The sequence below is a fragment of the Abramis brama genome (assembly GCF_963993115.1).
Source record: "Abramis brama genome assembly, chromosome: 22".
NCBI classification, from domain to species: domain Eukaryota; kingdom Metazoa; phylum Chordata; class Actinopteri; order Cypriniformes; family Leuciscidae; genus Abramis; species Abramis brama.
The window spans coordinates 15,511,755-15,632,839 of record NC_139984.1 but is presented as its reverse complement, the minus strand read 5'-3'; the positions used below and the strand labels follow the sequence as shown (position 1 = coordinate 15,632,839).

The 121,085-nt window shown below is 37.2% G+C and overlaps 2 protein-coding genes and 1 long non-coding RNA gene across 3 annotated transcripts; 2 read left to right on the top strand and 1 right to left on the bottom strand.

The window, feature by feature from the left end:
- The first annotated feature begins 26,625 nt into the window (after window positions 1-26,625).
- Window positions 26,626-119,078, top strand: LOC311073342. The gene is made up of 3 exons (XR_014604133.1): window positions 26,626-26,723; window positions 28,991-29,163; window positions 118,960-119,078. It is a non-coding gene; the product is annotated as an uncharacterized lncRNA (long non-coding RNA).
- bhlhe23 (basic helix-loop-helix family, member e23) lies at window positions 65,925-67,579 on the top strand. Its single transcript, XM_084099432.1, has one exon. The coding sequence runs from the start codon at window positions 66,241-66,243 to the stop codon at window positions 66,922-66,924; it is 684 nt and encodes a 227-aa protein (XP_083955558.1). The 5' UTR covers window positions 65,925-66,240; the 3' UTR covers window positions 66,925-67,579.
- Window positions 108,395-120,754, bottom strand: slc17a9b (solute carrier family 17 member 9b). The gene is made up of 13 exons (XM_084099001.1): window positions 120,197-120,754; window positions 118,993-119,190; window positions 117,384-117,523; window positions 116,320-116,419; window positions 116,113-116,243; window positions 115,540-115,636; window positions 113,830-113,926; window positions 113,440-113,527; window positions 113,096-113,130; window positions 112,567-112,682; window positions 112,334-112,389; window positions 110,651-110,680; window positions 108,395-110,515 (listed from the first exon to the last, which is right to left on the bottom strand). Exons 1-13 carry the CDS (start codon window positions 120,325-120,327, stop codon window positions 110,337-110,339), a joined length of 1,398 nt encoding a protein of 465 aa, XP_083955127.1. The 5' UTR covers window positions 120,328-120,754; the 3' UTR covers window positions 108,395-110,336.
- Window positions 120,755-121,085: the final 331 nt, after the last annotated feature.

Here is a 121,085-nt window from a genome sequence, read left to right as displayed (position 1 = left end):
TCCTGGTATTCCCTGATCTATTTGTTTGGCTCTGACAAATGAGAGCGTAATCAGATGAGTGCAAGTCCGCTCACGCAATAAATCTATAAACCGATCGCATTGTATGTGTGTTGTGGATGCGTCTGACTGTAATTTAAGCCTGCCCCCTGCACATAGATGCTAATTACATGATGCGAAGATTGTAACCCGCTATAATGCTATATTTAGTTCACTCAGGGCAGCGTTTCAGAGAATATGTTCAAACAGATTGTTCCATTTATTTTGATACCCTTTGTGCTAAAACCCCTAGGAGTGAAATGGTTATGCAACTATCTGTGGTTCCTTTGTTAGCTAAACTCTCTCGCTCTCTTGGTCTGCCTCTGCTTATAAAACAAATCATATATTTAGACTAACAGACAAGGGTACAGACAGTCATAAAAGCTAATACAGGAAACAAACCTAGGCCTAGGGGAGTTATGTGTTGACGTGGGCCCTTTTAGAAGTAGCATAGTGTTCTAGTTTAAAAGTACAGACTTACACTTTATCTTCCCATCATGATTTTTCTATTAATGTGATTTCTGAATGTGTTCCACTCTGCAAAAGCACAGTATGGCAGCGTGTGTATGTTTACAGGAGAGTGTGGTGGCCCGGGCCAGACAGAGACAGATGGTCTGGTCTTCCCCAAACTGAGACAGGAAACACAGCAATGACATCTCAGCTGGGGAGAAGCATCGAGCATTTCCTGTAAGCTGGAGGAAAATGACTGTTATTACACACTCAAATTTACAGACGAGTCTGTAGGTCATTAAAAGGCCGTGGTCAGTAATTTCAAGTTCCGGTTTCACTTATTGTCATTCTTCTCACGTAATACCTGTGCGATTTTTCTTTTTCTTTTTCTTTTTCTCTCCCCATCTCTTACTCTCTTTGGCAATCAGGTTGAATTGTAATGTGTTGCATAATATTCCCAGGTCCTTGAATGTGGGCAAATTCTTTCGCCCCGGGAGAGGTACATTGTCACGGAAGAAAATGCTGTCATTTCATACTGAAAATTGTATTTGTAGCTCACCGAACCACCAGGGCTATGAAGAAAAAAAGAGAGGAGAGAAAGTAGAACAAGTTTTTTGACAAGCGTGTGATACAAGAGTTTTGTGCTCAGATTAATTATTGAAATTTTGTAGCAGCATCAGTCTAGTAAAATGATACTCATTTATAATGTAATATATGCAGTGTTGTCTGTGTTTGTGCTGCTGCATTCTGGTTAGATAACAGGTCAAAGGCCATGATATCATCATCGCCTGCTTCACTGACCCACTGCACTGCTTCTGATGCACTGCATTTGTAATTAGTATGTGTGGAGTACCGTGTAGGAGTAAAGTATACTGTATGTACTCATATGATGTGTATACATCTCTGAAAGAGCTGTGAAGGGACAAACAAGATGCCGTACAGTCAGTGAATACATTTTTAATGTTGAATATTTCAAGAATAATTTCAATTATTAATATTGTCGTATTAAAGTGATATTAAAAATAGAGTTCTGTAACTATGCAATATTCTGAATCCAGAAATTATTACTTTTACTCTTACAGTGGGGGAAATAATTATTTGATCCTCTGCTGATTTTGTAAGTTCGCCCTTTTACAAGGAAATGAGGGATATATAATTTTTATGCTAGGTTTATTGTAACGAGACAGAATATCAACCAAAAAATCCAGAAAAAACACACATTATATATAGGTTATAAATTGATTTGCACTTCATTGAGTGAAAGAAGTGTTTGATCTCCAAGCAAAACATAATTTAGTATTTGCTGAAGAAACCCTTGCTGGCAAGCACAGAGGTAAGACGTTTCTTGTAGTTGGTCACCAGGTTTGCACACATCTCAGGAGGGATTTTGGTGGTCCACTCCTCTTTACAGATACTCTCAAAATCCTTAAGGTTTCTTGACTGTCGCTTTGCAACTCGAAGTTTCAGCTCCCTCCACAGATTTTCTATAGGATTAAGGACTGGAGACTGTCTAGGCCACTCCATGACCTTAATGTGCTTCTTCTTGAGCCACTCCTTTGTTGACTGGGCGGTATGTTTTGGGTCATTGTCATGCTGGAAGACCCATCCAAGACCCATCTTCAGGGTTCTGGCTGAGGGAAGGAGGTTCTCGTCCAAGATTTTACGCTACATGGCCCCGTCCATCAGCCCCTCAATATGGTGAAGGCGTCCTGTACCCTTAGCAGAGAAACAGCCCGAGAGCATAATGTTTCCACCTCCGTGCTTGACTGCAGGGATGGTGTTCTTGGGGTCATAGTCAGCATTTCTCTTCCTCCAAACACGGCGAGTTGAGTTGATGCCAAAGAGCTCAATTTTGGTCTCATCTGACCACAGCACTTTCTCCCAAGCCTTCTCTGGATCATTAGATGTTCATGGGCAAACTTCAAATGGGCTTGAACATGTGCCTTCTTGAGCAGAAGGACCTTGTGGGCGCTGCAGGATTTCAATCCATTGCGGTGTTGTGTGTTACCAATGGTTTGCTCGGTGACTGTGGTCTCAACTGCCTTGAGATCATTAACAAGCTCCTCCTGTGTAGTTCTGGGGTGATCCCTCACCTTTCTCATGATCATCCTTACCTCATGAGGCCAGATCTTGCATGGAGCTCCAGACCGAGGGCGATTGATGGTTATTTTGTATTTCTTCCATTTCCGAATAATGGCACCAACAGTTGTCTCCTCCTCACCAAGCTTCTTGCTGATGGTCTTGTAGCCCATTCCAGACTTGTGCAGGTTTACAATCTGGTCCCTGATGTCCTTTAAAAGCTCTTTGGTCTTGCCTATGGTGGTGGAGAGGAGGGAATGGAAGATACAGATTCTGTGGACAGGTTTCTTTTGTACACATTACGAGCTGACATTAGGAGTACTTTCTTAAAGTGACAGGACTAATCTGTGTTCCATATGGGCACATAACCAATCTGTGGGAGGCAGAATTCTTGCTGGTTGGTTGGGGATCAAATACTTCTTTCACTCGATCAAATGCTAATCAATTTACAACCTTTATATAATGTGTTTTTCTGGATTTTTTGGTTGATATTCTGTCTCTATCTGTTAAATTAAACCTAGCATAAAAATTATAGACCCTTCATTTCGCACCATTCAGTGCGAACTTACAAAATCAGCAGAGGATCAAATAATTATTTCCCCCACTGTATAATTTTTTTTTTTTTTTACTTGTGCATTTCAGGTCTCAACAATTAGTTTGTTTTTCTTCTGCTGGCAAAGGTGAGCCAGTTTAGTTCATTTTTTTTTTTCAACCATATTTTTATAATAGCTATATTTTCATTAAAGTTCTAATTGCCATTGTCACAGTATCTGCTTTAAAAAGTTGAAAGCACCTTTTATTATTCATAAAGCAAATGTAAATAAGACCACAGATATAAAAATAGACATTTATGAATTATTTCAACCCCAACTGTGCTGGTGAAAACGGTAGCCTAATATTTGGAGTGAACCCTCCTATTCATTCGGGTCCATTTTGACCCAGAAAAGGTAAATCTTTTTTTTTTTTTTTTATCCATAGTTTTTAGTACAAAGATGAAACTTTGTAAATACTGTCAAAATACACATCGTTTATTTTTTTTTATTTTTTCCGGATTTTTTTTAAACAAATTTTTTTTAAGAGATTTAACCATTTAAACTAAATTGTTATATGTGGTCTGATCCGTTTTGAACCGAAAGTGAACTGTGGCTTTACATTTTACATATTACTTTACATATTATGCTTCATTATTTACACATGAAATTGTGCTGTTTTTTTATTATTCTTTTTTTTATCTGTTAGTTAGATTTGTTTCAAATTACTTCTCTAAAATACATTTAGCCTCTTTCCTACATTCATGCGCATATTTTTTCCTTCCCAAAATAAAATGACAAAAACAAACGGATATATTTTTAAAGCAAAAGTTCACAGACCAAAAAGTCTCAATTTGAAAAAGGAAAGAGGGTTTGCAAAAGAAAAAGTCCACATTTCACTTTGCTGCCACCTATTGACGAAACATTGCAGCATGAAAAGGAGATTCAAGGTTATCATCATTTTTTTCATATGAAAGTAAAAGTTTATGAATATATATATATATATATATATATATATATATATATATATAGTTTGAAAACATTTCAGCGTAATATTGAAGTTGCTTTGGTGTTTTGTTTGAAAGTTTCATACATTTCATACATTCATACATTTTGTTTTGAGCAGTCATGAGTTATGTTTATATGGGTAATTCTCATATTATATGTTCTTATAAATTTAATCTAAGGATATATTAAAATAAAATTTCTCATAAATAGTGATAACATATAGCTTGCCTCACACTGGTTTTTGCTGTAGTTCTTGAAAAATGTGAAATTTCAAAGAAATTGTCAATTGTTTTAATTAGAAAAGGGGTAAATGAAGTAGTCATTGTAAATGTCATGGTAAAAACTTTGGGGACATTCAAAACTTTAAAACTTTTGTGCATTCACTCATTAATGAGAAATTACTGATATGGTTTTAGTTATGACTTATAATATTAAGTTATGACTGTTTTATAAGCTTGTGTTCCCCAGGTCCAAACAGACCGTGGAATGCAAAAGCTGTAGGCCTATACAGTTTTACTGAATTAGGAGGGTTAAATATTTGTTATCATGTCGCACTGGAGATTTATCCAGTCAGGAGTAATAGAGCATGCGTTTTCAGGGTAATGCTGACCTCAGGTGGCTGATGCTGGTAACAATTAAAAAAAAAAAAAAAAACTGCACGGGACATCACACAAACACACGTTGGGTTTCCATGTTGTATTGGGACTTTCCATAGGCATAATTATTTTTATACAGTATAAACATATATCCCCTAACCATAGCCCTAAACCTACCCATCACAGAAAACTTTCTGCATTTTTATATTTTCAAAAAGAATCATTCTGTATGATTCATGCGCTGTTTTCCTCATGGGGACAAAAAAAAAAGTCCCCAACGAGGTCAAATATTTATTTACCATCCTTGTAAGGACATTTTGTCCCCACAACTTGGGTTTACCAGGAACGCAAACAAACAAACAATAAAGAAATAAATACCAAATGTGAGGGACACTGTAAATTGCACACATCTCAATTAATTTTCATCAATAACATTAGGCATGTTTAACTAATATAGTTAAAACACTAATTTATATTTTTTCTTTTTTTATCTTTTTTTGAGCTTGCGCACCAAAGCGTTTTCCCTTTACAAACCTTTTCAGGTTTTGGTGTGGACTTTTACAGCTTTTTTTTGCCGGTCTGTTACTATTTTTATTCAGGAAGAAAAAACATCCCTAAAAAATATGAAATAATTTTCCACAATTATTTTAATGGACAGAACCTTATGATTTTAAAAATGAAGCCTGCCCAAAAAGAAAATGCACGTTTTTATATACAGTATATTAGGCTACATGTAAATAATATAGTTTCACAAATAGGTTTGTGGATAGACAAATTGAAAATCTCATTTAACAGGAAACGAGACATGAAAATGCAAGTGTTTGTGTGCAGCGAGATGCACAGTGCAGTTTCAGAAAGAGAACATCCTCAAATTGCGTCAAACACTTGTCAACGTGTTCTTAAGCAGTCGCGTTTTTATCCAAAGGCGATTAGTTGAACTGATATGTAAGCTATAGAAAGTGCTTAGTTTATACTTGTCAGCTGTAAAGCTCACGGGCTGTTAACTTGTTACTGGTGTTTGAGAGGATTTCACACCTCTGTGGTCAATCGGTGGAGTGTCTCCTTTGAGCAGCAGGATCGTATTTCGCCCCAATAACAGCCTATAGCTCTATACCCCGCTAGGCGGCAATGTTACATGTAGCCTAAGCTTATTTTGCACTAAAATGTGCCTTTGTTTCTTTCTCCATGGCATGAATTTGTGACAATATGTTACTATAATAAAACGTCAACATGAATGCATGCATGGATGTCGTCATTGGCTGTAATTTGAAGGGGTTGTTCGAGCGCGAGCGAGCGTGCACACCCGGAGCTCTCCGTGGTCCTGATTTTATGCCCCAAATATCGCCGCATATATTTGGCAGCTTGTCACATTTTCTTAAAGGTGATGCGTGTATTTTTGTATTAAAATAGTTTCTCCTATAAAAGCTTAACTGGTTTCCCCAAGTCTTTTTTTTTTTTTAACCATGTGCCGATAACGATTTTGTTGAGCGTTCTCTCTGTAACTTCTTTAGCATTATCTCTTTGCTCTGTAACTTATCTTTAACATTATCTCTTTGCCTAACGATGTAAATACTTTTTTTTATTATTACAATACTTTGGGGATTGTTTTATATATTTTCTTAATTATTCAGCCTGATTTCGTACTCAAATTTTAACTCATTACTTAAGACCTAAGGCCACCGAGGCCTTTTAACTTATTTTGCCAATAAAAAGAAAATTGAGTAACATAGAGAAAGAACATTGAGTAATGTTTCGTTTATTTATTTCTTGGATCAAGTGTATAATTTATTTTATGGTTTTTACATTTTTATATTATTGAATGAAATGCAATACAATTTAAATAACAGCACTGTAAAAGTGATATGATCAATAAGTTATTTTGACAACATATGTTTTTACATTGCTTTAACTCCTCAAAATAAGTTAAGCAATTTTAAACTTAAGCCAGTTTAATGCAATTTAAGTTGAAATGACTTAAACATCCAAGTTGATTGTACTTAAAAATGTAAGGCAGCAAGTTTTTTTTTACAGTGAGTATACCATTACACTTTATAGGCCTATACACACTTTAGTCAAATACTCGGCCCATAAGATGCTTCGATATAGTTTGTACATTGAAACACGGCCCATGTCAGACAAATCTCAACTAATGGTATGAGTTTTGGGCGGGGCTACTGATGTCATATGGCAGTGTTGAAGACACCTGTTTGAAACGGTCAATATTTTTGCAATTCCGTTTTTTGAAGTTAGTGGCGCACTTCACCTTTTACACACTTCAGATTGTAAGAATCACATCAGTAAGATTAGACCAAGGAAAAAAAGGACATAACAAATGACCATAAAATACCTTTACTTAATGCTGCATGGTCATAACTTCTTTGACAGGTCGTTAAGGTCTTCCTGTGTCGGAGTTTGTGTTTTATAGCCTTTTTTGTTGCCGTGTTTTCCCTCAGTTTTTAAGCATCAGATTTAATGAGATATTTATGTTCAAAACTAATAATAATAATAATGATCAAATCACTTTGTATTAATGGATCTGTTTATAAGGCATTTATGCCCTAGACCTGCCGTAACCACAGCACAAGAATGCAGTAATTTATCTGACAGTTTGAGAAGATAAGAAACAGACAAACGAACAAAACTTGATTATGCATATTTATTTATAGAAGTTGCAACACAATTAATGAGCCAAGAACATCAACAGAGGATCTTGTTTATCTGAAAGCTGTTACTTACGTGTGTAGAAATGCAGGTATCTTCCGTACATGTGCAATAGTCATATTTCTGACGATGTAGAGATCTGTGCAACATGTCTAGTTAGGTAGCTGCATATCTACAAGACAAAATTATGTCATTTTAATTGTCCTCAAATACTTGGTAGGCCTAACCCTGCGGCTGTGTGAAATCATTGGAAATTGTGTTAATTAATCATTCGAACACATTTTACCCAGATCTCATGAGAAAAAGTGACTATTTTACGAGATGGTGGTTTCGTATGAATTCCTACGATTTTTAGAAGAAGAAAAAAACGTAAACATGGTCTACTCCTAAACCGAACTCTCAATTGTGAAAACCATAATAAGATCGTATGAATTTATTCTAATTCGCCCAAATGTACAATTGTTAGGAATTGCCATTTAGAGTGTTTTGCATTTTACCCATTATTAGTCGAGTCGTGAATGTAAATGAATGTAATTTCGAAAATTATTTTGTGAAGTATTGATGTGAAATTCGGTGGTGATGCATAGATAATAAGAATAATAAATGGTTCTGCATTTCATCGTTTATATCTACTAACCCCTAAATATAGGAAAATTAGACGTTTGATCGTTACATATTGTAAGATACTGTAAAACAACAGATAGCCTAATCTATTTTTGACATTTTACTTTGATAGACTTATACAGGCAGTCTTCAGATTTGAATTTAACTGTTTTGTAGCTGATCATTCCAGATGTTGCGTTGACAGGTGTACGTTTCCACGCACAGGTTTTGTTGAAGGTGAATGCAGCGCCATTTTTGTTCATATATTTTTACCACATTATAGGCTACGTTAGACAATAGTTTTTGAGCTGTGGAGTATCAATTGAAAATGTAGGTAAACTTGTGTTGAAACAAAGAAACCATCTCCAAAGCATCCAAAAGATATATTTTATACAATACCGTATAGCCTAACATAGGCTATATAGCATATATTATACAGCCTAGTTCTACAGTTTAGTTTCACCGGTTTATTCTTCTTATGAATAAGAACGATAAAATCTATTCTTTTAAGTAAAGAAACAAAATACAGTGTGGAAACTGTGATTTGATGTAATTTATCAGTACAGCATATTATTCCTCACTTGTGCGATTGGCAAGACATCGATAAAGTGCCCAATAGATGGCGCCCTCGTCCAGTAACATCTAGCTAAATTCGCGTCACTCTGCATCTGAAGCAGGTCCGTTTGGATTAGAGCATAAATGGTTCAGATTATCTACGGCTGTGAAACCATGTGCGTTTTCTTTCAGCCTCCAACATTATCGTCTGCAGGGTTAAACTGTCCACACAAAGTGACAGTGATTACGCAGAAAGAGTTAGTCAAATAAACTCCTCTGAAAGTAAAGTCAGAACGATCGAACATTTCTTTTCATTAGAGCTTTTTCCGCCCCTTTTAAAACCTCAGCAGTAGGATCAATTTTCCAATTAATCTACGCAGTCGCAACGAGGCCTTGAATGTCTATTACTTTATTTAGTCGGAAATTCCATTGACATTTAAGAAAAACAAAAATGCTGGCTAACCAAACAGCCACTTTTCTAAACGTTGTATGTGCTTACTCTGAATCCACTATTAATAAAACGTAATTGCTTGAACGTGAACGCTTGCGGTAGACTGTATGCACATTTCCCTCTTCAATGGCTTGATTTATGCGCTGAAAACAGTTGGCTAACTGTACTTACGAAAGCTCGTTGCTGGAGAGATTCTTCTCTTGGCATTCACCGCGTGCCTTAATTGTATGGACATTAAATCAAGGTCCGCTGTGAACACGCAGAGCGAGAACTCTGAGAAGAACGCACAGCAGCCCCTCCAGCCTCATTTCACACTCAAATTTCGCGCCTTGACTTGCACATGTAACACTAACCACGAGCTTCTGAGAGAGTGGTAGGCTATAACATTGAACACTTTTACTACAACACTGTTTTAGCAAATGAATCAGTTTTAGTAGACTTGTGCACGCGAGCTAAACAAATCTGCGCTACGAGGCGACCTACTTAACACATTTCCATCCAGCACTTTAGTCTTCAGTGGTACACATATCTAACTACATATCTGACACGGTTGTTATTGAAGTTTAAAAACATGCACCATGTCTAAGCTTACACAATGGAAAAATAAGTCAATCGATATACAGCGCGTTTACTCTTGCGCTCAATACCGTTTTCCTTCGGGGTAAAAATTAAATAAAAGCAGCAAAATATCTTGCTTTGCGTCCACTGGTTTCTTCATTCAATCTTTAAACCGGCGCTCTGATTCCTTTGTCCTTGATGTATTTGAAGAAATGAGCAATGGAAGCACCACCTGAGAAATGCTACTGGTCACATATCGAAAAAAGGACAAAACCCTCGCAGTACGGCTGTACTTAAAAAATGGACTATCCTGGTGTGAGAACAGGAATGTTTCCACAGCTCAGATGCTGCGACTCCTCTTGTCTATGCAAATACGCCCTCCTTCGCGGCTTAACACCGATGCACAATAGCGTTCCTCTTCTGGATCGCGAAGACACGTTAACTCAGCGAGGGAAGGCATCGGAACGAAACGTATAATTCAACGATATCCCTATTCTCGAGCGCTCTTTTCGTTTTCGTTTCTGTTTCTGTCCAATGACTTTGCGGAAGCTATGGCGCTCGAAGTCCGTTCTTGAGGATGACTTGCTTTTTCCCTCCATTTGAAACAATCTCCGCAGCATCCTTCTGTAAATTCATCCTAAGACGAGCAGGCACTGGGGCCAGTCCTTCCCGATCTATCCCTTTAAATCTCGATTGTCCTCGGGCAGCGGTTTTTTGGACCTGCCCTGAGTGTTTTTTCAGCCTCTCTGATCCAGTCTCGCGGATTAGAGGTCCTCTCTTCCCGTCCCAGACACGCGCAGCCTTCTGCTGATTGGGCTCAACGCAAGCGGATTACATTGGGACATAATGACGTCATGGCCCGGGCCCAAGTTCTCCCCCATTAGCCAAAGCCTCATCAGCGAGATGCCCTTGAAATAGCGCGCGCCTGACATTCTGCAAAGAGAAGCGGCCATCCCGACTTGCATTATGGACAGAAATAGTTTTATTGCTTTGGCGAGTGCAAACGTTTTTTTGCATCCATGTTTATACTCGACTTAATTTTTTTTATGCATACAGTCCCCTTGATGGAATGTCCTAAACTGTATAAAGTAGTCAAGTGAAGCACACATGCACAAAGGTTTCTTAGCATGAAAAAGGCGAAATCATATTTATATGTCAATCATTTGTTTTCTTTGTTTTAAAAGCGGTAGAAATCGTAATTATCATCAGAGAATCAAATCCTCCAAATTTTAGCATGCAAAGTCTAACTGTTATGCAATGGGAAACAGAACAAATCATAATCTCTCAGGGGAGCATTTTTTTTTCATTTTCTTTTTTTTTTTTTCATTTGGATATACACTATTCTGAGAATACCAGGTTGGATGCGAATGTATTCGTTTGTTTCAATTTGTCAAGAAGGTGTTCAATGCTTGCACTGCTTTCGAAAAGGTTTGTTTTTGACCAACAGAATTGGGGATTTTAGAGTTTATTTGAACCAATGTCCCCTGAGAAATCCTGTTTTAGATTGCACCATGGACATCACTGCTCCGCCATTGTAGCAAACGTAATTCACTGATGCAGATATTTTTTGTTTATACATTTAAAAAAATAAGTAATAATTAACATTACTATTTTACATTTGTCATGAGTTTATAAGTAGGCTACAACTATTCGTTCTTTCTTTCTTTCTTTCTTTCTTTCTTTCTTTCTTTCTTTCTTTCATTCCTTTTGTACTACTATATTCATGATTCATTTTCATTTTATTTTAATTAGAATTTTTTGATGGTTGTATATTTTCGTCTTTAAGGTCATTATAGTAGAAAGGTTACAGTTCCAAAATGAAGGTGGTCAAATTTAATTACACGGTGTTAGAAACTTATTCTATCTATTGCATTACTGCATAAACACACCGCTCGTGTTTATTATTGTCACGTGTGTGTGGCTTTTTATTACAATTCTATTCATTTTCTATTATTTTCTCATCAATGCATTGAACACTGCATTAACCGATGACGCGTAACTTTGTTTCGTCCATGTTATGTGGTGCATGGGTTAAATATTATTATAGCACAATTTTGTAGCTCAATGAATGATTTTCGTATCGAGATGTATGTGATTAATTACTAAAATGTGCATTTCCCCCGTAATTCTAATGTTTCCTATAAACAACACACGATTAATGACTCCTTTAATTATGCTCTCTTTGACCTCGGTGACATTGACGCTAAATTATTATTAATGTCATTTTTCAGATTGCATAAATTATATTTCTCTTAAATATTTGTTGATAGCCTATATCGCGGTTGTGATGTATCATGAGCATTGTTGGCATGACTGGATTTTCCCCACACCTCCCCTGGATGGAACAAAGGGTATCGGTAACAGTCCCAAATTTTCCAGGTATATCCAAGTTTTTTTTTTTTTTTTTTTTTCCCCTTTTTTTTTTCAAAGATACGTTTTACTTTAAGACAATATGCTTTTTTTTATATAGCCTATTACCCTACCTCGTTTTCTGTTGTTGTCGCCCACGTTTAAGTAATGCTATCTTATAGCTAAATTTCTTTTTAAGCTAACGCGCCTATGCATAGGCCTATAGGCTAATCGAAACGAAAACTGAGATTCCAGAACAGAAATGTGGTCCGGTCAGAATGATCTCCGCTTCAAAAAGCAAGACCCGTTTTCTTCAGTCGAAGTATTTGGGATCATTTTTGAACGCATCTTCGTCTCGTTTTTTGTTCAGTGGGTTTAGATCTCTTGCCACGCAAATCCCGGCTCTGACTGAAGGGAGGCCCTTAGAGGATTTTATCAGTGGGGGAAACACCTTCCTGAATCCGAAGGATAACGACGGCCACTTGTCCATAGCTGGAGAAGATGAGAACCGGACGGCAGAGAAAAGGACAGAAATAGTGCACTGAACGCCGTCAGTTGGCAATTCCTCCCGACTCAGTTGAGCGGCCTCCTCGTCTTAAACTGCGTGAAGGAGGAGCTGTTCAGTTGCATTACAATGACATTCAGTCCCAATTCATTCAGGCGCTGTCTAACGGTCTTTGGATAGCAAATCCACCCCATCGGGGGGTCGCAGCCCTCTCATTACGCCCCCAATCCCAACACAGACTCACTACAATAGACCCAACAAAGAGCCAGGGGAGTGGGCCTCAGCGCTGCGCGGCCCGGGCGCTGAACTCTGCGCTCCAATGAGAAAAATGCTCTTCAGTGTCGGTGTTGCAAGCAACGTGTTAAAGTGTTTTGTTATTTAGAAGGGTCCGTTCTCAAACGGTTTGGAGTAAAAAAGAGACGTCTCACGCGTTAATTTTATAAAGGGCATTAAAGGTGAATACAGCTATTGCACGGGCAGCCTTTGGTTATAGTTGCACGTTGTGTTTCTACACATGTTTGAATGTGACATACTGACTGTATGGACGGGATTAAAGCATCCACCAGTTTACAGTGGAGACATAGGGGATATGGCTAAGTCTGACTCGTTGTTCGTGATGGTATTGTGGTGATGGCGCTTGTGCCTTGGAGCATAATAACGCGCGCGAATAGACGTGTCACCACAAATTCATAAGACTCTTGAGGGGTCAAGGCCAGGTTCGAGCTGAATGCACTTCCCTTTCCCTGAAACCGAATGCAGCTCAGCGTCCATCTAATTTAATAATAACTCATAAAGACGCCTTTAAATAAATGATGATAGAAATATGATTTGGTTTCCGCCAAAGTACCACACTTATAAAAAGTACTATACTGATTGGTAGGTTTTACTTATTAGTAGCTATACATGCTTATTAAAATCACAATCACTGAATATGAATATCTTCTCTTTATGACTTAACCACGTTGGCATGGTTGACAACTATAAATCGAATTAATTTTCTATTTTTGTAAGCGTAAGAAAAATTACCACCCTTGTTATAGTGCATTGTTCATTGTTGCAGTTTATATATTTTTTTGTTTGTGTTTGCTATCTTTTAAGGCAACACTAAGTCATAAAAGACAGCAAAAATTTGAGAAACCAAAATTGTTGACGCTGAACTGATGGGTGATGCAATGTTTTATCTAAAAAAAATGACTGTATTTTCTCTCCTAGTAAAATAATAAAATGTTAGGACTCGCTTACTTCTTATTTATATAATGCAATAATAAAATTAAGGTATATATATTTTTTATCAATACTATTGTCAAAATAATAATAAATGTAGTTATTATAATTATTATAATTATTGCATACTCCGTTGCATTATTAGTGTCCTTCTTTTGTAGACCTATAGCACAAAAACTCTCGTGAACATTTCAAGATTTTTTTTGATTTTTCCCAGGGAAATCATACCGATTTTCGAAATGACGTTGAAGGCTTAGACAGGCCCAGCTGGGCGCTTTACTTATGCGGCCATTCAAGCAGAGGACGGAAAGGTCATCTCTACGGCCCGGTGCGCCTGGGAACCCGTTAAACATGGCGCCTGTATGGCCGCTCAATTCTAACCTAAACACACACACACACACACACACACACATTTGCGCTGTCCTGATGCACACGCTTATAGATTTAAAGAGAAATACCCATATGCACATCTGGTGTCATTTTGAGCGCGTTTTCTCAGTGATGGGTATAGACATATGCCATATAGCTATGAAGACACTGTCTACGACTAAATATCTAGTGCGCTTCTACCATTACGGTAACGTCATTTAAAAATGCTCCCATTTAGTGGCCACTTGCGAGTGGAAAGAAGTTTAATACTGCCTACTTGTTTAGAGAGGTATAGTAAGGTGTAACTTTGCAAACAGTTCCTGAGAGCAGAACCAGAAGGACCCTCAAGCATTGTCTGAAGAAATAAAGAGAAACACCCTCACAAAAGAATCCATTGTCAAGCCCGAACAATCTGCGGGGCCTCATAAGCTGTCCTCCACAATCAAGATGGTGGGCAATGATTTGAATGCGAGAGGGGCCTGCACTTTCGTATCTACCGAATGGTATTCGCCGAGAGGATAACCATCCAGTCAAACGCTCACGCGCGAAGTGTCCACTGCGTTGTTGGCAATTTCAGATAATGTCAGTATATGGAACTCGAAAAGTCGAGTTTAAAAAGTCAAATGTATTGCTTCTGGAGCATAGGCTATATTTACTCACCTTAAAACTGTCCTAAATTAAATTCATAGGTAAAGGAGGAGAAAGAGCAGCGATTTATTGCCGCAAACACACAACCATCAAAAACAAAACGGATTTTGTGAGATAAATGTAAAATAAATAAATAAATAAATAAATAAAGGCGTTTGCACAAATTTATCCCTGATAAAGAGTTTTGACGAATTTGTCTCAAATGAGTTTAGTTGTCGTTTGCTGCCAAGAATTAGGTCAGGTAACGTCACAATAGCGAATAAATAAAACAGCAAAAACATTGCAATAGCCTAATATTCCAAATGAATATTGATAGAGTCTCAACAGTTGTACATTTTTTTAATTATTTTAAATGCTATAAACAATTTAAAGTCCATTTAGATTAACTTTTTAAAACAGGGAATTTATTTTTGACGCTGTAGTTGCCCCTTTTCAAACGCTAGGAAACCGTTGCATTGGGACGCTAATGCATTGTTTATTATATTTTATGTAAAATGTGATGTTGTCCTGTTTTCTTTAATGCATAACCAGACATTGTTGCTTATTGTCTTAAACAGCCTTTACAGAGGAGTGTTATGTGCACAAACATCTGTATTAATTAACCACTACTGAGCATAAAATCCTACACAGAACTGAGACAATCCAAATGAACTTCCTCAGTTTGAGCATAAGCATTTTCAACACTATCTCACGACCAATTTGTACAAATTCGTACGAATGATAAAAAGATGGCTAATTCGTACGAATTCGTACCTTTCAGCCTAAACATTGTTCCACAGCTGTTTTATCATCTCCATAAAAACACAAAACATATTCCATGCACTTCTCTTCCCTGCTTCCCCTCTGGCTCTTTTGTTATAACATGCCTCTGACCAGAGCCGACTCCATGACATAGAATATGACACGAGAAAGGGGCCATAACCATGTCTCAAAGGAAAGTGTTAAAGACCTTTTATAACAAACAATACCGTCTGGTATCAAAAGCTGGATGATTTGAACTCTGCATGCGTTTCGTGATGAAACAGAATCCCAGTGAGTTAGTAAGTGTGCAAAGAAAAAAAAAACAGACATGGGACATGTGATCCAGTGTGCTGCATTCAGTCATGATGCTCTTCAGAATTATTGACACCTTGCCTCTTGAGGTACTTGGGTGATGCATCTGAGTGTCGATATCAATGCAGGAACTTCAGTACAGTCTAATAAATGTCAACATCAGCAGCATTGATCCGTTTGCACCACAGTTGGGATGGTATGGAAGTCTTTGCGGTCTAATCTGGTATTCATGGCACCTATACTGTCTTGCAGGATATTTTAATAGCATGTGTCGGTGTTGAGGCTGAGGATGCTGTGCTATAATCAAATAGTCTGATCATTCTAATGTTCACATGGACAATTCTATTCTAATAATGTTGCCACTGCCCACTGTTTATTTATCATAATTTCTGCACATGTAACCCTGCCAGGCCACAATGAATTGATACCAACTACACACATTTTAAAAGCCCTCCCATCAGGAAGCTGTATGCGATTTATTGGGCAAATCAGTCAATAATGTCAGGTCCCGACTCCCGTATTCAAGTATTTGTGCATGTTCAACAAGATGAAGATGCACAATAATTCTAGATTTACTGATCCATTCCCAACTACAGCCATTCGGTCTAGTGTCCAGAGATGACTGGAATAATTCACCAGCGCTCTTGACTCTTCTTTAATGTTCTCATTGAGTCCATCCACAGAAGCCAGCAGTAGAGGGAAAGTCAGCACTACCGCAGGCCTGGATTTGGAAACCTTATAAGAAACCATGTTGTGGTACAGACTGAAATAACTGACATTTTTTTCCGTAAAAGTTAAAAGCAAGCTATATGTATTTGTGTGTGTGTGTTACTTTGTGTTATGTATGTGAATGCATTTGTATTTTGCTTGCTTTTCATTTATCACTTATAATATTATATTATATTAATAATATTTAGTATAAGAAATATACGTTTGTGTGTGTGTAATAAATATATATATAATATGTGTGTATATAGGCTATACTGTATAAAGAGATACAGCCTTTAAAGAGAAGAGTCTAAGGAAATAATAAAAAACAGCGAAATAACAAGCATTTTAAAATATTGTGTAGTCTATATTTTGAAACATTTACTACTATTTTTTTTTTTTTACATTTTATTTGCTTTATACCCATTATTAATTTGTTCAAAAACAGCCTCTTTAAAAACTGTAATGGATTTATTAAGGTTAAGGGGAAAATATTTTTGCTAAATTATAACATTTTAAGAAATCTGTATTTGTTGCAATGGTTATTATTAAATGTGACAATTATGTGCTGTTTTATTAGCCATTTTCTTAATTCATAACTCATATGAAGAGAAATGAGCCAGCAGATGCTCACAAAACAGATACATTTTCCGCGACCCCCATCGCTGCTTGTCTTTGCCGTGTGTGAGAGAGGGTTTAGCATACAGCTGTTTGAGCTTCGCCTCTCCTCTCCTCTCTGCTTTAAGGTCTGTCGTCTTGAATCACGCTGCCCGGCATCCATCCCACATCCACCCTACGGGCTCATTAAGGACGCGCTGTTTGCCGGCCGGTCACCTGCATTTCAGACGTGTAGTGCTTGTTATAGTTTTATCATGTGCAGTTCCAAACATTGAAGAGTGTTACACTTCTGTGAATCGGTTAAGAAAGGTCGCCTTTCTGTTTGAGGAGCGATGAATTATGAATATGATAAAGTAAGGCAGGGAGAGGAGGAGTGTTCATGGACCATGTCTATTACAAACACATACATTTTGCCATCTCACTCACCCAATTATTTCATATCATGCTCACTGTCTTAATCTTTCCCGGTTGTCCCACATAAGGAAATCAAAGATCCAAAGGATTATTTCACTTTTTAAATTCCTAACCTTTCTCCTCACACTCATTATCTGACTGGTAGAAATCCCAGCGTAAGCTCCCCATACATCTAAAGCTAAAATGTTGCAGGCTTTCAAATAGCAGTGTTGTCATCTCTCTCTCTCTGTCTGTTTTATTCCCAAGGTCTCAGGGTGAGGGTGGGGGTTGGGGGGGGGGAGGCGATGAGGTGATGAAAACAGACATCTTCTGAAAGGTCAGGGTTTGCCGTGATCTTTTTTCCAGGTCAGCTCCTTTAGTCCTGCCCTGTGCAGACATATTCAAGCAGATACCCATCACAGAAATGACTGATATGGGAAAAAAATATCTGTCATCTGCCTTTTACATTTACAGTAAAATTGCTGATGTACATCATAATAAATTAGATGCATGGCATTGCATCTCTGTGTCTCTGCTGTCACAGCAATACAATGCAATTCTTAAAAATGTTGATGTGAATTGTCCTTTGATGTATTTGCATTAGCATCTACTACCCAAATTTATATTTCAAATATTTCAAATAAATGCTGTTCTTTTGAACTTTCTATTCATTAAACAATCCTGGAAATATATATTCCATATAAGACATTATATATATATATATATATATATATATATATATATATATATATATAATTACGCACCACAACTGCTCTCATCATTGGTAATCCTAAGAAATGTTTCTTGAGCACCAAATCAGCATATTAAAATCAATGATTTCTGAAGGATCTTGTGACACTGATATAGAAATATATATATTTATTTATTTATTTATTTTGCAGTGGTAAGAGATATCCAAATATTTAATGTAATGTAGAATTTTGCTTTAATTGTGTGATTTAATTAATGCCTTGATTTCCATGCTCAAATAAATGTATAGATTAAATAAGACCGAGAACTGAGAGCCTAAATCATCACTTATATAAAACAAAGGCAAATTAAACCACTAAAAAAAAACCTAAAAAAAAAAAAAAAAAACGAATGAATTGTATTCTCATTTCTGACCACAAAAATTATTTACTCGGATTTAAATCAAAAGTATATAATCATTAGTTTAATGATTCTTAAAGTAAAAGAACAGGATCATATGATTTGGTTTTGGTTTTTAACACGTCAAAGTCTAGCTCAGCAGTGCCTTGGACGTCACCCCACATTACTGGCCTGTTGGCCACTATTATAGCACAGGCCTGGGGAGGGGGTCTGCGGGCCCAGTTGGACACTCTGAGCACATTAAGAGTGGCTGTCTTTATTGGATGTGATTGGTCTTAGTGATTTTATTGGTTTCATTGACTGTCTCTCCAGTATTTATGGGCCCTCTCCATGCACTCTTGTCGGTGTAACGGAGGGCCGATATGAATCTGATGTGACAATAAAAGGGCAATTATGTACAGCGAGTAGAATATCTGCTTCCTTTCACCTGGGAGAGGAAGAAGGAAGGATGAGATAAAGAGAATGATTTTCTTCTTCCCATTCAGAGCACAGTTATTGTTAAACATGGTGCTCCCATCAGACAATGAACATATATATATGTAAATACAGCATCCTCTTTGTGATGTATATGAATGACTTCTGAATGTCTCTTTAACAGGTCACCTGACAACACGATGTATAACCTGCTTCAACATCCCCCTGCTGCTGTTATTTACAGAGGGATTAAGACTTAAGTCTTTTCTAATCTATCGGTTTACATTTGCAAAGGCATGTCATTCAATACAACGTTTATTTTTTCACTTTTAAAGGGATAGTTCACTAAATAATGAAAAAAAATCAGTTGTTGTTCACTCACGCTCATGTCATTCCAAAACCTATATGACTTTAATAACCAAACCGTTTTGATTACCATTGACTTCCATTGTATGGATGGATTTTTTTTTCTTTTCACAGAAGAAGTCGTACACGTTTGGGACAACATAAAGGTGAGTAATTTATGACAATTCAAATTTTTGGTTGAACTATCCCTTTAATTCCAGCATGGTGTTATCAGAAAGAACTTAATCGTTTCAGTAGGTAATCTGAACCTGATTGGCCCCAGACATATGTTAAACTAAAAAGTCACCTCATGCACCCGGCGAGATCCAAATATTACGTCCTGATATAATTCAAGAGAAATCGAATCATTTCAAACAAAATCAGACCAAAACGTTCGGTTCGGGAGTTCTAAACGGCTTGACAAAGCATTTTTTCTAAAAAAGTACACTTCTACCTTTGGTCGATGGCGATTACGTACTAGTTAGGTGTGGCTCTGAGGCTCCGCCTTCTTTCTTTGACGTGGAAATCATCTCTGGTTTATTTCTTTTGTTCAGTCTGTCAAGATCAGACGTCCGCTAGTAAAAACATGAACACACTGGAGAGCTGCATTATAGTAGAAATAGAGGTTGTAATTCTACTTGAAAGAGACATTGCTTTTTCATATTTAATACTGTAAATCTGCTTAATTGCTTTTTAGCTATCTGTTGTATAAAGTGCTATTTAAATAAAGTGATGTGACTTGACTGGAGGGCTGAATTGCAGAGCTGGTGCAAACATATCCAGGTCACTAATGATCGGATGCTTTCTTAACTGCTGTTTTCTCACCGCTGTTATTTTTGTTGTGTGTGTGTGTTTTTTTTGTTTTTATTGAGAGGAAAGCATGCAGCACATATTTACATATTCATCTAAACGTTGAGATGTTCGCTAACAGTATACGAAGAATGAAAAAGAAATTTGCCGCGAGTATATAGGGGCTTGTAGACCTTACAGTAGCGCCATCTTTGATTTTTAACGGGAATAAAAGCGAGGCTATGAGGGAGAGACATGCATCTCTTCAGAGGGTTGTACTGTTATTTAAGGTGTTTTTTGGATTGTTCTGCTGATGAAACACTACAAAAATATCTTTTCAAGAAATTTCAGTAGACAAAACACAGTAGAGTGATCTAGGAGCTTTATGCAGATTTTTACAGCGGATTCCATTGGAAACACTGCAAAGTCTATCCCTCAGCCTCGCTTTCATACCCGTCATACCTGTCTAGAACATTTAGTATATTCATTTGGTCTATTTTTGAACATGTGTACAAAAACCTGACATTTCCTCTTAAATGTCAAAATGTGTTAAATTTCATTGTATCAGATTTTTATTTTTATTTAGATTTTTTGCATTAAATGCATTAAACTGATCAAAAGGGATAATGTTACAAAAGATTACCTTTATTTTGAACGTTATATTCCTGAAAAGAATCCTGAAAAAACAATTTCCACAAAAATATTAAGCAGCACACCTGTTTTCAACATTAATAACAATAAGAAATGTTTCTTGAGCAACAGATCAGCATATTAGTAACTAAATTCAGCTTTGCCGTCAAATGAATAAATTACATTTTAAAGTATTTTAAATAGAAAATGTTATTGTAATAGTAAATTGTAATAATATTTCACAATGTTACTGTTTTTACTGTATTTTTGATCAAATACATGCTGGTGAGCTACTTTTAAAAACATTTGATAAAATCTTACCAACTCCAAACTTTTGAATAGTAGTGTTTCTCCCATCTCGAAGAGTATGTCCTGGTTTTTTGTTTTACAATGAATAAAATATGAAGAGGCGAGTCTCTTGCCTTACATGCCTCTCAGAAAATAAATCAGTCTTGTGTCAGCTGACCTGGCATTAAATTCTGTGTTTGATGGAGCTCTTTGGTCCGCACCGCATGAAATGTTGTTGTGGTGACAGCGGGCCACGCGTGCTTCTGTAAAACACCGCTCTCGGAGTCACCTCTATTCTCACTCTCGCTCGCTCACTACTCACGCAAGGAACAGAATAAGACAAGAGCTCCGTCGACAGCGAGATATAATGTGCACGTGTTCACGAGCGTGCGTGATAGTTGGCAAAACAGGCTGATAGATCATTTCCACTGTATCTGGGAGAAGGTGTGAAATGATCAGAATTATTTACGGCTATTATATCCAATTAAAGCTTGTGAGTGCTGTTGTGCCGTTTTATTGTGCTATAAACTGCTACCGCGTGTGCTTGAGTAACCAAACACAATGAGCTCCAATACAGGCGGTCTTACTGGCAGGAACCCGGTCAGAGGGTTGGCGGGGGGTGCGAAGAGGAAAAGAATTAGTGGAAGATGTTAGGGGCTGGTTTTGGCTGTGGCCCTCTGGCACCGGGGTCTCTACGAACCTGTCAGCTTTGTTAGTTTTGGAGCGAATCCTAGTTGTAGTGTTTAAATGGTTCATTCTTCCACTTCAGGCCTATTAAAGTCCTGGCTAGAGAGTAATGTAAACTTAAAACAGTTCATATAGCCTCCAGTTCCCTGTCATTCTAATGGCTGAACCCATTACCCAACTCTGTTGTCATGGAGAGCTGCTCGTTTGTCTCCGTGGAAACCTTGATTGCCCAAGATGTACTGATACGGTCAGATCAGGAGTAATATCTTTCAGCCTGACTTGCTCAAATCTAATGACTAGAATCGAACATTTAAAAAAATGGTTATAATACCATTTTCTGTAAAAGTGTTTTTAACACAGTTATGTGGGTACATATGGTTCACGATTGCATTCAAAATCTGAAAACATTATCTTCTGTCATGAAGGTATGTTTATATATTCTTGTTTTGTAAAATATGAATCATATGTCGATCCTCAGAATCACGAGTTGGCCGAGAGAGGGAGAGGACACACTCCGGTGACTCTTCATGGTGTATGAACACACACACCGCAAAAATAGGTGTGTCGTGTGTGAATAGTGTGAAGTGGACTTGGAATGATTTTGTATGGAGCTTGTTTGATAAAACTCTTGTTATAGTATGATTTACTATTTGAGATCTCCTCTTCATAATCTTAAAGGGACAGGTCTTTTCTGAAAAAGTCAATGGAGTCTGATGTTGTTCTAGACCCCACTGACTTTCAATGTACAGATGAAAACAGCTGAAACATTTTTCAGAAGAAAACTCGTACAGGTTTGGAACCACATGAAGGCGAGTAAATAATGACTGAATTTTCATTTTGGAGTGGACTGTCTCTTTAAGAATGGCAAGTAAAATGCTATGTTATGAGGTTATTGAAACTCGGATGTGTTTGCAAATCTTTCTTTTTTTTTTAGATTAATATTCTTTGGTGTGAAGATGGTGGCCTGAAGTTTGACTTCCTTCTCTATCCTTTCCTGAATTTCACGCTGGTCTCCTCATATCCTTTCCTCTTCTCTCGCTTATCCATTTCTCCAAGCTGGCTTTTTATTCATCTTCAGCTTCTTTTCTCTATCTCACATCCTCTTCCCGCCTCTCCTTTTCTACTCCTCTCCTCTCTCATCCCTCTCACTCATCCTTATTTCTCTTCTCTCTTTCGCTCTATCCTGCATGCTTCAGCAGCCTCTCTCTCTCTCTCTCTCTCTCTCTCTCTCTGCCTTTGCTTGCCCGCAATTTATGCTGATTGGACCAGCTGTTCCACTTAAAGTTGCCATGGCAACCACAACCGGTCACCTAGCAACCATACCCATCTCTCCGAGCTCTCCACAGGCAGAGAGAGTGAGAGAGAGAAAGAGGGGAGGGAGGGGGATGTGAAAATTCCTTTGGATTTATTTTGATATATTTGCGTGTATATATATATATATATATATATATATATATATATATATATATATATATATATATATTGTTTTAACAGTATTCATGGAGAGGATCATAATGTTGTATCAGGATCATAATGTTTCAATGTAAAAAAAAAAAGAAAAAAGGACAATAGGTAAAGTGGGGCATCTTGGGTTTTTGTGGATGTATTTTGTATTCTATATTTTCTTTTTTATGGAGATCTTAAGATATTTAAAGTTGAACTTTGTAAGTGGATAATATAATTTGGCATCATTTAGCAACAATGACAAATCAGAAAGAGTCCCACTTTACCTGTATTCACAGTGTTTTTTTATTTTATTTGGATTAATTCAACACCGATTCCTTTCCTTCTTATTTTGCACCAGTCAGTTCACTACTGTGCTTCTTCATGGGCAAGATGATGCAATTAAACCACTGATCTGAAAGAAAAAATCTTAAATTCCATTCTTGCTGCAATCAGAGTATATCATATAATAACTGCATGTACCACACAAATATTGTGGCATAGTGACAACTTTCCAGTGGCATGTAGTGCTTGTGTTATGCTGTAGATCTCTCTCTCTTTCAGTGCTATTCTGAGCTAAGGATCCTCTTGAGCTGTGTATTATCTAACATGTTAAAGTGGAGCAGCTTACGCGCTGCTTAGTGCTAATGGTCTTTCCCTCAGATCTCACCTGAGTCTCACCTCGCTCACCTGATCCCAGCCCATTCCTGACAGGTGCATAAGAACATTCTCCGAGGTGCTGAAAGTTAGTATAATCTGAGGATACTCTTTCCACGAGCTGCCAAGTGCCACTCAATACTTAAAGGAGTGGTTGATTATGATTTCACTTTTCTAACTTTAGTTAGTGTGTAATGTTGCTGTTTGAGCATAAACAACATCTGCAAAGTTACGACGCTCAGAGTTCAAAGCAAAGGGAGATATTTGCTTTGAAAGAAATTGCTACAACAAACGGCTGGTTGGGACTACGCAACATTCCTCCCGAGTTAGTGACATCGCTAACCCTAAAATTTACATGAACCCCACCCCCGGAAAGCAATTTATAGATTATCAAGACAGAATATGCTAATCAATGACTAGAAGATTACTACACTTAAGCTGTATAAATTCATCAACTAACCATTCAGAAATGGTTACATGTTGTCACTTCTTCTTGAGTCTCTCCATCTTTCTGACTCTGGTTTGAACATAAGATGCTAAAAGTTGTTGGAATTTTCAGTGCATGTCTGTGTGAGGTAATGGAAGCTGTTGTTGTTGCTCCGCCTTCTGTCCCGGGAGCAGCAGCTCATTTGCATTTAAAGGGACAGACACAAAAACGGTGCGTTTTTGCTCGCCCCACAAAAAGTGACAACTAGAACATGCTATATAAAAATATCTGGGGGGTATTTTGAGCTAAAACTTCACATGCACTTTTACATCTTGTGAAAAGGGCATTATACCACCCCTTTAATAAACTAAGATAATACTATTTTTATCATCATCATCAATAATCAACTATGAAATCACCAGACTGAAAGAAACTAATCCAATATTGCATTCTGCTAGTATTGTTGCATACAGTTGCTCAACAATAATAATAATAATAATAATTATTATTATTATTATTATTATTAGTTAATTAATTATTAATAATATTGTTATTAGCATTTATTAATAATACTATTAATAATAATAAACACTAAGAATAAGTGTGTGTGTGTATATATACAGTTGTAATTAGAAGAAACACATCCACACTTACTCTAACTTTCATAATTCCTTCCCCAGCACAAGTAGAGAATATACTGTATAAGGAGCAAAAGCTGTAAAAACGTAAGACAGATGAATACATCACATTTATATGAAGCAATGCCTGTTTGGTGTTTAGATACATGGCCTGGTGTTTAGATACATGGCCTAGTCATGAAGTAGTAAGGAAAATGCAGGATATATCTGACAAAGGAAACTGACAAAACTCACAAGTAAGTCTGCATATACAGTTGTAATCTAAGTTATTCAACGCCCATTGCAAATCAGGTTTATTGGCTAAATTTACAGACTTTAAGATGTTTGCAATGAACAAATCAAACAAAAGTAATTGAAGTAGCTCAACACACAAAAAAATGTTTCAAGTGGTTTCCCAAAAATCAACTGAAAATGACTGAATGACTTCTGCAGTCTCAAAATTATTTAATTATTACAACTGTATGTGTGTGTCTGTGTGTGTGTGTGTGTGTGTGCATGCTATTTTAGTTTTTATTTTACTTTTACTGTAGTTTTAATAATATTTTGAACAAATTTATATTTGGTTGTTTTCATGTTAATTTTAGTAAAAATAGTTGTAATTTGTGCTTTTGTCATTTTATTATTTTCTTTTTTTTAAATATTGCTTTTTAGGTTTAATTCATTTTATTTTATTTTTCATTTTTTATATATTTCCAGTTAATAATTTTAGTGCTTCAACTTCTAATTTTCATTTTTTGCATATTTTATTTTATTTTATTTTATTTTATTTCAGTTAACAAAATATAATTAAAAAATAACTATATATATATATATATATATATATATATATATATATATATATAGTTATTTTTTAATTATATATATATATATATAGTTATTTTTTAATTATATTTTGTTAATTATATTTTGTTAACAATTATATTGTTATGACTTTATATTGTAAAAATAAATTATATTGTTATGACTTTATTAATTAAAGCATTAATAATAATAATAATGTAAATCATTTTTATTTATTTTTTTTTACATTTAGAATTTAATTTGTTGTTGTTTTTATTTTTATTATTATTATAATATCCGAGCAGCAGTTAATAGTTTTCTTATTAGTTTCAGATTGTGTGTGTGTGTGTGTGTGTGTGTGTGTGTGTGTGTGTACGTGTGTGTGTACGTGTGTGTGTACGTGTGTGTGTACGTGTGTGTGTTAGTGTGTTTCAATGCAGTGTCTGAAATGGCCACTCACTTTGCCACATTAAGTCCTAATAACAGGCAGCTTTTCACTTTAAGGTGCGATGTGCTTTCGGCTCTCTCTGTTGGGCTGAAGAGCTCATGTTTATTCATGTCTTTAAGAGCACTCCTGTTTGATTTAGCTGAACGGGCCGGTTTCCCTGTGTTTTTTCCTTCTTTACTTTAGAAACACATTCATATGGAAATGACTGCCTACTTACCTGCTCAGTATGTGTCTCTCTTTAAGCGTAGAGGTCAGTCTCACTGGAAAACTCTGTGCTTATTTTATTGCCAGGCTGACATAATAGATGGCTCCTTTCTCTCACTTCACTTTCTCTCTGAATTGTGTGGAGAGGTTGTGATGAAATGATTCTGCCAAAGTCACTGTAACAACATACAAAAAAGTTTGAAACCTGCTGCTCTAGTAAATGTGTGTGTGCGTGTTTGATAGTGTTCAGGTGTGTGTGTGTGTGTGTGTTTAGGTCAATATTAGGGTAATCTCCTGAGCTCATCCTCACTTCTCTCTGCAGAAGGGGGGAAATCCTCCTGGCCTTCTATAATAGGATCTGTTCTGAGAGCGCTGAAGAGAAGTGTGTCTGTTTCTCCTTCCACCGGCTCAATCTCTTTCCCCCTCTCGTCTTCTCTTGCTCCAGCCCCATCCGCCATATTAAAGTCAGGTAAAACACTGGTTTCAAGCCGTCTTGGGAAGATTAGAGTACAGGGTTTGGCCTCAGCAGTTCAAAGCGGGCGTCAGTTCTGTCTGTTTGCTTTATTGTGCTCTCTGCACCGTTGTGTTATAAATACATCCACCTGTGGGGGAGTGAGTGAGTCAGATGTCCCTCCAGAGTCCAGAACATGGCTGCCCAAAATAGTCAACTCTTTTTCATTTTTTACAAGTGCTGCTGGCCTGTCTAAAACTCGCTACTGTTTTGGGTGCTTGCCATGGCATTGCTAAGGTGTTCTGAGGGGATGGTAATGTGTTCTGGGTGGTTAGCGTGTTGTTTTGTGCTAGCTAATGTGTTCTGAGTAGTTGAAAGTAGGCTTATGTCCTTATGTCGTTGCTGTGTTCAAACAGACTGCTAGGATGCACTGGATGGTTACTAGGGTGTCGCTAGGTCATTACTCATTGGTTAAAATCCCTAATCCTAAGTATAGGCAATAGCTAAAGTGTTCCTTGCTTTGCCAAACACCACTAAGCAGATCTCCAGACATTTACTGGTTCAAATTTAGTTTAGTCAACAGTTAAATGTAAAAATAAGTGAGTTATAAATACAGGATATGCTGTTGCTGTATGCGGTGATTGTGTTCACCTGCTCATTTTTCTCATCTTTACTCTGCTGTTCATCTCTATTCCCTCACACAGTTGTAATCTTATTGGTATGTCTGTCTCTCTCAATTCATGTTTTTTTTCTGTTCTCCAAACTCCACTCATGATGTCTGTGCGAGTAAGCAGATCACAGAACAGTTACTCATTGATTGGTTCATGTGTATTTATACACTAGCATATGAGCTGTGAATAAAACACATTGAAGTGTCCCTGAAACACACCCAAAGACAGAAAGAAGGTAATTTCTTTATGAACAAAAGACTCTTCCTGTTTTATAGAAGTAGCATACGTGTGTGTCACTCAGTATAAACGCTAGTGACGTCCTTCACCATATAAATGCTGAGGTGACATGATCTCCTGTGTCCCTCACTGCTGCCTCAGAGCGAGACGTAATCTTGCTGATCGGAAAACTCAGACTTAATTATCCACTTACACACACACACACACACACACACGCACATGCGTTTGTCGAAGCCTCGGCTGGACATAGAGGTCAGAGGTCAGGGCACAACTGCCATCTGCGTTTCCCTGTTCTCGCCTCCCCCCTTAAGTTTCCAAATGTCACATTTCACCCCAGCGAAGAGACACCTGCCCCCCCTGCAGAGGGTCTATTCTGTGGTGCAGGCGGTCATTAAGTCTCTTTGTTTGTAATGATACATTTGTAAAAAGCCATATATTTGTGACCCTGAGTCTTTAAAAGAGCAGGGAATTAAAGCAATAACATTTTCTCCCCAAAAAAAACGAAAAAAAACAACATAATATTATGGTATGGAAAGGACTGGAAGGTTTTTTTCTTTTAGCATTTTCAACACTTTTTATAGGTGTTCATTTTTATAAGAGAAAAGAGGAGTTCCACCAATGCCAGCTAAGGCACTTTTTTGTTTTTTCCCAACCATATTTTGCACTTTTGTAATTTGATATGCCATGCTCACTGCACCTTTGTTTATGTTCATGTTTATATATTTATTTATAAATATTATTTACTACTTTTATGTATGCTGTATATTTCTTATTTATTTGCTGTATGTATATGCACTGTTGGTAAGATTTTTTTTAAATGTTTTAATTTCATACAGTCTTTAGTGTCACATGATCCTTCAGAAATCATCCTAATATGCTGATTTGCTGCTCAAGAAACATTTCTTATTATCAATGTTGAAAACATTTGTGCTGCTTAATATTTTTGTGGAAAATGTCATTCATTTTAAGGATTTTTGGATGAATAGAAAGTTCATCAGATGGTTCAAGTACAGCATTTATTTTAAGAAATCTTTTGTAACATATTTAATTCTTTTTTTTAATCAATTTAATGAGTCCATTTTAGGGAACCAATTAGAAGTCTCTAGCTGCCACTATAACAGTGCAACATTGCCAATATACTGTGCTTTACCTATTTTAATTCGCAAAAAAAGTAGCCAAAAAAAACAAACAAAACAGTTAATTAAATCCATCTCTAACCCTATAAAATACAACATTCAGTTTAATGTGGCATGACACAGTTGAATGTTGTGCATTTTTTTAAGTGCAAGTTAAAATGCACTAACATTTATTTGACTGGACTGAATGATTTAGTAATTTCTTTCTTCACATTCTGTGATCATCTGTGTGTCTGTACAGTCACTGCTATCTGCACCCGGTGGACCAGACGAGGGATTACACCAGGATTAAACTTCCTAATCTGACACACACTCTGATTGGTCCTGAATAAGGAAGCAGTGATACTGTATGCAGAGAGCAGCGCTCAGCTCTAAAATGGTGGAAGAACCAAGAGACCGAGAGAGAAAAAAGAAGTGAGTACACATGCATCCATTCCAAACACTCATGTCCCACAATCTAAGTATGGAAAATACCATCAACACACACACACCTGTGATTTATCCTACACAAATTAACCCTCACACAACGTACTGTATAGTATAAGAATAACAGCGTTCTTGCAGCCGACCGTTTGCTGCTATTACAGGAAAAAAACATCACCAAATTCACTATTGATCAACTCTCTCTCTCTCTCTCTCTCTCTCTCTCTCTCTCTCTCTCTCTCTCTTCCTTCCTCTCTGTCAGGTATTTGACCTTCCTCTTCTTTTCTTTGGTTTTCACTGCAAAAGAAATGAATAGAGAGATAGAAAGCTTAACTACAGGAGAGCTGTATTTTGGGAACAGTGGGGTGGTGGGAGAGCGAGTTTGGCTGCTTTAAGCCGAGCTTTGACTGCTGGTTTATCTTTATTATCGGAAACCATAATTGAATATCGACCCATGGCTCCAGTATTTTAGATTTAGAGACGTGCTTCCAAAATATTGCCATAACAAAGGTGGTTTTTCATTTATTATACACTCGGCCTATATTTGTGTGTGTGTTCCTTTATCAATCTTCATATTCAAATTATTGGACTAACATTTTTAAATGCATTGGATATTTTTTGTCCTATATTTAAATAAACCAGTTCAATGTATGTCCTCCCCACTGAGGACTTACTGTAAATGTCCAGTGCTCCAATTCAGTGACATTTATCCACTAAAAGAGAATAAAGAATTAAATCCTGTCATCATTTTGGCTCTGTACGCTTTCGTTCTCAGGAGGTAGCCTTCTTCGTGCTACAAAATGATTCAAAAACGATCATATTTAATTCAAACAAAAATTAATCTGTTCGGCAGCCAGATGGTTATGCGTCTCACATGAATTCAAAAGACAGAGAAGGAGAGAGAGAGAGACATTTTCCCTCAGGACAGTGCAGGGATTATCGTGCTCACTGGAAAATTTTGATTTGCTTTTGTGCGCACGGGCCCACACAACTGCCTCCATTTTCTACGCGTGTTGTCCAATTATAAAGCTCACAGTGTTTCAAAGTATGCTTATGTTCTGTCTACATCCCCAAATGACCAATTTTTCATACAGCGTTTGCAAACTTTCTGCTTTGAATTTGCGTATTGTCAGAACTAATGTACAACTGTTGTAAAAATTTAGCTTTAATATTGTTTTCAGCTGTAGTTATTTAGGACAATAGGAGGGTGCAGAGCGTCCTGACTCATGGTGACCCCCTTTGTTCAGGCGAGGACACACAGACAGATGGTTCAAGCCGTCCTGGCGAATTTGTTACCTTTCCGTATGACGTGCAATATGTCGACGTCCCGACCGAGCGCGCGCAGAGACAGCAGCTGTCCATCCATCACGACTGTCAATGCGGAATAAACGCTTCTCTCGCCGCTAATGTGGCTTGAGACACTCTGAGCATAATGAATCTGATGATATAATGTTTGTGTTCTGGGTGATGATGATGAGGGTAATGATATAAAATTGCCTTATGCGATTGTTTCAGCCTCGATTTTGATAAGGCGTACTGCATAGTGATGCATTTCAATCGTAAATTCGAGCGTAAAACAGTGCTGGAGGACAAATCTAAAAAGAAACAAGAGAATAATAAACACATATTAGCAATGGAGACATTTACAGGCCAGCACTTCACTCCCTCCACGGCCCCTCGTCATTTATCCGGGAGATTTCTGGCTGGGTCTTTGGAGAAGGGTTGTGTGGAATTGGGGTAATTTGCGTGAACGGGCGTTGATTTACATTCACGGCAGAGGTTAATGACAATGTCGTTCCTCGCCGCCTGTTCTTTTCATTGTAATGTTGTTAGGGAGAACCCAGGGCCGCACACCCCGCCCCCTGTTCCCCGCTTAATATACGACTGCCAGAGAGACCTGAAACGCTTCCAATTTGCTTTAACGTTCGCTTGGAGATCTACAGTATACCTCCTAATAGATCACATGCAGAAGGGCATTTTCTCAGTTACTGCTGATTTGTTCAGGTTTACCTGATGGACAGAAGCAGAGAATCATAACGTGTGCATATGTTAATGTTCATTGATAGATGTGAGTGAGCTGGCCTCTTTAAGGCGAGAGTAGAGGAAACCGGAGGCAGTTGGTGTGAGGACACAGTCAATCTGCTGATCTATTTTTTATTTATCTTTTAAAATGGACTTTTCTTTCATTTATTTTCTTTTTATTTATTTAGTTTTTTGCGCTTATTCACTACTTTTCTTCTGCTGTCGAAAGTGACTTTAAATTGAAACTATTTTCCCTATACTAACAGTCAACGGGAGCTGACATGCATTTATTTGATCAAAAATACAGTATAAACAGTAATATTGTGAAATATTATTACAATTTAAAACAACTGTTTTCTATTTGAATCTATTTTAAAATGTACTTTATTTATATGATGCAAAGCTGAATTTTCAGCATCATTACTCCAATCTTCAGTGTCACATGATCCTTCAGAAATCATTCTTAAATGCTGATTTGGGGCTCGAGAAACATTTCTTATTATTATCAATGTTGAAAACTGTTGTGCTGCTTAACATTTGTGTCAAAAACCGTGTGACGTAAGTTTGAAACAGAAATATTTAATAACATTTTAAATGTCTTTATTATCACTTTGATCAATTGAATGCATCCTTGCTGATTTTATTTTCAGGAAAAAGGAAAAAGACGTGTATTTCCCAATAGTGAAAGAAAATCTCTAACTAGCCTGTCTGGTAGACTATATCTGCATCTCACATGCACCCACAACACACTCATTAATACAATGAGAGAGGGTGAGAGGAAAAAATGGTGGATGGTTTGAAAGTGAATAAACAGAGGAGCAGGTCAAGATGAGAGATCAACCTGTATTTCTGTCAGTACTAATAATTTAACTCGCGGGTGATGTGAAAGTCTTCTGCCCTTCTTTCTGTCAGCACAGTTCAAGGCTGTTTTATAATCTACTGCTGATTTTAGGGGCACTGCTTCAAGTGACCGATGTAGCAATTCTGTGTCTATAAATCACTAATGTTACTAAATGGAATCTCAAGGAACCTGTGATGAGCTGACCCTTCAAAATACTATTATAGGTTCAACACAATCTAAAGAGACTCCATGCAGTTTTCGAGAAATATCCCAGAAATGCTGCTGAGGAATTGCAACTATAGTTGGAAATGCATTCTCTGGCTGTTCTCTAGCAGCTGTGGTATGCACCAGTCTTTGGGGGGTTTCTTTGGTTTTTAGTCCTGTTGTAATTGTGCCAGTGTATTTTACAATTGTATGTCAATCTGTCAATCCAGAAGACTGGGAGTGGGATGGATTCCTATTTCTTTCTCTTTTTTTGATGTAAATTATCTGTGTGGTTTTTAAGAGAAAGCTCATGAATTCAAAATGTTTTGTGTATTTACAATGTTTCTTTCTCTTAATCTAATCTAGTGCAGATTTAGAGACAGACAAAGGTAATATATATGTTATCAGTGCTCAAAGTGGGCCGGTACGCATTTAAATTTTTAGCGTTCCTTCACTTTTTCTTGCACTTCTCACATGTTGCTGGTGTAGTGCAGACCGATACTTTTCCACTCAGAGTCAAAGTGCAAAGTGTCAGTGCAAGCAAGCAGTTTCGTATAGGTGGTGACAAACACCCCCCGCCCCCCATCACAACAGTATGGGGCGAAACAGGTATTTAGATGTTAAACATCCCAGTGCTGTTATACTGTGTAATTCGCCACCAATCAAATCTGAGGAATGGAACTAACTGTAGGCTATAACACATTTTATAGTAAATAAAGAGGAGCAAGCATTGATGCGTATAATATGATTATGAGCAGATAAGGGGAATTTCAGCATAAAGAATACTTTTGGTGGTTGCTGTGCTGGTACGTACTCGCGCACTCGCTTCGCTGTGCTGCCAAAAGCTCTGGCCATCTGTCACACACTCATCTTCTCTCACTGTGTGTATACTACACTCCCTTAAACACCAAATCAAGGATATTCTCAGCTTGCTGTAGAGAGATGTATGTCATCAGTAATATTCTTGCTGACTCCCTGGACTCGTTCCAGCTTGAGCAGCACAAATCTCTTGATTACTTTAAATTAGCACAGGCATGCCAATTCACTGACCTGAGTTTAATTTAGTTCTCCACTGATTGGTTTTACTTTAATTAGTATTCCTTAATATGTTAAGCATCAGTACTATTACTCATACTCTAAATTAAGGATTTGATCAAACCCCTAACCCAACCGTATGTGTCCACTGGCGTGGGGTGAGTGGAGTTGGACATTATCTTTTCATGGTCTGTGGGATCTGGGTGACTAGCTTGTGCAATGGATTGGGGGATTGACAACAGTGCGGAGTATGTGGTGAAAGTTGATGAAAATGCTTTATGATGAAAACTTTATGGAAATGAGAGGTGAAAAATGCAGAGCGGCAGCCTATTGCTGTGAGATGAAGACAAGGTTGTGATATCTCTCATAAGTGTTTCAAAATCTGATGCCAATTTGTTACTGAAGTACAGAATATTGTGTGTTTTATATACAGTACAATGAGTACTATAATTAATACATATAATAATACATGGTGCAATATTACTTAATTTCTTAATATTACTAATTAATCTGATTCATGTTTTTTGCCTGGTGGACAACGAAACAAGTGGAAAAAATCCCATATGGTTACATTGATGCAGCAATTGAAACAATATCTAGGACTTGGAGGTGATCTCTTGACTTTTGCATTAAACAACCACATAGCAACCCAGTAAAAACCACTTAGAGACACCCTGGCAGCCCCCTTAAATACCCCAGCATTGTGGCAGCACTCTAACCAGCTTATGTTACAATGAAAAAAATTTTTTTTTTTTTGAGATGTGCATGAACTGATGTGCCACATCCATAAGATTATTCTAATGGATAAAGAATTCTTTATGGACCTACACAAAAACGGGTTCACATCCCGATCAGGTTCATGTGATTAACAGTAGGAAGTCCTAACATCTATATATTCCTCCCATACTGCAGATTTGAGACAATCTGATTCTGGGTCTGTCCTGAAAGAGGCTCGGCAGTGCCTCCTCTCTGCGGTGCTTCTGTGGAAGTGTGTCACGAGCAGATGAACCTGTGAAGCTCTACCGCAGCACCACTGAGAGTGTTATTGCTGGTGACAGTGTACGCCATAGAGCACGGCATCCATGACGAGATCGAAACCACTTCCTAACATTCATTCACAGATTTGAACGGACCAAATGGAGTCCAAACCGTCCACCCCGAAAAATCGGATGATTGCCATCCTTCTGTTGGGTTCAAGGTTGGTTAAGGGCAAAGGTCAATAGCAGAGATGCATTTGTCTGTATTAGTTTATATATATATATTCATGTTTGCATGATGAGGTGCAGTCTTAGTCCCATGAGGAGCTTGACCTTTTTAACCTTTAGTCCCTCCCCAGGCCGGCTGGCGCACGTAGACGTTACAGCCGGTGACCCCTGCAGAAAGCACACGCAGATGCACACAGAACTGCCACGCTTATGTTGATCTGCATACCAAATGTAATACCACCCCAAATCTCACCCCAGACACCCGAAAATTCAGATTCAACCCCCCACACGTGATCTCTGACCTCCCCAACGTAATTAGAGAGAGTGAGTGAGGGAAGCGGCTCTATTTGTCTCATTTTGTGGGTCATGTGGTGAGGGGAGAGGTGGGGGAGGGATGTTCATCCCCACCTGACTCAACCCTCCTCCACATCACTCCCTCGGACGACTCCTCGGGGGGAAGAGGATTTATTGTGCACGCACTAGTGTGTGCGTGTGTGTGAGGGGGAAAGGCACGTGCCAAGTGTCTGGTGCTGAATCATACCCCCCCTACCCTGAGGCCACATCGAATTTGCACACAACACTGACACACAAACACACTCGTATGAGCACACACACTCAGTATAGTTTCACAGCATACCCAGTTATTAACACTAAGACACTCACACATTCACAGCTCTGTACATTTAACAGTGTTTTTTACAACTCTGTCAAGTTTGTATATGTTGTAGTGTCCAATGTAGACCGTTCAGTGCAGTTCATATTAGGTTTTGAATTGTGTTTGAATTGTATAAATATGGCCTGGATTTACTGAAACTCTCTTTGATAATAAATAAATAAGGAAAGAAAATCAGCACACTCCTGTCAATATGGTGTTGCACAGCATCATGGTCCACAAGCAGTATAGCCAGTAGTCATGGAAACTAGAAAATATATGTAGGTTTGGTTCCTCATGGAAAATGTCTATTTAATACTTGCTAATACTATATATGTTACGGAATGACTGTGTCAATTGAAGCACACGATGAAGGATGATTCCAGGAAATAGTCTTTTAATCAAAACACTGGAACAGGAAGAGGAACTCAAAAACAACCATCCAACAAAGACGACGACAGACTACTAGACAGTACAAGACTAAGACTTATATACACAGGTGACAGGGAGGAACTGATTGACAAGATAATTGACACACAGCTGAACCAAAAGAACTAATAGGAGGGTTACCATAGGAACAAATAAATGGCGGGAAACTGAACAAAAGAAACGAAGAATAGAGTCCAAAAACAAACAGACATGTAACAATATATCCCTGTCAATCATAAATATTGACATTCTTATTACACAGTATTGGTGTTTGAAATATATGATATTGTATAATATTATTCATATTAAAATACACAATTAAATACAATAGTATATAATTACACATCTATATAATATTACAATACACACATGAACACAATTTTAATTATATACAGGACATTTTTATTTATAATTAATATTTTTGTCAATATATATTAATCACACACTCACAAATATATATATATATAATTTAAATTATAAAGCACATTTTTAATTATATTTACATGCATTTATATAAATTATATTTTTCATAATTCAAATGTAATGTTAATTCATATCGATATAAGAATTGGTCTTTTTAACAGTACTGGCCTTAAAAAAAATTACATTGTTTTTACATATTTCATTTGACAATATTGTACTTATATTTTATAATTATAAATTGTAAAATTACAATCATCATTTTGATTCAATATCGATTCACTTTAATATATATATATACTTGGATACATGTAAACTATGAAAGAGGCCGCTCAGTATTAACAACTGATTTGTACACAGTTGTTTAAGGCCATTTTTATAATAATGAATTTATAATGGTATTAGAGTAAAAATATATTGAATTGGTAATAATGTGCTTTTTTGTGCAAAATTCTACTCTGTAGAGTATTTTTCTCTCACTAACTGTTTATGCTCATTTTTCTGATGTAAATAATGTTAGGTGACATTGTTTACAAGATGTTTTATCTGTGGTTGAAACCGATTGAGCGATTGCATTAGACATGATACATTTCAGTCGTACTGGTTCTTTCAACATACCCTGATGTTCATTCATGTATATCTTGTGCTGTATCTAGTAATAATGCGTGAGAATATGGACGTGTGGCGTGAGAATTGCGCAACTGCACGAGAGTTGGCAGCCCTGCACACGTAAATTTGTTCTCGTGCTTGTTATTGATGTGAACGAGCGAAAAGGTTTCACTCCAAATGTGTTAACTCCGCGTTTCTATGGAATTATTCTTGAGCCAATAAAAATGAACGTAGCTTTTCAAGAAACTAATGAAAAAATAAATTGAAACTAAATAAATGATCTCTGAAACTGAAAAAGAATAAATCGCAGGCAAATTTTTTTACTTCATTTTTAATACACTGCATGTTTTGCTAACTATTTCTCATATTTAAATCGCTGATCTGAACTTACAAATGCGCTTCCAGAGTTTTCATTTCCGCTTCTGAAGTTTTCGTTTACGCTCCCTGAGTTTTCGTTCGCCGTTCTGACACATTTCTCTCGTGGGGGCGGGGCTAGTAGCAGTGTGTTCTCATTGGCTACTGAGTTTTTGATTGACAGCTTCGTGACCTGGAAGTGAAGACGTCAGTGGTGTGTTTATTATGTGTGGATGTGAGCTCTGTAATCGCAGCTTTCTATTTCATTTTAGTGATATTAAGTTATGTTTGTTTTTTAATTTTATCTGTATTTACCTGCTGCTGCTACTACTTAGTTGGCAGAAGCTTTTAGGAGCACAAGAGATCTATTCAGTCTATTCAGGTGTAATTGTACATTAAAGTACTGTATAATACTTAAAATATTGTAGTGTCCAATGTTTTTGGAGAATATTTGTTTATTCCTGATGATTCTTTTGCATGTTAGGCTCTGATTAGGTTCAACTGTTACAATTTAAAGAGAATACTAGCAAACGTGTGTGATATATTCAGCCGTCAAGAACGTCAAACTTCAACCAGGTAATCAAGGTTGGCAACCATGGCCATCACACTACTCATTGTTAGCATGATATACGTTTACACCATCAAAATTAATGATAACTTAAATAAGAGGAATTTAAACAATATGAAAATTACAGTCGTGGCCTGCTGTCAGATACAGACCTCAAAGGGCATTTCATTACATATGTCACACAAAGAATGCTCTTGTTGCCATTTTTTTTAATTGATCATTGTATTTAGTTATTTCATTTAATTAACACTATCTTCTAACATTTAAAATTGTAAATATATTTTAACAATCATCAACCGTTTCAATCGTGACTTATACAACCAGTTAAATTAATGTAATTGAAAATATGAATTCAAATAAATTTACATTCTTTATTGTCACTAAAGCATATACACAAGTATCAAAGTGAAAGTCTTGGATGCAATTATGTTGTGACCGGAAAGACCAGAATCCACAAAACATTAACTGCATAATATACACGTAATGCACAGTATTCTCATGATATACATTACTATACAAAATGCACAATTACAAATACAGAATACATTTTAAAAATTCATATACATTTTTAATGTTGCAATGATTCTTTGAGCAGTTCCTGTTGCAGTACAAGTAACAAAGCAGTGACTGGACACAAGCAGTGCAAGGATAGTCCACCCAAAACATGAGGATTCTCTCATCATTTGCTCTCCTTCATGCCATCCCAGATGTATATGACTTTCTTCTTGACATAAACATAGACAAAGATTTTTAAGGAAATAATCCATCTCTGTGAGTCCATAATACAAGTGGATTGTAACCCATGTACGTAAGACAGTTGGTCGGAAGTGATTTTTAATATTTTTCTTATTTTTCTTATCTAGCCTATTGTTTGACTTCAGAAGGCATTGATTCATCCACTGAGGTCGCATGGATTACCGTCACGCTCACTGTGTGTGGTTTTTAAAGCGTCTTTAGGACTCGCAGAGATGGATTACTTTCCTTACAATCTTAATTCGTGTTTATCTGTAGAAAGAAAGTAAAATGCATCTGGGACAGCATGAGGGTGAGTAAAATAAGAGAGAATTTTTGGGTGAACTATCCCCTCAACATTCATATGCTATTGGTATGCTAATCCAAGATCAGCATAGATTAATAAGAATAAAGTGAAACCTCTTGTGTACTTGTGAACTATGTTTGTTTTAATCTAGAGGAAATTGAAATATTTGCTAGTTTATATTAAAATAAATCAGGTGTCTGAAGATCAAGATCCCAGTCATTCAAAGGTGATGTGTCTGAACAAAGTAAGATTATTGTCTGATAGGGACAGTGGATCTCTGGTACTATCACTCCATCCTCTGTGTCAGCATCAGAATTTTGTTTATGGAAAAGTTGCTCCACTTCCTGGAAAATGAGAGAGGAAATGTATTATAATCTAACAATACAAACTGCTTTGAACTCCCCATACAGTAACAAGTTGCAGACTTAAAATATTTATTATATATATATATATTCAAGGGATTTTACAGTACTAAATATTTACCTTGGAGTCAAGCAGCATTTATCATCTGTAATACTGTTGTGTAACCAGTAGATGGCTGTATTGCCCTATATATAAACATATGGATGTGTATTCCCTAGTTGCTGGATGTTTTCAGTCATAATTACTTGCATGTATTACGTTTTTAATTTGGACATATATTTATTATTAAAGACTATTAAAGATTAAACATTTTTCTCAGAAATGTTCATTTGAAGTGCACTTTTTTTTTCATTATTATTAGTCAAATATTGACACAGAAAAAGCATTTTGTTACTCATACTAGATACATATAATAGCTTTATCAGTCATCTCAGAATAAATATTGCAACCAGGGCGATACTTCAAAATAATTGAGTGTTTACATATTACGAACAGAGACGTGGTCTGTGGTCAAGTCGTGTCTCTCCTCTTTCAAAAACTTTGCATCGCAAATTAATCAGCAATTGAGAAATTCAGGTTTAAATAGCTTTATTGGCATGGTAAAAAAGGCTTTACATTGCCAAAGTTGAATCAGGCAGTGATTGACAGCGCTCTGGTCCTATGGCATCGGTCATTGACTGATACAGTACAGAAGATACTGTACTCTAGCCCAATGTTGTTTGGGGTGGCTGGGGGGAAATATGATCTAATCGAAGCAAATATGATCTAATCGAAGACTGTAACCGAATGTAGATAAACAAGTCATGTAATGATTGGGCTAACAGTTAAATCAAGACAACAAAAAGCCAGTACTGTATTATAAATAGTATTAGTATAGTATAAAAAAAAAAATCAGACTTACCACGAGTAGGCTAACGTTATCCATCCTCCTGATATAGCGACGATGACTATGATAAATATCATTCGTCTGTAGGCTACTATTCCTTCTATAAGAAATCATCTCAACAATATAGTGTAGCAGCAAATACATACAAATATAAACTTAATATCACTAAAATGAAATAGAAAGCTGCGATTACAGACGCTCACATCCACACATAAACACACCACTGACGTCTTCACTTCCAGGTCACGAAGCTGTCAATCAAAAGCTCAGTAACCAATGAGAACACACTGCTACTAGCCCCGCCCCCACGAGAGAAATGTGTCAGAACGGCGAACGAAAATTCAGGGAGCGTAAACGAAAACTTCAGAAGCGGAAATGAAAACTCTGGAAGCGCATTTGTAAGTTCAGATCAGCGATTGAAATATGAGAAATAGTTAGCAAAACATGCAGTGTATTAAAAACGAAGTCAAAAAATTTGCCTGCGATTTATTCTTTTTCAGTTTCAGAGATCATTTATTTAGTTTCAATTTATATTTTCATTAGTTTCTTGAAAAGCTACGTTCATTTTTATTGGCACAAGAATAACTCCATACGTTTCCATCTTTATTTCAGACTGACCTCTGATGCAAATGGTCACCCTGCACATTATCCATTCACACTGTGGAATCAGAGTTTATTAATAATACAAATGCTTTCTTAATGTGCTGCTGCATTTGAGTAGGTACGCTAAGTTGTTTATCATGCTAACATCAACACTGTGTGTGTTTGTTTGTTTGTTTTGCACGTGTATCCACAGATTCTATTGTTTACCATGTCTGCCCCTGAGTCAGCAGTTAGTTGGTAATCATGCCACAGTGGTTTTAATTGCTCTGTTAATTGATAGGAAACAGAAAGGCTCTAATTAGATGTAATGATACGAGGCACTCTCTGTCACTGTGGAGCTAATGATTTAGCACGCTAGCACCAGCGCTCAGACTGGATGCTTCACGAGGAGATTTACATATGAAAAGCATGTGTGTGATTGTGTGTGATTGTGTGTGTCTGTGATAGGGAGAGGGGAAAAGAGAGTGGGGTGAACATAGAGAAACCGAGATCAAGTTGAGAGCATTTGTTAAAGGTCCCTTATTATGCCCCTTTTCACAAGTGAGTGTGTATGTGAAGTTTCAGCTCAAAATACCCAACAGATCATTTTTTACAGCATGTTTAAATTGTCATTTTTTGGGGCTCAGAAAAACACGCTGTTTTAGTGTGTGCCCTTTAAATGCAAATAAGCTGCTGCTGGACGACCCAGGGGGCGGAGCTTCATGAGCTCGCGCTCAGTCTCTCAGGACAATTTCATCTCACGGAATGATGATAAATATCACAAACTCTCAGTAACGGTGTTCATTTCGAGTCGGACAATAATGCCTACAGAGTCAGAGTGCTGTATAGAGATGGAACAGGTATAGTTTAGTAGTTTAATTACGGTTATTATAACGTATTTGTCATCTGCTTGTATGTATCCATTATTTATTAATAGCCTACAAGTCTGCTGTTTCGGACCAGGTCTGAATGATGATCAAGCACATACTGATGAGTTTAATAAAGTTTATTGTACATCACACAAAAGATGAAGCGTCAGTTTTACTTCAGAAAATCACCGTAAGAGCTGAGTAAACACAGTAAGTTATAAGAAGTGCGCAAGTACATAAACGAATTTCGGTAGAGTTGAGGGAGCATTCCTGTGGGCGGAGGTTAGTCAAAAAACTGTTCTACTGACGACGTCATTAAAGAAGGAAGTAGAGGGATGTAGTCCAAACGGGCCGTTCAGTGTAGGCGACTTCTGTTAAATAAAATATCTCGCTTGGCATTGAACTTTGAGCTTTATAATTTTACAGATATTATTTATACTCTAACAACAACATTACGCACTAACTAAAGTTTGAAACATGGGATCACGAAGAACGGGACCTTTAAAGCTGCAGTCTGTAGTTTTTCCTCTTTGTCGCCTTCTCTGTTCGAAATCTGCAATTGCAGTTATGAATCCAATGTTTTGAGGAGAATGTGCGGCTGTCAGTCGCCGCGCCGGTGTGGATCCTGTCATTCGGAATCACAGATTCTACTTTTTGGAAGTATGACCAACATAAGAATTTTCACCGGAAAATGTAATCTGAACAAGTAAGTAACAACCACTTTTGTTCTGACAACTAAGGGAAAAAAAGCATTGCAGTAAATCACGCTGATTAAATCTAATGATCGCTAATCATATCACGTCAAACCATGCAAAATTATACTTTGTTCTCAAATTGTTATCGTTAACAACATCAGCATTGCGTGACTACATTTAATGTGTATTAGGGCTACCTGTAGTTCAGTACTCCGTAACTGTATGAATTAAGTGAACAAGTGCGCTACTGTTACATAATTGAACCATTGAAATGTCTTACCTGTCCAGCAGGAAAAAAAGTCGTCTCTGCGTCCGTTTTGAACCCCTTCAAAACACGGAGTTCACGCCACCTTTCAAAAGCCCTTCCGATATTTAACCTTGTTTTCGCATGGGCCCGGTTGCAGTCTCTTTTTTTCTGTAGCCACTCCGAAGTCTTTTGCATTTTACAACGGGTGTATCTCCAGTTGTCACTGGTGATTGTCGATTGAACCTTTCTGGATCCACCATCAAATTGATAAGTTTAATTATATCAAGTGCTGTGAGAAAAGGCAATAAATCTCCACCTCCAACATCCTCACACACAATATAGCCTACTAGCCGAGACTCATTCTTTATGTGTACAGATGTGACGTAATGATGCAAAGACATGCTCGAATTTCCCGCGGAAATCCACCAGTACCACTGGAATTAAAAACATTATTACAAGCTTACCGTTTTGAATCGAGCTAAGGCAAGCAGATAGTTTTGAACACTGGCTGGTTATGTACTTGCTCAAAAATTTATTTAGGACAATTTTTTAACCCAAAAAAGTTACGAACTGCAGCTTTAAGAACAATAGGGAAGAACAGTGGGAGGTTGCTGTATTGTCTCATCATTGCAAACTATTTTGAGACCTTTGCTGGTTTGAAGCATCAGATTTTAACTGGGTTGCACTGCAGATGCGCATTGCTTTGACAACCCTGCAAAGCTGCTTTTCTAAGAAAAGGAGCTTTGTGGAGAGCGCGATTTGCCTTAATATTTTTTTTTTTAAAGCCACCCTTAAAGGGATAGTACTCCCAAATAGATATTCTGGGATGATTCTCTCACACTTGTTTCGTTTCAGACCCCTGTAAGGGTGCTGCTTAATCTCTTGGAGACTTTTATGTCCCAAGGTTGATTTTTACTATCATGCCTTCATTATTTATTATTTGCTCATTCCATTTATGAATAGATTGTATTGTTTTCCTCTTATCCCAGGCTTCGAATTTTAAAATATGAAAATAGACTATAATTATCTAAACCAGGGTTTTCCAAACTAGGATTTGTGCGGGAACATCAAAGGAGTTGTAAAAAGCTAATAATTAAACCATAAAAAAATAAATTAATATTAAAATAAATTAAATTAAATCAAAACGCTTAGCCTATACTAAAAAAGCTGAAAGATTTTGATTGTTCATCTGCATGTCATGATGTGACCAATAAAAAAACATGCAAATGTCTTAAATCAAGTAGATATTTTACATTAACTGATCTAAACAAATAGTGAAATAAAAAGACTTTAATATTTATTGTGTTAAAATCATTTCTATAATTCTTTTATTATTATGGGTGTCAGTTATGCCATCATTTTAACCACATATTAAATACATATTTATTTATTTATTATTCTTCAAAATTTGTTTACCAGTGAAACAACCATGTAAGTGAGAGCTTGAGATGAAATGAGTTGTGAAGTGTGAATATAATAAAGAAATATCAAGGTGATACCATTTGAACAGAATGTTTTTGTTCATCTTTTTCAGTCGAGCTGATAAGTGTGCAAATGTTATTTAATTGTGAATATTTAAGGTACAAAAATACTTTGAAAGTAGCCTCACCAAGACAAAGTATGCCATTTCTTTCCAAACATTTAAAAATCACTGACATTTCCACCACAGAATATCATAATTTGAGATGTGGTGGAAATGATTCTGCAGTGGGAATTTTCAAGACTGGATGTGGACATTGTTAGTAGACTAGACAACGAGATGACAGAAATTTCAGTTTTAGTAATAATAATAATTTGTTACATTTATATAGCACTTTTCTGGGTACTCAAAGCGCTTCACATATGGAAGGGGGGAATCTCCTCAACCACCACCAATGTTTTGAGGAAACCATTCCTTTAACATCTGAATCTGAAAAAAAAAAAGCCAAGGTAGGTTAGAGTTGAAGAGAGAGAGGAGACAGATGGAAGTCTTATCTCTCTGAACAGAGCCAGATAGGTTATCATTTATCTGTTTACAGAAAGATGCTCTGATACAGTGAAATTACTGCAAAGCATTTAAGTGACAGAGTGAAGGAGGGTGTGAAAGAGAGAGAGAGAGGGAGGTGAAAGGAGAGCTGGAGTGACCTTGCTTCAAATCCCGGTTGGTTGTTTGACATTGGGGCATGTTTCAGGGCGCACCAGTGTTTATCTCTGATAGCCTGAGCACTCGTGATTTGCTCAAAGCGACGGGGTGGAAAAAAACCCTTCCAGATAGTTATTTTATGCCTGCTCAATGATGCTTTATTTTTTGGCCGTGTAAGTTATGACAATGTACAGAAACGCTGTATTTTGTTCCAGGATCGCCTCATATTTCAGTCTAAGAGATGTGCTGTGATATTGGCTTCTTGATGCTGGACTCTCACTCGCTGATTTGTTTCTCTCATCAGTCCCGTGGGTAATTTAGCTAGTGAAATCACACCTTTTCTTTCTCTCCGCTCTTCTTCGATTTCCTGTCCCAATGGTGGCCAATCACACAGCTTGTCCTTGGGGGCCAGCCTTGGGTAGGGGGCTGGTGGTGGTGAGGGGGGTCAGGTTCCCCCCACCCCCTCACCCTCCTATATTTATTGTGCCGAAGACAAGCCTTCTCTCTCTCTCTCTCGCTCTTTCAGTGGTCATATAACATATACTGGCCACACAGTGTGAACAGAGGACAGGAAAGGCTTTTTGTTACTGTGCTGTAAAGCAGTTGTGCATTCATTAAGGATTGTATTGGTTTCTCTGTTAACCTGCTAGTAAAAGACTGGAAGAAATGTACCCTGACCATATTTTGCTGGCACATTAATGAGAAGAGGCAAAGGTGCTTGTTTTATTCTGTTGTCTAATAATACACGGCACATATACAGACTGTGGTGGAGCTTGAGTTTGCCATATGTGGGTGCAAGTGAGAAAGCTTGAGTCAGTTGCAAGGTCCAGAAGCTTTATATGTTCATATCATTGATTTATTTAGCCGACGTTATTTTTTCCTCAAATAATATTATTTTATATTCCAAATATTTGTCTGCTTAGTTGGTTTTAAGCTCCATTACAGTATAAAAAACACACTAGAAAGCTAATGTTGAAAGGTTTTAAATGATGGCCAGAACTAAAAAATATACTTTTTCCAGTAAAAATATTTATTTTATACATTTACACTTATGTATTTATATTGTATATTTACTTCAATAGTTCAAAATATGAACTATTTTCAATATTTATTATTAATTTATTTAATATATAATTTTATTGAAGAAGATGAATTTTATTAGAATTTAAGACTGTAATTAGTTTTTAATACAAACAATATACAGGTGAGGTTTAGACTTAAAATAATATTTAAATTTATTTTATTTTTTGCCAATGATATTAAATTCAAGATCATCAATTTTAGTTTGTAATAGCTTCTCAAATAAATGTATTTTTAAAGATGTTTATTGGATAAAGCAGATTATTTTTAATAAATTATAAAACGTTTTTTTATATATATATTCTTAGTGAGTGATGTTATTGAACACATTGAATGCTCAGCCTATGTTTTTTTTTATTTCTATAACATATTTTGCCCTGTAAAAAAGGGTGGTAGCATTTTATATCATTTTGCTTGTTTAAATATATTACTCTCTATAATATGTCTTAAAGTGCATGTGCGAGAGTGTGTACTTTTGTTTAAGTGTTTGCATGTATATGTTTGTGTGTGTGTGTGTGTGTGTGTGTGTGTGTGTGCGTGTGTGTGTGTGTGTGTGTGTGTGTGTGTGTGTGTGTGTGTGTGTGTGTGTGACTACAAAGGCTGGCTAATTCAGATGAGGAACTATGCCGTTTATCACACAGGAACACGCCACAGTGAGTGTATCCATGCTTTTGTTTCTGTCTGTATTTTAATGAGCTCGGCCTATCGCTGCAGTACTGCACGCTACAGCGCCTCTTCACGCAGGACAAGTGTGACAACAACCCCCCGCCACCCCACCCTGCAGATTACCCACCACTCACACACATACATATATTAACATTCTCACCCAAACATCACACACTAGCTCAGGCACACATTAAATCTACACGGCCCAGAAGAGAGAGGTGGGACTGCTGTCAAATACAGCTCGTCAGCACTGATGACTGTAAGAGACAGAACTATCATGCATGTAGGTGATGTGCTCTGTGCTGGAAATGCTTTGTCTCTTCAGGCTCTGCATGACAGTTAAAAGAGAAGGCTAAAAATTCACGTGTGCATGTGTGTGTATATATATATATTAATAGATATTATTTTATATCATCATTATTAAAACCAAGTTGCATCAGAATCTCTAATTTTTTAACATTGCTTTAATTTAACTGCAATAATGGTGTATCTACTGTTCAACTGCTTTTTAATTGTCACCTTTTTTTAAAACAAAATATCAAATGCTCACACTGCTATAAGAAAAGAAAATCTGTAGAAAAACAAAAAAGGGAACTGGTAATTTTCTGCCTGGACATTTTCCTTTCATCCTAAAATACAACACTATACATAAATTCAAAATATGGGGAAAACACCTGTGAAAAATCAATATGGAAAATTTTACTGATTTTATTTTTAGAGTGCAGTATACACAGTAAAGGTAAATATGGTGGCAGGAACGGAGGTATGCCTTTTAATAAAAAAGCTGAATGGTCACTAAAATCCTACTCACTCATTTAAGTCAAGTTTTTTTTTTCATGATTTAGATGAAACTAAGAATGAAAAACAAGTTTGGGTAACACTTTACATTAATGTGTCCTTATTACACGTTACATGAATTTACTATAGTAATAACTATAAATTATGCATAATTACATGCAACAAAACCTAAACCAAACCCTAATCCTACCCTAACCCTGTAGTAAGTACATGTAGTTATTTAATATTACCCAAATGTATAATTACACAGTAACAGGGATATATTTAAAAAGAAAAAGTGTTACCCAAGTTTGTAATTAGTCTGTACATTTCCAGTAGTTTGAATCATTTTTGTGGGTTTGATGTAATGTTTGTGACATATTGTGAACATATAGATGATCAGCCAATCACAGTGATGTATTATCTTCCTCCTCCTATTGTGATTAATTTATTTTTATATGCAAGGTTTTTATTTAGAAAACTTCATGGCACAGTCATGGACCTTTCTAGTTTTGTAGAAAAGAAAATATTGTTAAAAAATAGCATAAGAACTATGAGGTAATGTTGCATTACAGGGGTAAGTAAGAATACACACTGTAAAAAGGTTTCATCAATTCCCATTATTTTCATCCACTGCACATGTCAATAATTTCTGTCATTTTGCTGCTAGATGTTATGAGTACAAGTTGCTACTCTGGCACTTTGGCACCACTTTGATTTTATTAAATTACATTTGAGTTTAAAATTTTTCAATTTCATTTATTTTACAGTGCAGAATATGCTGGTCTTCATTTTGTTCATTTTAGATAAGTAGTTTTTACTCAGTCCACCTAAACTCCCCTTCTCCTGAGGGACTCAACTCTCTCCAAAGCCTATGAGACACATTCTCTCTATTTCAAAAAGGAGGCATATTAAGCTGCTTTACTCAGTGTTTAGTGTCCAGTGTAGCACATCACTGAGTGCTGCGTGTGTTTGTGTGTATGTGAATCTGGCTTGTGTCTCTCTGTCTGTATAATTGTATTATTATTAATTCTGTCTGCTGTGGAATATTGCAGGAAATTATTCTTACGGATTTTTCTTTGAGGGACAGTGCGTCCAATTAAAGAGCACCCCCCTCCTTTATTAATAATAGCAGTGGTGAAAAGAAGAAGTCTGAGTCGGCTGCCATCTCTTTGCTGTGAAGTTATCAGCGCGGAGCAGGCGCAAGCTGGTTTCACATCGCTGAATGCTCACTCAATGGTGAACATACACCATAGCCAGAACCACTCTGTCTGAATAAAGAAATAACCTCCTGTATGAGGGTGAAGTCTCTCTCTCTCTCTCGCTCTCTCTCTCTCTCTCACTCACACACCTCTCATACACACACACACACACACGTGCTGCCTTAAACACAGAAGGGTGATTATTTCTTATAACGGGTAGGAATTCCAATTTAAAGGATTTCTAAAACACTCTTCTTATTGTGAAGGTGCCTCATCTTAGTTGGCCAATTCACACAGCCAGAGGTTTTCTTTTAGAACACTGCAGCAATCCAAGAACAATCACTGCTAATCTAAATATATCAAAAGGCTACAGATTCCTCTACAACTTGATATCAAACCAGTTGACCTTATTAAACTAATTAGCTCAATTAGAAAACAAAAGCCTCCCCTCTGAACCCCTGGTTCTTTTGTTGTGCCATGATTCCAAACACAAGGGGAAGGAGGGAAACTGGCACATTGGTTCACTATTGCTGAGAAAAGAACAAATATTATTTTAACTCATTAGCATAAACAAATGAGGGCAGCAGCCTCGTTAAGGCGTTAGTGGCTCGTTAGTGCCACAGCTGAGCCACCTGCCTGATCACCCGCTCCTGTTTGAAGGGACCAGCTCGGTAACAATCACGGCCTATTATTCAGCACGGCTCATTTTGCATTTACAATTGAGGTTTAATTAATTGATCTCGTTTGGTGTCTGGTTTTATCCCTACTATATGAGGAGATGTAAGAAGTAATGTGATGCGAGGAGCAAGATGAACTGTCAAGAGTATTTTGATACGAATATAAAGAACATTGTGATTATATGAAATACAGCGATCAGAAGAGTATCGTAACAAAAAGAAAAGAGTGATGAGATGTAAAGAGCATTGTGATATGACGTGTATTGTGATGAGGTGATGAGTCAGTACTTCCAGTACATAAGTACTGAGAAATGTGTGAAGGAATGTGATGAGTACTGCGATAAGATTTGAGGAGTAAAATTTTGATGTGATGAATATTATGAAAAGATGGGAAGAGTAATTGTAAGGTGTTGTAAGGAAAGTTGTGATACGATGTAAAGTTTTTGATAAGATGTGAGGAGTAATGAATGTAATGATGTGATGAATACTTTGATCAAATGTTTTGTGATTACTTCTCACATTTTAATGTCATGATGTGTTGAGTATTGATAAAATGTGAAAATGAATGTGATGAGTACTTTGATCAAATGCAAGAAGTAATGTAGTGATGTGTACTGTGATAAAAAGTGAGAAGTAATGTGATGACGGGATGAGTATTGTGATAGTCACTAGTATAATCACACCAGAAAGCAGCTAAAGGGTCATTGCAAATAATGTTTATACAAAAACAGGATAAGCAAATAAAGAAGTGTTTTAAGAGCATGATTAAAAACAAGGTTATTAAAAAAAGTCTAAAACTAGCACTGTGCAGATACTATGACAGTACCACCTCCCCTCCATAACATCAGAGGCAGATGTTTTACTGCTATACGGCAGCACTAACGCTAACATAGTTTATCTCACTCACAATCACAATCCGTCCAGTACTAGCCTGACTCCATCTAGTGACGGCTTCCTTACTATAATAAAATGTGTATTGTACTGAATGAGCACTGTGCCATTGTTTGTCCGACTGTTTGCACTGTATTTTATTCCTTTTTATTCTAAACTGTTTTAATTATTCTTGTTTCTTTTGATTATTTTAATTACTTCTATGAAAAGCACTTTGAATTACCATTGTGTATGAAATGTGCTATATAAATAAACTTGCCTTGCCTTACTGTGGTGATGTGATGAGTATTGTTATTAAATGTAAATTTATGAATTAATGTGATGAGTACTGTGATGATGTAATGAGTACTGTGATCAAATGTGAGTATGTGATGTGAGGAATACTGTGATGATGGGATGAGTACTGTGATCAAATGCAAGTATGTGAGGAGTACTGTGATGATGGGATGAGGACTGTGATCAAATGTGAGTATGTGAGGATTACTGTGATGATGGGATGAGGACTATGATCAAATGTGAGTATGTGATGTGAGGAGTACTGTGATGATGGGATGAGTACTGTGATCAAATGTGAGTATGTGAGGAGTACTGTGATGATGGGATGACGACTGTGATCAAATGTGAGTATGTGAGAAGTACTGTGATTATGGGATGAGGACTGTGATCAAATTTGAGTATGTGATGTGAGGAGTACTGTGATGATGGGATGAGTACTGTGATCAAATGTGAGTATGTGAGGAGTACTGTGATGATGAGATGAGGACTGTGATCAAATGTGAGTATGTGATGTGAGGAGTACTGTGATGATGGGATGAGTACTGTGATCAAATGTGAGTATGTGATGTGAGGAGTACTGTGATGATGGGATGAGTACTGTGATCAAATGTGAGTATGTGATGTGAGGAGTACTGTGATGATGGGATGAGGACTGTGATCAAATTTGAGTATGTGATGTGATGAGTACTGTGATGATGGGATGAGTACTGTGATCAAATGTGAGTATGTGAGGAGTACTGTGATGATGGAGTGAGGAGTACTGTGATGATGGGATGAGGACTGTGATCAAATTTGAGTATGTGATGTGAGGAGTACTGTGATGATGGGATGAGTACTGTGATCAAATGTGAGTGTGATGTGAGGAGTACTGTGATGATGGGATGAGTACTGTGATCAAATGTGAGTATGTGATGTGAGGAGTACTGTGATAATGGGATGAGTACTGTGATCAAATGTGAGTATGTGATGTGAGGAGTACTGTGATGATGGGATGAGGACTGTGATCAAATTTGAGTATGTGATGTGATGAGTACTGTGATGATGGGATGAGTACTGTGATCAAATGTGAGTATGTGAGGAGTACTGTGATGATGGGGTGAGGAGTACTGTGATGATGGGATGAGGACTGTGATCAAATTTGAGTATGTGATGTGAGGAGTACTGTGATGATGGGATGAGTACTGTGATCAAATGTGAGTATGTGATGTGAGGAGTACTGTGATGATGGGATGAGTACTGTGATCAAATGTGAGTATGTGATGTGAGGAGTACTGTGATGATGGGATGAGTACTGTGATCAAATGTGAGTATGTGAGGATTACTGTGATGATGGGATGAGTACTGTGATCAAATGTGAGTATGTGAGGAGTACTGTGATGATGGGATGAGGACTGTGATCAAATGTGAGGAGTAATGTGATGGTGTGATGAGTAGTGTGATAAAATGTGAGGAGTACTGTGATGATGTGATGAGTACTGTGATAAAATGTTGAGGAGTCCTGTGATGATGGGATGAGTACTGTGATCAAATGTGAGTATGTGAGGATTACTGTGATGATGGGATGAGTACTGTGATCAAATGTGAGTATGTGAGGAGTACTGTGATGATGGGATGAGGACTGTGATCAAATGTGAGGAGTAATGTGATGGTGTGATGAGTAGTGTGATAAAATGTGAGGAGTACTGTGATGATGTGATGAGTACTGTGATAAAATGTTGAGGAGTCCTGTGATGAGTACTGTGATAAAAATTAAGTAAGTAATGTGATGTTATGAGTACTGTGATGATGTGATGAGTACTGTGATAAAATGTGAGTAATGTGATGTGATGAGCACTGTGATAAAATGTAAGAAGTGATGTGAAAAAATGTCAGGATTAATGTGATTGTGATGATGCGCACTGTGATGAGACATAAGACTATAGCTACATTATTTTCGCTCCCTTTTACTCATATTTTGCAGAGCCTTGCTAGAATTTGTCAGTAGAAGTAAGAGCCTGCATGATTACACCTCAAATGAGTCGTGTTGTGATGGGTGAGAGAAAGAGGTGTCTTGACACATGCAGAAGTTTCTGCTGATGCACAGAAGTTTCTGGCAAGAATGTTCTGTCACAGTGTAAAATGCAAACAGCTGTGTCATGACCTTACACTATATAATGGGTATTATGTCATGTTAATTACTTTTTTATTGAGATGCAATTATAACATTGGTGAGGGATTAAAAGGAACATTTGAGGGTCTTTTTCTAAAATATTGTAAGTCATATTCACGTTCCAACCATGTTTAACTTCATTCTGTTCCAATACGCTGATGCAACTCCTGTTCTCATTGGCGAAGGGAATAAAGGAAAGAAAAGAAGAAAGGAAAGGAAAGGAAAGGAAAGAAAGAAAAGAAAGAAAGGGTTGAGGCAGAGGGTCTTTTGGGAATTTAGTGACCAGAAGATAATGTGCAGATGCCAGGATTCCCATATTTTCGTATTCTCATTATGTTTCTAATTAATTCCTAACTCATTATGCTCTCACTGACTAATTTGTACCCACAGCTGATTTGATTAAACCTGTCTCTATGCTAATGAGCCCCCCCCCCCCATTTACAGTTAGATTTAAGCATGCAGGACTCGTCTCAAGTGTTTATGTGTGTGTCAATCAGCTCAAACAATTTAGTCTTCGATACACTATTCCAAGATGTTCTATTTAACATGTTCTGTTTTGGCTCAATCTGTTCCTTTTTCTCTGTCTCCATATCCCTCACTCTCTTCCTCTGTCTGATAAGGCTGACTTGTGAGGACAAATGTGTGCGGTTCATCAGCAGAGGTTGAGATTTAACAAATGAAAAAACTGATGAATAAAATCTCTAAACACGAACCACGGCAGAAAAAAATCCAATTAAAACTTCATTTGATGTTCCAAAAACCAGCAGGAAAAAAAGGAATTTCATTTAAATATTTCAGTGATAACTGAGAGAGAGAGAAATACGGGGAAAGATTTTTTTTTAAAGTGAAGAAGCAGTTGACAACATCAGCCCTGCTTCTTACTGTCTTGAAGATTTGAAGATTGTTTCAAAGCTTTCTTCAAGTGCAAAACATTGTGGAGTCTAACAGCCAAAGTTTTAATGCAGGACAAAAATGGTACACACTTCCACACTTAAAGATCTGATCTGTTAGTTGAATGGGTTTAGCGCTGCTGTGTGTGAGTGTGTCTACTCAAGCGTACGCAAGTTGGCAATTTTCAGGCTTTCCATATATGGTTGTTTGACCTACATATTCAGATCAGATACACACACAGGCATATACACACATGCACACGCAGGAGAGAAACTGTCCTTTCAAATTACACTCTTATGTTAACTCGCATATATGTGAGTGTGTGCTCACAAACCGGTTTCTCATGGGTTTATGGCATATTTAACACATACTTTCCTGCATGTTTCAACATTCCCAGCATAAATATTTGATGAAAACCCTTTAGATGTAAGTGATGATGTTTAATTAATAGTTATTGGCAAAACAGAGCTTTTTGAACATCTCCTAGAGTTGGCCCTTAGCTTTTTAGTTTCTGATAATATTGATGTGCTGGGTGTTATAGAGACTTTGCTGATGAGCATGACTTCTTTAAATATGCTGTCCGATCTCCCGCACAGACTCGTGTGCGCACATACACAACCCATCTGTTGTAGAATAATAATCATGGCAACTTCCAACACACAACATTTGCAAAGTCATCCCACTGTTTTCCAGGTTGAGATGTCGATTAGTGTGTGCTGGCATGTTCATGATAGTGAAAATATTTAATAATACTGTAAGAAGTGTGTGTTCAGGTGTCTTTTGATGTGTGTGTTTCCAAAGGAGAGAGAGTGTGTTTGATGGAATGATGTAGCGGCATTCCTTGGGGGGAAACAACAAGGCTCTTCTTTCAAACCTGAGAGAACAGGCTAGAGAGTATGAAAAGAGTGAGAGAAAGAGAGTGGGGGTCCTAAATGAATAAATAAAAGCCATAACCAACCTCTAGTGTTGAACAGGAGCACTTTAAGCATTTTAACAAGAGTGTCACTTCATTAAATATTGACCTCCTGTCTAAAAACTCTCTGCAGGAACACTGCGATGCCTCACTATGACTAGAGGACAGAGAGAGAGAGATGAGGAAAGTAAAAGAAAGTAAAGAGAGAACCAGAGTTACAAACAGATGGATGGTAGCCAGGATGAAAGTCAGTCATCGTATAAAGACACACTCACAGTCAGTCATTATCTTCGTATGTGTGTATGAGGCACGTGGGGTAGTGCAGGTGTCTGTACGGCAGATATTTACTTTTTACTAAAGCTATTTACTATTATTATTAATACTGCTACAATAATAATAATAATAATACAATATTAAGACTTTTTGGCCATTGGCCTCTATGCATCATCATGGCCTCATCCCCATATAATACTGATACTGATATACTGATCTCCTCTCCACCAATAAGCTGGTGTGGGGAAAGCTTTCTGACCCCCGGTAGATTGCAACGTTATTACCACTTTCAGTGAGTCCATGTGACTACAGTGGTGCAACCTTAATTTTATGAAGTGACGAGAATACTTTTTGTTCACGTGTGCACCACAACGCATGTGTGTGATGCTGACGCAGGAGCATCACAATTTACAATGTGAACAGCGTTGGAGAATAACACGGAGGAGAAGAAATTGTTGATAAAGTCGTTATTTATGTGTTTTTGCGCACAAAATGTATTCTCGTCACTTCATAACATTAAGGTTGAACCACTGTTATGTCCCATGGACTATTTTAATGATGTCTTTACTATCTTTCTGTGCTTTGAAAGTGGCAATGAGATTGCAGTCAATGGGGAGTAGACTGTATTACACTTGATTTGGGTTCTGAATGAAGGTCTTACAGGTTTGGAATGACATAAGGAGTAATTAATGACAGAAAATTTATTTTTGGGTGGACTATTCCTTTAAGTGTAGAGAAAAGCGCTATATAAATGTAAAATAATGAAGCTAGCCTGTTTATATACTCCAGTCTAAGTACTTTGAAACTGTTTGAATGAGTTGTATTTTGTCAAAATCTTTCTATAGTATAATACAGTATACTACTATACTGTTACAGTACTATACTGTTAAATTTACAGTAAATGAGTAACATCAACATATATATTGACTAGTCTATCGATGAGTGCATTGAGACTATAGGATGGTTTCAAACTATTTTATTTAATATTTTTATTTAATGTTCATTATTATTTATTTTATTGAGTTGCCAGCACAATTCCTGACAAATCTTGTCACAACTACCATATTTTGGATATTAACATGTATTAGGTTACATAGAGGAAATTTGGAAAGTAGTTCAGGATGAAGACTTTAATTCTGCATGTTTTTATAAATATGAGATGGTGTTAGCAAAATATCAGGACACAGGAAGTAATATTAAGGAATATCCTGACATGGAAGTAATATTTCTTTAAAGATATTGATGTTTTGGTAAAACAAAGAAAAAAATAAATGAAAAGATACATCCATGTTAAGCACATTGTAATGATAATCTGATCAAATGTTGCTAGTTTAAAACCTGTTTGGCTCTACCGTGTCTTATCAGTGTTTATTTTATAAAACCTATAGTATATTTATTTTAATATCCATAATATTTTATATCTCAGATAAGCAATGAAAAAAATGCTTGCCTACACAATAGTAAAAAATGTCTGTTTACCATTTCTTCACTATTACCTGAAGTGCTTGTTCACTCCCCGAAAATGTTTGTTTTTTTGCTCCAGTAGATTTTGGGATGAATTCAGTGTGACCTCTCTTGCCTCTTTGACCTGTTGTCACCATGGTGACCGTCCTGTAGCGAGCGCCTCATCAATCAGACGCAGTGACAGCTCATCTGTCCCCGGCAGCTCACTCACCAGGGCCTCCAGCCAGATGTTTGTGCGTCAGGAGAAATGGCTCCTCCGATCAATGGTACGTACGTTCAGGAATAGGAGTTGACACGGTCGTAATAGTGTTTCAAGGGCTCAATGCAAGACAAATTATTATGGTTTTAGTTTTTCCATATTCAGAATATTTGTGTATTTCAATCACAAATGCCATGGAGGTTCTCTGATTATGGTTTAGCAGTAGTACTGTACACCTACAATTTAAATGGGCAGAAATTGCACAGCAGCCTAAACATTTAAATTACAGCTCTGACATCGGTCACAAAACCATTTGACTTCTGCTTTGTTTATTATCCCAAAAAAAAGCTAAATAAAAAAGGAGCGATTCAAGAGAACGATTTCACACGTCACACTACTGAATAATTGTTTTGTTTTCGAACAAATTGTGAATTTCACCAGGAATCTCCCGGCTGATCCTGACCTGATGCGGTTTTCCGCAGTCTCCGGTTGGGAGAGGAGCGGGGCGCTGCTCCTTTAAGAGGTTTGAATTTGACTTTAAAGTGGGTCACAGTAAAAATATCTTCAACAATTATTCATGCAGCCCTCCCTCTTTTTCTATACCTCCTCGACTCCTCTTTAAAATCTGCATGGTGCTGCAGTGCCGGAGTTGAGAAGCTGGAGAGATGACTCTTTTGTTTTGTCACAGGCGGATCTGATGAAATATTGGTGAAATAAACTGTTTCTTTTGTAGTAAATGTCTGCACTCATCCTGCGATTACCATCTTGCCCACATCCCGCCTTCTGTGCTAGCAGTTGTTGTTTTTACCATCTACTGTTTTGATGCTGAGACTGTAATAGTGTGTTCTGTCCACATTGGGCACAGCTTTGAGACATGACCCAAATGACGTGCCCCTCGGCCAATTGTGTACCTTGTTTCTGCCACGTTCAGGTGGACGGCGTCGAGCATGCTCAGTCGGCGCGGGGCTGTGCGTTCAAGAGCGGCTAAGCATGTGATTAGTGCCGGAGTGAATGGTACAGCACTGCAGCATATGTGAGTCTGTCTCTCTGCTCCCTGTAGGTTTAAACTGAACATCTTCAAATTAGTCAGAGAGAGATCAAAGCAGCCCTCGCCATCCTCATCGAGAGGAAGGCTTTGAACTTCCTCCTCCCTATCCTGTGTGTATGTGTGAATACGTGAGAGGGAAAGAGAGCCAGAGAGAAGGGATGAGATGGGATGGTGTGCTGGTATGGAAATGAGTGAAATCTCATGAGTGTGTTTCTGAGAGGTGAGAGAGTTTCTTTTTGATCACGTGTATGTATGTGTGTGTGTTCATGTTCATTCTTGCACAGATTTTATTCTCTGGAATTCATTAATTACTTGGTTTCTTTTTGTTATGATTTCAGCCATTTAATTATTTTGTACCTCCTTCTGTAAAGAGAAACTTGTCAACTAATATCTGCCCTAAATACAGTGTGGTACTTGTATTATTCTCACTTGTAATTCAGCTAAATGTAAATAAATATATTTATAGGCATGCTTTTAAAGAGCAAAAATAGAAAGCAAAAGATATAGCTCTTTTAATATTATATTATATAGTGGGCCTTTGAAGGTTGCGTTGGACAGTACATATTATTAAGAGAAACTGGGAATGTTGATATAGGTAAATTAATTAACCACATTTATAAATATATTGTATAAATATATGAATAAATCACATTTATTTTGTTGTTCCAGAAGTGTCAAGAACAGTAATGTATAATTACACTTTAACTGTAACACATTAAAATAGTTTAACCTAATGTTTTTCAATAAAACAATAGGGTTTGTGAAAAAAATAATTGCTATATTAATAATATTGATTATATTAGTATAATAATTTTGTCATCCTTTTTTTTCTACATAAAATGTATTTAATATTTTGAATGCAGCATTTTTTTTATGTAACTGATGAATTTTTCATTAATGCACAGGACAGTAAAATAAAACAAAAATAAACACAAAATATTCAATCATCTGAAAAATATCTGAATCTGAAATCTAAAAATGAGGACTGTTATGAAAAAGAAAAGCTGTATGTAATGCACATGACAGATGCTTTGTTAGAATATATTTCGAATAAATGGTTGATCTGTACGATCTACCGACCATGTCAGATTCTGATGTTGCAGGGATTCACTTCATATAAGCAACACATTCAAAAACACTCTGCTTGCCTCTGAGACAGATATTTGACATCTACAGGTCACTGAATAGAATGGAATATCATGAAAAACTGTATGTCACGTTACTTAACATAAAAACAACCGAGGAATTCACTACGATGGCATGTTCGCACCCTCTCTTTTTAATATTTAGGGTGTTTTTGTCCCTGAGCCCGGGTTCATTTCCGATCCTCACAGTCCCACATTAGAGAAATAATCACATTTATGCAGCTTATTGTATTTTCGTGTTTGTGAAATAGCAAACTGCAGTTAGAAGCTTCGCTCTAATGACCAAAATTAAAATTCCAATGAGAATTCACATGAGGGAGATTGTGCTGCTAATGGAAGCCTTACAATGATCCAAGAGGTTCAAAGAGTGATGAGCGACAACCTCAAGTGAATTTGATGAAGCGTTCCCACACTTTCCTTCTTACGCATCTCTCGCTTCCTTCAGTCTACACCTGCCTAAACACATATATTTAAAAACTTGATAATTCACACCGAAACCGATTGAACAGTCTCGGTACAGTGTCACAAAGATCATTTGACACTCATTTTCTGGGAGTTAATGCAGCTCTTGGCAGCTGCTGCCCCCTTGAGGTCCCTGGACAGCACTGAGGGATCTTCAGTGGGATTCACAGTCCTCCTCAAGTGGCATGTCACCTTGGAGTAGTCTAGCTTGCGGTTGCTGTGGCAACAGGGAGCAGCGGATCAATTGCACCGCGAGCGTGCCAGTACATAACCGAGTCATGTATTGTTTTGTACTGCTAAATATATTTTCCTCTACGGAGGTCGTAGTGTTAACGTTGTCTTTACAAGCTCCATTAAAATGGCTTTTAGAAAAATGGTACCAAATTAGGGTTCTTCGGCTTGTAACAATAGCAGAACCCTTTTTGGTGCTAAATAGAACCCTTTTTATAAGGTTCCATAATGAAAGTGCTATATAGGACCTTAATGGTGTTATAAATAACCTTTTCAATATAATATTAATATTAGTATATTAGTATCTTCATTAATACTACTATTATTAATATTATTTATTAATATTGTTTTTTTTAGTCCTCTATCTGCCTGATTTTATATCTTGTTGCCTCTTTTTTCAAACTAAAAAAAGAAAAAGACATGATTGGTAGGAAACCAGTTACAGTCATTTTTAAGAAAGAAATCATTTACCTGTTGAGAGTGTTGACAGTCTGTGTAGTTGTATAGCTGAGCTCCAGAAAATCAGTAATGAGGAGGCTTTAACAGTTTCAGATTTGAAAAACAAAAAGGCCGCAGTAAAGAACCCTAAACTCCAACACAAAGAACCATTTCAGCATATTAAGGGTTCTTCAGGACGATATGGTTCTAAATAGAACTGTTACTACGTGTAAAGAACCTTTTTTTAGAGTGTACTTTAGCTTCAACCGCTCATTTTCAAGACCAACTGTCTTATTTATCTCTGTGTTCGTGGTGGAAGAGCAGAAAATGTTGTGTTTACCATTCTCCACTAACTGTGATCATGTGACCTATACTTTGAGAATGTCCATTTAGATGAATTATGTTGTCTTCTAAATCATCCTAATACTACTCCTTAAACGAGCGTTTTTGCTTTATTGCTTTTGTTGTTTATGCTGGCATTTGTCATGTATGAATGATGAATTAATGCTTATAAGATCCTTTTGTCAGACTTCTTGGTCCGTGCACCAGTAGTCACCTAGCAACCACCAAATAAAAGCGCGAGCATTCTGTTGCTTGTGCCGTACGTGGTTTCTTGCATTACTGAGCCGAGACATCCCCTCACGCTCATAAACCTGTGTTTGCCATCATTATGGAAATGTGGACGGAAGGTCAGCGGCTATTATATGGCCGAGAGATTATATTCCATTTGCTTTTTATTCTCAGGCCTATTTTTCCCATGCTCTGTGGTTGTGATGTTCAAAGCCAGAGGGTTTGCGCAGCTTTTGTTAGCCTATCTCTTTCGCTCCGTTGGAATCATGCACACACTTAGATATAACATCATACCCGAAATGACTACACATGACTACTTTCTGATGTGGAAAATGGTTTGAAGACACAGACAAAAATGGGAATGCTCTGAAATGTGCCACCTCTTTCACAATAGCCAGGGAGCCCTATAATTTCACGGCGTGTTATAGGGCAGAGGCAGGAGACGTCTCTGGCGGGTGTTTGGCTGGAGGGCCCCGGAGCCTATCACACGCCGAATGATAACTCTCAGAGAAACGCTCGCCTCTGCTCCAAAAAAAAAAAAAAATCTCCTGCTGATCACACGCTGCTGCCGCCTCGGCAAAGGGAATAGCCTGGAACAAGAGAGATAAAAGAGGTCAGTCTCTTTGTTTGTCCACACATCCATCCATCTGTTTATCTGTCTTTTCAAAGCACTAAGCACAACTGCTGTGTGTGCTATGAAGAAACATCAAACAATCTTATTTTTTATATAAAATCATATTTATTTACACATTTTACCAACCAGGTAGGTATAGTTTTGTATTTTTGGATATTCCGCATCCCCAGTGCAGTGCGCACATGTAGACAGTCTGTGTATAGGGGTTTTGTTGCAATTAGTATTATTATATTTTAATGATAGTGCTCTTTGTAGTGTGAGGATGCATTTTGAATAGCTCTAGTTTTTTCACAACACAATCCAGAATTGTTTTACAGCAGCACCCCCTTGTGTATTATATGAGAAAGCACAGATTGTCCTCTCCATGGATATATTGTTGTTTGGCTTTCAATTCAATACTGCATTTTCAACAGAAACTGCAAATCTGAAATAGATAAGCAGAGAGAATATTCTCCCTCCAACAGCAGCAGCAGCTCGTGTTTAAGTCTGAGTAATGCACAAACATGTTCAGTTACACTCAGTCTAGGACAAAATCTTAGATTTTATTTGAATTTTTATGTTAAAATAAAAGTAAAAATAACATAATAACTGAAATAAAATAAAATATTACAAAACTCAACTAAATGCTAAGTGACATTTCATACTTTTTATTTAGTTTCACCTGATGCACTAAAATAACTAAAACTGAAATAAAAAATAATAATATATAGTATAGTAAAATAATAATAAACTATATAGTTATCTTTAAAAGATGATATCATAATATAAAATTATATATAATATATATATATATATATATATATATATATATATATATATATATATATATATATATATATATAGAATAACAACATTTCATTTCATATAAATCTATATAATAAAATCTATAACGGTAGCCTTTCTAAAAATCTGAAAAATTTGAAATGTCAAAAAACTAAAATAACAATTAAAATAACACTGAAATAACACAGATTAGGATTAAAATCTGAATTATGTAACCCTTATAAAATCTAATCTTCAGCATTGCTATAAGCCGAATTAACACATTTTAATATCGAGGACGCTTTTTGTAAACAGAATTTAAGGTTTGAAGCTTTATAGTCCCCCGGTAGTCAATAATTTTATCCCTTAAAACTCATCTTTGATCACCAAAATAACATATTTAAATGTTATTACTGTGAAAATTATTTCTTCATGCCTTAAAATAGCTTGACTGTAACTACACCCTTGATTTATTTAGTATACAAGGAACCATGACTATGCAAATCAGCCCCGCCTCCACTCACTCACACCAGCTCAGAATACCTGATCCACTCTGTCAACTTTACTGCACAATGGCAAGTGTAAATAATGGTTTAATTCAGCCATATACACTATATTGCCAAAGGTTTTGGGACGTCTGCCTTTACATCCACATGAACTTTAATGACATCCCATTCTTAATCCGTAGGGTTTAATATGGAGTTGGCCCACCCTTTGCAGCTATAACAGCTTCAACTCTTCTGGGAAGGCTTTCCACAAGGTTTAGGAGTGTGTTTATGGGAAATTTTTACCATTCTTCTAGAAGCGCATTTGTGTGGTCAGGCACTGATGTTAGACGAGAAGGCCTGGCTTGCAGTCTCCGCTCTAATTCATCCCAAAGGTGTTCTGTCGGGTTGAAGTCAGGACTCTGTGCAGGCCAGTCAAGTTCCTCCACGCCAAACTCGCTCATTCATATCTTTATGGACCTTGCTTTGTGCACTGGTGCGCAGTCATGTTGGAACAGGAAGGGGCCATCCCCAAACTGTTCCCACAAAGTTGGGATCATGAAATTGTCCAACATTTCTTGGTATGTTGAAACATTAAGAGTTCCTTTCACTGGAACTAAGGGGCCGAGCCCAACCCCTGAAAAACAACCCCACACCATAATCCCCCCTCCACCAAACTTTACACTTGGCACTCCAGAGAACACGTCTCCACTGCTCTAGAGTCCAGTGGCGGCGTGCTTTACACCACTGCATCCAACGCTTTGCACTGCACTTGGCTTGGATGCAGCTACTCAGCCATGGAAACCCATTCCATGAAGCTCTCTACGCACTGTTCTTGAGCTAATCTGAAGGCCACATGAAGTTTGGAGGTCTGTATCTATTGACTCTGCAGAAAGTTGGTGACTTCTGCGCACTGTGCACCTCAGCATGCGCTGACCCCGCTCTGGAATTTTACGCAGCCTACCACTTTGTGGCTGAGTTGCTGTTGTTCCCAATTGCTTTCACTTATAATACCACTAACAGTTGACAGTGGAATATTTATTAGTGAGGAAATTTCACGAATTGACTTGTTGCACAGGTGGCAACCTATCACGGTATCACGCTTGAATTCACTGAGCTCCTGAGAGCGACCCATTCTTTCACAGATGTTTGTAGAAGCAGTCTGCATGCCTAGGTGCTTGATTTTATACAGCTGTGGCCATGGAAGTGATTGGAACACCTGAATTCAATGATCTGGAGGGGTGTCCCAATACCAGAAACCGATTCAGAAGAAGTGTAAGAGTGAATTATATAGGCTCGTCTACAAGTCCTTGTATCAGAATGGTAATGTGTTTTATGTATCGCTCTACAACGTCAGACACATAACGGTAATTAATATGATCAGCCTTTTTCTTGACTACATTATCAACCAGCTAATAATGTGTTGCTAATGTTACACAAACCATGATCATGTTTGCCATCACAAGAGTTAAAAATCATCAGAAACACTTTGAACAACTCAAAGGCATATAGTTCATCATAACATTGTAATATACATCATATACATAATTCACCCGCTATATTGCTAAATCTAATTTTGTATATCAACATAAAAATATACCTGGATAAACTGGCTTCTCTCGAGACACCCTGCATGCAGTGTTGCCAACTTTAGCGCCTTTGTCGCTATTTTTAGTGACTTTTCAGACCCCTTTAGCGACATTTTTTCAAAAAAGCGACTAGCAACAAATCTAGCGACGGACAGGGAACTACGTCATCACGTTGAAAGGTCACGCCGGCGCCGGCAATACTATTTGAACTACTATTCATATTCATCAGAATGTTATTCATATACTATTCATATTCATATTCACTGAATACTATTACTATATATATAATAGCAAACAATACTATTTGAACTATCCTCCTACGTACGGTCGCATTGTAAACAGTGGGGCGGTACTTCTGCCGGCGCCGGCGTGACCTTTCAACGTGATGACGTAGTTCCCTGTCCGTTTGTTGATCAGCTCAATCCAAACTATTGAAGGTAAAAAGTCTATAAATTATTAAAAAAAAATTAAAATGACCTATCGTTTCGCTAGATAACAACCTCTTCTTCAGCTGTGATTGCGTATAGCCCATTTAACACTGCATTGATTTGGACTTAAAAACGATGGTAACCAATGAAGTCCATTGTTAGAAGAAAAATCCAGAAATGTTTTCCTCAAAAAACATAATTTCTCTCCCACTGAGGAAAGAAAGACATGGATATCTTGGATGGCATTGAGGTGAGTAAATTAGGAAATTTTCATTTTGGGGTGAACTAATCCTTTAATGTTAGGCCGATACACTGCCTGGACAAAAAAAGTCGCTGTTTGGATTTAAATAGACAAATGCTTAATAAAAGTCTATGATTGGATCATTATTGCAGTGATTATTATGTTTCGAGCATGTTATACTGTATGATTGACAACAGTTCTTCTAACCCTAATTGATAGATGTGTAGTTTTCATTTCTTAAACAACCATATAGGAAGACATATCATGGCCATATTCCAGAATGACAATGGCTGGGTTTCCATCCAAACATGAAGCGAATCTTTTCAAAGTTCGCAAAAAAACAAATGAGAATTAGGTGCGTTTCGTTCAAGTTGTTCAGTGGATGATGGTGGTATTGGTAACCTATAATAGTATAATGATATGTTAAAGCCCGCCCGCAAGTTGACAGGATTGGTTACAACATGTTTGTGACTTGGAGAACAGGGGCGATTTCAAACCACGTTTTTGAGAGTCTTTGGTAAACTGCAGTTTTAAGGAGAAAATAGTGTTGACTGATGAATTTGCACATGGTTTGTCTTTAAGCATATTAAAAACACCACATAGAAATATAAACAACATTAAAAACTTGATTTTCACCACAGGGTATCTTTAATAACATTTTAATTATCAACATTAAATAGTGTTTTATTGATTTTAATTGTGTATTAATTACTCTAATAACTCCTTGATGTTTTCTTTGTTTTGGAATTGTACTTCTCTAAAATGAACACAAGATGGCGGTGCATCATCTTTGCATTAATTGTTTAATAAAGAGATCAATTTCTTCCTTTGATTGGCTCTTTGAATGTTTTATTTTTTTCTAGGAAGAGTTTAAATTAAAACAACTATTAAATGATATTTGCAGTTTGTTTAATAGGTTTAAAATTAGGCTATATTTTTGTTTCTGTAACACAGAATCCCACGAACTGCGTTATAAACGACCAGAAAGGCCACCTCATCGTTAAAGAATCAAGTTGAGATTTTACCAACCTGCAAAGATTTTTTGCCATCTTCACATTTGTTGTAAGTAACCCATCCTTGGATTTTGGCTATAGGTGCTGAAGCTGAATTTTGGCGATGAGATTAATCCCTCACAGCACGTGTTCTCTCTCATTCACTTCCTCCGTGTTCAACAAGAGACACACGTCAGGTCAGATGCAATTAACATAATTTTGCCTGCACGGTAAAAAGAAAAATATTATTGTGAAGATTTTTGAGCTAGAGAAAATGTTGCCATTTGCATTGCTTAAAATTTGTTGTCTATATTCAGATTAACATCGCGTCCATTTTTGGCTAACCCCGAACTTCTATTGGTTCCCTCAGGTATTTGTAATGGGTTTTAGCTGTATATGAGTAAAATAAGGTCTGTGGTTAAAATTACTTAAAGAGACTTAAAGATCTATTCAATAGTACAGATAAATACTACAGTAAATATTGAATTCTCAAGCAGGTCCTTATAGTTGTAGTCTTTATGTTGCAACTTGTTAGTTTCTTTACAATTCGTGCTTGAGGTTTGACTGTGTGTAAATGTGTGTCTCTTCTAGTAATGTTAACCACAGATATTTAATTTTTAATATGAAGACCAAAACTTTTTATTTATTTATTTTTTATCAGAAAAAGCCCATTCGCCATTGATCCAGTTGTAGGATTTCTAACTGAACCTCTCTAAAATTTGTATTGGAAAACTTTTTGTATCCACGGTACAATAAAAAAATATATTCAGTGATACAATAAAAGATAGCCTAAATTTGTAACCCAATTAGGGTCACCAAAAAGGTTTAACGTGGCAGAAAAAAATTACACTATAAAACAAGTTGTTTTGATCATTAGTTAAGATATCGTTGTGGCAATACTGCGTTAATTTGGTGTATAACTGATACAGTAGATTACAGAGTAATACAATGGCTGTTCACTACAATGCGCCTGCCCTGTATTACATTATGCCATCATTTGTTCAGCAGTTATCATTGCTATAGTTGAATTTAGGAGCATGGCAGTTTCTAATCTTCTTAATTAAAACGCCCTCCTGATTGGACAGAGTGATAATCCCGCGGGGCCTCGCGCTTTTACTCACTGGCGTGTAGAACTGCAAGCCAGTCTCAATCTGCCCAGGGCGAGGGCAAGACGCACTGCTAGAACGCGCGCAAGTTCAGACGAGGCGTCTAAAGTGCACACAACATCACTGTCTGCGCGGAAGAGCGTTACGCGAGTGCTCGACGTGATAGGGGAGGAAAGATCTCTATCAAAAAGTGACTTCATTTCAACAACAGCCCTTTGGAGGACACACACGAAAGAAAAGAAAAGAAAGAAGACAGCGCGAGGAAGCTTTCAAGAGCGCGCTCGAAAGTTTTCCATCCGGTCCGTTTTTTGTTTTCGTTTTATTTATTTTTTCCAAAATGAATGCCGGCGAAGAAAACTTGCTGAAATCGATCAGCAACGACACCCTGCTGGACCTGACGCAGCGCTACGGACAGTCCGCCTTCGGCTTCGGCGCTGGCCACGGTGCTGGGAGTCCTGCCCGCTTCTCCCTCACACCTGCCGCGGATTTCCTCTCCGGTCAAACGGGAAAGTCAAACGAAAGTGGCGGAGAGCAGACCAGCGACGAAGACGACGGCTTCGACCACCTCGAGTCTCGAAAGAGAGGCGCGGGCTTCGACGATGATAAGCACCCGGGCGCTCTCGCCAAGAAGCCGAAGGAGCAGAGATCTCTCCGGCTGAGCATCAACGCGCGCGAGCGCAGACGCATGCACGACCTCAATGACGCGCTGGACGGCCTGAGGTCTGTGATTCCCTACGCGCACAGTCCGTCCGTGAGAAAACTCTCTAAAATCGCAACTTTGCTTCTTGCAAAAAACTACATCCTAATGCAGGCGCAGGCGCTAGAGGAAATGCGCCGGTTGGTGGCTTATCTAAACCAAGGACAGACTATAACTTCGCCGATTCCCACCTCGCTCGCGCCTTTCGGACAGGCGGCCGTGTATCCGTTTTCGAGCACGGCACTGGCCACCTGCGCGGAGAAATGCAGCTCGTTCTCCGGGACCCCGTCCAATCTGTTCAAACACTGCAACGACAAGCCTTGACTTCCACGGGCTGAACTCTTCCTGCTTCATCCTTATGTTGGTCTGAATTGGAACGGTTTTGTTGGGAATGAGCTTAGGTCTGATTCAAAAGCCCTACGTGTCTAAATAACTACGATGTGTCATCCTGATTTATTAGATAATACAAACAATGTTAACTAACCGAGGCACACAGTATTACTGAAATAAGCTTTTAAACCCCTCAATTTCTAAAGCCTTTCTGCTTTTCCCCCCAAGGATTAAAAATGATTATTTGTGTGAAAAACAAACAAACATAAAGAAATTCTATGTTACTTGCTCACAGCTTGCGGAGGATTTATTTCTTAATTCAAACCTTTTCTCTTCCGTTGTTGGTGAACTATGCAATTTACTGCAATTTCCCACACTACAATAATTTCTTAACCTGCTTGTCAGAAATTAATAAACGGAAGATGAAGTCTCACCTCCATCAGTGTATTAAAACGGTGTAACATTCTCAGATGTTTGGCCTAAAAAGATTTTGTTTTTGTTTTTGCACAATTCACTTGATTGTATTGTACAACTGTGAAGAACTACTTGATCAAGCCTACAAAGCATCTGGTCTCGTTGCGACATGAGTTTCATACTGTATAGCCTATTGTTTATATGTCTTTATAATTAAAACATATATCTATGACCATCTCTGTTTTTTTTTTCTCCCAATCTCAATTAATTTTTTGCTACTGCTTTTGTTTCATTTCATAACCATTAAATTATTTAAAAAGTCTGTCAAATACCAAAAATGAAAGCTTCAGTGATTGTTATTGGTGTTAGTAAACAGGGCCTAGCACGTGTACGTACCAACACAGAATTGTCTGCCACGCTTAGGTTCAATTTATGTAGGCCTATTGAAGGTTTGTGTCACGATTCTAATGTGTATTGAAGTTGTAATAAATGAGACCGGTCTCTGGTCTTCACTGGTAAGACGGGGCCTGCTGGCGGAAGCGCCCCGGGGCCGGAGGGTCCTGTCCTTGAGTATTTGTGTGATCGTGAATCGGCAGTGTTCTGTAACCTATAGCCCTTCCACTTATTAACACGATTTCAGCGCCTGTCGTCCACAGCCTGATAATGCATGAGCGCAGCAAAGACAGTTTCATACACACTGCTCTTTAACCAAACCAGACCTTTGTCACTGATCTAACATTGAATCGATATATCACCTCGTTTTGGACGGTTCTTCTTGATGTTTGTTTAGCCTCAGAGAATATCGTTTTTAATCGTTTTGCACAGCCTATTACCATCAGAGGAGGCAAATATAAAGCTTTGCGCGTTCAAATAATTGTAAGAATTAAATTATATTCTTAATACATTTAAAAGATAATATATTTTTACTTGTTAATGTAGGCATGTAGCCTACTGTTTTTTCGACTTCTGATTTTCAATAAGAATTTATGTAGGCTAATAGAAAAAATTATAACACACTCCTGGGTCATGGCACGAAAAATGTGCCTTTTAGTTCCCCAATAAACATAAACAGTGCCGCTAACAAAGACAAAGATGACACCAACTTTTACTTATGGTAGGCTATTATATGACACATAAACAATCTAGTAGCCTAACTTAATTTTATTTGATCTTTTCTTTTAAGATTTTTTGTTTTGTTTTGGTCTATCTCCACGCTGTCTTTCCACCTTCTCTAATGTTCACATTTTCTTTAGAAAAACACCGTGGCCCAGGGCAATGGACCTCCGTTCAAATCCTCAATCCCGTTACCTTTTAAATGCATTAAAATGTTTACGCTATAGCTCGATATGGCACAATACAAGTTATTCACACTTGTTAAATTGCATAATGAAATTTAATGAACTTATTTGCGTATTATTTGTCTGAGGGAATGTTTAAAATCTTTTTCTTAAAAAAAAAAAAAAAAAAAAAACAGCTTTTCAAAATGAAAAACGCTCCCATTTCGTGCAATGAGCTAATATTCCTTTTACATATCACAGGAGCATGACCCTATGCACGAGGATTTTTGAATACCCGTTATTTTAACGTGTAGGCTATTTATTATCTACAGTTTTCAAAGTTTGTGTTTTATGGTTATTACAATGAAAAGTGTTCTTTAAAGATAGGATTCCCCTCGCATTATGCCATCACCTATAACGAGCTTCAGTCGTTGTACCTGTCCACTAAGTGTGCACTCGGGAGAAAGTGATCTTGAGCTCGCGCTGCGTTAAATGAAAGGTCATCATCGCTCCCAGTGGGGTGTCGAACCGGCGCTGTCCTGACACAAGACTTACCACTGAACACTTCTGACAAGGAAGAAAGCGGCGATTTAGAGTGACAAGCGAGCTGCTGTTTCAGTTTTCTTAATCACTCTTGATTTAATCTAATTGGTGTGGATGAGGCCTATAAAAATTTGACCGCTGTAATGGAGTTTATTTATTTATTGCTCTTTTAAACTTGTTTAAAGATTTGTTTCTGATAATTGTTGAGGATTCTTGCTTGACTGCTGGTTTTAAAGAACTTATAAATAGCTAAAAAAAAAAGGTTTTGCACAAAAAAGTATAGAGTCTACAGCATGTTTGCTCACAAGACTTTAGACATCAGCTTTCTAAAAAATGTATTATTTTACCATCGCGAATGAATTGTTTTGTAAATGATCAATGTTTTTAACGAATCAGTTCAAAGATATAACGATGATGACTCTCAAATAGCTCATTAAAAGACGCTCGTTTATCGCCACCTACTGGCGAGAATCGTGAGTTAATTATGTGAAGCGATACATGTAGGGGAAAGTAAAAGAAATATAGGCTATAACAATATAAATACATAGCCTAGCCTGTAGTAAATTAACACACACTGTAAAAAGGTGTTGTTCATTTACTTAAAAAAAACTTAGTAAACCTGTTGCCTTACAATTATTTGAAAATTATACTTGACAATTCCACATTACTTAATTTTTTCGATTAAGCATGAAGTTTATATAGCCTACTTAATAATTTAAGATAATTTAATAATTTAATATAATTTAATCTAAGTTTTTTTTTAAAGCTAAGTCAACTGATCACTTTTTACAGTAATTTACAACAAAATAACTGAGTTACTTTTTCAAGTAAGTAATGCAAGTTACTGTTTTCCCATTTATTGACTGACACCTCTCCTGTCCCCATGTTGAGGGAAATCAGGAGTAAGTGCAGAGGCGGTGTGTAAACATGATGGATATTGTAGTTCTAATGTGAGCATGTATTAACTCATCTTACTTTCACAAAAACATATTTGGTATTCCTCAAAATGAATAAAAACAGTGAAATGCAAACTCAGAATATTACGCAAACCTGCAATAATTAAATATGTTAAATAATACAAATATACTTTATGTATTTAATCTCACTTTATTAACCAACTTCTGTGCTGTTGGCCATTGATGATTCATCTCAACATGCAAATGAGAAAAAAATTACTTTAGTTAAACATAACATTTGTGTTTAATTTTTTTATTGCTAAAGTACACACCAAAACACACCGAAAAAACGAAGCCGACAGATGGTCAAGAGCGACCCGACATTGCCCAACGGCCGACCATCAGCTTGGTATCTCCTTGCCTTAAGAGTGTTGAACTTTCTTCTCCTGCGTCCTATTCTTATGCAATCCAGAATGGCAGCACAGCTGATTTTGGTTTGTTTGAGCTGCGCCATCTACTGTACAGGTGTGAATGTGCATTTCCTTTAGCCTGACACTTATTTATTTTATTTTTGGTGTGAAAGGGACTTTACATTTGCTGAAAATACAACTTTTGTGGGATTTTTTTGTTATATAAAAAAAGCAAGCGAGCCTAGCCCAGGTGAGAAAAAGTAATGCAAAAGTAACTTTATTGTCAATTCTATATGTACAGGACATAGAGGATTGAAATTCTGTTTCCCTCAGACCCACGGTGTAAAACACCAACATAACACAAGACAAGTATTAAAAATAAATAAAATACAATACATACAATAAAAACATCACTTAACATGAGGGTTTAAATATGTTTACATTGTAGTGCAAATGATGCATAAGAGATAGCAGCAATTGCTGCATTCCATAAAATGTAATAAGTTACTTTTTTAGGGAATAACACAATATTGAAACCCATTACTTTTAAAAGTAACTTTCCCCAACACTGGTGGCCACAACAAACTAGTCAACCAAACCTGAGCTTTATTGGGCACAATAGAAAATGGCTGCAGAACACAGATATTGAGAATGCTGTGTCTAACACTGATATCGACAACACTGACTTTTATTTGAAGTATGAAAACAACACTTGCTGACAAGACAATCTGTAAGTTATGTAAAACTATACCGCCTATTCTTCAAACATATTTGTCAGAATATGCCATTAGATGCGCTTCAGTCTTTCCAGCAGCCAGATGTCTGATACGCAAACAAATGACTCTAATGCACTGGTTCTTTTTAATGAGTCTGTCAAAAGAATCACGAAACAGCCTTGAATTTCCATGTAATGACAGGAACACACTATATGATTTGCTGGGGAGCACTACACAAAGTCGTCGGATCGCTGTTCTTCTCACACTACATGACTGGTGTAACATTACACGACGAATTGGTGATAGGGGGTAACACATTAAACAACATTTCAATAGGAAGAATCACTGACTTCTCTGCCTGGTCTACAAACTACGTTTCACAACCAAACACACGCAAGTGATACAGGAAATAACGTAAGATCACGCATGAAGCCGCGGTCACACTAGACTTTAGCTGCGTCCCAATTCAGAGGCCGCATAACTTCGAAGGCTGATCGTGTCCCCACTGCGCGACGAAGGCTGTCCCAATTCAAAGGCTCCTTCAAATGCGGCCTCCAAATGTGGCTTTCGTTTCCCGGATACAACAGATGGATCCTTCGTGGCCTTGCCTACCAAAGGATTTATTGCGCACCAGTGACAACAGGATTTTTTTTAGAGAAATTGACAAATTTCACTTTTAAACGTAACTATTGGGTTTCAGCTTGCTCAAATAACTAATGATACAAATGTAAAAAATAAAAACTTTAAAGCGGCTCAAATGTTGATTAGATACTAAGATACTTACTAAGATTAGATTATAGTTAATACTCTGTATTATATACAGAAATGGACCATGGTGAACATATTTAGATAGTTTGTGAACCCTGTTTTGTTTTCAGACAGTTTAATATAATTTTTACAAAAAGTCCAGTACAAACATTACAGTCACTCATCAACTGGAGCTGTCACAGTTTGCGACAAGAACAGTCCTCCGTAGGCTAGACCGTCCCATTTAACAATGCTCAGTCCAACCTTCGTGGCCTTCGAAGGATGCAGCCTCTGAATTGGGACACAGGCAATGACTCCTTCCCCTGAACTTTCCCTTGCCCTGTATCTTGCTCTCTTATTGGCTGTAGGTCATCGCCGATGTAATTTCCAGTCAAAACACATTTTGAGTTGCAGACAGGTCCAGATATTTAGTATGCTAAATATCTCATGGGCATCTGCAAAAAATCTTTCAAAAAAATAGTAATAAAATCCCCCAAATCAGAGACAAATCGGTGCTTGTTCACATGAGTGACAATCGCTTTGCGTCTGATAATACACACAAAGCGATTGTCACTCACGTGAACAAGCACCAATTTTCTTCTTTTTTATCCTTTTTTTTAACTGTTGGCAAGTGAAATTCAGGGCTAAAATTGTGCAGTGTGTACCTGGCATAAATGGCAATTTGATTCAGACTCACTCCCTCAGTGAATCGTTCAGAGTCGTTTACTTCTGACTCCCTCACTGAACTGCAATTAAATTTTCGTTCTGAATCGAAATTAAACAGGAACTGTGATGTATAGGCCTACTTTAGGATTTATTAGCAATGCGCTCAATGAGCTGAAGCGCTTCAGAACAACCATTTTTATTGAGTGAATCTAATTTGTCAACTAATTAAGTAAGACTCCTAAATGCTTCATTCATTGTCCTGCACCTGATCAGCTGAACTATTTAAAGGCTTATTTGTTTGTGAGAAAGATAGGCACTATATGAAAAACTCTTTATTATTTGTAATCTGAGCGTTTATATTGTGTATTGCAAAACTTTATTCTCACGAGAAAATAAAATTTGCACTTTCTTTAATTCAGACATGTAATCAGACTAACAATATGCAAACCCATTGATTTATGTTCTATGGCATATATCGTTGCTGATAAGTGCACCTTCTGTATCAGCTTCCTAACACAAGTTGTTTATAATAGGGTTACAGTTATTTCTCACGTCTTACAGTATTTGCCCTTCTTTTCCGTGGGTTCACTGCAGAATGATTTCATTACCGTAGCTGGGAGCTTCTGTTTGTGTGTGTTTGTCGCTCTTTCCAGGCGGCTGAGGAGAGGGAAAAACATATGCCCTTAAGTGCCGGACTCTGCCGAGTGTTTCTGACAGCACTGCTGAGAGACATTAAGCTCTTGAGGAAGCACATCACAGCTCTGGCCTCGCTCATGTACATTCGCATATAGCTGCACACACATGTTTGGGACTGTGAGTTTCGGCGATGCAAACAGGCCGAGAGCAACAAAGGAGAGATGGGGGCGGACTGCTGGGAACCTCACTCAGGTTTATGCTTGTTTATGCACAACAGACACTGGAAGGCACTCAGGCTTAGTGTCAGAGGCCCCTGGAATCAGAAGAGGTAGTTTGGAAGGAAATACAAAAGTGCATAAAGCAGTACGTCTGTATGTGATGACCCTCAATAGACCTGCGTGTGCGTGAGCGCGGGTTGAAATGCTGATTTAGAGGGTACAGATGGTCCGTATGAGATGATTAGCTTATTTTTATGTTCCTTTAGTGCTGTTTTTGTTTGTTTCTCCATATCTTGTACTGTATGTCCATGTATTCAGGTGCTGGGGATCCCCTTTGGTGGGTCTATGACATCATCGCAGCCCCCCTGCTTGCGGCCCAGTTTGTCTTATACGATGACTGACTAAGTCATTTGGTTCCGAGGAGCCATGTGATTCAGGCCGACGTGAGGGACAATGCGGCATGACGGACCAGCCCTCTGTTCGTTACTCTAATCAGACGTGGATGCGGGAGGGCAGCGCTGCCCGTCTATATGCCCGCTAACTCTCTTAACATGGCATGCAGGCCAGAACCCTCACCCATCGCCACAAGGCACCTGACACCATGCATTTAAACTATAGAATTACTGCTGGATGAGGCCGAGGGGCAGAGAGAAGAAGAAAAGAAGGTTAATGATCCTAAGGAGGAATACCAAGGTCCCTTCAGATATTTTATAAATATATATTAGTGTAGTCTAGCAGAACCAGCTGCAATATTCAGAATCAGCATCTTTATTTTCGGTCTTTTTAATTGCACTGATAATCCAGCTTTGGTTAAGTTAAACTAAATGGTAACAATTTACAATAAGGTCTATTAGTTAATGTTAGTTAATGCGCATTAACTAACATGAGCAATACCTTTGTTAACACTGATAACTGTTCATTGTTAGTTCATATGAGCTCAGGGTCCATTAAACAATATTAACAGATACAATTGCATGATTAACCTGCGCTTAATAATTGCTTTAGAAGTGTTTTTCATTGTTAGCTCAGATTAACATATTTTAACAAATGGAACCTTGTTGTAAAGTGCTACCATTAACATTATGCCACAAATGTTTCAAATTTTGCCTGACTCATATTGAAGCAAATAAAAATACAGAGAAAGTTTTGCTTTAGGCCTTGAGGCAGGTGGGCTTGCCAAGTCTTTAAAAGCTGTGTAAAAGAACAAGAGAGGAAGGATGAGAGATTAAGTGGTTGTCTCCCGGTTTGTCAGTGTATGTGAGCTGACACACAGGGCAGCCAGTCCACTTCCTCAGCTTAATCTCTGTAATGGCCCTCAGACGCCAAACTGGTGGGGGAAAATTTGGGGACACACAGGAGAATAGAAATGTTCAATGTTCAACCACATTCCCTCTCCACTGTCAAGGCCATTACATTCATGAACATGTAATCAGAGCTTTTGTGGTAGCACACGACATGCCGACACATACACGCGAACAAAGTCTCTTTGAAAAAACAAACAAATTGATTTTTAAATATGTAATGTGCAATTGTAGTACATTAACTAACATATGGACATTGTGTTGTACATTAATTTATTTAGATGCCACCCTACAGACAATACGCCTACACACACACAGTCACTCGGTCTGCCCTCCTTGAGGCAGCTTAGTAGAAACTGTTTTGTAAGGAGCAGGGGGAGATGGTTAACATCATTAATTAATGCCAGAAACTATGTAATTGGCCATCCATAATCTTCCATGCATGCAGAATTCTGACAGGCAGGCAGAGGTGTGCTCCACTGCAAAGACTGATAAACACATTCAGAAGATTAAATCGGAACGCATCACGCAAGTGTGTGTGCATGTGTTTTTCAGGAGGAAAATCATAGTTTTTACCTTTATAAAAGAACATGTTGGCTTCAGTTCAAATTCAGTTTTGAGTATGGTGGCTTCAGTTTAACTTTCAACAAAAATCTGAATGAGGCACTACAAATGAAAATGGGTTAAAATACTCACTTTTTCAAAAGTATAGCCAGAACAATAAACAATATTGTGCTGACATGATTTTAGTGTAAAAAAAACACAACAACTTTTAATTGCTTACCTTTTCTGTGTATTATCCAATATCCAATGTTACTGTAACTGGAATTAACTTTTTCAACAATTTGCTCAATGCTTAAAACCCAGAAATGACCGTAGAGAGTGATGCGCTCAACTTTACATCTCAAATAATCACAAGAATTAATGAGTCCTTTTATAAAATTAAGTTTTTCATTATATTCTAAAATTGGGTCCATTTACATCCATTGTAAGTTGGTATCCATAACCTTGATTTTTACAGTTTTTTCCCCCAAAGGAATTAGTTAAAATTCATTTTGTTGTAGTCAACATCATGCCACAAATGCTGTCAGCAAAACTATTCATTTGAATATTCCTTTAATTAAACCTCTAATCCAACAATGGCAAATGTTTCTCACAGATTCCTGTGTAGCTTCATATGTATGCAGCATTTATTTTTTTCTATACAGTTTGACATGCTTTCACTTGAATATTGAATTCATTAAGCATTGTGAAATGCCTTTCGGTTTTCACACTGATGAAAGAAACTCCTCCTAACTTGGACATGCTCGTCCGCCGCCCCCAGCTCAAACCGGCGCACACATTCCCTCAGGCTGGCTGGCAGACAGGAGGCGGAGGCTGTGAGCGCGAGCAGGGCTGGCTCTCCGCATTCCTGGGCGTCTGAGATGGAATGAAAGGAAAGATTAATGGCGTTTAGCACGGCGGTGAGACTCGTGCGTTCCTAATTAAAATCGGACGAACAAGCGCACGGCCAAGGATCAGTGGCTTTTAATGAGGAGCTTGTAGGCTGATTTGGGCATAATTTTCTGCTTAATAAGGCTGGTTTAAAAAGTCATTTTGGAGGGATGGCACTCTTTTGAACCTGCTCATTATCAATGAGGACACCTCACTTAAGTACTTCAGGAAACGGTGGCTTTAATTAATATAGAGCTGCCACGTGGCTGTGCTGACAAGACAGAGAGAGAGCGAGGGAGGGAGGGAGGGTTGAAATTGATGAAGAACTTTCAAGGGCAATGGTTTCATTAAGTGGCTTCATTACGAACTGAATAACTCTTTGTGTCATTTGAATTCCTGCCGCTTGCGCTGTACAGTGCAGACTGGGAGGTGATGTACTGTCACTCGACAAGTCTTGACATGAGAGAAGAGCTGTGTAGAGTCAGACGTACTAACAGGCCCTAATGACCCCCCCCCCCCCCCCCCGCCCCCCTTCAATGTCCCATTCAGAGTTTACAATTCACCACACACCCTTGTTATCTACATCAACGGGTGATAGGACAACAGGACAAAGCATTTGTAGCACAAGATTAGTGTTGTTAGGGGAGCAGGCGAACTCAGCGTGAGCGCTGGTAAGTCATGTACTCGTTCTCAGCGAGTCATTGGTTTCTGGACATGGCCCACGCTGCATCAGGTCCAGATGAGGCATGCGGGGTTCGAGAGGGATGTTTGGCCTGAAGGGCTGAGTGCAGGCAGGCAGGGAAGGAGGGGGGCGTTGAGATTTATCTAGACTAGTCGCAGTCGATCTCTTCTGCAGTGAATTGGGCTAAAGACTCTCAAAGCCTCCTCATCCCATTGTACTAATCTGCTTATGGATGATTCTACAGTTCAGGATCTTTATCACGGGAAAGTGCTTCACTCCAGGGATTCCCACTTAAAGCCCAGTCAATCACTAACACTTGTGTGCCTGTGCCACTTTTCTCTTTTTAAACTGCTTTTATGTTCTGCTAATTACACCTCACTTTTGAAGAAGTCTGAACTTTGATTTATGATCGCTTTTGATAGATTGATTGATACATAATATAGTTGTTATTAACCTGCATACAAATGCAGTATAATTAATATAAACACATGTAAGATATTCAGAATCTATAAACACATCTATGCAAACATAATATGGTTAATATGTACACAGTCTATAAACAGATTTATACGAACACACAGAATAGTTCATTTTAAAGTCCCCCTGTGGTCAAAACCGAGCTTTTAATGTTGTTTATATGTCTATGTGGTGTTTTTAATAATATTTATTAAGACAAACCATGTGTGAATTCATAAGTCAACACCATTGCTGAGTATTTTCTCCTTAAAACTGCAGTGATCTAAAGACAGTCTCAAAAACGCGGTTTGAAATTGCTGGTGTTTGTGACGTCACAAACTGCCTTGTAATGAATCACGTCAATGTTTGATCGTCAACGAGTGGATCTCTGAGCTGGTGTGAGTGGGTGGAGGCGGGGCTCATTTGCATAACCGCGTATACTAAATGAGGCAAGAGTGTAGAGTTACATTCAAGCTGTTTTAAGGCATGAAGAAATAATTTTTCAAGGAAAAAACGTTTAAATATGTCAGTTTGGTGATCAAAGATGAGTTTTATAAGGGATAAAATTACTGACTACAGGGGGACTTTAACATGTATATAAACGTAATCACTGTAAAAAGCGATCAGTTGACTTAACTTAAAAAAGTGAGGAAACCCGTTGCCTTATGCATAATTGAAAACATTAAGTTATGTGGAATTGTCAAGTTCACATAACTTAATTTTTTCAATTACACATGAAGTTTAAGGCAACGGGTTTCCTCATTTTTTTAAAGTTAGGTCAACTGATCTAAACAGATTTATTTTGGGGGTTTTTTTTGCCTTTATTCTGATAGTGTAGTTGGAGAGATGAAGTAAAGTGGGGGAGTGTGGGAGACAGGATCGCCACAAACCAGGACTCGAACTCGGGTCGCCCTAAGCACATTTCAGAGGGCTGCCCACGAGGCCATCGTCTCTGACTAAACACATCTATACATCTTTCTATACATTTTCTCTTTCTTTCTTTCTTTCTTTCTTTCTTTCTTTCTTTCTTTCTTTCTTTCTTTCTTTCTTTCTCTCAGACACTGCTTGCTTCTCTATTTTTTGTTTTTGTTGTTTACTTTCTCTCCAATTTTAATTTCTACCAAAACATTACAACCGATTTGAATGGGTTATAATGGTTTCTAATTCTGAAGAGTGGATAGAGGCACGCCCATGCAGTGAGCAGGAGCACACACACACACACACATACACGCACACACAGCGGCTCATTTTAATCATCTCAATGGGATCCACAGACATGATTCCAGGCTTTTAGACTTGTTGATGTCATTCACACTCTTACCCCATGCAAACCCAATCAGTATCAGGTAATATCAGCCACTCTTTGAAGGATTAAAAAGAATAAATGGGGTTTTATGGCGTTTTGTCTGAGGGATAATGCCTCTGAAATATTGTAATAATGAAAATGGATTTGATTTATGTAATTTCTTTCTGACTTAGTTTTCTCCAGGATATGGGGGGTGGCAGAAGGGCTTCTTAACATGCTTTGACATTAAAGGGATCCAATTGTTTTTCAGTTCTTCTGCCCTTGAGATGGAAGCTTTAGAGTAGGATAGTGAGAGAAGAGATGTTCCCTAAAGCCTCCTCAACTAATACTAATATTCAAGATAAGCCCTTTCACAAATATCTTGTTATCGCACACGCAATACCACTGAAAGTCAATGATGTATAGTGTTTTTTGTTATATTTATCTTCATTGTTTCATGTTTGCTTTGTTCCTTTGTAGCACAACTGCTCACTTGTTTTGAATCTGCAGGCTCGTGGCTTTATCATGTTTACTGTAGAGTGACAATTTATCACCTCAATCCACTATAAAGCCCACCATTAAACAACACAAGGTAAATTACATTTGCGTTTATTCGTTTAGCAGATACCGTTTCTCTAAAGACTCTTAACATTTTCCAGTTTGCGCAAACCTACAGTGTTTTGAATGATCTCGATTATTGATTGATTGATCTTTTATTCTTTGCCAAAAGAAGCCATATTTTTCCAGTTTCCAGTCCAAATTAAATTTAAAAAGACAACAGGCCACAAAATAATTGCAAGAAAACACGCCTTTCTATTGAGCTGTCTTCACAGGCTGCACACAAGCACACAAGATTCAATTTATCAACAAATCTTATATTAATCATTCAAAAAGACTCACTGAATCCATCCTAGTGATTACTGAAACAACATGTTATTATAATTTTCACTGGTGGAATAAAACACTCAAACATTTATTTACCCTACCGTTCAAAGGTTTAGGGTCAGTCTCTCTCTGATACTCACCAAGGCTGCATTTGTTATCAAAAATACAGTAAAAACAGTAATAATGTGAACTATTTTCTCTTAAATCCAATTATGTAATTTATTCCTGTGATGCAAATCTGAATTATTCCAGTCTTCAGTGGCACATGATCCTTCTGAATCATTCAAAAATCATTTGTAACATTCTAAACGTCTTTACTGTCACTTTTGATTTTGACTTTTGAATTTAATGGATATTGTCTTAATAAAAGTATTCATTTATTTTAAAAAGTTAGAAACTTCCCTGTATAAACTAAACTGAGAGAGAATTTCTTAATGAATTTATATGAAAATGAATTGGAATTGAATCTCAATGAAAATCTAAATGAATTGAGAGCTTAGTTTATAAAGCAGAATCAAATTGAATCAGGAAATATGTATCAATACCCAACCCTACTTACAAATGAGGAAAACGTGATTATAATGAGCATGTTATAAGATGAAATACATGAATTATGCTTATGTCATGGCTTTGCAAATCTAAGTAAACCTCATTCAAGACGGTGTTATTACTCAGCGATCTGAGTAATAGCCATCTGCATTTTGACAATTAGAGTGTGTAATGACAAGTGTTTGGTTTTATGTGATTAGAGGTGTGTTATGACCGGTCCTGCACCCCTCTGCTGCTCAGGTTGATGTGACAGCCCTCCATCCATCATGCTGAGAGGGGCCGATCCATGAGAGGGTGAGGGGGTGTATCTGGGGTAATATTCTCCCTCTTAATTACTCTGGAAGGATAATGGCCCAGATGACTTTGAGGAGGATCAAGACAGAACACAACAGATAAACTGATACTAGGTAGAATCACTCTCACATTCAGTATGAAGAAACATATATGGCCCTCAAAAGCTTGATAAACAGCCATAGAGTCTATTATAGAGTGCGCATATTCTAGTGCATAGCATGAATGAACACTGCCTTACTGAGCCTGGTGTGTGTGTGTGTGTGTGTGTGTGTGTGTGTGTGTGTGTGTTCTTACGCTTTCGAGGAGGTCTCTTCATTACTGCCACTCCCCTGCACTTCCTCAGATAATCCCCACACCCTGCAGAGACTACAGGAAAACTGGCAGAAACACACACACACTCACGATCTGCATACACACACCACTTCAAGCAGTAAATCAACTCTATAGGATGTTTTAGAGCCATTATTGAAAAATTAAGCATTTTGCTCTCTTTACAGCAAGCTTACACTGGAAAAAAAGGTTTTATTCCCAAACAATTGCTAGAAAATTGCTTGTAAATTTCATAAATAATTACAAAAAAAATGGCAAGTAACACGTTGATTCAAATGTGAAATTTTTAAGAATGAAGCAGAAATAGCATTTTCTTACTCCAATAATCTTTTATTACAACTTTCATATTTACGAAAATCCCTAATAAATCTATTTGTTATAATATGAAATGCATAACACTATTTAGGTTTATTTTAAATTCATGTTTTAAGCATTAAAAAAAGAATAAATATCTGGAACTTAATTTAAGATATATTATTCATCTGCAAATGTATCTTGTTTTAAGGATGTTTAGATTTCACTATTGTAAACCGAGACAAAAATACACATTAGGAAAATTATTTTTCGCAGTTTAACAGACAATAACAGTCTTAAGTTGTTCCTGGGCAACTGCCCTTTTAAAATGAACAGCCAAAAACCTTTACATTCTCCACCTGAAGCTTTTTGGGCCAATGGTTGACACTCTGTCCCTGTCAACCAATCATCTCTGGCCCGTGTATTGTTATCACATAACAGCAAACAATGGCTGATCCGTATCAGAGACTTACGACAGATAAATTTGCGTTCCTCTGCCCCTCCTGATATCTCTTATATTCAGAACATGGGATTTTCCATCATGTTCTTGGCTCTCTTTTCATTTTAATCATGACAATGGGATCAGATAATCCAGGCCAGAGAGTGGGTTTTGATTGTTCTGATTGAGTCTCTTTTGTTGGGCAGATATGTAATATGGAGTTGTAAGAGGATTTAACACAGTAGATTGTCTGATTTAATCATGTTTGCAGAGGTAAAGCAGCACTTACATGCTTAGAGGGGGTTAAACAGAACATGACAGTAGTTTGAGGCAGTGAAGGGTTTTGTTTAATACTCAATGGTCTGATCGCCGTTTTAAATGTTTCTAATTTGGAGCTAAAACTCCCCTACACTGCAAACATGAATATGTGCAGTTATTACCTTAAGGAACTATTTCCACCAGAAGTGGCCCTTAAAAATAACACTAAATTATCTGGCCCTTCATTATAACCGCATACCCAGGGCACACACTCCCTCAGATTCTTAAATGGGTTTTGAATACAACTCGTAAAAAATGCATTACACCTTGTGCAGATCAATTGCTTTAAATGTTTATATATTTACATGCATATATTTGTTGTGGTTTACATCCTATTGTGGGAGTATATAAATTCATAAGAATATATTCTTGAATATTTTTTTTTTTTGCCGTTATGTTATATTTATCCTCTCTATCTCCATCAGTGAGAGTTTCAGTCTAGCTGAGAGTGAAAGGCAGTGTGAGACAGAAGACACACACACACACACAGGGCAGCATGGAGTGTGTGGGGATTAGGGGGAGATATACTCACCCCATCTATTAATCCCCTCAGTGGCAGGAGAAAGAGTCTGCTCACACACACACAAATGCATGACATTTTAGCATGTCTGAATGGCCTTGCTTTATTTCTGTAGACCGATAGACTGTTTGACTCTGGTTTACAATGACAACATTGCTGTTTGTGCGTTTGTGTCTGTGTGTGCATGTACATTACTGTCAGTTACCATCTTAATTCAGAAGTGACCATCTGACAGTGCCAGATCCAGTGATTACTTGTGTATAATCTATATGACTGGATGTTTATTGGTAAGTGTTAGTGTGTATTTGTGTATGGATCTGTGCTAACAGTCATTATTTACATTAGAGCTGAATGGTTTTCTGTGGTCTCTGCTCTAATGCTCTGCTGTAATCCAGAGCTCGAGCCGGTCTCAGACTGAGCAGGAACAATTTCCCTCACACACCCAATACAGAAACATTCTGTTTCATTCATCTCATGCAGCTCTTCGCAACCTTTGCATTTATAGTGGGATCCAAATGACTGAGGCCACATTGGGAATAAAAACAAAAATCAAATTTAAATTTTAAAATAAAGCACCAATAGCCTTTGCCATAAAATGAATAAGAAATAATGTGATACTGCACTATTTCTATAGGGCACTAATCAAATAAATAATTTGTGGCTTACTGTGTTGATACCATAGTACGATGATAGTATCTAATAACAACACCATGGCACTTTGATATGTGGGTAATTGACAAATAACATATGCAAGAGCAGGACATGCAAGAACACCAATATTTTTTTATTTATATATATATATATATAGAGAGAGAGAGAGAGAGAGAGAGAGAATGTACATCTCTATATCTGTAAAAACAACATATTTATTAGCATTTTTCACAATTTATTTATATTTATTGCCATTTTTAATGATCATTTAGCATTTTTGCAGCAGTTTACTTAAACTGGTCATGAATAAATTAATTAATTAATTAATTAATTAATATTCCTTGTAGTATTTCATTTAATAAGAAAATGATTCATAAAATGGCATGTATAATAATTTTAAAATATTTTTTTTTTAAATGGTACTTCAACATGCTTTAACAGGACACCACAGTGATACCATGGTATTAGTTTGATAGTTTTGTTAGTGAAACATTATCCAGTTATAACAAACATGAGAATACTAGATCATAAATCAGCAATGTATATTACAGGTTTTCCAGTCATTGATGTTAATACCAGTAACATTCTGTTAATATCATAACCGCACATTAAGGTGCATCAGCTCTCAAAGTACATCTGTTATCATCATGTGCCATTTGGATCAGACGATCTCTTCCAGACAGGAGAGACAGACCCCCCATCTGCCTGTGTCTCCTCCCCAAGAAAGAGATCTCTTCTCTGGGTCATGGGTGGGCCTCTTCCCTCCCCGTGAAGTATCATAGCTGCTGATTTGTGTGTTCATATTTAATGTGTGTTTGTAAGTGATTATGACTGCTATCAGGTCACAGAGGCTCAGATTAACACCAATAACTGTAATGGCGACCAGCTGTTTAGTCTCTTACTGGAGTCTCTCTGTCTCTGGTTAAAATCACGCACTCTCCTGTCCTAGAGATTGTTCTAGATTAGGAGGGGGTGTGGCGGTGAACGGGGGTTTTGTGCTCAACCAAACGATGATCCATATTAAATCTCTCTAAAATGAAAATTGCAAAGATTTAGCCAGGGATCATGAGCAGTGGTGAATTTAATCACAACCTGCTGGTGGTGAAGTGAGTGTGTGTAATGTACCAGCACTGTAAACCAGGATTACTGTATTTATTTACTGTTAATGTACACTGTAAAAAATGGGATTATAGCATAGTTTTAACAGAAAATGTCCTTGCTATATACAGTGAATAAGTGTAATGAATCTAACGGGTAGGTTTACAGTAAAATATTGTTAAATTTACTGTTCTTGGACATGAAAAAGAACACGCCTTCTTATAATTTACAGTGAAAAATTGTAAATTGGTATTCCCATAATTCTTTTATATTTGATGGTTAAATATCTTTTCTTTTCTTTTCTTTTTTTATCAGTTATGTACATGTTTATTGCATTATTTTAGTGTTGTGTTTGTTGCCATTTTGTATTGTTTTGTGCATCTCAAGTTGTGGAAAGGCTTTTTGGTGAGCTTTGACTCTACATGTGGCTTTCTCATTACCACCTGTGTTTTTATGGTGGTTGTCAGTAAAGTACAAATCAGATTTTCTTTACTTCAGTATGTTAAATTGACATTATCAGTTAATGAAATACTAGTGTTTTTTTTTACTGTATATTTTTACAACAAAGTTCTGGCAACCTCAGATGCTTAGTTTTACAGCACATTCTTAATTAAAAAAATTAAAAAGGTATTTTCTTGCAAGAATTCACACACTTTCTCTTGATCTGAGCGGTAACTTTACTTTACATCTGTGAGTCACATGTGTTGTGTTTTCTACCCCAGGGCTGTGTGTGTGTGTGTGTGTGTGTGTGTGTGTGTGTGTGTTTTGCTGTGACACCTCTGAGTGTGAGACTCATGTCTGACCGTCCTACTTGTGCTCACCTTCATCTGTGTCTGTTCTTTCCCTAAACACACGTGATGGATCGCTCGCCTCTGAGCAAATCTCTCTCTCTCTCTCTCTCTCTCTCTCTCTCTCTCTCTCTCTCTCTCTCTCTCTCTCTCTCTCTCTCTCTCTCTCTCTCTGTGTGCTCCTGGCTTGCTCTCTCTATATCTCGTTCTCTTTCTCTTTCCCTCACACACACACACACACACACACACACACACACACACACACACTGTCTTTCCATCTCTGACTGTCTTCAGTAAGTGTGCTTGGCTGTTGATTCGTTCTCAGAACACAGTCGTGTATAGAGCAGATGGTGACCGTATTCAGTTTTCCAGACTTGCATTAAACGTTCGTTATCGACCACAAATGCAGCCAAGCTCTTCTTCCACCACCAGCACCCCCTCAACCACCATAAACTTACCCCCTCCACACACACACACACACACACACACATTTTCTCTCTCTTTGTCTTGTCATAAAACAAGTTAGATCCATTATCTCTTGGTACTTTTTCTATATTATACATTATTATACAGCAAAGCTGCATTTACTTGATAAAAAATACAGTAAAACATGTAATATTGTGAAATATTATTACAAATTTAAATAACTGTTTTCTTTTTTAATATATTTTAAAATGTAATTAATTCCTGTAAATGCAAAGCTGAATTTTCAGCATCATCTTCAGTGTCACATGATCCTTCAGAAATCATTGTAATATGCTGATTTACTGCTCAAGAAATAGTTCTAATTTTTTATTTTCAATGTTGAAAACTGTTGTGCTGCGTAATATTTTTGTGGAAACCGTGATGCATTTTTTCAGGATTCCTTAAATAGAAAGTTAAAAGGAACAGCAGTTTTTTAAAATAGAAATCTTTTGAAACAATGTTACTGCCACTTGATAATTTTATTGTATCCTTGCAGAGTAAAAGCATTCATTTTTCCAAACCTTACTGATCACAATCTTTTGATTATCATTATATCGGATTGTCTGTCATTGTGTTGGAGAATTGTCACTTTGTGGACAGACAAATTGCTTACTGCCCAGAAACGTCCCATGATGCCTCTGGTTAGGATGCAGTGTTAATCTCCATGTTGCATGCTGAGTAATACTAACTCCATGATTACATCCTTCCTGTACATTTGCAGAAATAAAGGTTCTTCAATGATTCAACAAAGAACCTTCTTAAAATTGGTAAAATGTTTGAGGTGGGGATAAGTAAAAGTAAAGCTCTGTCTATGAGTATGTCCAATCATATCTATAGCACAAATTGTTTTTATTGTGCAATTTATACGCAAATAATAGTTTTTACGTGCATATGATACGTATATACGCATATGATATGATATGTAAACCCCTTGGGTAGGATTAGTGGTGTGGAGTAGGTGCGCATTACACGCCATAAAGTGCGTATCATATGCACGCGAAAACTGTTTTTTGTGTATAAATGCCAGATAAATACAATTTGTGCTATAGATATGCATTTTCATGAGATCGTGTTGGATGTTCTGATATAAACCAACAGTTCGTAAACACTTTTAAATGTAGCAAATCCACTTACAGGAATTACATCAGTAAAATAAGAACTGCACATAAGATAATAAACTATTTTTACTGAATAATTATAGTAAGTGCTTTAACAAAAACAAGCTTCACATTTCTATATTTAACTCAGGATCATCCCATTGACTTCATTACTGTAGAAGCATTTTGCGTGCTTTTATAAACTTTAAACCCTTTTTAATTATATTTATTTATCTAAAGTATGCATTTATTTAGTAACTAATTAATTTATTTGCAAAAATCCACCAAGCTTAGCATGGTCCTCCAGTTCTCCAATCTCAGTCTTCCTCCAATCTTAGTTTCCCCATACTGGATGATCAAATATCCCCAAAATCCTAAAAACTTCTACTTAAAGTTTCTAAAACCACCTAGAACTTTTAAGCTACCGAATGCGGTACAGACCTTCTGTCTATAAACTTCACACATAAAGGCTTTTTCAACTTTTTTAAACTTCCAGGCAAGACTTTGTCAAATTGAACATACTGTCGAGTGCTACAGGCGTGGACTAAAACCATAGACTGTAAAAAAAAAATAGGTTAAAACCCAGAAGACTAATTGGCCACTGGTTCCCTCAAGATTTCCTATTCTCAGAAAAATGTTTTTTGTACAGTTTATGGAGGAATAAAATGTTTTGAACAATTTAGTATTTTTTAAAGAATTGTATTAGTAGCCTACAATTTTTGTGAAGACTTTCAAAGAAATTAATAAAAGAATACATCAAATCAGTTACAAGTGAATTATAAGGCAACGGGTTTCCTCAATTTAAGTAAGTAGACAGAACTCAGAAAAACTTGTTAGTTTTAAGTTAAGTAGATTAACATTTTTAAGTAACTGCAATTTATATTAAGTTAATCCAACTTAAAATAAAAAGTTATCACAAAACATTTATTTTGTTTAAACTATTACTTGTTTACTTGGTAAACTTGAAATTGGAATTGTCAAGTTTACATAAGTTATTTTTCTAAATTACGCATAAGTTTATCTACTTAATAATTTTAAGGCAACTGGTTTCCTCACTTTTTTTTAAGTTAAGTCAACTGATCACTTTTTCAGTGTTTAGGGGTTTTCAATTTACGAGTAAAATAAAGCCTGTGGTAAACATCAACGTAAACTGCACACATTCACACTCCAAACTGTCTTACTTATTATAAACATACCTTTAAAAAAAATATTTAAAAAAAAAACAGCTTCAAAATTCACGTTTTCGATATGAGTGTGTGTAATTTACGTTGTATAGCAAAATGTTCAAGTATTGTTATGTTAAGTTATGTTTACCACAGGCCTTATTTTACAAATTGAAACCCCCCATTATAAAACCCCATAGGAAAATCTTGAAGGAACCAGTGACGGATTAGTTTTCTGAGTTTTGATGTCATTCCTGCACCACTCTATTGTCTTGACAAACTTTCCTTATAGTTTTAATTGGCACATTAATTCAATTCAACAAGTCAATTGCTCCTCTTATGCAGAATGCACGTCTTTCAACATCTTCTCATATCTTTTGCCTCTCCCTCTCACTTTCCCTTTCTCTCTCTCTCTCTCTGTCTCTCTCTCTCTCTCTCTCCTCTTTCACTGTAATCAGAATTACAGAGAAAGATAAACCCTGTTAGCAGTGAATAAGCTCTAATCTCCTTCATGAGGCAAAGATGAACACTAATCCACATCTGTCCATACAAAATGTTTACCACTTATATTTCATACTGTCCTTCACATGTCATGTATACAATCAGTCATATGTAAGAGAGAAGAATATATATAAACTATATGTGTATGTAATGTAGTGCATGTTGTATAAGGTATTTGCAATGTACAGTGCTTTTTTGGACAAATTGAGCTTATGGTCAATCTAAGACATAAATATGCAGCGATGAATGATTTAGCTTATGCATTACTCAAGATTACTCAGTGAGGTCAAAGCTTAAAGGCACTGGCATGGCTTTGTGTAGGTGTTGATGATCACATAAAAAAAGGCTGAAATAGGGAAAACAAGACACTTATGGAGGAAACTTCTGCTACAGCCTTGCACTGCGTCTACTTGTATTCTAACACACTAACTGCATTTGCACTGTGATTCAGTTAGTTGTAAGTTAACCAAAAAACTATTTATACAGACATTGACTGTATGCATGGTGCATAGGCATTAAATGGTCTTTATTTCATGTCTAGGTCTCCCAAGGCGCTAGACCAGATCAGTGCTGGGTCTGATTTTTGTATGAATCATCTGTGCAATAGGACACCATCTGGCAAAAGCCCGATTAAGAAGACAGAGTGTATTTTGGCTGACCACGCTTTTGCTCATGCATTAAGCAGAGTGTTTTGAGCTCAATATCACCTTTAAAATGCATATTAAATATATTATTAAATATTATAAAATTATATATAGGCCTATCCTTTAATTTAGATTAACTTTGGAGTGATTTGACGCACCTAATATAATGTTGTTTCTCTATGCCACTCTTTTGTGTTTTAAAGGAACACGCCGACTTTTTGGGACTTTAGCTTATTCACCGTATCCCCCAGAGTTAGATAAGTCCATACATACCCTTTTCATCTCCGTGCGTGCCGTAACTCTGTCTGACTCACCCACCGCTAGCCTAGCTTAGCACAAAGACTGGAGGTAAACGGCTCCAGCTAGCATACTGCTCCCAATAAGTGACAAAATAATGCCAACATTTTCTGAGAATATAGTTCCCAGTATGTATACGGTTAGAAGATGGCCATCATTATACGGTGAATAAGCTAAAGTCCCCAAAAAATCGGCATGTTCCTTTAAGAGGATGTAGAATATTCCATAAATTGACTAAATAATGAATGTCCAGATAAACAGTTTATTTCTCAAGAGTTTGCTCTTTCATTGCTCTGTAAAATTCCTTAGGAAAAATAAAAAGAGACAACTGCTGACAATTGTTGATATAGAGGTATAAAATGAATATGGATACACCTATACCATTTGGTCTTGGAAGAATTTGATGAGAAATGTTCATGTTGAGATCTCTAAAGCAAAGGTCTTCAAACTTTACAGAGAGAATAAAGAGAGATGAAGTAGGGACTGTGTTTTGCATATTAAGCCTGCTCTATAAAACATGCATAGACTACAGTATTAATGTATTTACATGCTTTGTTATAATGCTCACATTGTAAAGCCATACAGTACATTATTTAATTTGACTTAATACATTTTAATGTGGGAGGAACAATGAAGCTGTGTACAGCTATGAAGTTGAAACTTTTTTTTTTCTCTCACAACAATCAGTTTGAGATCCAATAATAATTGATAGCCCCACAGAGGTTGAAAAAATCTTTATTTGCGCAATAGAAAGCAAAAGACTTGCAAAAGACATTGAGTTGGGTTTATTATTTGTGCTTTTACTTGCTTATGAGGAGTTGTTTGTGGTAACTCTTTACCAGATGTTTCAGAGCACAAATGTTTCAAAATGACATGCCACATTTATTTGTTTGCCATTTACTGACCTGGAAGTCATCTTTGAGTGAAAAGGAGATATTTGACGGCCACAGTATGATTTGAAATGTTATGTTGTCATTGTATTCGTATGGTCATACTGTACTCCATCCATCCATCCATCCATCCACGTCTCTATCACCCCCCACTCTCTCTCTCTCTCTCTCTTTCTCTCTCTCTCTCACACACACACACACACCTACACACAGCGTGGTGGGCCACCTGTCTCTAATGGCTGTGATCTGCTGAGTTGCGTAACCAGAATGTCCATCAGCTCCGGCCTCCTGCTGACAGCGCCACAGTGGTCCGTGTGTTTGTGTGTGTGTGCACTTGTGCAGAATGCTGCATCTATTAGCGTTCGAGCGTAACCCATGGATTCCTGCCGGTCAGAAAACTTTCAAGAGGCGTCCTTGTCCCAAGGAAATTACGAGCGCTTTTCACCCACACTGAGCTGCCCACTGCCCCAGATGACTTAATCTGTTAAGCGACGTTTACCACTGAGGACGGTGCCTAATAGAGAATCTGCGGTGATTTAAAGGGATTGCTTTAATTACTGTGATCTGTGCGCCGTATTTATTTAGTAGGATCTAAAGTAAAAAGCCAAGCGTTTGGCACATAACTAATGCGAACCATTAGTCTGATTATGTTGTCTTGTACTCTGGTACGAGCCGTGCACCTCTCGCTCTCTCTCTCTCAGGAGAGACGGGGTGTAATGGCTTTTAAATAATGGTTCATTGTTGCAGTTAATCCAGATTAACGGAGGATATGCTGTCTCCGTTATGTAGTTAAGAATGAATCTGTCTACTGACTTTTTGGCACAAATTTCATTTATGATCCAAATCCCATAGTAACAGCGATACAGCTGTTCTCCCAACCTGCACTGATATTCATTCATTAAACTTCTTTGTGTGTTGTTGGGACAGCAGTGACAGGACATACACCTTATTGCAGGCCTGGACATCTCGTTTAATATTTGATGAAATGTATTTTACAGTGTTCTTGGACATGTGAGTGAGAAGACAGCTTGACCAGGCACCGTGTTCCAAAATCCTCCCCCGTGCAGTCCACACTTCCCTCACGTCCATCTCTGATGCGTGTGTGTGTTTGGCGTGGTGGTGTTAGAGGTGTGAGATCGGCGTGGATGTGCTGCCAGGTGGCTCGGCCCACTTGTTCGCCATTGACTTTTACCTTAAATACTGTCTCCCTGATTTTCCAGTTCTGCAGCCTGTTATTCAAATCTTTGAGGGACACTTCTGTCATCATTTACTCACCCTCATGTCATTCCAAACCTGTATGACTTCTGCTGAACACAAGAAGAAATATTTTGAAGAATGCTTCTGTCCATACAATAAAAATCAATGGGGTAAAAACAACATTGGACCTAACTGACTTTCATTGTATGGACAGAAAAAGAGATTAATTATTTTGTGTACAAATGTTTCATTTTTAAATTGTATTTTATCTAATATAGGTTCATTTGAAAAACTCCCAGAAAATACCTTTACATACAATTCAACTAAATACTAGTGGCATTAAAATACCAACAACTTATTCCTTTTTACACAAATTATGATTGCCACTTTTACGTTCATTGGTTTCAGATAAAACTGAACACTTTTAGCACAACTAACTTTGAAAGTTCCGTGAAAGGTGCAAGAAGCAACATACTATCATTTTGCATGCTTTCCTAATGAGCCTAGGCTTATTTTATCAGATATTATCAGAAAGCAATCGTGCGTACTACTGTTGCTCATGTTTTGATACTTTGATTTAAACAAACCCCAACCCTATGTATTAACTATGGTGTGTAACTCGCCCTGAATCGTTTGTGTGAAGCAGACTTTTACAGCTGGTGGAACATAAAAAGTGCATTGAAATGGTCACAAATCAACCAAAATACCATAGACTGAAAGGGATAGTTCACTCATAAATTATGTCATCATTTACTCCCCCTCAAGTTGTTCCAAACCTGTATGAGTTTCTTTCTTCTGTTGAACACAAACGAAGATATTTTGAAGAATGTCGAAAACCAAACAGTTGATGGGCCCGATTGACTATAGTATTTGTTTTCCCCCATATGGAAGTCAATGGCTACCGTCAACTGTTTGGTTACATATTCTTCATAATATATTCTTTTGTGTTCAGCAGAAGAAAGAAATGCATACAGGTTTGGAATTACATGAGGGTGAGTAAATGATGATATCATTTTCATTTTTGATTGAACTATCCCTTTAAGGAGACTCTTAAGACTTGGTCCATAAGAAAACTCCTTATACTATGCTAAAAAAAACACTTAAAAAAAACTTTAGCAAACGCATAGCAACACCCTGGTAACCGCCCACAACATCCAAGCATCATGGTAGTGAGTTTTGCATTGTCAAACATTCATATTTTCTTCCAAAAATATAAATATCTATAAATAAATGAATAATAATTGTATAGTTCATAGAGCAATGCTCCACTATAATGCAGGTACACTGTCACACTCCTCTGTTACCTTACAAAATGGATTACGTGCAGGATATTTCAAACCATACTTATAGTGAATGTTTTTATCTCTCTCAGTCTCTCTTTCTCTCTCTCACACACTCTTTCCAGCTCTCAGATTGCAGATTATTACAGATATATTGCTATAATTATCTAACTTTATAGCACCTTTAAATGTCTCATGTAGTCAGAGTTATGGACTTAATATTACAAAGAGGGTTGAGGCACAAGGATGCCTTAATAAAATCAAAATCTCAGCGAAGCCAATCTCCATTTATTTTGTGCCTGTTTCTACATATTTAACCTTTGTGCATGTGTGTGTGTGTGTGTGTGTGTGTGTATAGAAACAGAAACCAAAAACATATAAATATAAATGATTAAACTTTGGATCAGATGGTTAATGTATGCATTTGTAAATGAATGACATTTTAAGGCAGTGTTTTAACAATCCAGATATAAGTAACTGACAAGTGTCAGAGCTGTGAGGATGAATCATATGTCAGCTGCCCGCAGTTCAGTTATTTATTTAATTATGACTCATGTGTTTGGGCCATTTCAAATGTCCACTTCTGGAACATCTATATACATGCTATTAGCATTAAACACTCATTTATGAGGTGATAACACGTAATAAGGTTCTCGGGTTCTTGTTCCGTTGTGTAACCAGGAAGAGAGTATTTGGCCAGTTATGATGTTTCTTTACAAGCTTCCTGTTCACAGTTCACTTTAGGATTCAGTTTAAGGTCTTATTAATTGTTTTTAAGGGCCAACATGGCTTGACATCACATTACATTTCTCTCAGTATCAGACTCAAAGGTATTAAATGGCCTATATCTGTCTGTTCCCACGTCTCGTTTAAAGTTTAAAGGGTGATCGTTCTCGTTTGTGGTCACATGGCTTTGGCATAGTTTGCAACTTCACTTTCAATTCTCTCCCACTGTAGATGCTCAGTTCAAGTTCAGGTCGGCTATAAGCAGCTCTACAGAAGACAATACTGTCATTATTCAGCTCAAATTAGCTCAGGGTTGATTCAGTCAGTGATTGTCAGACAAAATTATAATTCATTATAATAGGACAGTTGTATCACCAAAAAATTTTTAATTAACTTGTTTTTTATTTAGTTTGTTCATTTTTATTTTATTATTGAAAATGTTTTTTTTTACCAGTGCATTCTTTAAAATAGCTTTTTATGTTACATGACAAAAAAGAAACCATGAATTATTTTTATTTTTGGGGGGGGGTGTATGATCCCTTTAAATCTCTTTATCTAATTACTGTAATTGTGCAGCTCTTTGGTCACCATTTGTTGTTTTTAAAATGTGCTATAGCAATAGATGTGACTTGACTAACCAAAAATCATGAGTTTAGGCACAGGGGGTTCAATTAAGTTTGTTGTCTCTCCCCAAACAGGTTTGTTTTCGAGTGTTTTTTATGAAATACTTTTTTTTTTTTTTTTGCGCTACCTGTTTCCAGCTTTGCTCTCACCTGGTGTCACGGTGGAATCCAAAATGAGATATTTGAATGGCCCACGCTCTGCCAAAACCCGGCCAGAGCTGTTTACTCAGTGATGGGAGCACATTTGGGATCCGTTCAAATTCAAAGACATGCCAAATCATTCTCTCTTTCTTCTTCGTTCCCCCTCCGTCGCTTTGTGCGCCCGTGTCTGTGCCTCTCACCCTCACCCTCTCTCTCCCTTGTGGTAAATGGAGATGTGAAATATTTAAACACACTTTGTTGTGCGGGGACAATGCACTCTAGCAGATGGACAGGCCCCGCACGGGTTGGATGTATGCAAATCTCCATACAAAGCAGCCCAGGATGTTTTCAATCTAACACCAGCGCCTCAGGCCCTGTTTTAATCCCCCTTTACCCACAGCCAGCCTGGTTTTTTATCAAGTCAAACGCCGTAAGCGCTGTGTCAACCTGGACATCTGGCCCCACCACGAAACCAGAGGGAGAGTAAGACAGGCGAGCGAGTGTGGGAGAGAGGATCTGGCTGGTCTGAAACATTTGGAGATGGGTATGGGATATGGAAAGACTCGGAGAGATGAGTAAAGGACTGTGTGGGATTGTATTGGAGCTTCTGAATAAAAGCTCTCTAACCCTCTTACTTCACTCTGCCGCCTCTGTGGAGATTCAGGCCTGGGAGGCTTACGTTTGCCTTGGAGGTAAACATGTTGCTGAGACGCTCTCTCTCTCTCTCTCTGTCTGTCTTTCGTTTCTCCACCACTTCTTCTTACCCTGCCGCTTTCTTTTGCGTTTTCAAAGGAAATGAGTGATGCTGGGGGCTGTCGGGTTTGAATTATTGCTTTCTGATGTGACAAATGAAGCAGAGAGCAGCCAGACACCTGGAGACACCTGGCACCGCGGCGCCGAGCGAGCGCACCATCACACAGGCATGCGCACAGCTACACGGACACTCCTTATTCAATTACTGGCTCAATTAAAACATCGAACCGATGGTGCGTGAAAACTTCACATTTCCATGTTATAACACCCGCTAACTGATGAACTGATAAACCAGCCGGTTAACTGGAGCAGACTGACGTCTGAGAGGAAAGAGGGGTGGGTTTGATAGATGGTTTGTCTAATTGGATATGCGAGTATTCAGCGGAGTCTACTAATATCTAGGCCAATGATATATATGATGTTCACAATAAAGGAAAGGAAAAATCTACACTCTTAAAAGAAAAGGAATCTTAAAGAGTTCTGTTAGGTGCTATATATAGATATAAATCTTTTAGGGGTTGCCATCGTGGGCATTTTATGAATTAAACAGCTTGTAAACACACTTTATCTCAAGGGAAAAAATTAAATAACCTGTTAAACATGGAAATATTATGTTAAGACATATAAAACCTTTTTTGCATAAAGAGTTCTTGAGTCAAAAATGAAGTCAAAATTGAGTCAAGAATCCCATGCAGGGTATTTAACACCCCATTGAACCTTTTTTTGTGCCAAGTTATTAGAAATGTACTCTTTGCGTTCATGTTCATTTCATATGGTTTTAAAATACATTAGTCAGTGTACTCATCTTGATGTTGCATCCTTTGAAGAAATCTGAGGTAAATTTGACTTTTTAGGTTCGGATCTCACACCACATCACATGACTTTGCTGTGTTCAGATTATCAAATATTTTAAAAGACTTATTGATTTTAACCCACAGTCTTGAGGGTCTTCAGACGCCCTCTCTATGATATCATTTCCTGTTTGATCTTATCACATTATACAAAAGCATACAAAAAGTTTATACAAAAAGTTTCAAAGCAGCTCCACAAAATAATATACAAATATTCAGTAAATGATATTCAGTTCAATAACTGTGTCAATGTTACAAAGTTCTTTAATTATGAAACAAGTTCAATTCAACTCTACAGAAGACAAGTGTTATTATTAAGCTCAAATCAATTAAATGTTCTTTCAATTCAGTTGCATCACATGCCTTTGCAAACATTTATTTTTGCAGTGAAGTGTTTAAAATATTTAGTTATATATAAAAACGTTAAAGGAAGAAAACAAATCAATTCCCTATTGTCATTCTTTTAGTGTTTTGTTCTTCAGTTTTTTGCAAATTTTTTACTTTATCCCCCAAAAATATTTAATTTAGTAACTAAAAACATGTTCATCAATAGAAGGTGTATATATATAAAATACACCTTATCAATCTACACCTTCTCTTTGTTTTTTTCCAAAGAAATGTAGAAAAAATTCACCTCTGGCTCTCATGTGAGACGGAAGGTAAGCAAGAAACATCCCCTCTCTCTCTATCTCTCTATATGTGTGTGTGTGTTTGTGTGTGTGTGGGGCAGACGTACCTGTCTCTTTCACAGCTGCCTCTCAGACTGCAGGAGCCCAGCTAGCATGACACCTCACATCTCTGAACAACAGGGCCTGAGGACTGGAAAGATAAACACACACACACACACCGCTGCTCCAGCCCTCCAGACCACCACCTGCCTCCATGCACTCGTCTGCACACAAAAACACAAGATTGTCTCTCTTCCTGAGTTTTTCTTTTCATAAACTTCATCTGGCATACCCGCATTACCTTCCTATGCTCACGTTAGTCTACATGCATACACAAAAATGAACATTTGTATGATTTCTGTACGCTTATATACTTGATCAGTGCCTAAGGCCCTCGTTGCACGCTGCAGGCCAGGCTATGACCCTGTACGGTCCCAGTGACCCTCACTGAGTTCACTCATTCCTTCAGGTGCAACACAACACACACACACATATTTGACTTTCTAACATGGTTTCTATTGTTGTTTATACAGAGATTTCTCAATCCTCTTCACCTAAAATGAACACTCAAACAAACCTTTTTGCAGTTTTAGATCTTAGTTAAGACATTATTTAGTATGGTTATTAAGCCTTTTTCTCTTGAATATCATCTGGTCCTCAAAATGTAGGTGATTTCCGTTTTTACTGTACATTTGATGTTTGTGAAACCTGACACACACACAAATACGCCATCTATATAGATAACACAACTTGAAGGTGGTTGTTGTTTGTTTGTTTGTTTTTATTTTATATGAGAGATTATGGCCCTGACTTAAAAAAGACAAAAAGAAAGAGAGAGAGAGATAGTTGGAGAAAGAGCGAGTAAAGAAAGAGAAATCTGGGGGTAAAAGCAAGTGTGAATGTGACAGACCAGATTGCCTGGCAACAGAATGACCATCATCTGGTGCAAGAGAAAGAGTGAGAGAGAAACAGAAAGGGATTGAACATAAAAAAGAGAAAATATGGTGGCAGTTATAGTTTCCACTATGCCAATACCAAATAATCATTTTGACTGAATTAATTATCTTCAGATGTCCATTTTACATTTACAGTATGTGAGAGTCAGTTGTGTTAATCGTAATTACATGTATCAGAAACCTTTGCAATAATAATGATGCTGAAGCAGAAAACTTCTCCTCTGTGTGAATAGGACATACGAGCAGTGTCAAGGGTCAAATCTTCATTTAACGATGGGGTATTATTACAAAGATTCCCACTGGCCCCATCAGTGAATGACATTTTGGTTTCCTGATGTCTGGTTGAGACTTTTAGCCAAACATTCTGGGCTGACTGTCACAGCACAGCCTCAGGCACAAACTACACCAGTCCCCTCTCTTCACACACAGCTCACACTCGCTCGAAACACGCTGGAGGAGGGGGACATCAACCTAGACTGTGCCAAATTATGTTTTGTATTCTTAATCTATATTTTATTTTTAATATTTTAGTATAAAATGAAGCACACTGTATCCCACAAAGCAGCGCTCTCAATTTGAACTTTCATTCCTGTGACATGGAAGTAATATCAACCATGATTTTTAGAAGTTCTTTCTTCACTCACTATTTTACAACCATTTCAGGGGACATTTACACGAAAACAATGTACAAAAAAACGGAGTCGTCGACAACGTTTTCAAAGCAATGCAAAATGCTGTATTATTCATGACTGGCCAGTAGTTGGCGATGTCACTTTGTAAAGAAACACTACGCTCCTATAGACTGAACAGGTAATATGCATGCACATGATGTCACCGTTTTCAAAAATAGTTTACACAACAATAATGGTATTGTTTTCAAAAACTTGCTCTTCGAAACCCGTTTTCAAGTTTGGGTTTTCAGGCCCCCAAAACGCTGTTGTTGTGTAAATGAACGGCCAAAATGCATAAAACTTTTCCGTTTTTTTGTTGAAAAACGGTGTCGAACTCAATATTTGATTAAAATGCACAATAAATATGCAACATTATGAGATCACTACTGTTAATACTGTTTGAAACAATGCTTCATATGTTCTCTCACATTGGCTTCATGTTAAAATATAGTAGGCAGTATAGGCTACAACACACTACAGTATGCATTAGGCTAATGTTGCATTCTGAATATTACCATGTTGCTAATTCAGGTGTCCCAGATACTTTAACTATGTCTGAAATCACATACTGTGAGAGTATTTACTGCATTTGATGAAAAGCTAAATTTTCAGCATCATTTCTCCAGTTTTTATTGTCACATGATCCTTCAGAAATCACTTTAATATGCTTATTTGCTGCTCAAGAAACAGGCACTGAAAACAGTTGTGCTGCTTAATATTTTTCTGGAAACTGAGATCAGGATGCTTTGATGAATAGAAAGTTCAAAAGAACGGGATTTATTTGAAATATATATACATATATATATATATATATATATTGTAACAATGTAAAAGTCTTTACTGTCTCTTCCGATCAATTAAATGCATCCTTACTGAATAAAAGTATTAATTTCTTTAAAAAACACTTTCTGACTTTCTCAGTGTTCCACCCAGTGTTTCCAAGTCAAGTCTGCTTATTATAAGTGACTTGGGCTTGTTTTTCCAATAAGTCGCTTATAGATTTGGCAGTCACAGGTTGCGTTTTTTTGGGCCTATTTCCAGAGTACAGTTGCACATTTGTGCTTGCTAGTGGTTGGCACCCATAGGACAGTATGTTTGACCACTTTATCATTAGTGTGTGATGATGTTTCTCTGTCTGTCAATAGCATGGCTGCTCTGTCTGTTTGAATGAGCACTATGAGTCAGGGTCAGAGGCAAGTAAGCGCTCTCTTCTTTTCCACCGAAACGGTCTGTTATTCGTCCCAGTGCTGCATGTGTTTAAAGATATATTACTGAAACCACAAACTGACACTTTTATGCCATTACAACAGTAAGTTGTCTTTTTTTTTTTGAAAGGGAAATGTTTCAAGGAAAGAAAGCGAACAGCATTTTTGGTAGAACAAAATAGAAAACTTAAACAAAATCATTTTAAAGGGGAGCATAGGGGTACCCTATGCAGACTGTGTCATGTGCGTATGTCCCACCCCCAATTTGGGCTTACTTTTAAAAAACATTTTATGACAACATGTTTTTGCATTGCTTTAACTCATCAAAATAAGTTAAGCAATTTTCATCTTTTTTTAATAAATTAAACAAGATTCAACTCATTTTTTTTTTTAAATCAGTTAAATGTGATTTAAGTTAAAATTACTTAAACATCCACGTTGATTGTACTTAAAAAATTTAATTTAAATTTTTTTTATACAGTGAATTGTTTTTTCCTGACCGGGTTGCTTATTATTATTAATTTTTTTTTCAGACCAGGTCACTTGTTTCTTATGCACATTTCAGACTTTCAGCAGAAGTAAATCTAGGAATTTGTATAGGCTTACTATATAATACAGAATAATACTGAGTAGTATAAGTCACTGCTGTCAAATGATTGAAGAATGCACAAATCTGTCCTTGACCCTAGTTTCACCTAGTACATTGATTAAAAGTAAATTAATTAAAAACAATGAGATACAAAAGCACATATTACAAATAAAGAAGTCTAATTAGCCTTTAGGTTTATGGCTACGACATCATTAGAAACATGGATATTAGCTACTCACACCACACACTCTGCTGGCATTTTCATTAAAGACGTAAAACCAGAAGTTGTAGAAAACGACATAAATAAGCTGTCTGGAGAATGGTTTATGGTCCGGCTGGAGCTCGTGCTCACCCTCTAAACTTCTTCAATAATAACAGTATCTCGCAGCTTTAATGGTGTCCTCCGTATGTGTGCGAGTCAGTCTTCCTTTTCCCTCTTTTTCACCCAGTAAACTCCCGCTGTACTAATTAATGAATGCTTAGTGTGGGTGCCCTTTCTTTTGAGTCCCTTTAGTATAAACATAATTAATGCCCGGCCTCTTTTATGGAGGCTGTCATCAGTATTCCTCCGCATTCCCCGGAGGAGCGTGAGCCGGACCGGCTTGCCTCAGCACAGCAATACTTGGAGCCAGAGTAAAAAGACCTGGGAATGCACACAAGTGGTATTTGTGAGCCGAGATCAAAAAGCATTTACCTTTAGATGTTTTCCTGTTATGAATATTCAGTGGCCTTATTGAAATCTAATTTAGGTCTCCTTATCTCTGGGGGTTTTTAATCAGTGCACATAGCCGGAGGGTAGATCTGATTGACAGCCGAACTTTAGTGAAAGACAGAGAGAGCTGGTGGAGGGGGGAACAGACACAGGGCATGGACAGAAGCAGAGAGAGACAGATTTAGTGGTGCACTTGTGTTTGGGACACAAGAAATGAAGTGTAAAGCAAGGTGCTGTTTTAAATTCTAAACAAACTGGTACCTGAACAACATGTTACCGCAACACTGTTTAACTATAACGAGAACGAAATATAACGGTTCGCCCAAAAATGAACATTTTGTCATTAGGCCTATATTTACTCATCCTCATCTTGTCCTATATGACATTAATTCTTCTTTTGAACACGAAAGGACAATTGACCCTTCGCTAAGCCACGCCCAAAAACCGCCACAGGCCAATCGTGGCTTAGCAACCGTAACTAGGCGCGGGAGGTCTGGCAAGCTTTCGAGCGAGGGAAACATGCCGAAGCGTTGTGCGTATGGATTGTGCAAATCTGATACTCGGTATCCTAAAAGTTTGGACGGGGGGGTGGATTTTTTTCCCTTCCCAAAACCTAAAATCCAAAGGGAGAAATGGGACCTATAGGCTTTAGCTTCAATTTTGATTCAATTATTCTATAATCGGTTGCATATTATGTCGTGGATATATCCTTCAAATGCATACTGCAGTCCCTTTTGTCTTGTTTTCTCAGATATTTCACCTGTTCGCCAAAAATTACTAATTATCTCCTTGGGAATGTCTGACACCGGTGCATACATACTGTAATAGACGTCCCAGGCGCGAAAGCTTGCAGGCGTAGCAACAGTAACTAAGGAGGGTGGGGCTTAGCGAAGGGTCAATTCAGCTTAATGTTCACATATATGAATTTTTCAATTCAGACACATAATTTTTATTTCAGTTACTCAGCCCACGGACCGTTGGTTGAACGTCTGATTCATATATGGCACACTTTACTGGAAACACTTCAGGAGTTTCAAAGTCGCAATCTGATTGGTTGAATTCTACAGGATGTCCGGGAGATGTGTGTGTTGCGTTCTTTGACGGTCCGCCTGGAAACAAATGCCATGACGGAAGAAGAACGACGTCATGTTTACAACTGTGACAATGAGCGCTTACCATGATCAGCTAAACGCTGAATTTTCATGTGTTTCAGCTAAACGCTGAAAAGTATGTGAAGTTCGCAGCTCCATTGTTGCAGTAAACTTGCACAACGTTCTTGAATGAATAATTTATAGATGCATGCCGGTCTGTTATTGTAGGGACATTTCCATGCTCCTAAACATGACGCTGAACAAAACGAACTGTGATTGGTTGTGTTACTCTGGGCGGTCCTTGGCCAATGAAAGCTGCGATAGAGTCCAGACCTTCTGCCGTCAGTCTGAAGGTCTGGCTACACGAGACTACCCCTGACCTCACGATTCACTCTTAAAAATAAAGGTTCTTTATTGGTATGGTTCCATGAAGAACATTTTACATCCATGTTCTTTAAAGTGGAAATTTGATGTGTTTTTTTAGTAAAAGGAAAGAGCTGTTAGTGTTTAATGCTGTTATGTTTGACATTTGAAAGAGTTCCTGTTATGTTGAAGTTTGTGCTAATGATTAGTGTTCATGGTTAGGCTGTGGATGACAAAAATGTGTGATATATTAGGTTACAATGATTCTTTGAGCAACAATTGTGCTGATACAAATAGTAATATCTTTACATGTTAAATTCAATCCATTTAGCGTGTGATATGCTATAGCTGTAACAGCTGAAATAGATAAGTTTGATTGGTTCCAGGTCAATTTGTCAACTTTTGTGAAATGAATGCAAACTCTTGCGATATGTTTTTGTGTTGTTGATGAGCAAAACTTTTTGCATTTGCATTACAGCCCTCAGTGTTGACTTAAGAAAACATGAAATACAGCATATAAGTCAGGTTACTTGATCATTTTATTTTATGTAAAACAGCCACTTGGACATTCTTCCAAAATATCTCCTTTTGTTTTCCACTGAAGAAATAAAATGGGTTTGGAACAACATGAGGGTGAGTAGATGATGACCAGTTTTTAAAAAATCCAGTTCAACTTTACTAGTCTAAGAAGAGTGCAGGTTTTTTTTTTTTTTTTTTTTTTACAGTGAAGCGCTGCTAAGCTTCACTGATAAGTGATGGCACGTTTTGAGCTAATGACTTACAGAGACTGCTCAGTTTGAAACAAGAGAATGAAATTTCCTTGCGTGATGAGCTGATAATCAACAAAGAGGAGACTGCCAGAGGATTGAAGTAGTCCACCAAAGCTCTGAGCTAATAAAGATCCTTTGTTTGGAAAAAGCCTTCTTGTCCAATTCTTAAGGACATATAGCGCTATCACTCCTGCAATTATAAAACACACTCATCGATGAGCACAGCGAGAACTAAGTGAGTATTAAGCACATTGTTGTGTCTGATCATTTGAGACCTTCTGTCAGGGAGAAAAAGATGGAGGGGGTTGGAGTTATTTCTGAAGCGGCCAGCATACGACGACTCCCTGCCAGAGCAATGCATCATATTGTTCTGTAAACATACATTTGGCATTTGTTGCAGTTTGTGTGTCGGTTTAAGAAAGCAGGATAGAGAACTAACTGTCAGAATCAGAAAGATGAACGGAAAGCATATTTCGGGGTTCTTTCTGTTTGTTTGTGTCAATGATATCAGGACATTCAAAAGCAAGAAATACAGACAATCCGAAATAACAGCAGCTGTCCTCAACAACATCAACTTGATTAAATCAATTTAAAGCGACAGTTGAACTGAAAATTTAATTTTGTCTTTATTTTCTCACCCTTATTGAGTTACAAATTCATGATTTATTTTCTTGCAGTGAACCAAAAAAATGATGTTTTGAAGATTCTTGAAGAAGCATTTAAGCAAATAAAGCAGCATAACGCTATCATAAAAGTTGGTCTGTATGACTTGTACACTATATTTCATCTAAAGTCATTATAGCTTTTTATGTGAGGAACAGGCTGAAATTTAATTAGTAGTTAGTTTAATTACTCCTTGATACGTTCATGAGAGAAGTTGCTACGTCAAAGTAGTGAACAAATCATTTGTTCTGGGTTGGATCTTTTTAATGAATCACAAAAAGTGGTCAGAATGATTTGTTCACAAATTTAACTGATTCATTTCATCTCATTGATCAAATAATTTGGTCATATAGCCAACAATAGCTCACTGGAGGATAAAAAATTATCAGCAAACAGTGATTTTAATTTTTGGTCTATTTCTCACTGAAAGATCGTGTGACTTATATTGAGCTGTATGGACCAGTTTATATTTAAATGGTGTTTTTGCATCCTATTTTAAAGAACATTCAGTGGTTCTTTAGTTAGCATTAGCATGTCTATTCTTTGTACACTCCTGGGCAAAGAAAAGAAAAAGAAAAGGCAATGGCCAATTATTTAGTGGTATTTTAATGTCTTAACCTTTTTAATCACAATTCACTGGTCATGGAATTAGCAAGAATTGCAAAAATACTGAAGATAAAGTAACTTAGCACAGAATAGCCTTCCCCGACTTGCAGACAGCTTTTTTACAGTGTCAGTGTTGTTCCACTTAATGTTAATGGCTTCAAACAGTTCATGAGTAGTTGAATAATGTCTCCCAGTTCGTTTGAGTTTAATGTAAGACCAAATATTCACTATAGGGTTCAAATCTGGAGTCTGACCAGGCCAAACATGAGCCTGATGGACTTGTTCTCAAGCCACTTCTTGGTTGTCTTTGTAATTTGTGCAGGAGCATTGTCTTGTTGAAAAATAGCATCTGATTATTCCTCTTTAGATAACAACTTTTCATTTGTGGGAAGCAAGCCATTCTGCAATATTCTCCTGCACTCCAAAGCATTAAATGGCTTTTCACCGTGAAGTATTTCACCAATACAGCAGATAAAAAGACTCCTCACACAATAACACAGTCTCTTCCTCCATGCTTCAACTGTGGTAGAGATTTGTTTATTATTATATTTCTCACCAGATTTTTAAACACACAGCTCTAGAGAATTACCATGCACCTTGTGTTTTATTGTGATTCATCACTCCACACACAGCTTCCCAAAAACTTAATTCTGTCCTTGACGTTTTGCTGTGACAGCAATTGCTTTTTAAGTAGTGCATTTGCTTAAATTTTGCCGATTTCCTGCCAAATAAGACAATTAAAACCTCAGTGTTTAGCCATTTTGGTCTCGTCCTTTTTTTTCTCCTTTTGCCCATGAGTGTATAAACTTCAAATACTGACACAACTGCCATCTATCAACAAGGTTCAGCATGATTGTCTCTCGAGTTTTATGTAATGTTACACTCCTAGTGAGTTCTAGAGAGTGGTCAACACAATTCCCTTACTTTTCCAAAATAAAGAAAAAAGAAACAACCTGGGTGTCACCACTCAGGATTTGCTTAAATCTTTCCACCCTCATTTGCCGTACCATTTTTTGTCTTTGACTTCTGAAGTGTTCTGCTTCTTCAGCTCCTGTACAGGTATGCCTACTGATTCTCCCATTTTCTCCAGTTTTAAGCACGATAATAAGTGTTACATTGCCTAATTTCATTGCGTCACCGAATGAACCCGAAAATTGAACCGAAATTACAGTCTTGGACATTCATCATTGATTTCAGTGAGAAGACAGAGAAGTTCTTGCAACACCTCTTGATATATAATTTTATATGGGTGTTTCGCTGACACTTCCTCAGCACGGCATGAGCGCAGGTGTGAGGTCCTGTCCCGGAGGGCTCCATTAAAACACTGTCCCTCGCTGCTCAGAACTACAGGACAGTGTGTGTAACGCTGGCCATATGCTTACCAGGAAGCCAACAGCTGACTCAGTTAATTGACAGAAATCAACATATCTGGACACGCGCGTGTGTTTGTGTGAGATGTGAGCCGGCGGAAATGATTGGCGATCAGCAATACTAGAGTCGCTCTACAGGGAACGCTAAACAAAGTGAGGGGTAATTTAGTTAGTAGAGGGAGAGTTTATAGCCACAGGGCTCAGCTTTTAACAGACGAGAAAGACAGAGAGGAAGCTTGGAGCTTTCTTGTGGTCATTGAATATCTTTGTTTTTTTGTTTATTTATTCATTCATTTCCATTAAGCAGCCTCAAAAAAAAAAAAAAATGTTCACCAAATACTCCATTAAATTATTTAAAGTAATCCCATTTGAAGATGCAGTAAAATGTATTCTTATGGATTTGAAGTGTATAATAAAAATATTTTTTCATTGTGGAGTCTAAATAGTGCACGTGTTGGAGTAATTAGCATGCAGATCAGGTCTAAGTGGGGGGGCTTTATAAGGAGAGGGTATTCGTTGAGACGACGACACAGTGACATTGTCATTAGCTGGAAGTTAATTAGTAATTAACGGCGCTATTTCACTCAGGCGCATCTCTCGGTCTTCTGACAGGCTCTTTACTCCTCCATTGTGACGAAAACCAATAATGCGCGGTGGGCTGTTCCTCTGTCACTTCCCGCGTGAGTTAATTAAGAGCTTTGCCACGATCCTTAAGATATGTAAAAGCTGTGATATTACGGCATGTCACAACCAGCTGTGTTAAATTCAATAATATCCCGAAAACATACAGTGCCCTGCCTCAGTTTTGATGTTGTTTAATTAAAAAGATTAGTAATGGAAGATTGTAGGCTACTTTATATGGTTTTAAGATTAGATTGACATTAAATCAATTACTTTTAAAGGTCTGTGTTAAATGTAACACCATAATTTATCACAACAAAGCTTGTTTATTCATACTTGGAGTATTATTAGTATTGGTAATGGTATCAGTTAGTAGAATGGACTGTTATGGCATGTGGATTGAAAGCTGACGTGAACACATGCAAAACAAAACCCACAAAGCTACAGAACAGCCAGTACACTGGAGAATTGTTTCATTTTCAGTCATTTTGTTCTGAACCTCATGATCACTTCCAACACATCTCAAGCATTCTGTGGTGGAAATGATGTAAGGAAAATTACATTTTTGGAATAAAATGGCTGAATCCTCTGTTTCATAGCTGATTTCTAGCTAGTACTTTTATGTGCCTATGTGAAATACACACAATTAAATAATATTTTCAGACTTTTGACGTCTGCCTATGTATGCCACATAAGAAAAAAACTTTGGAAAATTATAACTGAGATGAAAAGTCATAATGAGATAAAGAGTCACGTTTCATTTTATCTCATATTTCAATGTTTTGTGTTGTTTTTGTCACAATGTTGACCTTTTCTCATAATTATATCTTAGGCCTATCTCATTATTTGTCTCTTAGTATGTAAATTTTGACTTTTATCTCATAGCCTAATTATGTCTAGTATCTCATAATTTCGCTTTTTGATGTCATAATAACGCATGATTGCATGCATGATGTTTTCCCCCTTATGTGGCGGAAATGATATTCCATACATTTACCTTGATTTTGCTTTATTTTTTCATACATCCGATTACATCTCAAGTTCTTCACTGAAACTGTTGTTTTCTTGGTAAACAAGCTTGTGATAACATTTTCTTAGTCAGTCATTTTTAGTCATTGTGGAAATGATGGCACAATTAAATAACATCATCTATGTAACAAATATAGGCTACCGAAAATCAATTTAAGACAAATAAGCCTAATAAAATTTATTTCAATCATGCTTTGTTTCAATTATTCTATTTAAAATATATATATATATATATTTATCATTTTTACAGTAGATTTTTACATTTAAAAACATAGTCCCAGCTTGGGACCAGGTAACACAATAAAACTGCATCTAAAATGCCAGGAGTATTACTGTTGTCTACATGTACACACACAGACATTGCATTCGCACATCAGCACAGATCTGGATATTGTCACCTGTCACTCGAACGGTCTGGACATAAACCGGATCAGACTCTGAGAGCCTGGGGATGTTATTCTCCTCTCACTGTAAAACATTATTTTCATGAATTGTTATCACAACTTTTTAAATCTTTTATCAAATCAACTAATGTGGTTCAGAAAACCTAATGTTTTGAGTTTCTATTTATTATACCAATCTCCATTGAATTAACTACATTTTTTAATTTCAATGAACTCAAAATTAAGGCAACCAGGGAACTTACTTTTTAAAGTTAAATCAACAATAATCTTTAGCCTTTCACACATTTTACAAATATCAAAATCAGTAAAGGCCAAGTGAACATAGGTGTGACAGTAACTAAATATCCTTTCACATAATAAACAGTCAGGCTATCTGAATTACTGAATCACACGAACACAATATTTTGTACTGAAAACAATTAGATATTTTAGATAAACTATTACCAAACAAAACGAGCCCAACATATATCTGGTCTCTTGAACCTCCTTCAGTACATGAAGCACCTCTCATCTTCAGGTGTGACACAGTGTCGCCCACTTTGCCCCAGGCCCCTGATCTCACCCCCCTTCCCACCGCCATCGCCATCTGTCTCTATGGTAACCCGAGAGAGTCCCGTGAGAGGGGTGACGGATGCCTGGCACACGCACACATTGCCAACTCACCAGCATGGCACGCAGCGACCTGCCATATGGTGCCACCCCATATATCTAGCGACAGAAGCAGAGGAAGACCTGCATGCCCATCCATGCTGATACAGCTCTGGAATTACGACAACAGTGTGAACAACTAGTTGTATGGCTCAGGCTCTATACGATTAATTAACGCGCTAGCATTTCTAGTACAGACTACTTACAGGCATATATTTAGGCTACTCAGAGCGTTGAGCTCCACGAAAGTGTCCGTTAGATTATCGGAACTGAAGTATACTACTAAAGAGCCTGTGTGGAAGTTGGTTGGACGCAGTTGGCGAAGTTTGACTGGAATTTGAGGTGTAATGATGCTACAAACAGTCAGGAGGTGTTAGCCATGACACTCCAGTTAAATGCACACATATGCCCGCCCTCGCACTTTCAGTTGCACGCATAAAGGCCTCTTTTTCAGCATTTAAATGTTTGTGCCAGACAGTTAGCTGACTGTAAACCTGTAAGCAAGGCAGGGCCGCTACACTACGCTATTTTCTGGACTCTGCTGCCTCCTGGTGGTGTGGTCCCAAACACAACTTTAATACGTCTTGGATCACCTTTGAGAGTAAATGAATACACAAAACATATTTCCCTTGATAAAATATAGTTTTATATTTCAGCAAAATATGCTTACAAATACAGAATACTGCATTTACATGGGTTTACATTTCTTTTTTCAGGTGATATTTATCTCTAAAAGAATGCAATACTGATTAATTCAGTTTTCTGCAAACCTATCTTTCATCCACAACTCAGGACAGTATGACATTGCGTTAATTCACAGCTCATCTATTGTATTTCCTAGTCTTGAGTGAGAAAAGTTTCATGAGGAATGACGCAAGCGTAATAAATATGCAAAGTTTCTTCATCGCTACTCAAACGCAAGGAATTGTCAGCTGTGATGGTGAAACAAGCCCCACAATCATTATCCAGTTATTGCTATTGTAGAGGTTAAATATCAAATTAAATGGAATGGAACATAATATATGCGCGATATGGCATTTCTACAAAGCTGCATCAGCCAGAAACAAGAAAACATGACAGGAAAGAAAACAGAGAAAACATACAATATATATGTATATGGTAGACACAGACAATAATCATATAAGCATTTTCAATCTATTCTCTAAATCAAATATAAATCAATAAATATAAATGTATTCTGATATTGTCTACTGTATATATTATACACAGTGGTATCTAATCTATGTATAAAATAAGATTTTAATCACAAATAATCTTTGTGAACATATTTCTTATGATTTTATGTACTGGAAAAAAATAAAACTTCTTTGAGTCCCTTGCAGAGAAGAGAGTTATATAATAATTCAAGTTTTTTTTTTTCACCGTTTCTTTGCAAATCTGCCATGATCTTCCCTAGCAGTAGGCCTGCAATAACAGCAGAAACGTATTGCATGTTTTAATGCACATTAAAATAAGACCCATTAAAGCACAGCTAAGCCTTCCTAGAAACTCATTTTCCTTCAAATTCTTTATGTAACTAACAGTAACATTTACATTACTTCTCAAAGCAGTAACAACTGGGGAATGAGAGATCTACAGCACAATTTATGAGATAATATCCTTTTTGTGACCCTTTCAGCATTGAAAGAATCGAACTTAAAAATATGCACTTACAGGCTACATATTCGAAATAGGTTTTGGTCAAATCATTCCCATAACGTTCAGTATCTTGTCTCTACATAATAAAGCTCATCACCATAATACATTCATTTCATTGTGCAACTTCTTGGTCCAAACAAATGACCCACGAGAAAAGGTCCCTAATAATTAAATCAGACAAAGACAAAAGGAAACTAGCAGTTTGTCTCAAAGGCTGAAACAGAAACTTCCTTTAAAGATCAGAAACTCTTCTAAACAGCAGACAGCGAAGACAAAGAAAATGCTTTAAGGAATCAGCCAGCTAAAAGATGCACAAGAGCACGTGTTTAACTAACGTTTAACAAGACAGTAACTTTCTTTTCCAACTGGGACAAACTCCAATTCTGCAGTAACAAAAAAACAAAACAGTAATCTCTATCAACAGCTCATACCCAGTGGAAGAAACAGACGTCTGAGATGAGGTATTTTAAAATAACATGATATTAATAATTTAATAAACACCTGTCAATTCCCAGACTGTCAAACTCTAGCTTTTGGTCTTCATCTGATTAAATGGACGGTGTACTGCGGGTTTCTGAACTGCTTTGGTCACACTAGCACAAGTGCTAGAGGATAAAATAGAAATGAATGAAAGCATGGACCTTACTCAGTAACACTCTTCATCCTGCGGCTCCTAGTAATCTATCACAGATCTATTAAGTATCTCCTACAGCTTTTCCAATATTCTCTTCAGCCAAAGAGCAAAATAGTTTCCATAGTGAAGAAACCAGTGACTGTTGAGGACGTCCCCCTTCTTCTCAGAGCCAGTCATTTCTCTGTGTCCTTCCCCACCCCTCATACACAAAACTCAGCGGATCCATAAGCTCCATATCCTGATGGTGTTGCTCTGCTCCAGGCCCCGTGCTCTCAGATGTGGATGTTGTGGTAACGGCCCTTCGCTAGATCTATGTCCACTCTGCGAGCTTCTGCGAAGCTCAAGAACGTGGCTAAACCCAGCAGATTCACTACCGTGATGAGGCCGAAAACTGACGCCCAGGAACCACTGGCCTCGATCAGATACCCTGAGAGATACACCATGATGACCCCTAAAAGGACATACAACAGCATTAACACATACAGCATACTAACAATCTACCTGAAAAAAAAAAAAAAAGTGTCCCTGATCATTTGATATGAAGTGATTAACATTACATTTTAAATGTAAAAAGTCATGTCCTTACCTGTAAAAGCTCCACAGGTATTCATCACCCCTATAAGAAAAAGAAAAAAAACATATTACAGATTCAGAAAAGGCAAAGGAAATAATGAGACTGACTTATAATATTCACTGTACTTTGTTTAAATAGCAGATGATCCTATTAATCATTGTAAAATTACAAAAAATCTGTGCAAAACAATGACACCGTAGAACAATATCGCTAGAATCAGGGTTATGGTTAAAAAAAAATATTTTCTTTCTCATTTATGAAACGTTAAACATAACGTCCTTCAAATAATTTCCACTGTGTTCTTTTCGAATGAGAAATTAATCATGTAGTTGAAGAATAAGGAATTGAATCGAAATTTTAGATTTATGGTGAAGGTAGACATTCTTATGGTGATTGTAAGAATGATAAATGCATTTTGATGGCACAGCAATGTTGAGAATCAAAAAAAAATTTTTTTTTACTCGCTCATTTTCTTTTTGCCACATTTCATTACGTCTTTCCAGATTAATTTGATTAATTACAAAACATTTCTAGTGCTGTTTTTTTATTACCTATAATCAAGTAATAACTTAGGCTATTTGTTATTTTCAAATCAGGAATTAAAAATAAATTAGTTTGTTCGGAGCAAAAACTCAAGACGGTTACCGGTTAGAACGAAATAAAATACTGCTTTATTTATTTCGAAACAGAAGTCATTTAAAATGTTCTTTGTACAATATATTTTCATTTTCAATTGATCAGTCTACAGTAAATGTACACCGTTCACAATTTTCTATTTACCGTCCGGGACTGTCAACATTGAAAACTCAATCAACTTCAGTTGAGAGAAGCACTGCAGAAATATCAAGACACTATTTCCTCATCATATTTTCTCAATTAGATATAAAGTGTAGCCTAAATATGATTTTTTTTTTTTTTTTTTTGGACAATATAAATAAATATTCAGAAACAGGTGCAGTTACAGCCTACATAAGCTACCATTTCATTTTTTCTGTTTAACTTTTATTAGACTGCAGATCGAAATAAAACAATACTTAATATTATTATAAAAATGAGAGAAATCGCTGCTTATTCTGAATTTTTACAGAATGCAGTTTCGTCTTTTTTTCATCTGCAGAACAAAATGAATTTTAATTGCAATGTTAAAAAATGTATTGCAATGTTAACTTATGAAATAATATAAAATAAACATCAAAAAAACGATGTGTAATCAAGACAAAATTACAAAAATAAGGATGAATGATGTTTGACAGGGAATGCATCTCCATGCACAGCACGCCATCAGTAACTAAAACATTAATAAAAACTATACAGACAACAAAAATGACAAAAAATTAATAACACTAACTAAAATTTTAATGAAAATGAATAATATAAAAATAAAAACTAAACTAAAAACGATAATTATATTAATGATACCAAAATAATATGTGCAATAATCACTTGTAATGTTTGTTTGTTTTTTAGCTGATGAACATTAACAAGATTGACAGCCAATCAAATCCTTCTTACTTTAAAGTGTACACTGAAGAACAGAACACAGAGCATAACAGAAGCGTTACAAAGGTATTGTCCATCAGTGTATATGCCAATACATATAGCATTATGGTTATCATTAAAGTTATCATTCTTGATGTGAATGAGCCTTAAGTGTGCAATCATAGTTCTGGTTAGAGCAGAGAGAATGATACCTACCAAACAGAGCCCCAGCACAGGATGGAGCGAGATCTTGAACATTCACTGAAACCCCACTACAAAGACAGAGAGAATTATGTTTACATTCACATTCATGCATTTGGCAGATTCTTTTACATATATTTGATCAGTGCTTGCATTACCCGGGAATCAAACCCATGACCTTGCGGTTGCCAAGCTCTATTTGTTTGCTTGTTTGTTTCAATGCATGTGTAAGCAGTGTGTGGCATTACCTGTGGCTGAATGTGGTGAGGCCCATCGTAGCAGACACGAAAGCCACAGCTGTGGGGAACGTACTGGTCCCGCACAGTAACAGAGTGAACACACTGGACACGCCCATAGAGAAGAACTGAAAAACACACACATCAATACATTGTTATATACACTACAATTCAAAGTTTTTTTTAAAACCTTTATACAGCAAGGACAAATTAAATTGATCAGAAGTGACAATTAAACATTTATAATGTTACAAAAGATTTATATTTCAAATAAATGCTGTTCTTTTGAACTTTCTTTTCATAAAAAATATTTTCATATTTTAAGAAGCATAACTGTTTATTGATAATAATAAGAAATGTTTCTTGAGCAGCAAATCAGCATATTGTTTCTGAAGGATCATGTGACACCGAGGTCTGTGGTAATGATTCTTTGCCATCACTAAATATATAAAAATATTAAAATAGACAACATTTATTTTATATTGTAATAATATTTAGCTGTTAATGCAGCCTCATGAGAGAGTGTGTATTTCAATTGTACCTGCATGAGTTTCCTCACTGACGCAGTATCAAAACCTTTAAGAGTCAGAGAAAGGGGCGAGAGTATGAGTGTGCCAGCTGAGGAACATTTAACAGATTTTATAGGACAATTACAGTTGAGTAGACTTGACATTTACAACACCGTAAAACTCAAACAGATGCATAACATTGGCGGGAAAGAGCAAAGTCACGACACAACAATGATTACAGAGCCGTTGACACTAAAGAAAGGAACGGGGACTATTTAATTACCTTCCTATTTGTCAATCAATAAGACAATGATACGAGGAACAAATGTGAGCTTATATCTTTAAATGCGTTTGTGTAGTACGTGTGGTTTCGTACCCTGACTGATTAGATGGTCTGAAAGGCATCCACTAAACAGGGAAGAGGGGATGGCCACAAACCATGGGATCACGTTAAACACCCAACCCTGAAGAAACACACACATGCAGACATACAATCAAACACACACACACACAGGAACACGCAATGAACAATAGGTCAGCCCAACGCATGTGGATATACAGTTCTGCATACTCAGATGTGCTGTTGTTATGCGGAGCCCCCTGCTGGAGTTCAACCAGAACAGCATCATACTAACATCATAAAACAATCTCCAGTTATTCATGTCTCACGTAGAAGGAGAGAAATCTCAGTATGCAAACTGATATTATTTGCTTTGACACAGATCATGTTCTCACACGCTGTCTGAAAGAGCGCAGTTCAGTTTACCTTGGCATCAGGGAAGGTGTCCTTGAAATACGTTGGCAGCCATGACAGCAGTGTGAAGAAGGTGCTGGCGGTGCACAAGTGTGTAATAGTGACGGCACTGAAAACAGACAGAATGAATGACACCAACGCAGCTGGCAGACAAAAGACACCGAAGGTGCACTCAGTCATTTTTCTTCCTCATTAAAAAACGGCAAATATGTTTCGAACTATGTACAAGATTCTCCAGTCATGCCACCAAGTTGCGATCACATACTAACATTTACCTTGGTAAACCCTTATATCTGGAGACTTTCGCTCATGGAATAAACGAATCATGGCTAACCGCAAATAGTGCACTTCTACAATGGCATTAGTGATCATTATTTGCGTGATACTGCATCCACATCACTATGTTTACGATAACACAATATTAACAAAGGTTACAGAGAATTAAAAATTGATTGAGAGCATTATAATATTTTAATAATAATTCATATAAATTATATAATGAATGCAAAAAGAATCATTTTAATTAAAAAAAAAAATTAATGTGGGTCCTTTAAAAATGCAAGAAAACTTAATTAAGTCTTAATCGAGTGCTGCAGGGAGGACATATTTTTATAGGCCAGAACCCGGAAATGAGCATTTGAGCACTTCTGGTTCCATTGTCCTGAAGTCAATGGGTAGTTTACCATGAGTTTTTTTGAGTGGTTTTTGGTTAAATGCCTGAAAAAAGGTCTGTGGTTAACACAAGATCCAGACATTTTCACATGTTACCCTATGACATAAAATACATAAGCCCTCTAGTGATTTTTTTAAAGCTTGTCTTTAAAAAATCGATTTCTAACAAGTTGTTAAATGAGACTACATGAGTTATAGCTGAACAGTTAAAATCCTCTACTCACTAGTCCACTTTCACAGCCTCATTGTGTTTATAATTGTGCTCTTGCAAGCTATTTTAACAAACTTTCAAAGAATTTTTTATTTTTATTTTTTTTACTGAAAAAGTTGTCGGAAGATTAGTGATGGTTACGTTTGGCTTTAGCTTGATGAAGTTTTCTGCCGACTGTTTTTAGGCTTCAAAACGTGCAAGAATCATACACTTGTAGGTCACAGAGCTTATTTTCTGCAATAATCCAAAAGCCAATGAAAACAATCCTCTGTTTTTTTTGTCGAGGGAATCGTGGTGATGCAAACTTCCGGGCTGGCCTACAAAAACACGTCATCACTGCAGTCCTCTATTGCCATAACAATAACATCAGTAACAACAATCACTACTAGAGCACTCACTCTCAGTCAACATGGTAAAGTACAGTTGGGCAGTGACAGCAGCATTTTTTAATTATTTTATAATTACCATCTACTTTTCCCTTATACATTAATATAATTTTTTTAAATATCACAAAAAACATCCATGTCATGTGTGCAGTCAGAAACACTCAGCCATGTTTGGCTGACGGGACAGAGTACTGTGTTACTGTGTTCTATATATAGACAGACATATAGTGGATGTGAATCAGGCCTTTATGGGAGCTCAGTAAAGACCCTTTGTTCAGCACCCACACTCTCTCTTTCTCTCTCACACACACACACACACACACACACACACACACACACACACACACACACACACACACACACACACACACACACACACACACACACACACACACACACACACACACACACACACACACACACACACACACAGTATTCAGGTGCTAATCTCACCACACAGCTGGCTGTCTGAAGAGACGCAGCCAGTTTCTCTTAGACAGTTTGGACTGGGTTCCAGCGCTGCCCAGAGACTCCAGAGTGATGATGGGACCTGACAAACACAAGCACAATCGGCCTTTAAACAAACCGTTGTTAACACCTGTTATGGAAAAGAATAACAGCACGACTTTTTTTTTTTTTTTTTTTTGAAATAAATGACATTTTTATTCAGAAAGGATCCAGTAAATTGATCATGAGTGACAGTAAAGACATTTAATAATGTTACAAAAGATGTTCTTTTGACCTTTCTATTCATCAAAGAAATTCTTTCTCAGGATTCTTATATATAGTTTACACAGTAATGTTTCTTGAGCTGCTTGAGTAATGATGCTAACAATTTGACATCAAAGGAATAAATTACATTTAAAAATATAATCAAATATAAAACAGATGTTTAAAATTGCAAAAACATTTCACAGTATTACTGTACTTTAGATCATATAAATGCACCATACACTTCTTTCAAAAACATTAAAATCATACTGACCCCAATCAAAATAAATGTGTGTATGTTTGTGCTGTACATACCCTCTCCTTTGAGCAGATACTTCCACATGCAGTACGCCCACAGCACAGACAGAAGCCCAGAGACGTAGAACACGCTCTCCCAGCCGTACAAGTCCAGCATGAGAGAGCCGAGACCTCCAATCACCAGGGTCCTACACACACACATTCAATCTGAAAGACATCGGCTACATTTCCACATTTCCACAGAGACAGCGATCAGACACTAACCCCAGGTATGAGCCGCTTCCCACTGTGCTCATGAGGAAACCCCTCTCACTCTCCACCACCTTCTGAGAGCACAGACTGGCCAGAGACGGGTAGTGAACACCTGAGCACCAAGAAAACAAACACACTCATTTTTGGATAGCCATAAGTGGATTATTATTGTTTATGACTAACAACAAACCAACAAATATGCCCACCCTATACTAACAACAAACCAACAAATATGCCCACCCTATACTAAAAACAAACACACTGTGATACTAATATATAATTAATTAATTATAAAAACAAATATTTATTTTTCATGATTTATTTATTATTTACTGATATATGTTATATTGGCCATCCTCACACGTTAAACATATTCACTGTGTATTTTATCCTGTATTGTAGATTCTGTGGTGGAATGTGCAAGTAGTATTGTATCGTAATATTATGTTTTGTACCCATCTCATAATTCTGAATAATAATGTAAAGCTGTTTTGCTGCATTCACGCCATGTCATAATTACGAGATGACATCGTGATTTGTAACAGAAGCATGGAAAAGATGATGCCATTAATAAATTTGAGCAAACTTTAACATTTTTATAACAAAAAGCCAACAGCTCCCTCTGTGCTGATAAAGGAATCAAAGTGCCATATTTTATAGCAGTCCAGTGACTGTTTTACAGACCCCTTTCACTAGTTTCAAGAGAACACAACAGCAGTACAATGACATACAGCATAATGAAAAACAGAGCATGATAGTGGTTGGATTCCTCGCTTTGCCAACCACAGCACAATTATGCTCCTCTTCTAATAAAAAGAGGTCAAAATTTGCAGGAGGGAACATTTAGCAATTTGCAATGATTTACTAAGCAAGCAAAGTTTCCCCTAATAACAGCACAGCTCTGCTGCATTTGCAGCGAACTACAGCCCCACTTAGAAAAACACTGGATATTGTTTAGCAACTTTCTCCAAGCTTAAACTATTATTGTACTTCAATATCCTTAGATCCTCGAAAAGTACACAATCCGCACAGCATGAAAGCGCAGTTATGGGGTACGCTCTGGGACGGTCTCTCACCCTGCAGCAGGCCCATGAGGAAGCGGGAGACCGTCATGGAGACGATGGGCTGGGAGCAGAAATGGGCTAAGATCGGAGTGAAGGCTGTCATTGCTCCCCATGCTGCCGCTGACAACAGCATCACTTTCTCTCCTCCCACCCTAAACACCCAACAAATCAACAAAAACACATACACACGCATTTATGAACATGACATCAAATCCAAACATATCTTTATGAGTATTTCTCCAGCAAAACAGACATTCCATTCCACATTTTAATAACGTCGTAGTGCTGTTTCGGTCCTTAGGACCAATGTAGACCAGCGGTTCATGGCAAGCTTCAGTTGCATCACATACTTTATTGTGTTCAGTCCTGTTTCTGAGCAGGTTGTGGCTCTCTGGTGGCCAATAGACTGCATTTTAGCTCACAGTTTAAAAAGTTCTTTAATGTTATTTGAATGTAAGGAAATGGAAATTACTGCTGGACTAAACCGGTGTGATTAAGCAGACGGCATGGAAAAGAGTCCTCAGAACTGTTTGTATACTAGCCACAACCTGTTTAACAAATATTTAAAGCAGTTTCAACAGATGGCAAAGGATGACATTATAAAACAGAGCCACACCCTTAAACCACAGACTGCCATCACATTCACGTCATTTCTACCAACGAATTCACTGTGCACTCGCCCTTTAAATGCTGCGTTACTTTTATTTAAGAGATAGTGATTCATTCATTCAACTGCTGAAGCTAACTTGTGTGACCTACCAATTAAAGTTACAAATATTTACATTCTATTAAAGGGGTGGTTGATTATGATTTCACTTTTCTAACTTTAGTTAGTGTGTAATGTTGCTGTTTGAGCAAACACAACATCTGCAAAGTTACAACGCTCAAAGTTCAAAGCAAAGGGAGATATTTGCTTTGAAAGAAATCGTATTTTAAGGACTACAACAAACGGCTGGTTGAGACTACACAACATTCCTCCCGGGTTTGTGACATCATGAACCCAAGAAGTTACATAAACCCCGCCCCCGGGAACGTGATTTATAGATTATCATGACAGAATATGCTAATCAATGACTAGAAGATAACTACACATAACCTGTATAAATTCATCAACTAACCATTCAGAAATGTTGTCTACATGTTGTCACTTCTTCTTGAGTCTCTCCATCATTGTCTGACTCCGGTTTGAACATAAAAGGCTAAAGGTTTTTGAAATTTTCAGTGCATGTCTGTGTGAGGTAAAAGGACACGAAGCTCCGCCCCCTGTGCCGGGAGCAGCAGCTCATTTTTTACATTTAAAGGGACAGTCAGAAAATGGTGCGTTTTTGCTCAACCTCAAAAAGTGACAATATTAACATGCTATATAAAAATATCTGTGGGGTATTTTGAGCTAAAACTTCACATACACACTCTGGGGACATCAGACTTATTTTACATCTTGTGAAAAGGGCATTATACCACCCCTTTAAATATTAACTTATAAATGTAAGGGCCACTTTAAATTGTAGAACTCAAGATCCAATATTACTTAATATTACTAACTTTAAATCTTTATGTAAAGTACACAAGTAAAGACATTTATTTTCAGGTTTCAGCAGCAGAAACAATGGAGTCAGAGGACCTGTCACTGACGTAGCCTCCAAGGACCTGAGTGAAGCAGTAGCCCCAGAAGAAGCTGCCCAACACCATGCCCGTCTCTCTCTTGGACCAGCTGAAGCGCTCTGCCATGCTCACTGCACAGATCGGCATTGCCACACGGGCACAGTACAGCAAACATGTGCCCAGCAACAGCACCACCGTCCATATCCTCGCTACTGGCCTAAAGACAGAGAGATAAAACCGTATCTTTAAAATCAAACAAGATTCATATGAAAAGTTGTTACAGGCCAAAGCACACAAACTGGCAGGTGCCCATCTTGGTTGATTTGCTTCAGATGCACTACAACTTAGTTCATCAACCTTTTTACTCAAAAACCAAGTTTATTTTAATCCTCTGATTTAGAACAGAACTGTGACTAAGCCCTTAATTAATAATAATGATAATAATAATTATTATTATTATTAGTAGTATGTTAACACTTTACAATAAGTTTACATTTGTTAACATTGGTTAACTATAATAGTTAACATGAATTAACAATGCATGAATGAATACGTCTAAAGTCGTGCTGTCAAATCGATTAATCGCGATTAATCACATCTAACATAAAAGTTTGTGTGTATATATATTTGTATATATGTTTATTTGTGTATATAATACGTGTGTATACACACACGTGTACACACATATATACTAATATATATATATACATACATACACACACATTATGTAAAGAAAACCTTTTGTTAGATGTGATTAATCGATTTGACAGCCCTAGTCTAAAGCATTTATTTAAACATTTACTAATACATAATTAAAATGAAAAGTTGCATCAGATAATATTATTTAATTGACCTGAGCTAACATAAACTAAAAATGAAAAGCTGTATTTTTATTAAAATCAAATGCAATTTATTAATAATGCTTGTTTATAATGCATTTTCCCATTCTGAATGAAACGTGTGAAATGTTTGAAAAACTGACATTAAAATAATACTTTTAACTACTCATAATTTGTTGCTGAGATTAATTTAAATTTGAAATGGTAATTGGTGTGCCTTAGAATAAAGTGGATATACATACCATTAATATACTTTTGCTATACATACTTTATTTAGGCTACTATACTTTATTATCATAGTAATGCACTTATATTAATTAATTGTTTGCATCAGACTAATAAGCATTATTTCGAGGAAAGTTTGGTGAGGAGGTGGTGTCTCACCTTGTCCAGGTCTGACTTGACTCTGCCCACTTCTTCTGTGATCCAGCTTGTCCGATATTTTCTGCGGGATTCTCCTTAATACTGGGCAAATCTGGACAAGAGTTCTTTCCATGTTTTTGTAAAATTGCCATTCAACGACAAATATATTCGTTTGTGACTATCTGCTCTGATGTCCTCTCGGGTCAGTCTTTGCGAGCGTGATAGGCAAAAGAGCAAAGCAATGAAAACAATATGTTTCTATCCCAGTTTCTTCGCGGAAGCATCTCCTTATAACATCCCTGCCGCAACCAATGCGCTCCAGCGACCAGCAGAAACCAGCGGGCTTTCGGCTTTCACAGCTGCTATAACGCAGCGGGACGAATTTCAGCTTTTTCCTGATTCCTGAAGTATTGATGATGATCCACGTGTCAGTTTCTTTTTTCAGCCACGCAGTTCCTCCAACCACTGGTGCCCCAAACCAGGAAGTAACGTGACTAAGCCCCTTCCACATTCAGTCATCATTTCGCATCTGCCCTAGGCAACAAACCTGAGCGTGAAACTGAAAACCTTATGAAGACGGATTTCTTTCATGCAAAATGCAAGCGGACAGGTTTAGTAGACGTAACACGACTGATTGGTATTACAGATACACCAGGTCCGACTCATGTGCGCGAATCGATTCTTTTAAACATTTTGTCTAACAAAACGACTCACAAAAAATCCTGTAAACGACTCATTCCTGTATGTATTATGTTCGAATAATGCTGTTTTTAGGGTGCTTAATGTAAATTCAAGCATCCCAGTTTGGTTTGTTTCAGTCATAGTTCAGCTCATTAAAAGTTTTTAACATAGCTTTTACATTAAACAACACTCGTTAACATCTCCTGACTGAAAAAAGTTTTCACTCTTC

Excerpts from the sequence above, each read along its gene's own strand:
- bhlhe23 (XM_084099432.1), top strand. The coding sequence starts at position 66,241 with ATGAATGCCGGCGAAGAAAACTTGCTGAAATCGATCAGCAACGACACC.
- slc17a9b (XM_084099001.1), bottom strand. The coding sequence starts at position 120,327 with ATGGCAATTTTACAAAAACATGGAAAGAACTCTTGTCCAGATTTGCCC. Across the intron at positions 117,524-118,992 it reads GGAGGCTACGTCAGTGACAG|GGTGGGAGGAGAGAAAGTGA; the intron begins GTCCTCTGACTC and ends TTGGGTGTTTAG. Across the intron at positions 112,683-113,095 it reads CAGTGAGGAAACTCATGCAG|TTCTTCTCTATGGGCGTGTC; the intron begins GTACAATTGAAA and ends TGTGTTTTTCAG.